The following is a 131,875-nucleotide window of genomic DNA, read 5'->3' on the forward strand; positions in this document are numbered from 1 at the left end:
TTTATCAAGCGCCCAGATCCTCGCCAGCGGTGCGGGTCTGCCCATGTGTGGCCCAACAGACGAGCAAAACGGGATGAGGGGGCTCATGCGAAGATGCCTGACGGATCTGCTCGTCTGTCGAACGTGTGGTCATCTTCTGCCTTCTGAGCCCAGCCACATCCAACTTGGTCGAACGTGTGGTCAAATCAAAGTGTGACTAGGGAATCGCTCCTTCAGACTTCAGAAGGAGTAGTACGAGGAGTAGAAGGAGCATGAGACTTTCTCAGCTGGCTAGGGGACCTGCAAGGTCTGGTTGCTCCTCCGGTCTGGTCCTCCGTCCGACTTCGAAGGGTGATGGGCGCCAACACGACGAAGGCCCCCGCAGGACCAGTGATGATCTCCAACGTCAAACCCGTTCAGCGGGGAGGAGACAGTATCCAGGTTCAACCTGCGCCATGGTAGCACTCGTCGTGGAGTACGCGGTCGATAGGGCGAGATGCGGACATCCTAGACTTCATCACCTCTTGATGGAGGGAGGTGCTCGCGGGGAGGGGGGTGGTCGTTATTTTCCTCGCTGAGAATCAAAACAAAACGGATGACGGTTACGGCTCTCCCTCCCAAGACGACCAACAACAAACCTCATTTACATTATCGCCAGGGATGTGCGCGTTCGTATTGGAAGGTAGCGAGAGTCCCAGTCCCCGGACGAATGTTTATGCTGTTAGTAGATGGACAGGGAAGCAAGCAGCAGCAGCAGCCGGCGCGAAGAGGGAGGAGAAGCCCGGGGCCCTGGGTACTGACGGTTGTTGCTGCCGCTCAGTTTGGGCGGAATTGGGTCCGGGAGATCGGGGGAGCATGCCGGTGACGAGTGGAATGGCTCGGAAGACGGTTTTGGGAAAGACGATGGAGAGAGATGGAGGGGGCAGTCCATGTCATGCCAGCCTTGGGAGCGGGCGGGCAAGACGGTGGCCATGTCCGGGCAGTTGGAACTTGGGCTCTCTCTCTCTCTCTCTCTCTCTCTCTCTCTGTCTCCTCCTCGCAAGGGAGTATCTACCGTAGCATTAGCATTCATAAGAGGAAAACCGTCGCAGCCAGCCCAGCCCAGCCCGGGTGCGTGTGGGATATGAGGAGCGACGAAGGAGAAATGAGAAAAACCCGAGAGTTCGGGAATACCTGCACCCACCTGCCTGCACCACAACTGAAATTTCTGCCTCATGCACGGCGACTGGATGGATTTGGATTCGGTTTGCATTGACAGTTACTCAGCGTTCATAACTGTAATGCAGTCGGACGAGGGACGACAACGTGGTAGAGGAGCGCGCAAACTCAAGCGCGCCATCACGCCAGACCAGACCCCTTTGCGCCAAATGCCATTCCAAAGCTGGGAATCAATGCATTTCCCGCTTCTTCCCCCGCTCCCAATAGACTTTGGTCTACGGTTCATTGACACCTCGTGCCCTGAGTTCTTCCCCTCTCGGTGAACAACAAACCCCGTGGATAAAAGTTGGCTTCTGCTTTCGTGATCCCCCACTCGAGGGCGGGAGGTGCCTGGCGGGAAGCATATCTCTCTTCCGCGAGCATCACATCGTGGACCAGGGGCCTGCTGGGCGGAGTCGTACGGGAGGTGGACTGGTCATCTCCTGCACCGAGCGCCGGGCCAGACTGATCTGTCCCGAACAGAGTTAAGCGAGAAGAGAGGGGGCGGCAAACAGCAGGAGAGAGTCCAGAGCTGCGAATAGCGCATCAAGCTTGCCCATTACCCAACGATTCTGCCACTCCGATGCTTGTTGATGTCTGTCATTGGGAAGATTGGGGAGGGAAAAGAGGGGAACAGCTTTGGGCATCCGGTTGCCTCGGTGCAAAAGTGCCATTGCCCTAGGACCTGGGACCTGCGTTGGCGTATCTCTTAGGTCATCACACGACGGAGGAGTAAGACGACGACAACGACGATGGGCGTGAGCAATCAATGAGACAGGGCCGCGGGAGACTGTTGATAGAAGCCGCCACGCAAGCGGAACCACGTCAGTGCTCTGTCTCTGTTTCCGTCTCTCGCTCTCTGCTTCGGTGTCGTGGTGAGAAATACGTACTCGCTCTCACTCCAAATACCTGCCGAACACACTGCTGGAACACACAACACACACAGACAGCAAGGTCCCGAGTCTGACATCCCCAATCGGGAGGCGGCCGGCGTCCGAACACGCTCATTGGGCGCCCCGAGCTCCCCCCAATCCCGAGGGGGAGCTCTCTTGCTCCTCCTCAGCGTCCTTGTCCATCCCTGAAGTCGCACCATGCCTAACCTGGAAATTGGGAACGCTGCCGCCCCCATCTGATAGGTTGCCGGGCCGGCGACTCAGGGAACAGCTCGTCGTCGAAGGCAGCTCTCCCGCCCGTTCTGCTGCGTGTTTGAACTGTGACTTGCGTGTGTGTGTGTGTGTGAGAGACAGAGACGGAGATAGGGAAGAGAGCTCCAGGTACAGCAACAGCAGCAGCGACAAGGCAGTGTGTCAAGTGTCATCGAGCTGCTACCGCCGCCCAGCCGGTCGGGACTTTTGACGCCCCCAAAATTCATGCAGCCCTATTGCCTCTCCATTGCGTAGCTCTGGTTGCTGTTTTGCAGCGGCGAACTGTCGTGTGTCGCCGCCTCTCACAGCTCACCCATTGCCTTCTTTGGAACATTCTCTTGGCCGCTCATTCGTAGGATTCCTTTCGCAAATCGATTTCGATAGCCGGGCCAGATTCCTTCTTCCCTCTCTTGCTTGGTTTTTGATGCATTTGATGACGACAGAGCACTTACGTCTGCCCCGTCTGCTGTCTTTTCCTACTTTGGAGCAAAGGTCCGCCCAGCAGGGCCCTGATAGCGACTCGCGAGCCCATCTCATAGTAAGACGGAGGAATATTACCTCCTCGTCCGCCCGTTTAACCTGCTCTTTTCGGGCAGGACACTGGACCTTTTGGGCCCCTTGCTGCATCGTGTCGTGTGCCTTTCTTATCGTGCCACGCAAAAGACCTGAGGAAAAGCTGCCACGACTGCGCAAGCCCAGGTACGCAACACACGGCTCCGCGGCAAACGCATACGGCTCGCGAGTCGCAGATACGTCGAGGTTGCAGCAGTAGCTCCGGCGGCAGAGCGAGAAGCACTTCGTTGCCGCAGGGAGTGCCTTATCTTCAGTTTCAGACCGCGTGTCTGAACGTCGGGGTCCCATCACGTCAGGAAAGGGATAAGATTGCACTCTGCGTCTTGTCACCACACCATCATCATTGCCTGCCCTGCCCCAGCGATGCCATCTCATTCATATTTCTTGAGCTGCCTTCCCTCCCCTTCGTTCCTTTTGAGAGTCCCCTTTGGATCAAGGGACTGACTCGCATCTGTTCTCTGTACTACATCCCATTCTTGAGAGAGCATCGGAGCGCCACAGCCAAGCCCACGGAACCGTTACACCGCAGCCAAGATGCATCGCCGCGCCGCGCAATCCGACGACTTCAATGGGGACCACGAACCCGCCGCGCCGTCTAGGTACTCCGTAGACGAGGAGCCCACCGAATCGACGCCCCTCATCGCCGCCGATGGCAGCCCACGCCGTCCCGGCGCCGGCCGTGGCCGCACCGACTCCCTCATCCGCGCCGCCAACACCATCCACGTTCCCAAGGTCCACAACCCGAACGTCATCGTCGGCATCTTCTGTGCCATCATCCTGCTCGGGTCTGCCGCCGGCGGGCTGTGGACTATCCCCACCACCCGCAAGGTCGAGGACATTGTCTGCCGCCATTACTATGACGTCCTGAGCAACGAGAACATCGACGAGAGCCTCTGCAAGGAGGACGCCATCCAGTCCAAGGTCGCATACATCTTTGCCGTGTACAGCGCCCTCCAGGCCTCCATCGGCGCCATCTGTGCGTTCCCCTGGGGTATCGTTGCTGATCGCCTCGGCCGCAAGATGGTCTTCTCCCTGACCATCTTCGGCATGGCACTGGACCAAGCTTGGTTTGCCACGGTCTGCGCGTTTCCCCGGGTGATTCCCCTGGAGGCCCTTTGGTTTGGCCCTTCGATGCTCATGATTGGCGGTGGCAATGCGGTTCTGAGCGCCATCGTGCTTTCAATGCTCGCCGACGTGACAACTTCCGAGAACAGGTTTGTCTTCGAGTCTTGCTCCGTCGACTGTTAAGAGATACTAACTTTTGTACCAGGGCAAAGAGCTTCATGCACGTTCACCTGGTGTCAATGATTGGCAACCTGTGCGCCCCCGCCATCGCCGGCTGGATGATGGAGAAGACCGGCCCTTGGCCCGTCATGGGGTTGGCGTTTGGCCTCTTTTCGACCTTGATATTCACCATCCACCTCATTCCCGAGACCAAGCCAGCTGCACAAGTATCAGATGACCCGATTGAAGACGAGCCCGAGGTCGAGTCTCCCGCGCTTGGGGCCATCCAGCACACGATTCTCCGCCTGAAAGAGTCCTTGGCCCTGTTCAAGTCGCCATCCCTCATCCTTCTGCTTGTAGCGATGCTCACCTCTTACCCCGTCATGTTGTCGACGCTGCAGTTCATGTCGATCTTCGCCTCGAAGCGATACCACGTTTCGCTGTCGCAGACAGGCTACCTATCGTCCTTGTATGGCACTGGCGTCTTGCTTTCGATCGTGCTCATCCTGCCGGCCTTCTCGAGGCTCCTCGCATCCTCCAAGATGCCCAAGTCGCTACGCCTGTCGGACGACCACCAACGCGACCTCTTCCTGGCTCGCTTGTCCTCCGTGGCGCTGTTGATCGGTTCCCTGAGCATGTCCGCATCGCCGACGGTTGGATCTTTCATCGGCGGCCTCGCCATCCTGTCGCTGGGTACCGGTTGGGGTAGCTACGTGAAGAGCGTCAGCAACGTCTACGTCGACGCGGCGCATCGCACCCGGCTGTTTTCCATCATCTCGCTGGTTGAGACTGCAGGACAGACGTACGCGCAGCCGCTGCTCGCAGGCCTATTCAGCCTGGGCATGAAGATGGGAGGGCTCTGGATCGGCTTGCCCTACTTGGGCGTCGCAGCCTTCTGCTTGATCGCGCTAACGTTGTTGCTCATTGTTAGACTGCCGCCGCCTGAGGGCAAGGTCCCGGAGGACGGTGGCGAGAGCAATGCGCCCGCCCAACACTAAACGTTCCATGATTTTCCTTTGTTGTTGTCCTTTGTTTGCAACAACACCTGAACGAGCGATTTCCTTGTTTGTTTCGATACCATCCACGCTTTTAGAGAGAGAGACTCTGTCGTCCTAGAAAGAAGATGAATAAAGTAGACCTTCGCAAGAGTAATCATGGCCCGAGAGATGCAGCTTACCATATGACGGCTACTCGTACCCATTTCCTTGGTAAAAGTACCATTTTGTACGTCACATTCAGTTCGAGCGCAAGGAAGCCATTGGATGCGTCTGGAGCAGATGGGACTCCAGCAAGGCTAAACCGATTTAGCTGTGGTGTCCGCTGTTACCCTTGCTCTAACCCTGTAAAACACCGAGTTAGCGACCCATTTCCAGCCATTTCAGGGGACGAAGTCCGGCATGATGCTCTCTTGTGCCTCCTGCGCCGCGGACCCGCTTCGCCCGGCGCCTTCGCTACTTAAGGGTTGGTGTGGTCCTCGTCGTCTTCGTCGAAAAGGCGAGCGCAGCGAGGTTGTTGTCGTCTGTAATCTTTCACACAATCGAAGAAGCCTCGACAGAGATGTGCTCGGGAGGATGGCGGACGCAGTCGACGTTAGCGGTACCGCGGGCCATCTGGAGGCTGCCGTCCAGCTCAGCGCTGCGGTGAGCCGGCAGATTGACGCCATCTCCGACGCGCCGCGAGTCCTCACGACCCTCTCGGCTGATCTGCAAGAAGTGCTGTCGATCCTCGAGACATTGCTTTACTACCTCAGCAACGACGACACGGCCAAAGGAGTCCTGCATCCGTCCACGGCTCGGGACCTGGATACGGTCCTCAAGAAATACGCCAACAGCCTGTGTCTGCTGGAAGAGAAGCTGGAAAAGGCCACCGAGGGCCGTTCCGGGGGCAAGCTGGGCTTGTGGAAGAGGACGATGCTGACGCTGCAAGCCAAGGAATTCACCGACGTGAGGGAACAGCTTGCGACGCAGAAGATCATGCTGAATATCAGTGTGGCGGTATCTAATTTGTAGGTGTTCCGAGGAAAAACGGAAGGAGTCGGATGCTTTCGCATGGACGTGCCTGCCTAACATTTTCTCTGCAGTATTAATACGACATACGAAGCAACACCTGAGAACCGGAAGGAGCTCGTCAAGATGAAGACGGATGTCGCCAAGGTGCTTCTGAAGCTGGACCACAGCCAGCGGCGGCAATCCCATCGGAGATGTCCATCACTGCGATCTCGTCACACAAACTGAGGCTTGTCTGTATGTCGCAAGTTGCCAAAAGTCAGGTGTTTGACGATTCAAGCACCATAGAACATGAGTTTGCCGCCCTCATCCTTCTTTTTCACTCTCCGCGACGGATGCTGACTTCCTTTAGGCGACAAACAGGACCGATGCAGGAGGGCACGGCACGCGAAATGTGACGCTCGACTCGTGGCTAGCGGAAGAAGAAACGACGAGGTTGATGACGATCTTCAGTGTCCGTGACACTCCATTCTCCCCGGATCGACGATACCCCGGCCGGCCTGCGATAGTGTCGTCGGACAATTTCAGGACGAACGGTATGCCTCTCTTCGTGTGGCTTCAATGTCTCGATTCCCTGCGAAGCCCTGATGCAGCGAGTTCGGTCGAATCAGCCGAAAAATAAAGATACTAATAACAAAAACACAAAAGACCCTTTTGATAGTGGAGGAAGGGTCCAGGCACCAGGCAAAGCGCCGGTGGTTCGCATTGTGGCCCAAGACAGGGGGCCCTTGAGGCAGCCGGGATGGATTCGGATGGTGAGATGGCGAGGCGGAGGATGCGAGGGGATCTGCGACCACCAAGACAAGGGAAGCGGGTGGCTTGAGTGGGGCACAGCCACCAGCGGCAACGCAAACACGGCCGCTGAGAGGGCGCTGGAGAGCACCCGCCAGCCAGTCGTCCAGTGGCTTCAGGGATCTTCCTCAGCGGGTGGCCATTTCAGACGAAAAGCTGCAGCGCTTACTGGTACGTCATACCCGCTGAACCTCGCCGCCGTGGGGTCCAGTCAGAAAAGGGGAGGCCCACCCTCACCATACACATTAATGCGCCGCGCCTCACGCACGAATGCTTTCCCTTCCATCATATTAGACACCACTTCGCTCCCTGGTGGCAGGCGAAACAGGGCCGTCAGTCTTTCATTGAATCAATCAATCAATCAAACCGAACCATCGATAATGGAGCCATGATTTTGAGAGAGTTGGAAACCAACACATCGTCTGCAATTGCGAGTCGTTAATCAGGGCGAACCGCACCTTGAACCCCGTCCATCTCCGAATTTCCCAACGCCGCTCGCCGAAAATCCCATCTCGAATTCGATACCCAACTTCATTTCTCTCTAGACGCGAGTCCTCCACTCGCACTTCGCCAAAATGTCCTTCTTCAGCCCCCCGAACTGTTCCGTCGACCCCGCCACCATCTCCGTCGCTGGCAATGCCGGTATCGCTGGAGTGGCCGTCTTGCTCTCCTTCACCATCGCCGCCACCATCGCCGCCACCATCGCCCTTCTCCTCAGCTGGTCCATCGTCTTGTTCGAGCGGAAGGAACGTCCCTCCAGCATCCGCCGCAAGCTTCTGAACGGTTACTCCGATACGCAAATCCTCCAGGGCATCGCCATCTCCATCCTCGGGCTCGCCACTACAAACCGCATCGTCCCCTACCACTTCTTCATAATCTGGTGTCTCTCCAACATGAGCATGGCCGTCCACAACGCTACACTCTTGATCTATGGCCAGCTCCTCCGCCAGGACTGGCTCCTCCGCACTCTCCGGCAGAGCCTCATGACCGTCAACCTCGCGCTCAACTGCACCTACGGCGGCGTCATCCTGCAGAGCCTGGGCAAGGGCATGAAGGACTCCAAGCTACCCGTCGGCTGTGTATGGTCCTCCTTCAACGGGACCACCGGCGGGGGCTCCTTCATCGACTACGCGGGCACGATCGCCGTCATCGTCGCGAACGTTCTCGTCTTCTTGGGCGCTAGCTGGTACATCCACTCGCGGGGGAAACGCTTCGCCAGGCCAATGATCATGGGCGGCCTGGCCCTCATGACGGCGTCCGCGATTGGTGCCGCGGTGCGATCCTTCATGGCCTCGTCCGTATTTGGATCCGGGCCCCAGGGCTACAAGCTCGCTGACAACAGCGAGGAGAGGTGGGAATTCGGGCAGTTCCTGTCTATCCTGGTATTGCTGTTCCCGATAGTCAACTTGCTGGAAATCTGGCGGGGCGAGATCATGGTGGCAGAGCCCGTCTGCGAAGATGCCGAGGACCAAGAGAAGATGCTTTAATTCAATTTTTTTTTCTTCTCTGTTCGCATGTAGATCTTTCGGAGGGTGACTGGGCTGGCTTCATCGTGACAACTGCCTCGAGAGACTGTACTAATCGAACGGGCAATTTCAGTCACCTTGATGCTTTCTGAAGAGCAAGTGGCCCGCGCCTTCTTCCCATTTTAAGCGACTCTTGAATGCTCATGTCCCCCTCTACCTGAGTCGCCTTATCTTGTCTAAGTCAGCCCAAATTGACTTCCTTATGATTAAGCAGACGGGATGTCGAGCAACCTCACATACGCAGGACCACGTTTACAGACTTTCAACGGTTATGCTTTGATCATATACGATATGAAAGTGCCGGCATCACTCGAGTACTTTTTGACTCGAAACGCCATTGCTTTGTACCTTTCGGCTCTTCGAGGGATCTTGCGACCAGAAGCCTGACCAGAAGCAATCAAGCCACCAATTGCTTGTGCCACTTTCGATCCCCCTGCGTTCCTTCTCTTAAGCCACAAGTACTTCAAGTTGTAGAAATTAAGGGCTGGGCGCATTCCTGATGACCAAATTGCCTCCAGAACGGCATCGAAGGCCATGAGTGACCCGGTTGGGGGCCAATACTGGGTGTTCATTCTGAGACTTGCCTCCTCTGGTTGGGAGGAGGGGCGCTCAGTCGCGAAGACGGCGTCGAATCCCAGAGTCTGACCGGTATGTTAAATCAATACTGAAGAGGATGTCTGGCATTTTCACGGGTTTTCCAGTTTGCCATCCTTCTTCTTTGGAGCCTACAGGGCCATGCAGGCGAAGCTCTGTTTCTTAAGCGAAAAGAACCAGGTGAAAACCAAAAATTCCTTTACCTCGGGACAACGCCAGAGGCCTGCATTCTTATGCCGCACACAGCAAAACTTACATCAAGGAATGAGACCTTTGTTTGCATGTTAGGGTACATGTAGTGCTTCCTGAGATTTGATGGGTTGCAAACACCTTCCTAAGCCAAGCTGCGGCGGGCCTAAGCACGTGGCGCTGCCGAAGTTTGGATGTTTGTCAGTTGGGTAAATCTCCAGCAGAAGCTTGTCTTATCGACAGGACGGCCAATTCGTCGTGGACAAACCTTTAGACCTGGCAGCTGCTGCTCCCAGGCGGCTTAACTCGCCCATCTGCTACCCGGGGGTGATGTGGAACCCAAACATCACGAAAATCCAAAGCTCTCTTCAGTTGTCCCGTTTCCATATCAAACCAATTGTTGCATGTGCCCTACAGATTCAGCGACCACCCATGGCGTTTGCGCCATAGGGGATTTGCCGTGATTGGCTTCCAGCTTGCTGTGCTCATCTCAGTTTGCTATGCTCAACTCCTTTCCGTCTCCCCATGGAAAGAGTGAAGCGGGCTTTGCCACATCCACCTGTGGGTTTGGCATCACCCCTTCCTTCCATACTGGCATAAACTCGTCTCTTTCCAATGCGTGCGCCATGCTTTCGCACTTCTCTACTGGAGTATCGTCATGCATACTCAACGGACAAGAGAGTTGAAGGACAAACACACTCCAACGCACATCAGCACGTAGGATCTACCACCACCCGACCAGAGCAGTGGTGGATCAACCTTTACAGGCAACAGCCACAATATCTACTTATCGATGAAGCTGCCAATAATTCGGCCTTGCAACGAGCGAGACACATCAGCGAGCTGGTTTTATAGCTCATAGCACAAACCCCGGTTCCTTCCTCCATTGCAAGGGTTTCAATTACAGCTGCTCATACTAAGGTAGGAACCAGGAAGTCGTGGGAAGCAGCAGCTTCCCGTGTTTTGTCCATCAGAACACACAACAACATCGCCAACCCACACAATAGACCCGATCAACCTCACCTCAATACCAAATAGACACAAAAGATTTACTGGTTGCCCTCATTTCTTGCATTAATCTTCAACGCAGCAGCACCTACTCGGGGATATCAGAAGTCGCGGCAAGTTCAACGGCACCTCTTGTCTTTACTTCCTTCTACACACACAAATGCCCCTTCATATCACGACACTCTCTTTCCCTCCGACTGAACAGACACCTCGCTAAATCTTCGTCAGCTCTTGAACCTCCTGCAGATACAATAAGACTTGTGCTTTCCTCCCGGCTTAACCTCGTGGCTTCAGCTTACCGTTGACAACCTGCTCCAGAGCAAGTTTTCTCACCAGTGCCAGATAGGACCGGCTTCATGACAACGACAGCAACAACAGCAATAACAAAACTCAAACCAATATCATTCAACAGAAGGCGCAATCCATAAATTTGGGTGACACTGATAAGCCTTGATAAGATTTCCTATCACTGCTTTGTCGACATCCGGTGGCAGGGACGACAGGGACGACATTTGAAACTCTTCAGCAACTAGTACACACTACCCAGAGTGCTACCTTCCCTAACTCAATGATTCGCTGAAATCAGCAAAGACGCATATTATTATCGCGCTTGCCAACGGCTAGGCGATCAATTTCAGACATATTTAATCCTTTTTTGACTTCGTCGAGCGATTGTTGCACTCATTTCGATATACTTCATCTACATTCTTTTGAATTCAGAAATCCCGTTCGCTCTCCCATAGATTTATACCCACAACAAAGCATTCCTACCTGTCAAGAAAGCACGATCTGATTCCCAGCCCGCGAAGATGCTGTGGCCGCTTGCAATGGGCGGGCCGCCGGCCCATGGCCTTCCCAGACCACATGATAGAGATGGCCGCACCAGAGAGAAGATCCAGTCCATGGAATTGGACGCGATCCTCCCTCTAGATTGCAACCCAGGGAGGGTCAATGAGCTTATGTTTCTTCAACTGCAGATCGAACTCAAGGTTAGTCACGCGCGCACACCCGTTCCCGCCCCTTAAGCTGACCACGACCACAGAACCTCAAAGAGGACTTCATGGTGTTCTCGGAGGCCGTGGGATCGAAACTCCAGCCATTGCATAGCAAGCATATGACCTGGAGGAAGATTCCCCTCGTCCGTAACATTGTGGTTGGAGGCGAACCCGACGACGAGGATAACAGCGACGACGACGACGACAACAACAACAACAACAACGACGACGAGGACGAGGACGAGGACGACGGAGATTACGAGTACTACGACATCCTCTCGCCCTTTGACACGGACGATGTCAGCGATACAGACGTGACTAGCGAGGAAGATGATGAGTCGGTGGAGCTGATAAGGTAAGTCGGATGGCTATGAAAAGAAGAATTGGTCTAACACCACCAGTACCGGATTCGGCAACGACATTGAGACCCTCAAGCCCGCCGGTCTTCCGCTCTTGAGGGCCACGAAGGGTGAAGACGGTCTTGGAGAAGAGAGGCCCGTCATCTTCCAGAACGAGTTCTTCGAGATCCGGCGCTCTCCTGTGGCCGGCTGGGGCGCGTTTGCCACAAGGAAGTTGGACAAGGGAGACCAAATCCTCGTTGAGAAGGCCCTTTATCATGCGACTTATGAGGATGTGGAATCGTCTGTCCTCGGCCTTCACGAGCACGAACAGAAGGTCGCCAATGACCTGCATGCCCATTTCGGCCGCGATGGAGAGACCAAGGCACAGGCTGTTTGGAACACCAATGCGTACGTCCCTTTTCCATTTTCTCCCAAAGCTCCTGCTAACCCATTTCTCAGGTTCGCATCCAAGCTCCCCAAGGACACCGTCTCGACCCGTAAGAAGGGTTCGCGGGCGTGTAGGGATGTTGCCGGCCTCTTCCCCATCGCTGCTCGCTTCAATCACTCCTGCAATCCCAAGGTGGGGTACAGATACGATGCTGAGGAGGAGGTACTGATATTCGAGGTCCGCGCTTGGGTCATCGAAGAGGGCGACGAGCTGACCATCAGCTACGGTAAAGATCCATCGGTGTTGTATTATAAATTCGGATTCAACTGCGGATGCGGCTGCTGCGGTGGTTTTGACGACAGCAGGTGGAACTTTTAGGTGTGTTCGGGCGTTTGTAAGATATTTGAGCGGGAGCAACTTGGACAGAGAGCATGCAGATAGACATGGCGGAGCGGCCTGCAGCGGGTTGCTTTTTGGCTTTGGCGCGGCTTGGATTCAACTTAGATAGACGAGAGAAAAATGCGATCGCTTTCTTGATGTTTCTTGCCTCCAATCGGGATGTCGCGAGCTGTTGCGCCGGCGAGAGTTACACAACCACGGCGAACGTTGCAACTTTGGCCGACAAACCCCATCTCGTTCCGAGAATGCATGCCCACCTGCGACCGGGGGTAAGTAAAATGAAAGGTGACAAAAAACCCTTGCCTCGTCTACATCTGTGCCACAATGATAGGATAGACGATAGACCGCATCAACAGCGAGTCACGCTGCGGAGATTGAGCCCGCGTTACAGGGGGATTACAAAACCCGTCTCTCCTGACCCATTCCCCACGACGCCAGATTCGTTCCTTTTTCACGGAGGCTCTGAGACAGAGAGCCCAGATACTCAGTCTTGAAGGATGGCCGATTCACCTGCGGAGGCGGCGCCGGCGAGTACACACCGGTCGCCCAAGTCGTCGCCGAAATCCCCACAGTCTCCGGCCGCCCAAGCGCCCGCAACCGGCGAGGCCCCGGTACCGGCACCGCAAGAGGTCATTGATGCCTCGGAGGTTTGTTATTGGAATAATGCTTTCATTCCGCCATGTTGAATCTGACATGATGCGCAGGATGATAATTCAGTTACGGATGATCAAATGTGAGCTCTGCCGTTGTTCTTCAATCAAACTCATCTGGGACGCTGTAGCTAAGCTAGATGGAAGCTCGTCTTACACGGCATCTCTCACCTCATCGGTTCTCAATTACCCGACTGAATACGGGCGGCGCTATCATGCATTCCGAGCGGGAGGTAGGTCCTTGATGAATATCGCTGGTGACCATGTTACTAAGATGAAATCAGCATATAACTTCCCGAACGACGAGGTACTTTTTGGAAGTGTCTGGTGACGGAGTTGAGTGTTTACTGTCTGACTTAGGACGAGATGGACCGCCTTGATTTGACGCACTGCATGGAAAGAAAGACAATTGGCGGTGAATTGTTTCTCGCTCCGATAAGTGACAATGTGCAGCGCATCATGGACGTCGGGACTGGAACTGGCATTTGTGAGTGCCTGACATCGCCCAGAAGGACGTAAGAAGGTGGTTACTAAGACATACCAGGGGCGATAGAGATGGCGGAAATGTTTCCTAGCGCTGAGGTACGCGTCACAATGGCGTTCTTCTTAGATCTTGGATGGTGTGATTCTCACCGAGAGACAGATCATCGGCAACGACCTGAGCGCCATTCAGCCAGAATGGTAACGGATCCCATCATGTCACCAAATATCTCACAGGGATGACGGCAAACTGACAAAAGACCAGGACACCGCCCAACATCAAGTTCGAGATCGACGACGTTGAGGATACATGGGTGGGCCACCAGCCGTACGACTTCATCTTCAGCCGATACATGGCGGCGTCTCTCGCAGACTGGCCAAAGTACGTGGGGAACATTTACGAGTAAGTCAAAGGCGATGCCTGTCGCCCACCGGTGCTGACCTTGGATTACTGCTTTTAAGCAACCTCAAGCCAGGCGGATGGGCCGAGTTCCAAGACTACAACCTCATGCTCGACTGCCAAGACGGCACGCTGGAGAACACGGCAGTATGCCGGTGGAACGCGCTGATGATGGAGGCCTGCGCCAGGCTAAAGCGCGAGGCGGCGCCCGGGCCGAAGCTGGAGGGCTGGGTCAGAGACGCGGGGTTCCAGAACGTCCGGCGCCGGGACTTGAAGATCCCCCTCGGCCCGTGGGCGAAGGACCCGGAGCTGCAGGATATTGGGATGTGTAACCTTGCGCAGACGCTGGATGGGCTGGAGGGGTTCACGATGAAGCTGTTTTGCGGGGTGCTTGGGTGGAATGAGGAGGCTGTGATTGTGTTCCTGGCCAAGGTTCGTCGGGAGCTGAAAAAGGGGGACATACATGGGTTCTTGAATTAGTATGTTGCCCCGGTGGTTGATGGAGGTGCATGCTAACATGGTACGCAGCTATGTGGTGTATGGGCAGAAACCATAGGGTTCATTACACGAGGGATAACGGCACCTTATGACATCCGAAAACAAGCGGCAGGGCCTCTGGAATAGTATTTAACACGCTTGCCATTACAAATGGATGTAGTAGAGCCGGTTTTCGGCGTAGATTTACAAAGCATAATCACCTGTGTTCCTACTCAGACTTCTTTGGCTGCCTGCTCGCAACGTTGGGATCGTTCTCGGAGTACGCGATGTATGTCCATCGCTCATCATACGGCTTCGTCTTGTCCACGAACCGCAGGTCCGTCGACACGCGAATGCGACCCTTTGGCGACTGATTCTTCGCCCCAGCATGGACGGCGTACGGAGTATGAAACACCACATCCCCAGCCTCGTATGCTCCCTATGAAACCCCATCGTCAGTAATCACAAGAAATCTGAAAGAAGGCGAGACTCACCACAAGCCAGCCGCGAGACCACTGCTCCCCAAACTTCTTCGCATTCCTATCCAGCCACCCGCCCTTCTCCATGTTCCTGTTAAACGCCGAGATCCTGTCCGCGTCGGGCAGCTCCGCATTCACCCTCGAAAACTCCTGCTCATACTTCTTCCCAATCTCAGCCGAGCGGTCCAGGTAAATCAGCCCGCCGCCCTCCAGCTCCACGTCCCCGATGGGCACCCACGCCGTCACGCTCGTCGGCGGCCCCGCGCGCAGGAAAATCTGGTCATAATGCACGGGCGTCGTCTCGCCCCCCGGCACGGCGCACCGCAGCAAAGACCGCGGGAGACACCAGGACTCCTCGAAGCCGGCGAGCTTGCCGACGAAGGGCTCGAGCTCGCGGCCGACTTTGTCCTTGAAGTCCTGATAGAAGGCGGCGCTGTGGCTTGCGATGGCGTTGTCGACAAAAGGGCCCTCGTCCTTGAGGCCGCAGGCGACGCGGACGGCGCCTGGCAGGAGGAACTCGCGCCAGTCGAGGCCGGAGAAGATGCCGTCTGCGGGGTCGGTGCCGGGCTTCAGCATGCCGGTGCCGTTGTCGACGAAGGTGAGGTAGTCTGAGCGCATTTTGTTGACCATGTCCGGGTTGAGGAGGCCCTTGATCTGTGGGAGTGTATTAGTGGGTGGGTGTGAGGGTCTGCGGGGGAAGGGGCGTACCCAGACGACACCGTCTTGCCAGTATCTCTTTTGGATCTCCTCGATGGGAGTGTCGGGGTAAACGGGTTGGAGTAGCCTGACATCGTCGAGGACACCGCCGTTGCCGTGTGGTGAGAGCTTCTCATCTTCCTGGACCACGGACTTTTCCTGTGAGAAGACAGGTTTTGAGTGGATGTCAGGGGCGCTGTAACCGAGGACTTCAGTCATGTTGGCGATGTTGACAACTCGTCTAATGTATTTGGACACAACTATCAATGGTAGCCGAGGAAGTTTCGCTTATGAAGGCAATGCCTTTGTGTCTGAGTTGACATGCATCCATTTTGGAGTCCTACGTGCATCTTCCGTCTTTATGTCCTCGAATCTTGTCGATTCGAATGGTCAGCTGGGGAGACGGTGCCACGAGTGATTGCCGGATACAGTAATGAGCAGTGTTCCCCGAATCATCGCCCGGAGGCGGGGGCGGGGTTGACGCCCGGGAAAGCTGTTGATTTCCTAATCCGGTAATTCTGGACCGTTCCCCGGAGAAGCCGTGGGAATCATGCAGATTCTTCGGGATGCCAAAGTTGGGGTCTCATGATGTCAATACGGGCTATTATGCTGGGGAAAAGCACTTCCAAGACTGCGTTTGTCTGTACTCCAGTTGGTACAACACTGATAGACGTTGGCGTTGTTTTCATGCACTCGACTACCTGGCTTCGACATCCACGTACTCAATAATAGCCGAAGTGTCAAAGAAGAGATTCGACCACGGCCCGCCAAAGTCCATCAAGGACGTCTCAAACGCTGGCATCTCATCAACAGTACATGCACTCGCTAACATATCCATCCCCGTCGACGTTGTCCTCGCCGTCACCTCTCGCAGCTCGTTCAGTATCTCAACATACCGCTGCCCCACCAAGTCGCCTTGCACACCGACCGGGAACTCGGCCATGGCCTCCTCTGCCGTTGCCCTGACGTGCGTCGCCTCGGGCCACAGGTGAGAGTACATGTACAGCGTGCCTAGCGCGGCGAATTGCATGTAATTGACCAGCCAGAACGCTCTCGAGAACAGGCCTCGCTGGCAGAGATAGCGGCACTCGTTGACGACCACCCTGGCCGCTTCGATGGACTTGTCGTGACACCTCTTGACCCACTGCTCGAGTCTCGATACGGCTCCGGTGGTAGGGTCCATCGAGTGGAGGATGAAAGGGCGGTAGAGCAGGAGACTAGCGTGCGCGAACATGAGTTTCAGCGTGCAAGTCTGGCGTTGGGTCATTGTAGATAGCGCTGATGGGGGCAGGGCGACGTAGTTGAGGTACGCGGGGAGGTTGTCCTGCCAGTCCAGCAGACTCTTCTCGAACTCGGCCGCGAATTGGTGTAGCTGGGTGATGCTGTTGTTCCGGGCCGCGGGACTGTAGAACTTTCTGAGGATCTTGCCTAATATCCTGGAGAGGCGAGCGTAGTGGATGAGTGCCGCGGCAGAGCAGAACTCTCCGTTGGGGGCTACTCGGCAGCCCGTTGCGGTGATGTCGTCGTCGTTGGCCAAGGCGCATTCGTCTTGGTCAATGTCATCGTCGTGTATGGCGCATGGACGGCCGAAAATGCTGCCGATGATTCGGTCGTTGACGTAGATGGCCCAGAACAGTCGTTTGCGATACTCGTGGGTGATGTGATTGCTCAACGGGCCGACGGAACGGCGGTGAAGGCCGAGGGCTTGGGCGTGGCGGACGACGATGCCGAAGGAGGACCAGGCTTCGTGCATACGCAAGTGGTTTAGCAGGTAGTGTGTCGCGAGAAGTCGTGCTTGGAGAGATGCAAACGTGATTTTACTGGATTCTCTCTGGAGCTGGCGGTCGGCCATGTGGTAAAATCGGACGCTTCATCGGTAAGGGTCAGTCTGAATCGCGAGGTATGGTGGGCCTTGACATAAGATACCTAGAAGAGTAACCGTAATACATGTTGTTGACTCTCGAGTAATGGGAACCAAGCGTCAGTACCATGTAAATCAGGGCCAGGGTGTCGTTGCTGAGACTGTCGTCCTGGCCGTCGCTGTAGAGCTTCTCAAACGACTCCATCAGAGTCGGCTCATGCACGAAGCGCGACGTGGTCAGGCCAAAGTCGAAGAAAGTCCGCACCAGTCTGTCGGCGACGGGCTTCGGAGGAAGAATCGGGGGCAAGTTGCTGGACTCGGCGAGTGGGTAGTCGGAGAAGTGAATTGACATTGACGGCAGACGGGCGAGTTTCTGCTTCGCCATGTGGAGGAAGGCAAAGTCGGAGGCGCCGCCATGGAAGTGGCCGTACTGGTCCTCCTGAAGCGGCCCGTCGGGAGTCTCGCTGGAGGTCCCATTCGCCGGTGGTGACGATTGAATTGGTGAGAAGTCACGAAGGCTATCTGGCTGGGCGCCGTGTGGGTGCTGCTGCTCGAAAGAGATTGTCGTCGCCGTTGCGATTGGCGATGGTGCCGAGGGTGTTGCTCGTGGGCGTCTCTCCGGCGGACAGGGCGATGCTGTCGTCGGCATGTACTGGCATGGCTGGTCGTGCTGCTGACAGCGGATACATGGTAGGTGGCCGGAACAACGAGTCTTCTTTCTTGAAAAGATATCAGTATTGGGATACGTTTTGTGAAATACAGCAACCCACTCTCTACAGGTCATGCAGGCATTCCTGATCTTCAAAGATGGCCCATTCTGGCCGTCAACATGAGTGCCTCTCCGTTTGCGTTTCTGGCCGGCTGTCTGTCCTGGTGTTTGATACGGAACAATTTTCAGTGGCGGTACTCGGGTAGAAGCAGCATGATCCATCTGTAGTCGACGGGCGCGAGTCGGCAATTACCAGGCACTTTACTCGCTTTTGAAAGAAGGCCGCCTCATATATGTAGCTGGCAAGCATCATTTAGATGCAAACGGGCAGCCGAGGTGAAGTCAAGGAGCAGGAACTGACAAAACCCCCTGTTTCTTACTGGCAGAGGGGCCGGAAAGGCGCTGCAGCCGGTGTGGAGAGGGGCACGTCAGGGCCCTAACCCACTGGGCTTCACTGGGATGGCATCAACTGGCTGTCTTTCTCCGTCTTCAACCGTGACGACCTCACCACTGCAATACTGTCGTGCAGTTGGTGTTTTGTCCTAGATTCAACGTGTAACTCATACAGCCCGTTCTTATATTGAGCTCACCTCCCACATCATCTACCAGTTACAACATGTACCTAAACCCACTTGCCCGCTGCGCCGCCGTCGGCCCGCTCACACCCAGCTCCCTCCCGTCGTCCATCTTCCGGTTCTCCCTCCGCAGATACATCCTCGTCACCGTCGCCGTCACAATCGCCGCCCCGGCCGCCACCAGATTCACCGTAAACGCGGCGAAATACCGCGGCGCCCCGTTATACAGGTACGGCGTCCACACGTTCGGCGTGTTGCACACCGACACGATCAGCGCAATCGCCGCCGCCCGCTTCGTCACCGGCTGGTTGATGGTCCCCGCGATCCACGACAGCAGCACCGTCGACCCCGCGTAGAAGGACGCCGGCATCAGCATCATGGCCGTGTACCGCGCCCCGACGTTGAGCGTCGACACGGCGATGACGTTGGCCGCGAGCGTCACCCCCAGCGGCGCCACGACGTGCCAGTACCGCTCGCCCGCGCGGTCCGAGTGGAACCCGTTGGCGAGCATCGTCGCGCAGCAGAGGATGAAGGGCGGCGCCGTCAGCGCGTAGGTCACGGTCCGCGAGTACCCCAGCGTCGCGACCACCGGCGGGAAGAAGTTGGTCACGCCGGCTGATGTGAAGATGCAGTACAGCGTCGCGAGCATGAGCCACGTCTTGGGGTCGCGGACGGCTAACATGAAGCCCTGCCGCGCCGAGACTTCGGAGCGGTCGTCGCTTTGGCCCTGGTCCTTTTCGTAGTTGAACTTGACCCATGCGCGTTCCGTCTCCGAGAGGGACTTGATGCCATCGGGCGAGTTGGGGAGGAGGAAGGCGAAGAGGAGGGCGAGGCCGACCGTGACGACGCCTTCTACGAGGAATAGCTGTTGACGTCAGTCGTGTATGATATAAGAGGAGTTAGTGTTGTGGTTGCTTACCCAGTGCCAACCTTCTAGCCCGTACTTGCCGTCCAGCTTCAGAATGGCGATTGCGAGCAAACCGCCAAACGCGTTGCCCAGCTGGGACCCCGAGTAGAACAGAGCTGCACGGAGAGCATACTGCCGCCGGTTGGAAAAAAAAGGGAGAGATAAAAGAGACCGCCCGAGAAGAAGACGGCCTTTTCAACGTCCATTATGAGGGGATAGGGGGAATGCGTATGGCCAGGCTCTCGAGTAAATATCAATGATAAAAGGTCTGCCGGACAGATATGACGGGGTCTAGTTAAGCACTCATTCTCGCGGTATATGTACTCATCATCGTTGGACTTCGCCAAAGCACGTTCATGTCACCTGGTCTGGACATCTTCTCGGCCTATTCCCCGCCCCTGACATCGCGGGGTTAGCTCCGGGGAAGGCCAGTCTGTGGTGGATGGGAAATCCGGGGTTGGAGAACCTCACTTTGCGGGGGACGGGTCTGCTTTCCCAGACTACACTATCAACACGGTTCCCCGGGCATTTCCGCCCTTCACGACGCAGATCTCGTATGTTTCCGTCTCGGGGCGAATTCGTGCATGAGATAAGGGAACTGATGTGCCGGATAAATCTCTCCTGAGGAACTGCCATTGGCCGTTGAATACCGGCCGCAAGACGTGCATATATTGGACCCTTTCTTTGGTTGGCCGCGCATCTTCACTCTCATGGCGACACTACTGCAAAGTCTGACGTATGCAATGGTCAAGTCATTATCATCATTCTAGTCATACCCTCTATAGACATCCCACATCACGCAGCACACTCAGCCAGGTCCCCCTCCCGCAGCGCCTCAAGCAGCACCCGCGCCGTATCCCGATCCGTCCTGTCATCCCCGCCGTGCGTGAGATCCCCCCACGCCGTCTCAATCCACCCGTTCGGCCCGTCGTGCCCGGGCATGCCGTCAAAGTACATGCCGTCAAAGTCGCCCTCCACGCTGACGGACTGGTCGTCCAGCGGGAACGCCGCCAGCACCTCCGCGGCCAGCCCGTCGATTCCTTCTGAGGGTGGCCGGTCTGCCATGCTCACGTCGCCCCCCGCGCCGTTCCCGCGCGGGGACGTCCCGTCCGTCGCGCTGTCTTGGCTCTGCGATGTGGGCGAGTTGCTGTCTTCGTCGGAGGGGATGACCGTCACCGTGCCCGGTTCCATGCGGAAGAGGCCCGGCCGCAGCGTGCCTGTTTCAAAGTCCATCATCGACGCTGTAGATCCAAGGCCGCCGAGAGCGCCGAGACCCGCCCTGCTCTCGTTCCGTTTCCTTTCGAGGAGTGCCTTGAGCGGGCTGAAACCGCCCGTGAACAGGCCGCGGAGGCTGACCGGAAAGTCGCCGTCCTCGGGGAGTCGTCCCTTGCTGAGTGAGAGGTCCATTGTCAAGGCGAGACGGAGGTATGAGCTGGGCTGCGAAGCTAGAATGTCCGTCCAGTCCGCGATCACGGCGCCGCCCTCATTCGCGCTCGCAGGAGCCTCCCCGGTTGCCGAATCTATCTGCGCCAGATTGACGATGTGCCGTATCGTCTCGCTGACCCAGTCGACGCCATCATATTGCGGCTGGTACGTCTTCATGGCCTCGATGAGGATGTTGAGGCGGTGCTGCTTCAGCGCGGACTGCGTGTTCGGATCGAATGAACGCGACGAGGCGGAGAGCTTCACGTCGAGGATGTGTAGGACTAAAGGTAGGGCGGTGCATGCGACGGCACTGATGGGTAGCCATCGGGCTAGCCTCAGATGGATGAGTTCTTTTAAGCATTCTGTGACGCCGGACGCTGCGTCTTGGAGCTCGTGTCGGTTCTCTCCGATGATGACGAGGTCTGATGTGGGTATGGCGCTGAATGAAGGGGCGGCGGCCGTGATTGCGAGGTGTAGGACTTCGTGATGGCTGAGAACCACGCGTGAAGAGCTGCTCATGTCAGCGACGATGCTTGAAAATGTGAGAAGGGCGGGCAACTTACTGATAGTACATGTACATCAGGTTGGTGTACAAGATCACCGAATCGTGCTGGAACTCATTCCCTGGCGACTTCATCCTCGCGACGGAGCCGCCCCCGAACATGGGGAATCTGAGCGTGGCGCCCTTGTACCACCTGCGCAGCGCCATCTTACACCCGCGCACCCGGTCCTGCTCCTCCGCGCGCATCTCCCGGCCCCAACCGGGACTGTCGTCCAGCGGGAACACCAAGATGAGGATATCCGTCAGCACGACGCACAGCTCGACGAGCTGCTCCAGGATCTCGGCGAGGCACCGCTTCGTGCCGGGGTTGTACACCCTGCTGCGCTCGATCTCGTCCGCAAAGTCCGAGTACCCCAGAATGCCGTTGGCGTCGAAGTCGAAGTGGCTGCGGGTGATCTGGACGCCGCGGCGCATGCCGAGGCCAACGATGCGGTCGCGGATGATGCAGCACCACCACAGCCTCTTGAGCAGGTTGCGCTTCTTAGGGGGTGCGGTGCGGGTTGCGTAGTGGTGCGCCTCGACGGTCTTCGCGTTCTGGATGGCGATGGTGAGCCAGGCGGTGTTTTGCTTCCGCAGGGCGGGCGATGATGGAGGGGACCAGAAGGAGAGCAGGAGGGCGGCTTGGGAGATGGCGAGGGGCGAGGACTCGGATTCGAGGTCGTAGAGGAGCTTTGCGCGTCTGTAGAACGCGGCGCGGGCGGCGCGTATTGTGGCGAAGCCCAGGGTCTTTATTGTTTGGCGGGAGACGAACTGAAATGAGGTCAGTGAGACGTTTTGAGAGGCGTCTGTCAGTGAAACTCACATTACATGAGGCGAAGAGCATTGCTTGGAAGAGAAGTAGTGACAATCGGTCGCTTGGCATACTGCTCGGGTTCATGCAATACACGTCCCAAAAGTCTCCCTCGTTGAGCATTGGGAGGAGGGGATGTACGTGGAGAAAGTACTGCTGGACAAACTCGTCGAGGATCGCGCGCGTCGGTATCCTTAGACAGCCCTGCAGCTCGAGGAAGTTGACATCTTGAGGAGGGATGTTGTGAAGGTTGCCCAGGGCCAGGAACGGGTAGAACGAGAAGGTGACGTCCAGGTTGAGGTGCCGTTGGTCGGCAGATAGCTGTCCTTCAGGGGCGCTATTCAGAGGTAATGAACCGGCCGGGAGAGACTCGAAGCTCGCTCCTGTTGCGGTCGAGGGCTTAACCGTGTGTCCATGGCCGCCGTGTTCATGCCTGCAAGTGTTCTTGTCCGCCGTCGGGCTCTTTTGTCGGTCATTGTCCGCAGCTAATGGCGATGAGTCGTCGCTGTGGGAGTGATCATGACCATGATGCTGGCCATTGGGCTCAGTCAATGGTATTGTCTTGCCGTCGCTGCCTGTTGCCGCAATGGGGTCGACATCGTGAGTATGCTCTCCAGATTCGGCGCCGTACGGCGGGTAGGACGCCTCTGCGTTGTCTGCATTCGCGGCGTCATCTCTCTGCTGAGCTCGCCGGCTGTAGACGGTCAGCAGTAGCACAAGAAATGAAAGCAGTTGCGATTCCACTTACAATCTTGAAGCTCTCCCTGTCACAACACATGTCTCGCTGTCGAGATAGCAGTTCATACACGGACGGCCACGCTGTGAGACATCACATCTCACTTTGCGAGCGCGACACGACAGACACGCCTTGGGAGCGCGCTTCCGGATCTTGCTCTGTGATTTGGGTTTGGAAGACTCCGCAGCTGCTGCTTCAGTTGCCATGATGTGGGTTCGACCGGGACACTGTATATGCTTGCGTGGTATCCGTGGAGAGAGCAGGACTGACCGAGGTGAAGCTCGTCTATCGGCAGTGACTACGGGTCGAGAAAACACACGAGGATGTCGGGAAAAGTTCAACTTCCCAGATCAGGATGGACCGAAGACGGAGGATGGGGACGGGACACGGAAAGCAGTTTGCGGGGTGTGGGGAAGAGGGGAGACTGCATGGAATTTCTGGAGACCAAGTCTGGGGGTCTGGAGCCGTCGACGATCCTTTGACGCTACACGTCTGGGGATATCAATAGCGGTGGACTACTCGTCCTGGACAGTGGACACGGAGCTTGGGGGCATGCAGCTCGCGGCCGGAAATTATGACCAGGGGAAGCTATTCCCCGTCCCCGTCCGTTGCGCCGGCGGCATGGTTTGTGAAATCGGATTGATCGGAACTGAACGGCTTTCATTTGCTGACTCGTATATCCATGTCCCTTGGCAAAACGCTATCCAGCATCACGAACTGGAGGCTCGATCTCGAAGAAGAAGGCCGAGGCTGGAAGTGGAGGGATGGGAATTGACAGAGCAAATGAGAGTCAGGAAATCGTTTGCCGATGACACCAGCCGAGTCTCGAAGGGAGACATCCCAGAACTTCTCCACACGAGCTCGGCGCCGAAAGCCAATCACCAGCGATGTAACTCTCTCCAACTGACCATGCAGGTCGAGTCATTAGTGCCTCTCCGAACCCCGAATCTCGGAACATTTCCGCACGCAACCCACCCCAGGGGACGAAGCACCACACCAGACGCGGAACTGACAGGTCCATTCCGTCATATTCAACTGCCTCACCTGCACTGCCGTTTTGTTTTAGGTTCGATCTGATGTATCAATGCACTCTGATGTCGATCCAATGCCAGGATCAGCATGAGATCCTTCCCTCAGAATCGGAATCCGACGATGATTCTTCGCTCTCAATCGGCTTGAACACCCAATCGCCATCTTCCTCTCTCAACAAGCACACCTTCTCGTTCCCGACGCGCTTGTCCAACCCGTTGGGCAGGTCCATGCCATCGCCGACTTTCAGGAGGATCGAGGGATCGATCCGGCAGAACAGCATTGGCAGCGAGTCGCTCTTCCACACAGATATGTCATCGCGGGCTCCCCGGATAATGGTGTGGAAGAGATAGCAGATGCTGATGACAATCAAAGCCGTCGGGAAAATGAGCCACCACCACGCGACGATAATCATCTGCCTCTCCATGAAAGCCGGACAGCCATACCGCTGCTGGTCTCTCTGCTCGTTCCGAATGTGCCCATGAAGTCTAACCTCATTCGTGAGACTGGTGCTGAACCGACCGATCCAGTCTTTGAGGTTTCCTTGAGCGTTGTAGAGACCCTCGACCCAATCTGAGGAGAAGTTGATGATGGTGTACTGTTTTTCGTACGTTCCCTCAAGCAGGGGGTCTGTGAACCTCTGTAGTGCCGCCAATGCCTCCTTGGTGACGCTGTATCGAGATGAATTCGTAACGTTCATTACATCAGGTATGTCAATGAAAACATACTCGCCGAAATGCGCGCTGTTGGCCTTCTTAAAGCGTGTTGTGTGCCATTTTTTGTTTTCGGGAACTGTCTGATTCAAACCACCGTCACCAGCCTTGATCGTGTAAGTCTTCATGCAGAACCACAGGGCGCATTCATGTGCATGTATCTTGGTCTTCCGCCTCGTTCTCGACACCCAAAGAAAATCAAATACGTTGATGTAGGTGCGTGAAGTTGAATTCATGTGATGGAAGATGCCGTCAGGCGAGTTCGTCACCTTGAACCTTTCCGTGTTCGGCGAATTGGCGACATCAAATGAAGTGCCAGATGGCGTCCTATACAGGCAAGTCTGTGACTTGTCGGTGCACGTGGTCTCGACGTTCAAGTTGTTGCATTCGCCGCAAACCGCAAGTGTGGGAACGGCTTCCCATGTACAGGTATGGTTCTCAGGTTTACAGTCGGCTCCGATATCCTTGACATCGAGCGAGAAAATACCGCTATAAATGGCGGCTTTCGTGGATCCGTTTAGGGCCGGCACTGCGTGTTGTCAGGAGAAGTGAAGCGACGAGAAGACATCTACTTACGAGGATCGAGTGCCCGCTTTATCGTGTAGTCCTACAAATCACTTCTCGGAGGAGGCTCGACTAGACCTGCTGTTTCGTTTTTCCATGGCCTGGGCTCGTATTGATACAGCTGTTGAGAAGATGCCTCAAGTCCATGGACCAAGATGACGATCAAGGCCCCGATGCATGCCAGGTGCCTGTTTTGCAAAGTTAATGGTGGGATTGATCAAGAATGTCGGGGGCTGCATCCATTACCTTGCCCTTAGACGCCAAATAAGGCAGATGCTCCCCCAGAGACCGCGCGAGGCCTCGTCGTATATCTTGAAGTCTTCAAGCCTTGCGCGCATGTCGTGTGTACGGCTTTGGCGCGCGTCAGAGACCCAAATCCAAGCGGCCTGGCTGATGCAAGATTCGACAATGCCACTCATTGCAACGCGGACACATGTGAACATGGCGACTATGATGACGTCGAAGTCGACGCCTAAGGGCAGCACTGGTACCAAATCCTTATCAAATCTTTTGAAAATGATTCCCAAGGCAATCGCCCCGATGATGCAGACCACGACGAGGAGGTATTCGTCGATCCACTATTTCGAGATGGATCTCCAGTTGCTCTTCGGAAGAGGCCTTGGAGGACCTTCGTTTGCATCGTCGTCGTCAACAGCGCCATCGTGGTCAATCTGGGTCAAGCGGATGTTTTCGGTTCGTATTCCGCCAAATCGGAGATTCATGGTGTGGCGGGTGAGGAGGAATAGAGTAGTTTCCTGATTATAAGATAGGAAGAGCCGAAAGAGGGGTGCTAAAGATGCAGTTTGTAGAGGATAATAGGTAGGTCAAGCGGTTGCTGCCATCATCTTAGGTGAGTGATGCGACGTTGATATTTTGGAGATGGCAGCGCAGAAGGATTGTTGTCTGAATGAAGTCGCGACGATACCCGAGGCATCGAGCAGTGGGCAGCCATCGTGCGCTCGACTTTTCGTGGAAGGAAACCTCGTCTATCTCTCATTCCCCGGCAACTGCCTGACGAAGGGTCGTCCTTTCCTTGATGCGAAGAGGTTGGTGCAGACCTATTGGATATGCACGACGATAAGGGACGAGGCAGGGAGGGCGGGATGAAGGAACCTCCTTAGGTAATGTTCGGCTCGCTGCGTCTCCCCGATAGGAGTGATTCGCCTGTACAGCGCTGGGCGGGCTACCAATGCCCATCCTGAGAGATTTTACACTTTTTTCTTTAGAAATCGGCGACTGAGGAAATTTGCATTGGTAGCCGTCCAGTCGTAGAGCTTGTTATCAACGATGCATGCCCTCTTCGTTGCTCTTTTGGGCCTTCAAGGCACAGTTGCGTGGCAGCTCCCCCACCGGGTCCTGGCCAATTCCCCTCACGGCCAGATGCCCTTGACCTTTCAAACCAATGACGACGACATCGACATCTCCGGTGCCGATACCATCGCTGGACTGAAGACCTTTGCCAATCTGCCGTTTGTGGATTGCTTCTCTGGCGGGGACGCCGAAGGTCAATTATATGACATTGCCATCTTCGGCGCCCCCCACGATACAGTCCGTCCACCCCGAATCCAACATTAATCAGCGTGTACATCTGACTTGATGCACGCAACAGACAACTACTGGCCGCCCGGGAGCTCGATTTGGCCCGCCGGCAATTCGCATGGGCAGCCAGAGAAAAGGGCCTGGGCAGTGGGACATTTTCACCGGTCGGCTTCCCCCCACCGGTCGCACAAGTCGGTCCTCTAGCTGACCGTCCTCATAGGTCGCGACCCCTTGCAGAGTTGGGCCAGAGTGGTCGACTGCGGTGATGCACGTCTTACATGGTTGGATAATACCGTTTCCCTGAAGCGACTTGACAAGGCACACAAGGTGACAGGTCTTTAGCTCCAAATCCAGGAACAAGATGCTAATGAAGACAAGGGCATCTCCGGACGACCAGCAGCAAACTCGGCCGTGTCTGTCACACCCAGGATTCTCGCCTTGGGCGGCGACCACACGACTACACTGTCAGCTCTTCGGTCGACGTATGAGAAATGGGGACCTGTCTCTGTCATTCACTTTGATAGTCATATTGGTACGTCTCAACGACCACTGACCACCGTGACACCAGTTGCTGACATTGGAGTTCAGATACGTGGGACCCTTCCGTTCTTGGTAAGTGCATCTCACTGAAATATGTGTCGATGCTTATGCTCAAGCCTTTCAGGTGGAGGCATATCAGATTATGCGTGTGTTGAAAAGTCACTCTTCATGTACTCGTCTTTGAGACTGACTTGCTGCTAGTGGCCTCAACCACGGTACCTTCCTACATATTGCCCATGAAGAAGTAACCAAATCTGGAGCAAAATTGCATTTGATCACAACTGACACCGCTAGCACCTCATCCTGAACACTTCCATCCATGCCGGAATTCGCGCCCCTCTTATCAGACGAAAGGGTGATCTGAGAAACGATGTTCGATGCGGCTTTGAGATAGTAACTGCGCGGGACCTCGACAAGCTCGGCGCGCAGGGCGTTATTTCCAAGATCAAGGAGCGTGTCGGTGACTCCAAGGTATACATCAGTGTTGACATAAATGTCCTTGATCCCGCTTTCGCTCCAGGTATTTTCGACTGGCCCGTTTAAGCTTCGCGAAATGCGTGCTAACACATATCAGCTACCGGGACGGCTGAACCAGGAGGCTGGTCAACCCGAGAGCTTCTCACAGTTCTCGAAGGTCTAGAAGGCCTTTCAGTTGTAGGCGCCGATGTGGTCGAGGTGGCACCTGTTTATGACAACGCAGGCGAAACGACAGTCCTGGCCGCGGCCGAGGTCGCCTATTCCCTCATCGACCTCATGGTCACAACTCCTGTCAAGTCAAAGGCTGACCTGGAAACCGGCCAATGAATCCTAGCCATATCCATGAAAGATCTCACAGAGAGATGTAAAGGAAAGATCAGTGCTCACCCAATGTGATAGACAATAAGGGACCTGCTTGTCGAGGCGACATGCACAGGCGCCTTTGTTCAAAGTCGTATAGGGCCTCGAGATTTTGTTTTCTGATTTGTGTACCAGAAACTTCAAAAACAATGAAACCGTATCTCTTACACCGCGACTGTTCAAGGATCAAAGCCGGCCACTTTGACCTTGCCCAACAGCATTCTTCATCTAGACAAAGGCAACTCGAGGTGTTCGTGCAGTTAGCGGGCAACTCTCCACTGACAAAGCCCATTGTGACTTACCAAGCATTGTTCTTTCACTTGGTTTGCAGGTTTCGACGACCATATATCACATGTTCCAGCCGGCTCAATAGTCGATCTCAACTCAACTCAGCTCACAACTCGCACTCACACAATACTCGCACTCACACAATAATCTTCGTCGAGTATCATTCATCACAGCATCAATTTCGAATCCATAATCAAATTGATCAACACCGAGGGCGTTTTCGAATTGTTTGGACATGGGATTGGGTTCCATCATCTCGAATGATTCCGACATGAACACCCCCGAAAGCCCCCAAGATGTCGCCATGTCCTTTGCCCTCGACTCCCATCTCAACGTCAACGCCCCCGTTCCTCAATACGTGCGAGACTCATCTTCGTCTACACCCACTCACTCGTACGACACTAGCAGCCTCCCAGACTACAAAGAGCCAGGCTACGACTATGTTGCGGGTTTCGGCTTCCGTCGGACCCCATCCCCAGGCTCCGGGTCCAACCATCTCGTCCCCTCGCCTACCCAGCGCCGCACGTGGGAAGTCAACACCGATGTGCGCATGAAAATCCTCTCTGACCGTCAGGATCGCATCGAAAGCCGCCAGTCCGGCTCTGAAGCCATGCAGGAATCGCTGGACGACCGCATGGACATGATCTCGGAGCGTCAGGACGTCGATTCCATGCGCATCAGCAGCATCCGCAAGGACCTCGAAGAGATTCAGGACGCGCTGCGCAACGGGTTTCGTGGGACTTGGACCAGCGATCATCCCGCATTCTCCAGACCGGAGCGTGGTGGTCGTCCCACGGGGCTGGCAAAGAAAGCCCGCGCTCATCCTTTGCGAGGCGCGAAGGGGAGCTCCGTCAAGCACAAGCATTCGCGGGATGACGAAAATGAAGATGAGGGTGACGCGGTTCCGTGTCCCAAGCGCCGCAAGCCGTCGCCCTCGGCTGGGACTAGACCTATCGTCCTTCCTCCCAGTGATCACTTTAGCGATAGCGACACGGAGATGATGGACAGCGAGGATATCAGAGTCATCGAGTGCGCAACGGTTTATGCCATGGCAAAGAACGCGAGGCCTACTACAAAGGGCGAAGCGAAGGGCAAAAAGGCGGCGTCCAAGGCTCCCGCCCCGGCCCCTGCTCCCGCCCCCGCTCAAAACAACCCACAAGCTCCCGCTCAACCTCCCCGGCATGCTCATCCTCGCTACGGACTGAGGAACCTCAACCAAATGCAGGAGGATAGGGAGAGGAGAGAGGCGGCGAAGCAGGCTGCCGACGCAGCGCGACGACAAGAGGCGCAAGATAAGAGATTAGCCGCGAAGAGGAAGAGAGAGGTGGCGGCGCAGCAGAGAGAGGGGCGCAATAAGACGGAGACTGCGAAGAGGGAGACAGATGCGGCGGCGAGGGCGAAGGGAGCGGCGAACAGGACTGCGAGGAGGGAGAAGAGTGGATCTCAGCCGGCTCCTCCTCCACAGCAGGATCAGCAGCAGAATGAGGGACAAGATCAAGAACAGCAAGACGACGGCCAACAGCAGGACGATGGCCAGCAACAGGACGATAGTCAACAAGATGCTGGTCAACAAAACGGCAGACAGCAGGACGACCAACATCAGGACGGCGAACAGCAAGATAACGGCCTGCAAAGCCAGCAGCAGCAAGAGCCGTGTCAAGAACATGAGGAGGATAATGAGCAACAGGATGAGCGACAGGATGAGCAGCAGGTCGAAAACGATCAGCAAGACAACCAGGTGCAGCAAGCTGGCGAGGTGCAGGAACAGAAAGATGAAGAACCATAACAAGGAGAGGGATCTAACATGAGCAACGATTCACGGGCCGGCGAGGAAGGGGGTGGGGGGGGGGGGGGCAGAACTGTCCACAGCAAGACAAGTCGAGGAAGAAAAGGATGAGGAGCCCCAGCGAGAAGAAGGTCAGAATACAAGCAACACAAATCATGATTCAGTCGATGAACAAGTAGAGGACGGGGCTGGAGGGGGGGCAATTAGCCTTCATCAAGACGCCAGGCAGGACGACGACGTGGAGGATGATGATGAGGGCCACCAAGCTGACATATAAGCAGAGCAGTGCCAGAGCAACGGAGGGAATAGAACGCTAAACAAACGTACAAGGTCAGTAGGAATCTGCCGGGATAGGCAATGAAGAATACGAAAGGGGTGGTGGAAAAGAGTTGAGTTGTATTTTCTCGTGCCTTGTACCCCTTAAAGTGATGGCAAGAATCTTTCTCAGTTCATCTAGACGCTCATAGTTAATTCTTCCCCTAGATGTTGGAGCATTAGTCTATGTCCCTCAAGTCAACAGCAAGACCCCTTTCAGTCCCCCATAACCAACCAACCAAACCATTCCATAAACCTTCCATCCACGTAAGCCCGGACCCATCTCCAGAAGGCTCACCTTTCGGAGCAGGCAGACAAAAGAGACCCCTCGCGTGCCCCGTCCCCCTCGCATACGCCATGCCAAACACAACCCTCGAATGGCCTTTCCCAGACACGAACGCCATCTCTAGCAACCTCGCCCTCTGCACCATCACAACATCATGAAGATACATCGGCGTCGACGGCTCAACCAGCGGCCGCGACCTCCACCGAAGCTCTCCCTTCTGCTCATCCCACTTCCTCCTCCTTCCGACCCCTTTCACCGGCGCCCGCTGCACCCTCTCATTCTGCCAAACCCTCTTCTGCGCCCTCCGCTCCGGCGTGCGTATCCTCTGCTCCTCCCACCGCGCCCCTTCGACATCCCAATAACTCCCGCCCCCGTCAATCTCCCTCTCATCCCACCCTTCAACCTCGCTCGTCTGCCACCCAGAAGACCGCCGCCTCTCACTCATCCGCGGCCGGCGGGGCTGCATCCTCCTCCTCTGATGCTGGCCCGCCACCTCCAGAAGCGGCGCCCGTTCGCGCTGCGACCGCTCATGCGCCGCGGTGTACATCGTGGCGCACGTGCTTGACGTGTAAGTCGACATCCAGGACGGCGAGGCAGTGTACATGGCCGCGTACACCGGGACCGCGGCGCCGTTTCTCGGCGTGGGAGCCTCGTCGTCCGGTGGCGGGAGGAGCACCTCGGGCACGGGGGCGGGAGCGTCGGAGCTGGTGGCGCGGGGAGGGAAGCAAGCATTCTCCAGCGACGACTTCCTCGCCCCAGCGCTCGAGATTTGTTGGCGCCGTTTGCATCGTTTGCAGAGATGCTTCCTGTCCCTGCACCGCGCACACGGGACCTCTAGAGAAGGCGCGCACTCGTTGTCCTCGTCGCTGCTGGATTCTGAGTCGTCCGCGGGAAAGACGTCCCAGTACATCGAGTCCATCTCGGAGCGCCAATGCTATCCGGAGTAATCTTAACAGCCTGGAAGACAGCGAGAGAGACAAGACTGTCAGAGGTTAAAGGAAACGACGGCCTTCCGTAATGACAGGTGTGAGAAGATCAGACGAACATGTGATTGAGACCGACTTCTTTCGTGAGTGAGTTGACGAGATGTATGATATGAAGGAATGGAAAAAAGGGTCGAGGCAGACTCAATGTGCGAGACAAAATGTGAGACATGCATTTGGGGTAGCTCAGCCAAGAACGGCCCGTCGATGACTGCACCACCTGATTTGCGGGAAGGAGGCGCCGGATTACGCCAGCCATCTGCGCCGGCGGGCTCCGTGTGCCTGAGGAAGTAGCCTGTATTGACTAATCTCGAGCTGTTCTATTTTTACAGCAGTCAAGTGGAAGCTAACTTGCTAGAATTTGACGTGGTTCTAGCTCTGAGGCGGCGTTTTGAGATTTAAAGCGGGAAGGAGTCGGCGGAGGTACGGACATCTTCAACCTCACCTTAGAACACCCTCAAGGAGAGAACGAATTTCTCACCACAAGCCTCACTAAAAAGAAATGGCAGCAACACCTCTTTTTAGAAGATGGACAGCTTCTACATCAAAAATTAATCAGATCAAAATGACAAAAGATAACGCGACGGTCATCCGTTAGGCCCTCCTCGCTTTTTTGTTTTTTTAACGAGATTCGAACTGAGCGCCCCTACCCTCAACAGAGTAACCAGAAACTCATCGGGTGGTATTGGTTTTAAATTGTTAGAGATGCTTTACCAACTAGACCATTCGGCCCATCTCTTAGTTGTAACTGGTTGAGAGTGCTTGCACCAAAGCCATACAAGTAGCATACTGCGCGCAACACACACGCGCAGGTCCAAATTTTTGCATTCCCTTCTTCTCCCAACGCCAAGCAATGCCTACCAAAAATACAAGAAAGCCCGCACGCTTCTCTGGATGTAGCCCCTGAGAGCCTCACCCCTCTTAGTCCCAGTACCGGATATCCCCCTCCGCGCCCGCCGAGACGAACTTGCTCGTCTCCTGAGGATGCCACGCGACGCACGTGACGGCCTGGTCGCCGGCCTTCAGCTTGTGGTACATCTTGCACGTCTTCCAGTCCCAGAAGCAGACGTAGCCCTGCGTGTCGCCGCTCGCCAGGAACTGCCCGTCGGGCGACACGTCGACGTCGATGGCCGTGCCGGCGTTGTTGTGCCCTCGGTACGACTTCTTGCGGTTCTGTCGGAACTTGTCGTTGGCCCCGTACACGACGATCTGGTTGTCCGACGACTGGAACGCGACGTACTTGCCGCTCGGGTGCGGCGCCGCCCGCGTCATCGGGTACATGTACGGCTCCGCGATGTACTTGATCGGCACGGGGATGTTGTAGTCCCACGCGCGCAGCGACTTGTCGTCTGAGGTCGTCATGAAGCGCCGGCCCTCGTCGACGAAGGTGATTGTGTTGATTGCGGCCAGATGGTGGTCTGCATACATGTTAGCATATACCGGGAGCGAGAGAAAACAACACAGAGAAACATACCGTATTCTTGCACAATCTCGTTGCCGGCGCGGGTATCCCACTGGATAATCTTCTTATCCGACATGCCGGCCACAAACTCATGCGCATGCTCCGCAGACGGGTTGAAGCGCACGACGTGCGGCGTCTTGCCCGTCGAGAACTTGCCCAGACAGCTGCCCGTCTCCGTGTCCCACAGCTTGATCTGCCGGTCGAAGCTCGCCGACAAGAACCGTGTGCCGTCGTTGTTGAACGTCGCGTCCGCCACCGCCTTCGAGTGGCCCGAGTACGTCCGCAGCAGCTCGCGCTCGTGGTAGACGTCCCAGATCTTGACCGTCGAGTCCGCCGAGGCCGAGAGCAGCAGGTGGCCCGAGCCCGGGAAGAAGCGCAGCGCCGTGACGGCCTTACTGTGGTCGCGCCACGTGTGAATCTGCTTCTTGGGGATGTAGTTCGTGATGCTGCCAATCTCCTTGCGCAGGTCGACGTCCAGGTCCTGCGGGACGTGCATGTACGTCCGGCCCTGGTAGTCCCGCTCCGCGGCGCCGTGGAACGTCGTCGTCTCCTCGCCCATCTCCTCGACCTCCTTCCGCCTAGTCAGGGCGGCCTCGGGCGCGCGCACGACGGTGCCGCTCTCCACCACATCGTCGTCGTCCGTGACTTCTTCGTATTCCTCGTCGCTCGCGAGCTCCTCCCCCTCGCGGACGACCTCGTACTCCTCGCGACGGTACCGCGCCCAGGGTCCGACGTATGCGCCGTCGCCCTCTGCAATCGACGCGTCGCCCTTCTTCTCGCGCCCGGAGCGTATCCTCGCCGCCTCCTCCTTGACCGCCTCGCCCGTCTGGGACTCGCGCTCCGGTCCCCCTTTCCGCTCGATCGCGCGGTGCTTGCTGCGGAAGGTATGTTCTGACAGGAAAGTCTCTTCCGCCGTTCCCGTGAGAACGTTTTTGCGCTTCAGGGTGGTGTTTGTCTCGTCTTTGAATGGGTTCGCAGGCCCCAGCTTCGGACGGGCGAGGTCTTCGCCGGTGTAGGGAACGACGGCGTGGTCGGGCTCTGCTTCCTGGCGCACAATCAGGGCGTCCTGAGGAGCCATGTTTGGCGTGTACTCTCCAAAGCCCGACATCTTGGATACTGTCGTCTAGTTGCGGGGATTTGGGGGTTGAAAGGCGGTTGCGTCGCGGTTGGAGGATTTGGTCGCGATTGTCAAGGTCCTGGTCGCATCTGCAAAAGTTGATGTCACGTGACTCTGATATCAGGCCTGAGCTTTCGCTGCGATGCAAGCTCCTGGGTGCAGAAAAGCTTAAACAGCTACAGCCTACGAGCACAGGACACTCACGAGTCGAACCCTGGAAAAGTTGCTGGCAAGCTTTGGTGTTTGATGATGATGGAAGCAGTGATAGAGGAACAAGAGGCACAATAAAACATCTGTCATTACTCAATTATCGCAACCCGCCGCTCCCAGGACCAGCCGGCCTGGCAGCAACATAAAGTAAACAGCTAGGTATTTGTCTTTCGCATCATAAACTTCCACAACCATTCCCTCCTCCCCTTCGTCACATTCCTTTCCCGTTCATCATCATCAGAATCCCAAACGGAGGCGATCATAAACCAAACCTCTGCCCGTGAACTCCGGGAGACCAAGGCGCGGGCACCCGCGCCGTATTCTCCGCCCCAGACCCCCACCACCGCATCCTGGTATCATGACCCCATGTCTAGCAGTTGCCTGCTTTATGCCTTCATAATGAGCCACCTCGTAGCGTCCGGCTGCGGGGAGGCGCAGCGTCTGCGTTTCGGTGTGCTCACTCTCGTCCACACGGCATGGTAATGTATGTACTGGAATCCGTCCCGTTGTCGTTCGCAGTATGCGATTCATCTCTAGTGAGCCTCGTCACGGATGAGGGCGACGATCATGCTGTAGAGGTAGAAGAAGAACATGACGAGGTGGAAGCCGAGCTTCACGAAGGACTCCTGCAACGGTGTTAGATCTGGGCATGCATCAACCTCTACTAGAGTAGTGCTTGCTTACCTTCTTGTGGACGTTCAGCTTGCGGAAGATCTCGGTAGCATCCAGCAAGTGGGTGTTGTCGACAATCCTAGGCCAAAGTCAGCTTTCATCCCTTCTCCACAGTGGTCTCAAGCATGTGACGTACTTCTTGATGTTGTAGGCAAGCAGCGGCAGGTTCAGGATCAGCGGCACCCAGTAGCCGTTAATCAGGAACAAGAACGTCAGGAATCCGTGGACAGCGGCTTCGGGGATGATGTAGGTGTTGAGGCGGTTGCAGAGGTCAATGGGGTTGATGTAGTCGCTGTAGGAGGTGAGGGTTAGCTGTCAATTGTCCCATCTTTGAAGTGATCGAGAGCACGAGCGCGCTCTTGCAGCCGTCTGCAGCAGCTGCAGCTTGTCTAAGCTCGCAGGGCAGCGGCCGGCGGCGATGCACGGTGGGCGCGCGTCGACTCGAGGGCAGGAGGAGAACAACGTACCATTCCAGATCGCTGTACATGATGGTGAAGAAGACTTGGAGGAACAGGTTGACGGCATTTATGAGGACGGCGAGGAGGTATAACCACGCTTCGCCAGACATGTTGACGGCTTTGGCAGCGAGCTGCGCTTGATCGAGATGGAGAAGATGAGGTGTTTAGTTGGCAGAGATACAGACAGCACTGATCGGGGGTGCTGTTGTTGGAGATAGGAGGGGAAGCTCTCGTCTCTTTTTTTCTGCGCTCAAAAGGGCTGGTTTGGAGCTGTGTGCGATGCGGGCGGGTGGAATGCTTCGACGTCACTGGGGTGATGTACGAGGGAAGCTCTGCGCCGAGGCAACCGTTGCAGTCAGGAATTGCAGTCCGGGGGATGCTGCGGAAGCTGCAGAAAAGTGCGAGAGAGATAGATAGACAGAGCCAGACGACACGTGTGGGTACCCAAGGGGTCGATGGCGAAGCCGAGTCGTGGTTGGATCTTGTTGGCTTTTTGGTGGGAGAAGGCAAGAAGCAGCAGACGGGGACGGAGACGGAGGAGACTCTGCTCTAGCAGGCGAGTTGAGGCAAGGCGAGGCGAGGCGAAGCCAGGCGAGGTAAGAGAGGCAAAGGCAAGGTTAGGTAGGAAGCGAGCCGAACAGGGTCGAGGACACCACACAAGCAAAGCTAGGTACTGAGGTGAGGTAGTGCGCCGTTGACTGAGGTTGGGCCGTGGAAAATCGGGAGGGTGTGGGTGTGGTGCGCGCGGGCAAAGGCTACGGGGCTAGGTTTTCCCTTCTGATGATGAAAGAGGTTCCAGTGTCGATGCCTTGCTCCAGCACACCACCACCACCACAACAACCATCAGGGCAGCGTGAGGTGCCCTCCATTCAACTGAACCTCCAAGCAGCGGGCAGGCCCAGATTGGGCTCCCTGCCTGGCCAGCAGCGGCCAACACCCGACCAACAGCCAGTCAGCGCCCTGGGATTGCGCCCCGCCAGCCTGCACCTCACAGGTGCACCATACTCACCAGATGCACCTAGCAATAACGCAGTACAGGGGATACGTACCGCTAGATAATCCTCCGGCAGCGTTGTTCTGATTTCTCACGCTCCGACCGGCGACCCCAGCGAATCCCATCGATGCGTGGCCGCGAATTCCAGACCCGCCAGTTGAGCCACACTGAGCAGTTGACGGCACAAGCGTGAGGGGAAACACAGGAAATCCCAGATAAATCCCCAGGGGTCCCCATCGCGGCGAACAGGACCCCTCCTTCGTCCCAGCTGCCAGGTGCTGCTCCCGCCCCTCATCCAGCTGTCGGCAGTCCATCAATGGCTGTGCCTGGTGGGGAGAGGGGCATTTCGCATCATCGTCAAACGTCCATTCTTTGCCCGCCGGGTGGCTGGGAGCGGAGGCTGGGGGCTCGACGGGCTGTCTGCCGGTCTTGGCCCGGACAGCCGCCTACAACGCGTGCTAATGTATTACGAGTCCGAGTCGCAGCCTGGACCGGAAGCTTGAACAGCAGAAGCACATGTCCATGTTCCTAACTTGGGATGTCCCTGGCTTAAATGCCCCTCGATTGACAGCTGTCTTTTCCGTCCACCACATGGGACAGGGGACCGCCCCAGACGTCACGCTTGGATCCGATCTCACGTGCCCGTGCTTTCAGTATGAATTCTTTCGCTTTTCAAGTCATGATTCTCCAAGGTATCATGCCCAACGCTAGCAACCTTGTCCGCTCTGCCGGCTCGACACCCTGCATGAGCTCGATGCCTAGGTGTTGCCAGTCGTCACCACGTAAACACTTCACCAAACCATGTATCTCCTTGTTTTCCCCCTCACCACAACGCCTCCTGCTGCTTGTTTATGCATATGTGTATGCTAATGCTTGTTTATGCGGTCGTTCCGTTGGCATCGCCGTTGGCGCCGGGCATCGGGATCTTTCCACCAGGGGAGTCGGCTTTCCTGGCAGTGAGGACCTCCACGCCATCCTCGGTGACAAGGAGCGTGTGCTCTATAACATCATTAGCAACCTATCCATGCCTCCCATTTTCACCCGATATCACTCACCGAACTGCGCAGTCCTCTTGCCGTCAATCGTTGTGCTGGTCCAGTTGTCGGGCCAAGTGATGTCCCGGTACTTACCAAGAGCAATCATGGGCTCAATGGTGAAAGTCATGCCGGGCTTGCACTCGCCAACCTGCTTGTTCTTGGCGTAGTGAGGAACGTTGGGAGGGCAGTGGAACAGCTTGTTGATGCCGTGGCCGCAGTACGTGCGGATGACACTGCAGTTCCTCTCCTTGGCGATCTTCTCGATGATGTTGCCAAAGTCGCGGATCAGGGTGCCGGGCTTGACCGCAGCGATGGCGGCGTCCAGACAGTCGCGAGCAGCCTCCACCACCCTGACGGAGTCGGGATCGGCCTTTGCCCGCTCGCCAACGTAGTACGTCTCATTGAGATCGCCGTGGTAGCCCTCGTGGTACAGCGTAACGTCAATGTTCAGGATATCGCCGTCGAGCAGAACGCGCTGGTCGGGAATGCCGTGGCAGATGACCTCGTTGAGAGAGGTGCATACCGACTTGGGGAAGTGGTTGTAGTTCAGGGGAGAGGGGTAGGACTGTTGGGCACCTAATCAGCTCTCATGCCCACGCGCGCTGGTTTCAGCGCATAGCACTCACGTTTCGCTCTATGCAAGCCTTGTGGACAATCTCATCAATGGCGTCCGTGGTGATGCCGGGCTTGATGGCAGCGGCAGCAATATCCAAAACCTCTCTTGCCAAGCGGCAGACCTTGCGCATGCCCTCAATTCCTTTCGCATCCAAGATATCAACCTTGTTCCTGTTCAGAATGGACCTGGGGTACTTGGGCTGGCCATCTTGCCACCAGTCGGGGTGGGGGATCGACTTGGGAACCTCGCGGCGGGCGGAAAGAGGGTAGACGGGTCGGAGGGGGCCGCTGAAGGGGTAAGTCGGGAAGGGGTTGAAGACACCTGTCTCTGGATCTGGTTTAGAGACGACCTTTGGCGGGAGGACGTGGTGGAGTATACTTGTCTCGGTCTTGTGCATGGCCTTGTGGTTGCCCTGCACGCAATTAGCAGCCGTCGCGGTTGTCGTCGCGGGCATGATTCTGCAGTGCTAACCCAGTTCTTCTTGAAGCAGTCCTGCGAGCAGAAGTAGCTGTCCTTGATTCCCAGCTTCAAGCATGTCGGGCACTGGAGGGAGCCAGCATCGTTGGGGCAGTCAACTCCCAGGCACTTCTTCTTCGCGGGGGGTTCCGTCATGGTGGGCGGTCGTTGGTCGTGTGTCGCAAGAGGAACGGCAGTGGTGTTCACGAGGTGACGATGGTGTTTGAAGACACTTGAAAACAGAGAATGGAAGTTTACGCAGAAAAGACCCTGGGAAACGACAGGGTTCGGATGGAGAATGCGGCGCGGCAGCTAACAGCACAGCATATAATACGGTACGACGGGACTGAAAAGTGACCTGACGAAGAATTATTTCCAGTGGAGGCCAAGAGTCCAAGGCTGTGATAGGTACGTTGCCGCAGCTCGGGCGCTTCCACACGTCCCAGGTCGGTTCCCCGCCACCAACAGCGACAATTTTTGGTGGGCTGGCGGGCGGGCGCTTGCTCCAACGGTCTGAGGTGTCTTATCGATTGGCTTCAATCTTATCCGATAAGGACTGTTATCGATAGGCGATACCTAGCACGTACCTCAGGTTATCAGCGTTTGCGGCTAAAGGCCGAAGCAACTGGCACCGCGGAGCTTCCCTTGTCGGGGCTTCCGGGAAATAGCCGACGTCTCCGAGACGGTAACGGGCACCACCTGGACCTGAACCTGGACTCTTGGTGAAAAAAAAGCTTTCAAATGCAGGTGAAAGAAAGGTGCGCTCTGCGGCGTTGCGGCAAGTCATTGACGCTCTCTCCCTCTGTCCCTCTGTCCCCGGCCGCCCACTTTGCTTCTCCCCCCGGCCGACTCGACCCGCCAATGTGCGAAATCATCATGCGACTCTCTTCACGCCACCGGCCGTAGACTGTTTTCCTTTTTCCAGCAATCCCTCCCGTTGGAATTGGAGAATCTCTTTGTTTCGGCGCCCAACCAGCAATGGCCGGCAAACAGAAAGTTGTAGTTGTGGGCGCTGGCCCAGTTGGTTCGCTGGCTGCGCTTTATGCCGCGCAACGCGGTCACGATGTCGAGATTTACGAGTTGCGTCCTGGTAAGTCTTTCTCTCTTGGTCTCTGTCGCGTGTTGCTATTCCCGTTCAGCCATCTTTCGGCTCGGCCGCCGTTGCAGAGTCGCGGGGGATCCTCCAAGCCCCACCACCGTCTGCGCCGAGGCGGTGATGTGGATGAGATTGATAAGATTGCTTGCTTTTGGCCTTTGCATATCTCTGAAATGGGGCCGCATCGACTTCATTCGCGATAAGCCTGGTCACTCATAAATTCAATTGAATGCCACTGACACTTGCAATGTAGACCTGCGAGATCCGACCACGGAGTTGTTGAACTTCACCCGCTCCATCAACTTGGCACTCTCGGAGCGCGGCATCAATGCCATGCGCAATGCTGGCCAGCCAAAGTTACTGGAACATGTCTTTGGCGCCACCATTCCCATGCGCGGTCGCATGATTCATGGCAGAACCCCGAAAGGTGAACTGTACGAGGCCTCTCAGGACTACGATGTTCACGGAAGGGTGAGCCAACCGGTTTCTAGGGGTCCTAACCCAGATGCTGACTGCTTAGGCAATCTACGCCGTGGATCGCGCTGGTCTGAACAAGCGCATGCTCGACATTCTCGAGGAGATGCCCAACGTCAGGTTCTTCTTCAGTCACAAGCTTACCGGCGCCGACTTCAAGAAGTGCAAGGCCTGGTTCGAGGTGATGACCTCAGAATCGGCCACTGGTCGCGCGCGGGAGATTGAGATTGACTTCGATTTCATGATTGGCGCCGACGGAGCCCACTCCGCCGTCAGGTACCATATGATGAAGTTTGCTCACATGGACTACAAGCAAGAGTACATCGACACCCTCTGGTGCGAGTTTCAGATCAAGCCGGCAGAGCCTTCGTCCAAGGACAGTGTCGGCCCTCACTTTAGGATCTCGCCCAACCATCTGCACATCTGGCCCGGAAAGGATTTTATGTTTATCGCCATTCCTAGCGATGTAAGTTGCTGAAGCTGGACAACTCGCCAACTCACACTGACTGACAATTATAGGATGGGTCCTTCACCTGCACGCTGTTCCTCCCCAATGAGCAGACCGCAGCTCTGGAAAGCAACCCCAACAGCCTGCCAGCCTTCTTCGACAAGCACTTCCCCGGCGTCACAAACCTGATTCCTGCTGACGACCTGATCGAGTCATTCAAGAGGAATCCCCATCTGCCTCTGATCAGCATCAAGTGCAGCCCCCACCACTTCCAATCATCGGCTGTCCTGGTTGGCGACGCCGCCCACGCTATGGTTCCCTTCTACGGCCAAGGCATGAACGCAGGCCTCGAAGACGTCCGCGTTCTCTTCTCGGTCCTCGACAAGCACAGGGTTCTGGATGAGAACAATAACCCGTCGGGAGAAGGAAGCGACGCTTCAACCGCAGCGTACCACAGAACAGTGGCTTTCGCTGAGTACACAACCAACCGAGTCCCGGACGTCCACTCCATCAACGATCTCGCGCTACAGAATTACGTGGAGATGCGGGCCTCAGTTCTGTCTCCTCGCTACCGCCTCCGCAAGTGGTTGGAAGAAACCATGTCTGTCTACCTGCCTGGCCTTGGATGGCAGACGAAATACTCCCGCGTCAGTTTCGGAAACGAACGCTATTCCGAGGTTGTGGCCAAGAGCGACCATCAGGGACACGTCCTGATGAAGTCCTTTGAAGCTCTTGTTTGTAGTCCCTTCGTTGTGGGAGCTGTGTACCTGTGGTGGAAGCGGCCACAGTGTGTCATGGGTGTTGTTCAAGGGGTGCTGAAGAGTTTGTTGCGGGCGACAGAAAAAGCATGATATCGACGACGATTTTGACATTAAAATACCATCTTCTGCACGTTAGACTCAAGAATTACACCACTCGGGCGCAGCCTCATCTCGTCTCATGTCTCAAGACCCATCCTATCATGACTTTCGCGTTATGTGGTACATTTCAATGCGAACTTTGAGAGACTACGTGAAAGAGGCAAACGTATACAGATGACCACCACTCGGGACGTTTGCTTGCTACATCATCACTACACGGAAGAAATGAAGCGGCAATACGATTAGTCGAACTGACTTCAACCCAGATCTATGCTCAACGGTTTCTCACACCCCGTCTAGTCCCTTGTACAACGGCCAGCGATACTCCTCAGACGGTACGTTAAACCTGGCCTTCAAGTCCATTGTGGCAATCTTATCCATGTCCTCGCCATCGAGCACAAAGTCCGACTTCAGGTTCTCCTTAATCTGCCACTCAATCACGCTCTTGGGAATGACGGACCTGCCGCTGTTGACGCCCCACGCGAGAGCCACCTGCACCGGCGTCTTGCCATGCTTCTTCGCCACCTCGGCGAGGACGGGATGCTCGATGAGGCGATGCATGTGCGATTCCTTCTGGCTCCACGACACCTCCCTGTAGAACGAGTTCTCGTTCCCCAGAGGGCTGAAGTGGATCATGTGGATGCCGTTCGCGCGCTGCCACTCTACGAACTCGCGTTGCTGGAGGTAGGGATGGAGTTCCATCTGATGAACCGCGGGCGCCTGTTTTGACGAAAAGCAGTGAATCAGCTTCAGCCTCCATCAAGTTCTCATCCGTCGCCCCTTGGACAACTTACCACAGACCCCTTGTCAAGCAGCGTCTGCACCTCGTCCTTGCTAAAGTTTGACACCCCGATCGCCCTGGTCTTGCCCGTCTTCAGCAGCGCCTCCATCGCTTTCCAGGTATCGAGAAACGTCGTCTTGCCCATTATCATCTTGCCTGACGCGTCTTTCGGGAAGCGGTCCACGCCGCGCGCAAAGGTACAAGGGTAGTGCATCAGGAACAGGTCCACGTACGGCGTATCGAGGTCCTTGAGGGAGGCGTCGAGCGCGGGCTCCACGTCGTCCGGGTGGTACGAGTTGCACCACAGCTTGGTCGTGAGGAAGACGTCTTTGCGGGGGACGCCGCTTGCTTTGATGCCCTTTCCTACCTGCACCTCCGTGTCGTACCTGGTTCATGTCAGTTTGGTGCGTCGACAGCAGGTAGGCCGGTTGATGCCGGGGGTTGGCTTACACTCTGGCGGTGTCGATGTGGCGATAGCCGCACTGCAACGCCGTCTTGACGGCACCCTCCTGGGCGTCTGCATCTTGGAAGGTCCCAAAGCCGATGGCGGGTATCTTTGCGCCGGTGTTGAGCGTGTGAGTGGTGAGACTTCTCAGTTGTTGCCTTGGTGCTAGGCTGCGCCGCCTCAGGACTTGAGCCGAACCGGATCTGAAGAAACTCATACTCATGGTGAGTTTTGAGGGGAATCGCGGGTGCTATATGGTCCAAGCCAGCACGTCTGGTACGAGAGAGGAACAATAAATTTATCGTATCAGATGGTGGCTTTATATCGCATTTCTCATTCACAAGAACGTGCTACATTGCATGAAGACAACAAGAGCCTTCCTCCCACCGGCTTCTGGTCCAGGAACCTCCGTCTGCTACCCCAACTCTCACCTACGCAGAACCTCAAGATGATCAGCAGGTCTCTCCGGATGAACAGACGCGGTGCGACATCCATGCTGCGCCAAACCTACAACGCGCCTCTCCAACTTCGCCAATGGTGTTTCAGCCGGATATCTCACGCTGCAGCCAAACACCACCAACTGTTACAACCCCATGCCCGCCGGACCGCATTGAGAGGCACTGCTGTCGTGTAGTTGTGTTGGTGGAGATCACCCCGCAGCGTCGTCTCGAGGGAATCCTTCATGCTGCCCGTTGTTAACCCCGCGTTCACCCCGCGATTGTGGAGCATGCGGCCCCCAGCGCTGAGTGGCCTGCGCCCAGCTCAGAGCTCTGCTCGTCTCGAGGGAATGTGCGATGATGCGTTTGAAGCTCGAGATGACCCGGTTTGTTACGAAGTTGTGGATCAAGGTTGCGCTTTAAGTTGGGGATTTGAAGACACTTATAACGTGACGATGCCATGGTTTTATAGCCTCTTTCCTCAAGTACCAGTCAAGTCCAATACCAACCGATTAAAGCCCCTTGAAGCTTACACAGAAACCTCCCTATTCCGAGGTATCTTAGATCACACACATCTCACATGTCTTCATCAACCGGAATGCCAGCGGCGACGACCGCCGTCGACGTCCAGCCAGTTCTCACACTAAAGGGAAAGGTCATCGCGGGTATGTCAGAACACACCATGGAGTGAGGTATGCACAGCCCCTCCGTTGACACTCACCACAGTCACCGGCGGTAACCGTGGCATCGGCCTCGGCGTCGCAGAGTGCTGTCTCCTCAACGGCGCCGACAAGGTGTACTCGATCGACCTCGCGGAGCCCGGCGAAGAGTTCGCGGCGGCCTCCAAGCAGTTCCCCGGCCGCCTGTTCAACGTGCAAGCAAACGTGACCGAGGAGGAGAGCATCACCGCCGCCATCGACAAGATTGTCGAGGAAGCCGGCGCCATCCACGGCGTCGTCGCCAACGCCGGCCGCACGAACCACAAGGCGGCGCTGGACTTTACCAAGGAGGAGATTGAGACGCTATTCGGTGTTAACGTGAGTTTTATGCAGCGTGGAAGTCAGAGGAGGGTTGCTAATCATGTGTAGCTGTTTGGAGCCTTTTACACAGCCAGAGCCGCCGCGAGGGCGTTTATCAAGCTCGGCATCAAGGGATCTGTGGTATTCACGGCGTCTATGGCATCTTACCGCCCCAACAAGGTTCGTCCTCTCAATTCCGAAAGAAATCGTCGCATGAAGCACGACTGACATTATTCCAGCGCGTGCCCTCGGCACCTTACGGCGCCTCCAAGGCCGGCATCCGCAACATGGCCCACACGCTGGCGATGGAATGGGCAAAGTACGGCATCCGCGTCAACAGTGTCTCTCCCGGTCTCGTCCGCACCGCGATGACCTACTGGGTCCCGCAACAGCCGGACTGGGAGCAGCAGCTGAAGTACTACGGAGGCATCCCGAGGCTGGCGGAGGTCCAGGAGCTGGGTGGCGCGTACGTCTACCTCCTGAGCGACGCCGCGAGCTACACCACGTCGATAGACATTCCCGTCAACGGCGTTATTGGAAGTAAGTTGATCTATTGTACGATGATGACTGAGTGTTGTCTAACGGGTTCTTTCTAGTCTGCTGAGCATGGTTGACGAGGAAAACACGACAAAAATTAAGCAAAGCGATGTCTTTTTAGCAAAAAATAGACTCAAGATGTGTCACATGGTTCACCAGTGGCGGAGCGCAAGTAGAAACCACCTGAATGGTGTCGATTTTTCAAGCGGTGTGGTGCTGCAAGTTGCGGTGGATATCAAATCAAAAGATTTTCGACGATCCTGCCTCTGTCTTGAATCATGGTGTTGTGTGCATTTGGTCGTTCAGCGTTGATTCGAGTCAGGGGCTGCGGGTTTTGGCTGTGCCTCCCCCTGGCTTGCAGGCGCTGCACCGGGCGCTGTGTTGTTGCGCCGAGCACCGAACCCACTACTTGTGAAAGTCACCCTGTTATCGGAGCCGAGCACAAGAGACGAAAAAGAAACAAGGATTTGAGCAGAAATAAGAATGACGGAGAGAGGGTGTCTGTGTGAGCGAGAGTGAGAGTCTTGCAGCAAAAGACGAGCAAAACCACCGGGGCCCGCGCCGACCGCGCAGCGTGAGAATTAACATCGTTCCTACTGCCCATGTCCAGTCTGTGCCTGAGAGCCGCAAAGTGATCAGAAACTGCAGCCGAGATGATGATTTCCAGACTTGTTTAAGGGCTGCCTTGTAGGGAGGGCCCGAAAAGCTGGCTGTGCGACCACGGACTTTGGCCATCGGAGCGTGGGGGTCTGTCTTAATCGAGGAGGTGCAACGCTCATATCGGCTAGCAACATCATTGGTGAATCTGGCTCCGTCGCATTGCGACTGTACCATTTAAATCGAGGGACATCAAGGGAGCCTCATCTTGATTACCAGCCTATGAGGAGTAGTTGATGGGGGCTGTTCAGCGTGTGATTCATGATGTTTTAAGCCGCGGCGGCCGCAGGAAAAGCATTATGGAAAAGATCAAATGGGACCAGTCAGTCATGTTGATTAGTAGATGTGTAGCATCACTCCCTGGATTCTTCACGGGAAGAAGGACTTGTTGAAAATCGCCGCTACCAGTCTGAATCTGCGTCAAAAGTCCTCCGTATTGCGTAACAATATCCCTTGAGAATTCCTGGCTATCTCTTGGCAGCTCCCGTTCTCGGAATTGTCGTCCGAACCAAGCCCCGCGGATAATGGCAATGCTGCTGTCAATTGCCCTCGCCAACCCGTGTGCGTGGGCCATTGATTCCAAAGAAAACAAAAAGTCTTTGCTAGGGAGGGTCAGTGATGTCGGTTAGGTTTTTCCCTTCTCAAGGACAACCGCGCGCGAAGACCCATCTCGGGCTATCGGAGAACCGGAGGAGTCCACAGGTCCCCGGGCAAGCTCCGTTAAAGAAAGCCTGGAGCCCCAACCGTGAGATGAGTTTAACTGCGAGCTCTCCGCAGAGTCCGCACACACGAGTGTGGGCGGACCCCATGGAGAGTTATAACTCAACCCGTTAAAGACAGACGGACCTTGCAACGGGTACCGTACGTACGGCTGGCTGAGGGTGAAGACATCCATCGACAGGGAAGCATTTTACATCCGCGCCAAGCTTTCTGTAGACAGCAGATCCATCTCTTTTATTCCTGTTGGCCACTCCACTCCCTCCTAGAAACGAGAACTTAATTTCATCTCGTCTCGCGGCTCTCGTTCGTCCAAAGTCATTCCCAACTCTCTCCACAAGCGGAGTTGATGTTGCATCTTGAATGATGGGAAAGCGCGCATAAACAGAGCCAGTGCCAAAGCAGCAACACTGCCGACAAGCGACATCCTGTTACCGCAGTCTTGGGCCGGAGCCAAGCCTCCTGCTTCAGGAAGTCAGGAATCCCAACCTGCTGTCTCTGGCAGGTCTGGGCATTTCCGCAATCTTGGTTATCATTGAGGAGTTCTCATTTCCATTCTGGTCAACACACTGGTAACGACCGTCCGAGTACGGAGAAGCAGCCGAGTCGTTACCAAGTCTTGGGCAGGATTTACCTCATTGTGGGTTTTCTTCTTTTTAATAAACTAGCCAATGCCTTGAAGATCCGACCACTGTGACAGGATACCCTTGCCTTAGCCACATGTGAAGTCCCAAAATTCTCCGGTTTAGGCAAGTCGATGCCTTCAAAAACAACTTCCAAAAGAAGCGAGTGGACTCTCTGCGCCATTACTAAGGATGACTGAACAGACACCCCCCACGGAGGCCTGACTGCTTCAGCCAAGGAATCCAGGCATTCGGGTATCTCGGATTGATTAGATTAGATCGTGACTGGCCAGTCGGCGGGTTCTCTTCACCTCCTTTCGACTCGCGCGGCAGGGGGCGTCCCAGCTCCCAACTTGGCAAGTGATTCGGCCAAGGCCTGATGTTTGCTCTTTGGGGAGGACTTGAGACGAACCAGTACCTGCTCGACGTGAAGAACATGCGGCCTAACCCTGAGGCCGCCGGGGGTAAAATGCACCGACATGGTAGTGGATGCTCTCGATGGAGATCATCGTGGGATGGAAGGGGTCTAGCTCGTTCGGAGAGGAGCATATAAGTCTGGCATGAGTCGCCGTAGCTACTTCTGAAGAAAGGCGTCACCAGCTGTGCTTGGCAAAGATCTACACTCAGTCTCACCCATTACACTCCTTTCAACGGTCTTTACAGCACAGTTCACGATGCGTTCCTTTCTCTTCGTTGCCGCGCAGTTCGTCGCTGCCGCTTTCGCGGCCGAGCCTTGGGAGAACGAGGTCGACACCGGTTTCCAGATCTACCTCGATAGCACCAACTACACCAAGGGCAGCCTGCCCCTTCTCAAGGACATCCGCGCCATCCCCGACTTCGACTGGGCCGCCCGCCAGAAGCTCGACAACCAGAAGTACTCCTTCTACCGCACCGGTACTGCTGGCGAGTTCAGCTACCGCCACAACCTCGACGTCTGGCAGAAGGTCCAGCTTCGCTCTAAGCACTTGAGCGATGTCACCAAGCTCAACGAGACCCTTCCGTATGTGACGACGACTACTACACAGGACAAGAATGCTTTTTGACTAACACGTTCCAACAGCGTCACTATCCTGGGCTACAACTTCAGTGCCCCCATCTTCATCGCGCCTGCTGCGCGCGCCGCCTACGGAGATGAGGCTGCCGAGCTGAACCTCGTCCGCGCTGCTGGCAACGAGAACATTCTCTATGTCGTAAGTCATAGCCCTGAAGGATAATTGGCAACATCACAAGCTAATGCGGCGATAGCCCTCCATGTATGCCTCCAAGTCCATCGAGGAGATCGCCACCGGCAAGAGCAACAACACCCTCAACGGCCCCCAGGTCATCTTCCAGCAGATCTACACCAACGGCAACCTGTCCGTCACCTGGGAGAACATCCGCCGTGCCGAGCGCACTGGCGCCAAGGCCATTGTCTGGACCATCGACGCCCCCGGCGACTCTGTCCGCCACCGCGCCGCCCGCTACGACACCACCAACGCCAACTCTGTCTCCTCCGCTCTCACCTGGGACATCTACGACCAGATGAAGAACCAGACCAGCCTGCCCATCATTCTTAAGGGTATCACCACCGCCGACGAGGCTCTGCTCGCCGTCGAGAAGGGTGCCAAGGCCATCTACATCTCTAACCACGGTGGCCGCCAGCTTGACCACACCCCTGGACCCCTCGAGATCGCTTACGAGATCTACCGCAACGCGCCCGAGGTCTTCCAGAAGGTTGATGTCATCGCTGACTCTGGTGTCCGCTACGGCAACGATGTCCTGAAGCTTCTTGCTCTCGGTGTCAAGGCTGTCGGCATGGGTCGTCCGTAAGTCAATCCCGTCTTATCTATATCCAGACCCTATCCGCTAACTGGGCGAAGTTTCATGTACGCCAACTGCTACGGCCTCGAGGGTGTCACCAAGGCCATCAACATCATGAAGACTGAGATCGTCCGTGACGGCGCTCAGATGGGTGCTACCAACCTCCACAACATCAGCATGAGCTTCGTAAGTCCTATGATTGTCCGTCATTGCCGAGTCATCGCTAACATGCTGCAGCTCAACACCCGCCAACTTGAGCAGAACGTGTACCTGTTCAACCAGCAGTAAACAGTGCCATGCACATGCAAAGCACCGCACTCATGACTTGTCAGATTACGTTTCATTGCATGCAGCCCTGCTGCGGTTAGAACGGCGTTCACATTGGGATTGGAGTTCGCACATGTCGGCTCAGCTATGAGAGCCATCTTCTTGTCCATACTTTTCCAGATATTTACATGCCACAAAAGTACTTACCCTTCTTCATAACCGCTGCGGGTCACATCGAGAAAGCCCGAGTACTTAAGGAGTCATGCTTGATACTTTTGGATTAAGGGGCTTAACTCTTAATGTCAAACGGCGGCGCCAGGAGACCGCATTGAGCCAAGATCCCGTGACGGCTCCACCTCCTCCGGCCCCCACGGGGGTGCGTCTCCGCCAGAGTCCGGAGAACCCGACGAAATGCCGGACACGATAGCTCTTCCCACATCAGTTGGCTATGTCGATGGACTGCTCCTTATTGTCTCAAGACGTCTAGAACGCTCCCTTCTCTGGTCCAAAATAGCCCCTTTCTGGGATTGGCAGAATCCCGACCTGACTGCCGTCTACTCCTGCACCACTCACCGTGTTCCCCCACCATTTCAGGGCTATAGGATTATAGCCGACGGCGAAGAACATGACGAGCGCCGAGACCGCCACGCCGGCAGTCAAAGCGGCTGACAGGACGTAGTTGTACTTTTCCCACCAAGCCAGCCTGTGCCGGGGTAGCCAGTACATGAAGATGAAACCCAGAATCATCCCGGGCGTCTTGTACGAAAGGTTGGACGGCGCCCAGTGCTGAATGCCTTGAATGACGAGAACGGGGTTGAGCCAGAGAAGTGAGGCGACGAAGGGGAACAGGGTCCGGTCGAGGAGGGCAAACGTCTTGGGGCTGAGCTTGACGCGCAGCTTCTCGCGGACGCCGGGCAGGTACTTGGGGCCGTATCCTTGGCCGACCAGGAAAACGATGGCGATGAGCGTGCCGATGAGGAAGCACCCTGCAAATTTGGTGTCAGCCAGGTCTCTGACGTTGGGTGTAGTGGGACTTACACTTGAGGATTGGGTAGAATGAGACGAACATGCGCTCTGAGCCCAAAAGACCCCACATCTAGTCGGTTGTCAGTATTCTTGTTCGTAGCGTAGGCATGTTTGTTGAACGAACCAGAGAGTTGGTGTAGAGCGGTGCACCGTCGTTTGCGCAGGTGAATCGGCTCGGCTGGTTGGGCGTGCAAAGCCCCTTGACATTCTCCAAAATGAAGTTTTGGGTCGCCACAGCGACAAAGCAGGTGATGATGATGGTCCCAATCTGACTTCTGAACACCGCGCGCGGTGCGATCTTCGTGTAGTGAGCCATCTTCTGGTCTTGCACGTAGTTATCACCATAACCCGCGAGCGCCCAAGAGCCCAAAGTCTGCGAGAAGAGGAAAGCGTTGGTGTTGCCGGGGAGCATGTAGCCGGTGATGACCTGGATCAACGCGCCGAGACCCAGGTTGGTTCCCGTCGTCGCCGAGAGGAACGAGAGAGGGACGGCGAAGACCAAGTTGATGGCGATCATGAGGAACGTGATCCAGATGGGTGTGTCGAGCGGGTAGATGCTGAGGAATATGCAGGAGACGACGATGGCGGCTACGAGAATCAGGAGGAACCACCAGTCGGGGACCTCCTTGTACTTGGCCATGAGTCTGCTGTGGACGTCCATCGCGCCATCGTAGTTGCCTTTCTTATAACGAAGACCCTTGTAGAAATCAACGTAGGCTGCAGAAATGGTCTTCCATTGGTTGCCTGCAACATATTAGCTCAGGTCCAGCGAGAATTGGCGCAGCTGATATAACCAACCCATGATGTAGAGGAAGTAAATCGGGTAGAAGCAGTAGTTGCCTCCAACTGTGATGAGATAGCCGGCTGAGTAAAACGGAGGGGAGTAGTCTTGGTAGAGAGTCTCATTCAGCTTGTTGTCGACGACCACGTTTTGGACCACATATGGGGTGCCGTCGTTGGCAAACGGCGAGGACGAGTTGATGGGAAGATATGCCGTGTTGTACATGTTGGTATAGTAAATTCCAAGAATGATGACTCCGCCGAGAATGGCGCCGCAGTATTCTAGTCTCAATGTCAGTCAATTACACCGTCTGGGGTGTTTTGAGGCAACATACGGGTGCAAGTCGCGAAGAATGGCATAGACAACGCTGCATACGAGGACGTGGCGATATTCCAATCGAACGTAGTGATGGGGTTAAACAGCCCCAATCCAAGGGAAGACCCAGTGATGATTGCGAGGGTAACATTCTGGGGCGAAATCCAGGTCATCCAGTTGAAGGTCGCCAAAGCGGTGAACAAGTACCCGGGAATCCAGTAGTAGAAGAACATGCAAATGGTACAGACGTAGAAGAACTTGTAACGAGAAATTGTCCATCCGTTGATGTTCTCCCTGGGCTCTGGCCGGGTAAGCGCCCGGTTCATAGCAATGGTCGGCAAAATGGTCGGCCACAGTGCCTTGACGGGATAGACGCTGAACCGGCGGAGGTATCCTGCGAAACCCATACCCATGAGCTGTACGAACAGCGTCAACATGATTTGGTAGCCGAAATTGACGAAATCAAGGCCGTAGTAGACTGGCGACTTTTGAACGAGGATCATTCCATAACTGTTGGTCGTGTAAATGGCGATGTTGTAAGTGATGGTCGCGAACATTTGCTCCTTGAAAGTCCACGGACCTGGGTTCAAGGAGTGGCGGACACCGAAAGCTGTGAAGCCCCAGTCAGGCAGGATGAACTCCAGAACTTTTGCGCATGGGAATAATAGAATCTGGATGACCTGTCCGCTCAAAGCTACACGTCCAAGAGATTAGCGAGAAGACAAAAAGGCAAAAGTAGCACTAGCATGACGCCTATAAATCCCAGGAGACTCACAAATGGCAGGGAACCTGGAGTTGAAAAATGTCGAGATGAAGGTGCCGATGACAGCCCATCCAATGCCCAGGAAATAGGCCCGGATGGTTTCGATCGGAACGTTTTGGTCGTCCAGAATCTCGGCAACGGCGCGGACGCCGGGGTAAGGAGACGAGTAGCGGATCATGACCGCGTCGATCCTTAGATCGCGGTCGTAAAACTCGCCATACGCTTTCGGTCCCTCGAGGAGTCTTTTCATCCGCTCTCGCATATCAGAGGGAAAGTTCCAGTCGTCCTTGAAGAACTCCACGCTCTCTTCGATGATCTCGATCGCCTCTTCCTCCGTCATGCCATTGATCTTTTCCAAGACGTACTCATGCTCGCCGTTTGGTGCCAATTCCTCCAGTTTCTCATGGGAGATCTGGTCCCCGATCCGCTCATTGCTCTCAACTTTGGCCGGGATCTTCTCGATATCGTCCGCGGCCGGGGACGGCTGGTCGGCGGTGATCTCCGCTTTTCCGGACATTTTGGCTTCAGAACTCCACGCGGTGGTGCCGTCCGTCCGGGCCCCGGTGAAAGTAATTGACGAGACAACTCAGAGAAAGAGATGAACACCGGACTGACAATTCTACATCGTTCGGAGCGCGGGGACAGCTCCGACAATATATGTCGGAAAACCCGTCTCCCGACTTAGAGTTGGTGGCGGATGCAGAGGCGGGGGAGTCGGGGTCTCGGCCCAGCTGTCGGGCGAGATAGGTCGTTCGACAAGGGGAAGCACCGCTATCTCCTCCATCTCCTCACCAAACCCCCAACAACGTTGCATTACTTCGGTTCAACGTTGCGCTATCAAGCTGTCGAACAGAAGTTCTGTGATCGTCCCATACACATATCCGTATCACCCCGCACGGCCAACAACACAACGGATGACCTGCCAGACCGGGCCTGCGGGGTGCATGGGGTTGAGAGGGATCCGCGCCCCTGTACGTGCGCTATCGAACGACGTCTAACCAACGGCAGTTGATCATTTGCCACGGCAAAAACAGTCCGACGAAACTGATTAAAGCGCCAACATGAAATAGAGGGGTCGGGAAGTGCACTGTCGGGTACTTGCGGAGAAAAAGTGAGTTCTGGGCATGCAGTCAAGCATTTGTGGGAGGCATTGCTTTTAGGCTGGCTAAAAGCGGTAGCGATACCACGGGCTTTTGTCCTGCCTGATTGCTTCCCACATGACGTGTTTATGAGCACCAATATTTCGTGTTGCAATGCAAGCTAGTCCGGTGAGTGGATGGAGAGTTCGATATCTGTTACGCGCTCTGCAACCAGCACAATATCGTGGCTCCGGATTTGATCGCACTGCAGGAAGACGGGGACGTTTTCGTTTCCTCTGGTCATTGGACAGCGAACATATGGCTTGAGTTTCATGGACCCATTGGCTAGTTGAGCGGGTAAGGCGCTTTCTGGCTTCAGGTGGAACTAGACCGAGCGTACTCCTGGTCCCGCTAGGTCAGCTGTGGCCGTCAGTAATTCCGACGTCTGGTCTGAACATGATTCGTGTGTGCTTTGATCCATCCGATCTATTATGGTCTGGATCGAATATGCATCAGTTGATTAGAGGGTTATCCTGCTGCATGTGCCCAAATCGCAGCATGCAATATCAGGGCTTCTATTGCGGAACTACACGCATCTACGGGAATGAACACGTGGTACAGCCGTTCCACTGGTATGGTATTGGATTGCATCTTCTTGCATGTCACCATCAAGATGGAATCTTGGGAGACTGACGAATTAGATCTGAGAAGTACAACTTTAGGCCGCAGATGGCTGCCTCCATGCACGTCCACATGTGGAGATGCGAGAAGAAACTCCAGCAAAACTTTGACGTAACCTTGAAGCCAGCACCTTGAGCATGTTAACCAGAATTACAACCTTCATTAGCATAAAGCACTGTGCTAGTCGTTCAACTAGGCCGTCCAATCTATGTCTCACCATTCGTGGCTGAGCTTGAGATTTGCAAACTTTCGGATGGAATTGGCACACGGGAAAACATGATTTTCAGCTTAGTAGTAATCGGTTTCCAAACTCCTCCTTGGACAGACTGGCGCAAAGTACCTGCGGCTAAAACCAAACGAAATCAATAGTGATCGAGGATGGCTGATAATTTCTGTGACTACCTAAGTGACTAGGTAAGTTGCCTCCCATCAAAGGCACTAGATGTACCCATTGCTGTGGCCTATAAATCCAGCGAGATAGAGGCTCCCGAAAAGCTGCTCATTCTAAGATTTACCGAGATTTACATCAAGATTCAACACTTGCCGAAAGGGCAAGACCGGTTGCCCGTCTTCCAGATAAACACTGATTCAAAAAGATTGGACCAAGAAACAACTACGATCTTGATACGTGATTCCTCTTATAGCCATTTTGAAAGAAAGTACCGGGATCTCTCGAGAGTCCTGTCGTCACGAGGTTCGCCTAATGGTTTAGTCTCAGAGGAGAACGTCTAACCGCCGCGATCTTGTAATCATGTTGTCATAGCAGGGAGTAATCATGAGAAGGTTCTCTAGTAGCCAAATTCTAACTTTGTGAACTAACACATCCATCAAAATGTCAATCTCGACTCCGTTTTCGAGCTTTTAATCTTCACAGATTCTTACTGCTGACGCTGCTGATTCCAAAGCAAATCGTTGTGGTCTAGTTCCGTTAGGCTGACTATATTTTCGTTTTCGAAACATTCTGCCATTTACGGAATTTGGGAAGCAGGATGGCTGAAATCCAGTCTTTGTCATTCCGATGCTAGCCATGTCCTATTCTTAGTTGGGATTGAGGCCACAACGACTTTTAGGCTCCCATCTTGTTGGAATTTCATTCTTGTATGTGGGTGGGTCGCCTACTACGCCCGTATCAAAATCTAGACTTTTGAGGTTCAAACGCCCCCAACCTTGAGTTGCAATTTTTCAGGTATGATTGGTTGTGGAAAAGTCCTCATTTTCGAGTTCGGGCGTAACAGCTTGGATTAAACTGGAGATTGCGCTTAATGAACCTCTTTTGGGCATCGATGCCGGGTGAAGAAAGGCGCGTGGATGGGGCACAGTCACTTGTGGGTTCTGGTGATAGGAGGCACAGCTAGGTAGTCACACATGTGCCCGCAGTTTCGGTGTCGCAAATGAGGTCAGGATGAGGCAACTGGATTTGATCGAGAGAGTGCTGGTGATCCGGAGCCGACTATTTATACTCCCGTCATTCCGTCTACATTTGGCGTGACACACTGCCTCTCTTCACTCATTTCTATCTCCTCAGCCTTCCCCAGGGTCAACTGCATCGTCCGTCAACATCGAATCTCCTTCAGTAAGAGCCTGATATAATGAGAGCGGAAATCTTCATCACATATTTCTGTTGCCTTGGGGCTGCTTGTCTGGCGTCCCGGGTATGGAAACTTTTCTGGTCGTACAAACGACCCAAGGTCTTGGATGAGAAACCAGTCTCCGAAGAGACCGACGAAGAATTGAGAGACAGAAACATCGAAAATATCAAAAGAATCGCTGGCCGTCACGAGATAGCCGCTGTGCTCTCCGATCTTGTCAAGAACGATGGAGCCGGGTCCTGGCCACCCCGAGCGAACCATGCTCTCGGAGCCTGGCCCGAAGCTCTGCGGCCGTACCGGAAGATTTACATGGACCTGGCTCCCCAAATCCCACAGGCCAACCCTTCTCTGGACGACAACGTCAATCTCGCCCGCATCGCCGAGTTTCGCTCCCGATTCCGAACACTCCTTCGGGAAGAAGTTGACCTGTCCCAAGTCGAAGGTCTTCTGAGCAGCACTGAGGCCGGCCAGTGGAACGCGATGCCTCAAGATGTATACAACGCCTTCTATTGCTGCATAGCTTCCTGCAGGCATGCGTATCGATGGGCTACTATTCCGGTTGTGAAAGTAGCTCAGATAGAGACGCAGGTCGACTTGCCTGAGGAGCTCGTGCTTCCGTGGAAGTACATGCAGCGACGTTTTGATTGCGCATCTGATGCTGGAAACAATACCAGTAATCTGATATTGAACTTCGACGTCGATGGCGAATACATGTTTCGAGCTAACACTGGTATGACGCCACACATCGTTGCGGCCGAAGAGGCGTTCGCACGTATTTTCCACGAAACCGAAGTCCGGGCCGTGTCCGTTTACTATGAGATGCTTGAAGCCACTGTCACTTGGACAAGAGGCGACATGGCAGAGTGTGCGCGTCATGTGGCGGCTGTTGGCACAAAGTTGAGGACAGTACTGAAAAGCTATTACGACCGTATGCATGAAACTCGCATCCCTCGGTCGGTGTGGCTTTCAAGAGTACAGAGCTTTTTTGCTTGGAGTGCCGGCAACAAAGAGCAGCCCGACGTTCGATTCAACGGCTTGAGCGGAAACCAAGTCTTGCTTTTCCAGGCGTTGGACGCCTTCCTTGGTCTCGAACCTTACCTATCAGAGGAAGACCTGGAGCGTAGTGTGCCTGTAAGGCAGCGCGCACTAGGCAAAGCCTTCCGGAAGCATTCTTTTAGAGACCAGCTTTCTCCCGAAAACAAGCTCCATGTGCGGATTGCGGAAGAGATGGAGGACGTTGTAAAGCGCCTTAGAGTAAGTTTGCCACCGAGTGTCTCATCGGAAAGACGATTGATATTGACATCAAATAGGTGTTTCGCGCCGCCCATAGGACTCGTTCCTTACCATACCTAGCATATCCCGCTCCCGAGAGACTACCCATGACGGCGGCAAAGTCTCTGCTCAAATCTGATTTGAAGTCAAGTTTGGAGTACCTCGATGCTTTCATGCTTGGCCGACTTAAGCAGACAGTATGAGGGGTTCTCTCAGGTATGCGACTGGAAATCTTGACCGAAATACCCTCGGGTACCACTACATATAGACTATTAGAAATAGTTGGCAACAATGTCCTCATTATTAAGATTATCCAAGTACGATATCAATACTTGAGACCTGGAGAGAATCCCACTTGTCTTTGTGCACCCGACCAAGGCCCTCTCGATAAGCAATCCCATTCCTCCAGCTGATCCACATGATATTGTAAAATTCATACTTCTCGCCAGCCTTTGGTCGTTCTTCCAAAACATACTCTGGAATTTCTCTTGCAACATAAGTCTCAAGGCCATTTGCGATGAAACCCCGAGATATAGCAATCAGCTGCAGCTCAACAGGACTTTTCGCCGGGTCCAAACCTTGTCTTTCGAAGTGATCCCGGCTGTGCAGTCGTATCACCCCGGCCCATTCGTTCTGAGAAGTGCGCATCGACACATGAGCAGTTGATGGATTAACTGGCCCCATGCTAGTTATCTCTTCATGCATCCATACTGCGCCTGAAGCTGAAAGATGTGCCGTTTGCACGGAGCCAGAGAGGTATGTCGCCTCAGAGAAGCTGGAAACCTTTTGCTGGTGCGGGTAGTCTGGATCCGAGAGAGGTATAGGGTACCAAAACCGTGCTGCGCAAGACTCGTGCTTGTACAAATACTCGCTGAAACCGTCGGGAAATTCCTCTATGGTCAAGCTCTCGCCTTTTTGCCGCCTTCTTCGTGTCCACCCTGAAGGGAGGGGACACTTTGGGTCTTTGTGGCGATCTCTCCATAGCGCCCACTCAACTTCCACCGGTCTCTTGCCAGTCCTGCCAGTGACATCAGAGCTGGTGAACCATTTGGTTATTGGGATAATTTGTTGCCGTGAAGAGGCGATCCAGCCGCTGCATGCGGCCACGAAGTCATTCCCTGTTGCCCAACCCGCAAAATCGAGACGGCCTTGCCATCCTACCCAGGACCAGGTAGGTAGGCTCCCGCTGTTGATGCCGCCACGTGTTGTGCCTGTGTCAACTGGTACGCGACGTACAAGATCATCTCCAGGCTGCCAAAGTAAAGTTGCATCGAAAAACATCTCTGGGAGCCCGCAAAGAAACCCTCCCTTGAATGCCCTTGAGTAACATGGAAGCATTCCCGCTATTGCAGCGAGACAGTCTTGCGGGTAGCTGAGTTGTCTTTGGTTGAAATCTTCCACTAGGCGTGAAAAGACGGTGAGCGATGGGTACCCAACATCCAACAAGAAGTCGCGATTGCGGTCGGGAAGGTCCGGATGGCTGTGGTCTTCGTACTGGGTAGATTGACAGCACTGAAACCATACGCTACTATTCTCGAAGCATATGCGTCTTCGTGCGAACAGATACTCTTGAAACGTCCATCCACGATCGAAGTAGTCAGCCTTTTTGGATGAAGATTCTCCCCTTCCACGCAGACCCATCTTGGTACGAATAAGAAGCGACCTCTCCCCAAATGGAATAGTCTCCTGCTCAAGGTGCCTGGGTTGCGCCGCAGGCGCCTCTTCCAACCCCGGAATCCCACTTTTGGCATTCTCTCCGTCAATTGGGACGATGACAGCTTGAGCATGGGCGAAGATGGATGCCATTCGGCCTAGATGACCGTTGAGGAATTCTTCATCGTCCTGCACAATGCAGAGGCTGTCCACCCAAAGATAACGCTCGCCAAGCAGTCTAGTCAGATACATAGCATGGCGGATTGTTTTTGGAAGAACAGTGTTGTTCAAGGCCCCTAGCTTTTGTAGTTGAGACAGGTTTGCTGTGACCGTTTTTGGCATATCAACTTTGCCCCAGACGTAACTGAGCGCCATGTAAGAAGCATTTTCAGGGGCTGGAGTCAAACAATTTTCCGTGACGTCGATCAGAATTCTCAGCTCAGGTTTGGGAAGGTACCCAAGATACTCGGGTTTACTGCACCTGTCTCCGTGGCCAGACGTGCATGTGTCGTACCACCGAATAAGAGTCTTGTGGTCGATCCAGGATGGATCAAGTTGGATCCCATATCCAACAAATTGCTTTCCGTCGGGGCTTTCCAATACATCTAACGAAGGCGATGATTGATCATAAATATCTTTCAGCGAAAAACTGACTGAATAATCGAAGTAGTTTCTGAAAAGGTGCAGTGGTTCTGTGACTCCCTCTTGCAAGTCTAACCAGCTCGTTATCTTCTCCAATAGTGGTCGATGGCGAGTGCATGTTGAAGACACAACTTGATTGAAAGGCTCGAGGTCAAGAGATACGTGGCCAGTTGGCTTTCTTTTCATCGTGGAAATGAATCTTTTGCAAAAGTCGCAATGTGTTGCTCCCTGCATTTCGGCACATCCTTCGCTTCTGGCTGCCAAATGTGATTGGAGAAAGGCTTTGATAGGCTGCAGGCACAAGGACATCGCGTTGGTGACAGCGCCCAATGGGAGGAATTAAAACCAGCAGGAATCTTGATCGATAGATGGTTGCCTTCGTGCAGGCAATCACTCATCATAGTGGTGTTGAACGAGTGGGGTCTATCCGTAGACAAAGGAGAAATCGACGACTTCTGAGGCAGCAGGTTTAGCGCCCAGCCAGGATGAGTCAGCGCTGGTAGACATGATATGTTGGGTCAGACGGCTTCTAAGCGAGGATTGACGTACATGGATCTTATCACTGAGTCTGGAGGCACGGGGTGTCAGTCCATTCACTGTCACCATGGCCCCCTTACGGAAAGCTGATACGTGCTTCTGGCTCGTATGAGTAACTAGTCAACTGGAAGGTGCATATAGGCGATCAAGGGTCCCGTCAATATTTTCAAACCACTTCGTGCTTATCGCCCACTACCTGCGTTAGCAACTGTGATGATGGTGTAAGACCTGGGCCTGGAGGTGTTTGAGCTGCCGCTTGTAGCCGGCTTACAAAAGGCCACGTACAATCAAGTTACTGGCAGGGGTCCGGCTGACGATGCGATAACACCACGCTCTCCCCTCTTGTTTCTCGGACTCATATGATCTGTGTTTACAAGACAACACGTATTTTTACTCATGACGAGATTATGTGCGAGTGTCCTTGGAAAAGAAAATAAGGCATCGTATAAAAAGACCAGATGGCCTATTTTGAAAAATTGACCATCCAACTCCAAGGTCTGTGCCAAACATCAGTGTCTTTGTTATTACTTCATTTTTGAGGGCCGGCTTTGTTGAGATATCCCTAGTCGATATCTCACCCACAAGAAGATGACTTTCACGATATCTGCCGTCGACTATGATGACGCTCAAGGGGTTTCCAAGAACAACATGACGGCATTTTACCATACCGACGCCCACTGGCGAGCTCTTTGGAAGTCGACCACACTAGAAGAAATCATTAGAGGTGCCGCTGCTCGAATGCCGCATGGTCTTGCATCAGGCCGCGAAGGAAAGCGTCATTTGAAAGCCACTGATGACGACACTGGTGAAATTATTGGGTATGCTCGGTGGATTCTGCCTGATGCCAGGAGCACATTGAAATGGCCAGAGGCACTTGTCCGAGAACCAACCGACGATGAATCAGAAAGTTTCAAGGCCAAGTTCCAAGCCAACACCGAGGAGGGTATGATTCCAGGGTTGGATCGGCGTCTGCAAGAGGCTCTTGGTCTCCCCCTCGAGAATGCAGAGATTGAACTCATGAAATCCCAAGAAGGACCATTTCTGGGTATGTTGGCCCCATTCGGTTCAGTTACCTCAATACTTGCACCATAGCACTCGGAAGTGAGTCAAGACTAACTTTGAAAGTCCTCGACTATCTGACAGTGCATCCGCAATACAGACGGAAAGGGATTGCGTCCGCCCTTGTCAAAAAGGGTCTAGAGCAAGCAGATGCTGTTGGAATGAAGGTTTGGGTTATGGCTACCATGGCCGCGCAGCCGATGTATCAGAAGTTAGGTTTCCAGCTTCTCAAAACGGTGGAAACGAATGTCACTGAGTTTGGGATCGAAGAACAGCATCGCAAGTCTTTCTTGATGAGACGGCAACAGCGAGCCGTGCGTTGAAGGGTTGCTATTTTATTTTCTCGGTAACGATTTGATGGTTATAAGGCACATGATGAGTAATGAGAGAGTGGTACAAGTATGTCTTGCGCAGTTGGGTTCCTCCAGTAATAGCAGTCGACCACCAGTCGGTGGTTTCAATCGTTTTGACCAAATAATACGAACCTCTGATCAGGTTCATGCTTTACTCTGGTGACCATAATGATTCTTCTTCGAAATAATTCAGTAAGTGTATCGGAAATCGGAGGCATCAGTTTCCTGGATGAAAATAGGAGCAAGTCAGAATCAAATTGCCTGTCAATATGAGGTGAATTTATGGTACTTGCCTCTGAGGCTTCAAGCTCAACCTCACCACGCTCAGCCCTAGCGTTCCAGTAGTAAAAGTAAGCGCTGAGGCCGAGAATAATGATGATATTCAAGACGGCACATCCCATGCAGGTGCTTAAGCCTGGGAGATACCTGGGCTTATCTTGACTCCTGTAATTTGATCAGAGTCTGTGGTTGCGTCGAGTTTGAAACGGGTGCTGAAATGACGGGCTTCTGAAATGAATACTCACCGGAAAATGAGAGAACCGGCAATGCCGCCAACACCACCGAACGCAACGACCAGGCCGCTAGAGAATGCCCGCTTCCATTGTCCTCGGATGTTATTTGCTTGATAGGCCATGACGACAGGAATAGAAGAAAAAGAGCCGGCAGTAAGAAAAAAGACACCGGTGTAGCGTACAGCCACGTCGTTATGGAATCCGACCAGAGCGGTTCCAACAATGGCGACAACCATGTCTCCTATGATAATGGGACCACGTACCATGAAGCGATCTCCTAGCCACCCGGAGATCCACATGAGAATCGCACCGAGAACGTACGGTGGGGCGATCATGATCTGGGCTTTGCCAGTGCTGAAGCCCATGTTCTCCTTCAAGATAATGGGGAGAAAGAATGACAAAGCTGAAGAAATGTGGTGTTAGTTCAAGCCATGGATACTCGAAAACTCAACAACGCACCAAAGTTGACAAGGGCCTGATTGAAGTAAATCAATGCAAATGCCCAGACCTTGACATCAGCCCCGCCTCGCAGAAATCCTTTCACACCAAGAGCGGGGAGCTTTGCATCCCCGCGATCTTCTTGAACACGAGACACAACCCATGCAATCTCTTGCTGAGACAGAAACCCCCAGGTTCGCTTTTTGGAGTCGGGGAAACCGACCAACACGAAATAGCAAAGGACTCCGAGACAACAGGTGATGATGCCTTCCATGAGGAAAATCCATGACCAACCCCTGAGTCCCGCCTGTCCTTCCAATTTGGTGAACTGTTCTACCCAGTTAGTTTTAGGCACCCACTTTGATATAGAATGAGAACACCATACCCCAAATGCCAGGATTCCAGAGAACGCTGTGGCGAGACACACCACAATGTAAAAGGCTGAGTAGCGCTTGCCGACCTCGTCTATGGCAGATCAATATCTCAAGCTATTTATGTTCAGGTAATGTAGACTCACAGCGAGTGTACCAGGTACTGAGAAGGTAAACACAAGTGGGGAAGAAACCGGAGTCAAGAGCCCCAAGAATGACTCTCAGAGCAACCATCTGGCCCCAATGTTTGAGGAAGGCCATGCCGATGACAACAAACCCGCAAATCATTGTGACGCCTATGAAATATGCTCTTGGGCCAATGATCCGAGCGAGTATGATTGAAATTGGCTGGAAGGTAGTATATGTCGTGAAGAAGACAAGACTAATAAACGACTTTATTGAAATTAACGTTAGAGTTGACATCCCCGATACTTTTGTTCAAGTCGGAAACGAATTCCAAGGAGTCCAAAACCTGCCCATTCAGGTGACTTACATAACGGTTCCCAATCAGGCCCAAATCTTCTGTCATGCCAGCAACGGCGGCGGAAGGTAGGTTCGATCGGTCAATGACAGAAAAGCAATACAAAAGCCCGACAGTGGCTACGACACGAATGTCAACCCGCCTCATGATTCTCTTCTGCTCTTCTGGTGTAAACTCCCCCGAGACTGAAGCTTCTGCTGCTTCGCCTCCCGAAGTCGAGGCTCTGCGGCTCTGAGTTCCGTTCTTACTGTTCAAGGTCGACATTGTCGTTAGATGATTTTGTTGCTTGGTAGTGGAAGATCGAAGAGTGGATAAAAGTCTATTGCCGAGGAAACATCCTTCAAAAAGGCATGCCAGTTTTTATATGTTCTCTGTTCGACGAGGCTAGGTTGAGAGTTTCCAGTGAATTGACTCGGTGGTTGCTTCTCATCGACCACGACTTCAGATGGCAGTGCTCTTCCACTGTTTACTAAGACACATTACAAAATATCTTTTGTCTTTGTGAGCACTGGATCATCATGGAAGCTGGATAAAGGATGGTCAATAATTAAGCACTTAATTTAGCTACTCAATGACTGACATCGTGGGCGGGGACTCGGGGCAAACATTTAGTCCAAGGATGTTCCTACTTGCGCCTCGCTGCTCGTGGCCCCCCCTGTCGTTGCCAACCTAACCTTCCCGCGCGTGAAAACGCCCACATACACCTAGCAAGAAATGCATTTGTCGCTGCCTCCGAGATATCAATTTGCTCCAACCGCTTCATAATCATTGCATTTCTTGACACCGGCTTCATAGTCTTACTCACGCTGTACTAATTAGCGCGCGGCCTGGGGTGCATTTTCCTTCTAGAACCAGCATGAAGAACTTGCTAAGCTTCCTGATCATCAACTATATTCACGATATACACAGCAATGGAATGGTGTTTCTGCTTTCATGAGCCATGACTAAGTCTTGAGGATGGGGTCGGTCAGACTGGCACTCTGGCGCGCCGGGTAGGTAAGCAACGGCTAAGTGGAGCACCACCGTGCGATGTCATCTGCAGGGCATCGCCGATGGGACTGAATCTCTTGGTTTTGACGTAGGATTGCGGGATTTAAGGTCTTGGCGAACTCGTTACCAGCTTCCGTAAGCTGATGACATAGGCGCCGCTGGCCTTGACAAAACACGACAAATCGAAATCAATCCCACGAAGATGAGCCCGCGCGCGAATGATGGCTGCATCGAGACATTTGCCGCACATGGTCTCATTTCCTTCAACGTTCCCTGGTAAGCATGTTCACCGCACCTTGCAGATGGATCCTGTGAGCCGGAAATCCACTAAGCTGGTCCGGCGATGACAGTCAACATGCATAACCATGGAACCAATACAAGGTATGCCGGCCCACAACAACGAGAAGAGATCTAGGAATGATTAGTAGGGCTGATACAGGTGCAGCACGTCTACCACGAATATTTGAAGCCCCCGACTCCATTTGCGGCTCTGTAGGATGCCGCAGGCAACCCGGGATATTTGTCCACGCCATTCCCCGAAGGGATAGCGGGCCGCTGGCAAGAGTAAGCCTTTGAATAATTCCAAAATTAGATCAGATGATGCCTTCACTTCATTGAACAAGTAGTCATGGTCATAATATCTCATTTACGGTATAAAACCTTCAGCTCAGTAGCAAGCAGATTCGATTACTGCAAATTTACAAACATTCCTCCGTCAACGAGCACCTGCGATCCCGTCATGAATCCGCTCAGCTCCGGACAGGCCAAGAAGACTGCTGGCCCGGCCAAATCTTGGGGCTTTCCAACACCCATGGGTATGCGCTGCTGGAGATATTTGCGCTTTTCCTCATTCTGCATATCAGGCTCCGCCAGTTGTGTATGAATCGTGCCTGGCAACAATGCATTACACCGAATCTTGTCTTTTGCCAACGCAATTGCCATTGACTGTATCATGGACAATACAGCGGCTTTTGTGGGTGTGTAGTGAGTTTGTAGGCCGCCACCGACGAGGGCAGATATTGATGATATTCCAATGATCGATCCGCCGCGTCCTTGCTTCACCATCTGGTTGGCCGCCGCCTGACAGGAGTAGAACGCCCCGTTGACGTTGACTTGCATGCTTTTGTCGAATACTTCTTTTTCAAGACTGAGTTCTCACAAAGTTAGTAACCTCGAGGCTGAGAATGATGCAAAGAAGGGCCCACGTACGTGAGAAACTCCGCAGCCTTGAAAATTCCTGCATTGGCAACAAAAACGTCAAGTCCACCCCATTTCTTGACTGCTGCACTGACAAGAGTTTTGCCAGTCTCGGGGTTCGTGACGTCTCCGGCAAGTTCTATCAGCTGGCCAGTCGGTTGATCTTTGGTGCCAGCTTTTGCGAGACTTTCCGCCTCCTCCAATAGACTGTGTCGATGCTTCTCGTCTTGGGGCAGGCCCAAATGATTTACAGCGACATTGGCTCCCTGTCTCAGATATTCCAAAGTAATCGCACGGCCGATACCAGTTGTGCCTCCTGTGATGGCAGCGATTTTGCCTCTCAACAGACGGCAACTAGACAGAGCCATTGTGAGAACGATGGATGCTAAAGAATTGAGTAGCCCCTCTTGTCATCAACGGTACTGAGACTCAAGGACGGCGGAAGAGCAGACTACTTGAATCGAACCTGCGGGGTGAGTTACCCTGGGAAAAACGATGTGGTCTACCCCGCATGACCAACGTACCAGTGAAGGTCCCACTCCCTCGTCTCGAGGGAAACCCGATGTATGCGAGCCAATTTGTCGGTGTTACAGGTCGACAAGAAGATAGACTTCGTCTCGTCTCGACCACGCCGCCAGAGGCCTTCGAATTTCGTCTCTCGACCAACAGATAATAGCCTCTGAGGGCTATATTGCATTCACACACCAGACAACATCGGCGCCAGCGCCGGCCGCCCACCGGGCCGTTGCGGAACATCCGGAACCCAAGCTCGGGTCTCCAAATTGTGGACCGTTGCCCCAGATTACCCCGCACCGGCTGCAAGATCTCCATGCGCTGCGGCTTCCTTCACGCTGCTCGGATTCTCCCAAAGTTGCTTTCAATGACCCCACGAATGATGCCACCAGGTATCACCGCAGTCTTGGTCTCTGCCATCCGTGACTTCGAGTACAGTTATCGTTCCAATATCTGTCAGGGCGCAAAGTATCCACTGAATTCCACAACATGGTGATCGAGGAGGAGGGAACTAAACGATACTTCACAAGAGGTCGACTGACCAGAGGCCGCGGCTTGAGAAACACAACTGGATGGTAATACACCTATTTATCCTCTAATCCATCGGACGTATGGTTTCATATTTCGTTGGCTAAACACATACCGCACAGCGCAACCTGCCGTCGCCGCCACGTCAAGTGCGATGAGAAAAAGCCTACTTGCGGAGGTTGTGAAAGGACCAAACACATCTGTATCTATGCGCCACGGCGACCACCAAACAGAAAACGCACAAGCAGTCCCGGAGATGTGGCTCACACTCAACATGAGAGCGATGCAGCACAACAAGAGTCTTCTTTGCCTCCGCGATCAGTCAGCCCCGAGCAGCAATCCCCAGAGCCCCAAGAAACACCTCCAGCAGTCAACGATGAGGAGACTATTTCCGCACCTGTAGTATCATGGGATGAACAGCCGCAACTGAACATACCTAATACGACGCCGGACGCCGGTCTTAGTGTTGGAGCCCAAGATGAGACATCGCCAGCTTTTCACATCAATGAAACACCCAGTGTTCAGGCTGGAGGTCCGGAGCATCTTCCAGAGACAAGATGCACGGGTATTACGCCTCACAACTCAGCTACAACAAACAGCTCTTATGGGGCGAATTTGGAAAACGCAACGGCAGTATGGGTTGACCTACTTCTCCAAGATGCTGCCATGCAAGAGTTCGACTTTACAAGCTTCAACGTGGATCAAGAAAGTGTCGATATTTTTGGAAGTTCCGTTGTGCAGTCACCAGCAGTAAGAAAAGCTCAACCGAGGGTTTCCTCGGATGGGCTATCTCCGACTCCATGCACTTCCAACTCTTATTTGACGGAGAGGACACCAAGGTTAAGCGACTACCAACAGTTTGAGAAGCAGAACTGGTACTCGACAAGCCCAATACACATCTCTTCTCATGAGCATGTGATTTTCCAAAACTTTGTGAGGCATATCAGCTTGTGGGTGCGTAGACATATTTCCCCGGCGTTTGGCCGTTCTAAATCTTTAGTAGATGGACTTCTTCGACCCTAGAAGACCTTTTGGAACACAAGTTCCCCAACTAGCGGTATGTCTCTCATGGAAGCCTTCTCTGCAGAGCCTGTCACTTAGTAGTAATACCTTTACTTAGATGCATAATGTAGGGCTCATGAACGCCGTCTTGGCGCTTTCGGCTCGTCATCTTTCTTTGAGCTCAAAAGTTGGAGAGAAAGACCATCAAGATCTGAACGAGGCCTTAAAATATTACTACAAGACTCTGCACTACATCCAAGAGGCAATGCAGTACGATACATACAAGACAAGCCTTGAACTGCTCGCTACTTCATCCATCATATCTGCATATGAGATGTTGGACGGATCACGTCAAGACTGGGAAAGACATCTCAAAGGAGTTCACTGGATACAGCGCTCTCAAACCATACATGGTGATTCTGGGGGTTTGAAGCAAGCAGTATGGTGGACGTGGCTTTGCCAAGATGTTTGGGCTGCATTCCGTGAGAAGCGTCGCCCCTTCACATTCTGGAGGCCGGTCAAGACATTGGATGAGCTGGATCCTTATCAACTTGCGGCTCGTTCCGTGTACTTCTTTGCCCAAGTCGTAGCATTCTGCTCCAAAGAAGACACAGAAGCAGCAAAGAATGACCCGATTGCTAGAGTTGCCGCGGCTGATGCACTCAAAGATCAATTGGAAAATTGGAGGAGGCATTTGACGGCAGAATTCCAACCACTGCCCTACTCCGGTTCCGTGGACGATGTATTTGAGCCAATTTGGATTTACCCCCCAGCATGCGGTAAGCTGTGACATTTTGAGCACCGCCCCCAGCGACGAAGATATTTACTGACGCCCTGTGAAGCAATTGCATTCCAAGTCTACTACTGCGCTCACATCCTTTTGCTTTTGAATGTGCCAGTACTAGGAGGTCTAGAGCAGTACACACAGCAACGGAAGCGTCTCATGGAATGCGTGAAGAAGGTGTGTGGGATTGCCTTGACACTCTCTGACTACCCATCAAGTGTCATGTGTTCTCAGTGTCTTTACATAGGTATGTCATCATCACCGCCGGCCCAGGAACTAGACCGCGTGCTCATGGCCGTAGCTGGAATTCCTCTCGAAAGCAGGAGAGAACGGAATTGTGTTCTAGGGCTATTGGAGGCCTGTCGCGAGAGATCCGGCTGGCCAGTCAAGCCGCTAGGAGAGGAACTCTCAGCAAGATGGGAAATCTCAGAGGGTAATTGAGGAATGACCCCAGAAAAATAAAATTGAACACAGATTCAAGTCACTTGATAGACAAGGAAACAGAAACTTCACTACCAGTGAACCCAACATGAAAGCTCCCTGACTTCGCATTAGTGCTCAAGCTCGAGCCGCATCATACAAAACCTCTGTGAAGCATTTTGAGCCCAGGCTTCTTTAATTCATCTCGCAGTTTTAATGCATGTCAGAGAAGCGGGGATGAGACACGACAAAGGTCAACATGGAACAATGGTTCGTGTTGGTTGGTGATCGTGACGTCCCTCGTGACGACCCAGACCCACTGCCATTCGATTTCCTCGACACGGAAGCCAACACATCATCCCAGACCCATCCATCATGTGGTTGACGTAAATTCGCCACTATCGATATCGGATCATGCACAGAAATAAGTCAAATATCTACTACTCGGGGTTTCCAACGCGCGCCACTTGACGGACACATCAATATCAGCATTATCCCAGCTCGAACGTTTAAACACACATCATGGCCGTGCCGACCAATTGGAAAGACAACAATCGACATCTCCAGATCTTACGGAATGCTGAAAAGGGGCGGTATGGCGTGATCGCAGCCATTGCGTACAACCTCGAGCAGATCTACGGACTTGTTGCCGCTGCTGAGCAAGCTCAGTCACCCCTCATCCTCCAGTTCTTTCCCTGGGCAGTGACCTACGCCGACGGTCTGCTCGTCAGGACTGCGAAGGAATCCATCAGCCGAGCAAGTGTGCCGATATCGATACATTTGGACCACGCGCAAGATGAAAAAATCATCAAGCATGCGGCCGACAACCTCCCCTTCGACAGCATCATGGTCGATATGTCGCACTATGAGAAGAATGAGAATTTAGAGAAGACCGCAACTTGGGTCAAGTACTGCCACGAGCGCGGTATTGCCACGGAAGCAGAACCTGGGAGGATCGAGGGCGCTGAAGATGGGGTGATGGACACGGCCGGGCTGGAAGCGAGCAAAACGACGCCTGAAGAAGTTGACCAGTTCATCGCTACAGGCGTTGATGCTCTGGCTCCGGCTTTCGGTAACGTCCACGGCGAATACGGAAAGCAAGGTCCGCAATTGGACTTCGAAAGGTATGCCGCTGCGCTGTTTATTCTTTGTACGCCTCTAATCGAGAATCAGGTTCGACGACATACAAAAACAGATTGGCGGGAGAGTACGGGTTGCTCTTCACGGCACAAATGGATTCCCGTCGGATCTTATGCGGCAATGCATCGCTGCAGGGGCGACCAAAATCAACGTGAACAAGTTGGTTCTAGATGAGTATTACATGCATCTTAGACATCAAGTTGCACGGGTACCGCACACCACCTTAATCGAGGAGGGGACGTATCATGTGAAGCGACAAACGATGGAGTGGATGGAGATATGCGGATCAGCCGGAAAGGCATGAGTGATGTTGGTGGGTGGCTAAATGAAGAAGGGCAAAGGGGTAATTAGCAATGGATCGATGCATATCCTCATCTTCTTTACCAGATCAAAAAAAACATCGTTCTCGTTTGGCTGGAGGCGCGTGCATTAATCCTGCTACAAATCCGACTGAACTTGGCTGGTCAAATCTCATGTAGCCATGGGAAGACGTCGCCTCCGTCATAGTTGAGGTCAAAGTTGCCGATTTCATCACCCTTCATCGTTGCAGGAATTGTGGAAAATGCGCTATAAATGTCGGGTGTCCAAACTGCACTGAGTCACAGGGACTCGTCTACAAAAAACATCAATTCAGGAGGCCCACACGGCAACGCCAGAGAACCGCGGTCGCACTATTTTACTCTCCTGGCAAAGCCCGATTTCATGCTGGGAAAAGAGGACATTGCCAAAATAAGAATTCCAAGCTGGAATTTCTATGTTGAGATTGGCTTATTGATATTGTTTTGAATAGACGAGCCTCCGGCACGAAAGCTATGGTCTGTCGGCATTTACTCTTTTTGGCAATTGCCGTTTGGCCGTATCAGATGCTCTCCTTTGGGAGAATGCTGGCTTGTCGTACACCGGTTCGTGCTTCCAGATGCTTTCCCACCCCGCTGATTTTCTTCAGATAAGCTGCCATTCAGCACTTTACCCCCTGCTATCACACGATTACATCTTGCGTAAGGCAAACGACGATGCGGCGTCATACTTAAGAGTCAGAGGGAAACCTCTACGCCTAACCCATATGAAACGGGTGATCGATGGTCGATAGTATCTGGTAGTTTCGCTCACTCCAAAGATCCAAGTCTCGTCGAGAATCATACGTCTATCACCAGAAGTGAGAACCTCCGAAATGGCAACGCTCTTATGCCAGTCGCAGGACGTCGAGATGCATCCAGCCTGTGACGATGCCAGTAGCAACAGCTCAGACTCTGGCTACGAAACCATCAGTATGACGTCCCCGATGCAATCAAAACCAGACAGACAGCAGATTGCCAAACTGCCACCTTTCGTTCGCATCCCAGAGCTATTCGGTTCCATCATGTCCACAAAGCTTGTTGTCAATCCCAACTACTTTGAGGTAAAAGCTGTCAGAGACGAATGGATTGCGACGTAGCATACGCTTTTAATTCCAATTTTGGAATCGTTTTCAGTCCGAAACTAACGCACCAAGCTTCGCCCGGCAGTGTCATGAAGTACAACGAGGTGGAAGCAGCAAAGAACTCCAAAGTTGATCTGTGTTTCCTTGCATCAATTTGGTCACCAATCGCCTCAGAAGACCGCCTAAAGATCATGTTGGATTGGCATCACTGGGTTCGTTCTTCCACTAAGCCAACTCATATGCTTCCAAATACTGACCAATGCAGGTGTTTCTTTTCGACGATCGTGGGTGGCTCTCCAATTTCGAACTTGTTCCAACAAGTTACTGATAATGCGTTATTATACCAGAGTTTGATGAAGGACACCTCAAGGAGGATCCGACCGCTGCTGCGGAGGAGATCAGTCAAAACATAGCCATCATGGGCGGCGATGCGCCTCGCTATACTGCCGATTCCAATCCCATTAGATATGTGTTTCAGAGATGCTGGGATACCATCAGCGAAGTATCCAGTCCAGGTTCGTTCTGCATTGCCCTTGAATCCGACCATAACTCCTTCTCATTGTCCATCCGCTCCTCGTAGCAGATGACTAGGCTTCGCGTGTAATTGGAATGACAAGTTTGTAAAGTGCTGACTTTTAAATCTAGAGATGCAAAATCGATGGATTGATCAACACAAGCGTTACTTTGCACAACTGCTCGTGCAGGTCGATCAGCAATCCAGCGGCCAAAACTTCACACGCGACGTAGATGAGTACATGAACATGCGTAGAGGCACAATTGGCGTGTACCCAGCCATCAACCTGACCGAGTACGGCTCAAACATCAACCTGCCACAGCACGTGTACGAGCATCCAAGCCTGCAGGAATGCATGACTGTCTCGGCAGACCTAGTGATATTGTAAGAATGAAGAGTGCACAGCATTTTTAATTCAAGCCTTTCAAGCTAACACTTTGCGTTCTGCTAGGAATCACTGATTGCTGCACATAAGATAATCTGTCGATGTATTGCCGTATGGAGCTACAATTTATGGTTTCATCCCCTGGCGAAGTTTCCAGGACCAACTTTGGGCCGGTGTTCTGGTAGGCAGAGATACAAAATGACAGCACCAAACTAAAGTATTAACGCGACATTCGAAAACTAAGTTATATCGTTTCTTTCACAGCTTTCGGGGCGAAATCCATATTGCAGTTGAGCGAGCCCATGACAAATATGGTGTGTTTCGAACCATCGTTGCTTCGATTGCACGCGACATTGTTGTTGACAAATTTTGCCAGGCAATATAGTCCGGATCTCGCCTAACGAGCTCTCGTTTGCCAGTGCGGAAAGCTGGAAAGCCATCTACGGTCACCCCGGAAGCGGCAGGCAGATTGCGCGAAAAGGACCCTTCTATGACGTCCTGGCTGCCGGCTTCAGCAGCAGATGCATCGGAAGCGAGCGTGATCCCCAGAAACACTCCGGCATGCGGAAGATTCTGAGCCCATCTTTTTCGCAACGTGTTTTGGTCGAACAAGAGAATATTATCTTGGAAATCGTTGATAGGTTTGTCACGAAAATGGGAGAAAAAGGAGGATCTGGAACAAAAGGTTTGAACATGACCAAATGTTACAACATGAATTCATTTGAGATTCTTGGCGAGATGGCTTTCGGAGAGAGCTTCCGCAATCTTGACATTGGTGAGCAGACTCATCTCTGGCTTCGGTTAGGTTCAATGCTTTGGCAGATGGCACCTCCGCTGATTCCAAGACCAGATATCCTGAATTCCTGGGCGGATACTGCCCTTGAGCATCTCTACATCGTCACTCTTATTGACAATTTGCGGCGCATTGGGTGGATGTCCAAACTTGCAAGACTACTCATCCCCACATGGATCGTCACCAACAATCAACATTCGAACTATAGTCGCCAACAGGTCGAGAAGTAAGTTGAAAGTTGTCCAATGGTTCTCAGTCAACTCATGAACTAACGAAACCTCTCGTTAGCCGTCTTCAAGTCAAAGCGGCTCGCAGCGACTTCGTCAGTCCGCTCGTCGACAAGGTTCGCGCAGGAGAAGTCTCTAAGGAGGAAATGACAGCTCACGTTTCAACAATCGCGTACGTTCAATCAAGATTCCGTCAAGTTTGCTTCCATGAAATTTTAAAGGATACATTACCTAACGTGATCCCGCAGAATTGCTGGTGGAGAGACCGTGGCAACTACTCTATCAGCCTTGACATGTTTTCTCGGTCAAAATCCAGAGAAGCTGGAACTTCTCGGCCAGGAGATTCGTGTCGCTTTCAAAACCTACGACGAAATAACCGGATCGAAGGCCCAGCAGCTACCATACCTGCAAGCTGTTATCAATGAAGGTCTTAGACTGTTTCCTCCCGCTTCTGGGGGCGCGACTAGGCTCTCTCCTGGCTTTGAGTTGCACGGCCAATATACACCTGAAGGCGTGGGTTTGAACAAACCAGGGAGACCAGTTTATTCATTACTGATTAAAACAACTATTGATGGATGTACAGACCGACATCAGCGTCAGTCCCTGGTCCACCGTTCACAATCCAGAGTATTTCTCCGACCCCTGGCATTTCAAACCAGAGCGATGGCTGGACCCTCATTGCAAAGATAATAAGGATGCCAGTCGTCCGTTTCTGCTTGGTCCTCGGGACTGCTTAGGAAGAAAGTAAGTCACAAGTCACTCTCATCGCTCTGAAATTTGACGGTTCTGACGAATTTGCTACATTCAGCTTTGCATGGATGGAGTTGAACCTTATGTTGGCGAAGCTTCTGTGGTCGTATGACATGGAGCTCGTAGATAAAGATATTAAATTCATAGAACAGAGCAGAGTGCATGTATTGTGGTGGAAACCGGAATTGTTTGTTAGATGGCATAGGCGTCCTACGTAAACAGCTATGTTCTTCCCTCAGACGTCTTTCATGCCTTCTTCTATCTTCCGCTCCATCATGCCCCATTGACCCTGCGCTCTCTGTCCTCCAAACCAGTAGTTGCCTGAAGAGTCCTTGCCAAAAAGAATGAGACCATCATTAAACTCATAAGGGCCTGGGACTGCCTGGATATACGAAGGAAACAGGGGGCCATCAAGTTTGTTGACAGATGCCGCTGAGAAATCGGTCTCGTAGAGTCTAGCCCTTTGCCAGTTCGTGAACATCAACAACTTCATGGAGGTGTCGCCAAATAGAGGAGGGGCCTTGTTGATAGGGTCTTGCCGGATTAGTGATGTATAGGCTTCAATCTGCTCTCGTGAGCCTTGCTCAATGAGCGTACGACGGATCTGGGAGGCCACATAGCTCAGCGGCTTTTGGAGAAGATCTTTCGCGGGTATCAGAGTCACAACAAAGCCGACGCAATTGCTTAGTATCGGCCTGTCGTGGGGTATGAGGTCTTTCAAAGCCCGTCGCCACTCATAAACCTGCTGTAGCGCCATCTAGAAGTGTCATTATGTTAGTATGCTGCACCAGCTTTTGATTGTTTTGCAAGATTACTTACCGTACATTCAGAACTTTCAGAGAGACTTGAAAATGAGAGGCGTGCAACCCATGCTAGGATCACATCTCCTTCACTCACAAACTTTGGCTTTTCCTTGCGGTCGATGCTCGGCTGCGCCTCAAGCTCAGCCATGGCCTTTTCCTTAAGCCCCCGGAGGTACTCAGCAGGAATGCAGACAATGCGATTCTCCTTCGGCCTGATGACCAAATTGTAGAAGTTCCAGAAGAGCCACTTGCCTAGACTGACCGTGGACATGTGCTGATGAGAAAGGACGTGTGGCCTGGTCGGATTCTTGCCCAAATCTTCCAGAGCATAGGCACCTGTCAGTGGCTTTAGTAGGTCATCTTCCCGCCCTTGAAGTTTCAGCGACCAAGCGTTGAGAAGAGACCCGATAGATACGGCATCAGCTGACAAATGCAGCCAATGAAGGACTATGACTGTCGAGTTCTTGAAGGAGACGATGCGTAGTCCAAGCTGTGGCCTATCCGTGAAGAGGTAGTCATTCAATCCTCTGGGAATATCAGGGCCGAGGTATAGGTCCGATAGATGGCTGGGGTCACCGACAATAGAGGGCTGACCGCTGCTCGGTGGGCGGGGTATTTTGGATGCAGTGGGATGATCCTCGGCAGCCAAATGACTTAGGTCAACACGTTCAAATCCGACGGCTGGGCGGTCTGCGGAAAACTCTTTCGGGATGTGGTGTTCAAGCTCTCCACGGTCCTATACGGCCATTCCAAGTCAGATCTTCATCAATTGTTTAAGAAGACGTGCTTTTTCGGACGATTCGAGCACCATGCCTTACATTTCTTCTCAATCTGGCTCCCAACTTACTCCAACCCGGCTGATTTATCAGACCTCCTAGAGAGTCATGTAGCAATCCAGGCGCAAGGACGCTGTCGAAGTTGAAGAGGGCGTAGAAGACAAAGTTTCTGAAAATGATGGTATCATCAAAAAATCCCACGGGAATAACTTCATCAGTTGACACACGCTGAGGTTGCGGTGATCTCCAATAATTGGCAAAAAGGTTGAACATTGTGTCGAATCATTTGCGGATTCTCCAAAATTTCAACCTAAGGGCAGGAGGGTCGTCTCAAGAATCCGAGCCATTTTATGTAGTAAGATGGGCAGCGTTACCCTTTTCTCATAGATAAGGAATGTGATTTACGAACCTGGACCTTGAGCAGGCTGAAGCTAGAATGCGGATAAATCACCCAGTTGCAGGAAAAAAAGTAAAAGGCCGGGCGAAAGTCGATGCCGGGGTAGGATGTGCCAATTTCGAGCAATAACCCTTTGCGGAATATGTAAGACGGAAGATGAGTCTCACCTTGGACACCTCCTCCAATCATACTCGACGGCGCCAACATGGTCCCACTGAAGCATGCAATTTACAGCAATGTATGCTCACTCGAACGTGTGGCTCGAGCAGGCTGTGCGGAATGTTATCTGTCTTTGGATGTTTGCGACTGTTTGCCTGAGTGCTCCTCATCCACTCGCGTAACACAAGTCCCATAATTTCACAGGGAGACATCCACGGAAACGCTTTGCTTTGCTTGGCACCGCATTGCTTTGGGCCCAATCGCAAGCCGTGCTGTCTTGTCAACATCACTGTGAACCTTTCAAACTTGAATTGTGTAATTCTTTTCCTTTTAAGATGATGAATTTTTGTTAACAGATGTCAGAGGCAATTTCACGTATAATCAATAGAGATCGGCACTGGGCTCACCACAATCAACCAACTGAGGCTCGTGTTCCCCCATACAGTGACAAGGGTGCGAAGTTTTGACATTTAAAACAAATAATCGGCCTTTTGCGCATCCCACGCCGTGCGAAATCACCATTGCCGATGTTTTCTGCTCAAAAACATTGGCAGTCTCATGTTTTTGAAGGGTTCAATTGCAGCTCTTCCAGATGTTTTCTAACTTATAAGTAAACGCTTGCCTAAGCCTTTCCATCTGCCGCTGGTACTCTTCATTTACAGTGTCTAGGCCAGATGCATTCGCTTTGAGACTCGTGTTTGAAATGAAAGAGAACAATTCCTTCATTCTCGAAGCTATAAGGTGTTCGGCAATAAATCGCCGATCAGCCCTATCCTCCACGACGAATGATCCCATGTTGATGTTCAGAGCAGAACCTGACAGTTCCGGGTCGTTGGCAATGTCTCCAGATCTTGCTGAAGATGAAGCTCTCAATAGCAACGAGACCAATTGTTGCAAATTCATCAACATGAGAAGCGCGAGGATCGGGGTAGTAGAACACGCCGAAGCGCACGTGTCGACACCCTTCCATCTGTACATGCAACGCTTGAAGAGAAGCAGTAGACGGTCCACTCGAACATTCTCGCCAGATGTCTGGAAACCAAATAAACCTGCAGTCAGGTCTTGGAGGCATGTGCATACGCTCGAGAACGAGGCTGCCGCGTCGGATAGGGAAGGGCTTTTAGGAAATCGTACGACGTCTATGACATCGTGAAACCCAGTCAGAGGTGATAGACGGGCAGGCAGCTTATCTTGGGTGGATTCCGAATGCCTTGAAGTCCACGAGTGACCAAGAGATGTCTCCAGAGGGGTTTCCAACGTTTTGGCCCGTCCATCTTGCCCATGTGGTGAACTCCTGCTTATATTGAGTGCCGATGAGAGGGTTGCTGTTGATAAAGCCCGATCCGAAGGATTATGGTTGCCAATGGACCTTTCGTCAATATACTCTGATGTTGAAATCATGTCTGGAACATGTGACATGACACAAGTGTCGTTTATGAAACCAAACAGACTGCCCATGTCGTCAATTTCATCTTCAGCTTGTCGATTTGCTATGTCTCGAGATGTAGATGCCGCACTTGAACTTCCACTTAGGTCGCCAATTATATCGATGTTGTCCAATTGGAAATCAAAGATGTTGTCTCTCCCAACAAAGTCGTTCTGTCCGCCTGGTGTTGGGCTGAGCGCTCTTGGCGGTGTTGGACTTATGGCTGGGTGGCTGTCTCCATCCTGAACCGGCTTCTCCCCGATGACTTTGGCTGGTCTAGTTGACCTAGGTGGTCCATCCTTGCCACTCTGATTTGATTGTCGAGGTGCGTGTTGATTTGAGCTGTACGTGCATGTTCTTCTCGTGCTGTGACACGGGCACATTTGTCTTTGCTGAACTTCTCTCGACACTTGACGCGTGCTCTTCGACATTCGTTGCACGCTGGCTGCCTCTACCGCCTGCCGCGAATCGACAAAAATGCGTAGAACTCTGTTGGAGAATTGTCTTCGTTCTTGTCAAAAGAGAGCGTTCCATACATCTTGTCGATCTAGACTGTGTGATGATTTGGGCACCTTTCGTAGAGAATGGTACCAACCTTGGAAGTCCCTCATCAGTCGAAGCCCACAGCCCTCGGAGCAGTCTCCGAGTTATGAATGAGGTGGTTCCCATGACACGTCATCGGGATGTTCTCGCCCCCGCTGCAGATTTCTGCGACTGGGAGGGGCTAGAAACATTCCAGTGCAGTGTGTTGCTGGTTGTTGGTTCCGACACTGGGGGTGGCAGGAGACCCTGGTCCCTTGCAGATAAAGATCTGTTGGTAGTATCCGCCGGCGAATTTTTGAACATGTTTGGGACTTTCGGGCTCATCATGCAATTGGATATGTGTGTACAGTCTGGCTTCAGTATCAACATTCAAGCCCATTCAAAACTTTAAGTAGATAGCAGATTTGACTTTTGTTAATGCTAATAATGTTCAATTATCGCAGGCACGTCGGCGTAGCTGGAGGATGACCCCCAAGTGAATTTCGTCTGTACAACCCCTGGTAAAATGTGGCAACCAACGCCCGGCCACAAAAGACACCCTTACCGATAGACTTGGATAGAATGCATACCGACGTATCATTCGTAATTCAACCCCGCACCTCCTGGCTTGCATGCAAGTTGGGAAGCAGTACCACGCCTCCAGACCGCAGAAATCAGACGATAGAGTGGGTGGGTTCCTCGAAGACCCTGTCAGGCGGAGGGTATGATGGGGCATTTAGGGCAGGTTCACCAATCAAGAATATTTGTATACCCCTGCACATTTATGTTTACTCTTGCACCGAGTCCAAGATACTCGTGGTAGATGAAACGATTGCTTGGTGAATAGGATATTGGACTTTGACGCTTCCTAGGTGCATGTTATTCAACCAACGATGTGGTATGGGGATATGGGGATCGAGGATGGTGAGCTGGCAAATACCTTGCCCGATACCCTTGCAGAGCTAAAAGTCTCCATCGATCCCAACATCGGCTGTGTCGGCTACATCTGGGAATCTTGTCTTGTTGGTGCAGTTTGTGTTGGCATGCACTCGCGAATCCCATCTGGCGAACATGGGCATCATTGGGAGGGTCATAGGCTGCTGACTCGCGAGGTGCATGGATAGGGAAGTTGCACGTCGCTTCTGCGTGTTGCTGCTGCTCTGTGTTGCTGATAACAGGATTTCCTTCGCCCCCATATGCATGGCAATGACTGCTTCGCTAGCTCTAGTGGAGTACCAGAATACCCCAGACCTTTGGTATAATGTTGTGAGTTGCCCAATAATAGGTATGGCCCCTGAATCAACGGCCATTCCATTGACCCTTTTCTGAATGTCAATGGGTACATTGGCGTTGACAGCCCTTGATTCGTGCATGTCGAGCGTCGTCACGTCAGCCCATCGCTTCTTTTCTTCGGACAACAGATCAGCCTCCGCTGGCTATGGCTATTGTTGACAGCTAGTGCAGCCTAGCTATCTTGCAAAAATAGATGGGCTAGCCGTTATTCTGTGCGGCTAATAGTCCCGTACTCAATTGTACAACAGAAAATGTCGTATTGAACAAATACACATCGTCAGGAACTATAGCACTGTCATTGTGACAAAGTAAAACCAATATATTATGTATTACTTAGGCAAATGCCAACATGCCATTGAGGACGGTGACACAGCATCCCTCAGACTTTGATCACCACCTTTCCCACGTGCTTTCCGGAGTACAGGTAGTCACAAGCCTCCCGAGACTCGGAGAAAGGGAAAACGCGGTCAATTAGAGGAGTGAGCGCAATCTTGTGCTTCTCGAGGAAGTCGAAGAGCTGGATGTAGTCTTTTTTGGACCCAACCTTAATTCCCCTGAAATTTCGAAGAGTGATTAGCACAGCTTGTAGTCTTTTGTCTTTCCTGAACTCACCTCAGACTAGCTCTCTTGCTCATGAAGCCCAGAATCGCGATCTGGTCCCACTCTGCCTTGAATCCGTCCAAGAATCCAACCAGAGAAACATGGCCGTTCTTCTGGCGCAGAGCATCCAGGTCTTGTATGATGGATGCTGGACCAGTGTTGTTGACCACGACGTCGACACCTCTGCTGTTGGTAATGCGCCGGACCTCAGCTGCGACATCGGGTGTTGTCTTGTAGTTTATTCCTTGGACCGAAGGATGAAGTTTCTTGATGGCAACGATCTTCTGGTCGGAAGACGATGTAATGATTGGCTGGACTCCGGCAGCAATGCACAAGAGGAGGGAGAACATGCTCACACCACCGGTCCCTTGTTCATAAGAAGGTTAGTTTTACTTTAGGTCGACAGAGGCGTGATTCAGGATCACGTACCTTGCAACAGAACGCTCATATTCTTTCCGGATGCGTCGCTGGGAAGATCTAACACGTTCCAGGCAGTAACTCCGGCGCAAGCGAGAGTGGATGCCTGAAGAAACAGCTTTCATCAGCAACTACTCACACTGAGGGTAGACATTTACAGGGACATACCTCCTCCCAGGATAAATACTCGGGCAGGTGGACGAGCTGTTTCGCCTCAAAGACTGCATACTCTCGAAGAACACCTTGAGCATCTCCTCCAAGTGCTGCAACATCATCGTCAATGTAATCATCGATGTCGTTGATGTCAAAGATAGGCACAACGTGGTCCCCCAGATTGAAGTCTTCAACAGCGTCTCCAACCGCCACGACCTCGGCTGCACAGTCAGATGCGATGATACCTCCGTCTATGGACTTGGCGGGATAGCGTCCATAGAGTATGCCGACATCTCGGAAGTTCAAAGAAACCGCGTGGATCTTGATGACGACGTCGTTGGAACTTAGGTTCTTGGGCAGTGTCTCGGTAGCGGCTTCAACACTCAGGGGTAAGCTGCCAAGAGTTCGCCTGATGGACTGATAGGTCTCTGGGTAAGCCATGTTGAGACGAGGAAGACAGTGATGACTTGTGTTCTTATGAGAGCAGATACTGTTATAACGTAATGAATGCAAAATCTCATTTCACGAGAAACGAGAATGCGGGAGTCTTATATGATCTTGTCGGATTGCGGGTACCGTACCATCATGCAAGAGGTGACCAATCTCCGCCGCATGATATATCAGATAGTCTTTGTGGTGAACGTTTGACGAAGCCGGGAATAACATGGGGTAAGGGTTGTTGACTGCTGTCAGCAATGATCGAATTCATGATAGGATGAGATCGAGCACACGAAGTCGGAGTGACGGCACGTAGAAATAAGCTACGATCTGCCTTCCTGATTTGTAAGACGATGAGACTCACGTTTGGTGAAACTCCGCTAACCAAAAAGTCCGCTGTCCCCATTTGTAATCGAGCACTTCAAGCAACTAATGGCTCCAAGAAAAAAAAAATGAAATACAGCGCTATCCCCACGAAAATCGCAATTTTTGCCAGGAGCTTAGATGTCAGATAATAAGCTTGGGCACGTCGCTGGAACAGACCTTCGTGTATTACTTCGTGCTATCTTTCTACACTGCCACAAGCTTTCCTTTGTTGAACGACACGCAAAGTTTAGGAGTAAAAAAATCATTTCCTCGACTCATGTTCGTCGATGAGCTTTAAAAGATCGGGGCATATGTCGATGTCCAGTAGCAACTATGTAGGATGGGACTGGATCTATGAACATGTGATCGGTCGCAAGCATGTGATTGGTCAGGGGTTCCCTGACCAATTGTGCGAGACCTTTTTGTCACTCTTCACCACGCCCTGGAGTCGAGTCTCTCTTTCTTTCAAATTGACCAATCAAAGATCTCCCGTCTCATTTAACCAGAATTTTTCTGTGTTAGTCGTTGTCCAGCAGCGTCTTTCACCTTGACGGGTTGAGGCTCAAACCTTGATTCAAACCATAGTTCATCCGAAGCTTAAACGTTTCAACCTGCATGTCTCTGCTGTTCTCGGATTCGTTGCCACTAGCCCAAGTCAAGAACTCGACATTCAATGTCGTGTTCGACTTTTTACAGCACCATGCGTGGGCGGCTATCTGTGTCCTTCACCGCTTTTTAAGACCTTGCCCCCGAAGAGTCTGGACCGTTGAACAAGTCGTTAACCCCGAAACACGACAAATTTTTTCCAATCCGCAAGCAGCACCCAGCTCGCTTATCGGAATTGCTTCACGCTAGTCCAGAGTCAGCTTTTCCAATCTCAGGGTCCGGGTCCACCCACGAGATTTAAAATCCCACCGCCACCTACTTCATCGCTTTCTCCGTTCCTTTTACCCCTCCAAGACAAATTGCCCATACCTCAACTCACCTCTTCTGCAGCATGGCATTCTTTGAATTACTTATTTCCAGCAGCAGTATACGTGCCTCTAGGAGTTGAACACACTTCACTCCCTTTGCATTGCTATCTTGCATCATCAGTGCTACCAAGATTGACCACAGAGACTCAATTGCCCCGGTTGCAGACGCCTATTGACTCCGCGTGTCACCACATTGCTCAGATCGTGTGCATTGATATCACCACATTCACCCGCCACTAACGTGCATTCATTCACTGTGGACATCACCAAATTCAACATGGCTGCTTCACTCAAGGCTAACCTACAATCGCTCACTATGACCGCTATCGACAGCGACAACATGTCTCAATCGACAACTAACCCCATCATCGACCTCCTCGAAAGCGATACCGCCGCCTCACTGACGAGCTATCCAGCATCGAGCGCCTCGAGACCCTCCTCCGCCTCTTCAGCTCCCACCGACGATCTCTCGAAAACACAACTCCCGGGAGCACCCAACTCGCCCCTTTTCGAAGTACGCGACACACCCACAGCCGGTCGTGCCGTATTCGCCACCCAGGATATCGGAGCCAACACCCTCCTCTGGCGTGCAGAGGACCTCACAGTCTTCGCCCTCCTCCGCGAGTACAAGCGCGAGGTCTGTGGACAGTGCTTCGCGTACGACTACGGCCGAGACCTGCGCATTCGGGATCAGTTCGTGGGCTTCGCCTTCTGCTCGGAGGAATGCCAGAAGAAGTGGCACCAGGAAACTGGTGAGCTTGGCGTCCAGGCATGGACTGAAGTCGAGAAGCTGGTCAAGAAGAGGAGTAAAGAGGATAATGAACTGGTTGACATTGGTTTACCCCGGCCGCAAGCAAATGAAATTGCAGAGGCCTGGGGGGAGACCAAGGCACAGGCAGAACTTGTCCGGGCGTCAAGAATCGCGGAGTTGGGTGGCGAGGGCGTGAAGATCACAAAGCAACACCGCAAAGCTGTTCAAAAGGCGCTCCAGCAACCAATCCAGCCAGACGTCATGAGCTTTTGCGTCAGCGGTCTCGTCGCCCGGTACAACCACCCCGACAAGTGGGCGCATGTGCTGTCGCTCGCTGTGGATTCAACGCCGTACAGCAATGCAGACAACTTGAAGGCGTTCACCCGCACTTATCTGCATCTGCTCGCCATTCTCCCTCTCCGACTTCTTTCCATCGCCACCCCGGAGACTTTCCACCAACTCATTTCGCACGACAGCCACAACTCGTTCGGTATCCGCTCGTTGGAAGACGAGGGGTCTGAGTTCTTTGGTTATGGTTGCTGGCCATCGGCTAGTTACTTCAATCACTCCTGCGGCCCGAACATTGTGAAGAGGAGGGAAGACAGGGTATGGGAGTTCAGGGCTTCAAAGAACATTGCGAGTGGAGAGGAGATGAATATCACCTATTTGGGCGGCGAAGAGAAGGATATGCCAAGGGATGCCAGGATGGCGATCCTGAGGAAGAATTGGGGTTTCGATTGTGGATGTAAGAGGTGTCAGGGGGCATGATAACATACATTAAACCTCACCAGTAATACACGTCTCCTTCATACAATGAAATCGTCGCCTCCGTTTCGAAGACCTTGTGATCTAATGCGTTCCACATCACACATCAACCGCGATGACCCCCTCTCCACTGGACGCAGGATGACTCCCAATGCGGACAAGAGGCACATCTATCCAACGCTGCTGCAGTCCTTTCCCTGTCAGACCCCGTCCGCCATTCGCCTTTGTAGAAATTGCAAAAATCGACTCGACCAGAACGAACTCAGATCCAGCCTCGATACCTTCAACAACGCTGTGGGATGTGACTGGAATCATTGTTCGCTGGAATGCCAAGTTTGTGTTTGAATCTGGCTTGAGGGAGAAACAGTCTGAAGTTCTTCCACTGCCAACGAGACCTTTCGTGACCACCCCACTCGCACCAGCAGAGGATAGTATCAGCACTGAACCCTTCTTTTGAATGATTGCCTCAGTAACGCCCAGTGTAGCGTTATCTGAGATGGTATCAGTGACAGGAAGTGGGATGCCGTCGGCCGATTTGCGACTGAAAATAGCGAACCCGCCCTCGACCGTATGCAATGTCTTCAATCTCTCACACGCTTTGATCCGGTGGATTCGCACATGCCAATCTGGCCAACGGTTCGTCGGCGGAATCAGTGTCGTGTCGACGGTGACCGCACGATCGCCCCAGGGATACCAGACAGCGCTCGCCACTTGCACCTTTTCTGAACCTAAGGAACTTTTGAGATGAGCTGTTGAAAATCTCACTTCATCGGACTTCCACTTGACTGCCCAGGTCTCGCCCCCATCCTTGCTGAGAGCCAGGGCATTGTCGGGCGCAATTTGTTGGATGAGGGGGCCTGTCGGCACAGAGAAGGCGAAAGCCGAGGAGTAAGCAAACTTGCAATACTTTGCCTGGTTTGCTTTCATTGGCCATGCGACAAATTGACCCGGCGAGAGGAGGAAGTGGTGGTTGCTGCTGCGATGGTTGCAGAGAATCTGTTCTGGAGCTCGAACGACAGTCACTGAGTCCGAAGCCGCCGATTCAGGGTGGGATGACTCGTCTTCAGTCCAGAATGAGTCGTTATCGCTGAGTCCAACGGCTACGAGAGTCTTCAGGCACCAGTAGGGGGACTGCGGTGAGTTGTAATCCTCACACATGAACATGTTCCTGACTCTGATGTCAGTACCTGCTACGGACACATTCAATCTATACACAACTGAAGGGGATTTGATGCCAAGGCTAGGCCTCATCATCATGAAGTCGCCAATGACTGGGACAGCCTTAAACTAGAAGAAAACGGGTAAAAGCTTACGGGTACAGCCATCCAATATTCAGAGTTCCATCTGGGTAGAAGATGTCTTCGGAGTTCTCGGCCCACCATCGAAGATGTCTCATCAAGAACCCCTTTACGGCACCTGGTGTGTTCAGAGGTGCTGGCAAGTCCTCTACTTGGGCCAGAGCCACGGCTGCGAAGTAGCCACCGCAGGCAAATCTGTAAGTCAGGGATCGACCGAAGGGGATAGCGGCACCTTCGAAATGTTAGACGCAACCTGTCTTTCTTCTGGACATGAAAATCGCAATACTTACCATCAGCGTCGAAATATCTCCAAAAAGTAGCCCCAAAGTCTCTGGCGCGCTGGCGATAGACCGCACTTCGCTTAGGGTCGAATTCTGCAGCAAAACGTGCATAAAGTAGTTGGCTGAACTGGATGGCAAAGCTTCCAGAGTAGTAGTCCGCTTGGCGCCCAATTCCAATGGCGTCACGTCTCCCGGTCTTTACGAACTGCTCGAACTCATCGTGACCCTGTTCGGCAGTCTGCCAAGGTCCATCGGCTGACCATCCATCCATGCGATAGAAGGTATCCAAAAGCTCCAGGTCCGAGTTCAACTCGTCTCGAACATCCTCGAATGGGACACCACAGACTTTGCTAAGCGCTAGGTTACCAAAGACTCGGAACCAGCGCCAGTTATTCTTAGGCATCTCCATCCCATTGAGGGTACTAAGCCAGTTCGTGACATTCTGTTTGGCTTGGTCGCTTAGTGGAGCGAAGATTTTCTCAGGGGCGGAGAGCAAGGCAAATGAGATAATCTCGGCCTCAACCATGCGTTGGTCCATATCGTTGATATTTCCCCAGTACTCTGGATGTTCTGGATCAGTCCCGGCAACGAAGCCGTCGATCCACGGCTGGACCACTTCATTGATCGAGTTTGCCAATTTTGGATCGGATGTTGCTTCAACCCCAAGAAGAAGAGCCCCAACCGCCCACAGTGGTCTTGCAAACCCTTCAAGCTGGGCTGCTGTCTCGTCAAAGTGCGTCGCTGTTGAGACTGGGACCCGGATTCGGGCTTTGGACGGAGAGAAGTGGGGTTGAAGCGGCCGGAGGAGAGCAAGCGTGGCACGGATTAGGTCCGATCGGGTCCGGAGAGGGTTGTCTGAGAAGCCTGGCAGGGGTGGCATTTTGGATGAGTTTGGAATAGCATGAATTATTCGGGATGGCGAAAAGAGCCGCAACTGGTTATTGCAACCTTGCTAGGTCTTATTTTGTCCTGACGGAGGGGACGGATAATAAGTTCCACAAATCAAATCGGGCGTCGGGCGAATGACCGGGTGATTCTCCGGCGTTTTAATGATCTGCCGGGTGCCTATTTCTTATGTTGGTTGCTGGCATACGGTACAATGGCAGCCTTACGATCTGTGGGTCGCCAACTGAACGGAGCAACAAGTTATACCAATCATTTGTTCATCGTTCATTCATATGAACAGTTGCCTGGGGTAGCTAATCCACGTGCTTGACATCAACACCTTTGAGGTTCTCCTCGTCAAGATCCAGCTGTCTCTGCCTCTTCTCTTGCTTGCGATATAGGAAGAAACCAGTCGTGAGAGAAGCCCAGCATCCTAGAATGAAGAAGAAGTTGACGATGTAGCCCTTTTTCCACCGAGGAGCCTCTACCACTGGAAAGACGACAAGGGGGTAAAAGCTCGAGATCGCGAAACCGAGCGTCTGATATTTCTTATTAGCTTTTGCGAATCTCTGAAAGTACAACCTACTTACCAGCATGCTTCCTGTGCAGAATGCGCGTGCCTCAGCCGAATCCTTGAGCCAGTAGTTCACGGTTGGTACCAATATGGGCGTGACGGCTGCACTGACGCCGAAGAGATAGTAAGACACAAAGTGCAGACCATGCGGCACGAACCAAACCATTTGCACAATGTTCGCAAACATGAAGATGGCCATGACGATCTGGAAGATGACCCACGTGGGATACACCATGCACAGAGATGTGGCCAACACTGCCGCCACGACTGAAACCCCCTGAGCTCCTGTGGGGATGGTGTTGATCTGTGGCACCGTATAAATGCCCCATTTGTCTGCTTGATCTTTGAGCCATAGAGCCATCTGGCCTGTATGAGGAGTGCGTCAGCTTATGCCTGGCGAGACACATCATGCGATGAGGTGTTGAATGGAATTACGAACCGTGAGGGTACGCTCCTGACAGAAACAACACATAGGCGAGAACGCCAATGTACCAGTGCCAGTGACCAAAGACGCGCTTGAACATCTGCATGCTGATCTTCTTGGGCTCTTCGATGCCTTCCTCTCGCATTCTTCGTTGGCCGATTTCATGTTCTTTCTGAGTAAGCCACCATGGCTTGCCGCTGGTAGGCATGCCGGGGAAAATGAAGTAGCCAGCGATTCCGATGGGAAGACTGATACAGCCGTCGATGATGAATAGCCAGCGCCATCCTGCCATACCATGAACCCCGTTTAGGTTCTTGTAAGCTGCCGCTTGAAGATATCCGCCGAACATCACACCAATGTTATTTGATCTGACGAGCGTCAGTACGAAGTCAAGGATTGGGGGGTGGGGGGGGGGGGGGTTCTATTCGTGTTCACTTACACATACCACAAGCCCGCGCGCTTGAAGAGTTCCTCGGGCCTATACCATGAGGATAATATGAACAGAGAACCTGATGCGACTGGGGTCTCGAGTACGCCGAGTAGGAACCTGGTGCCGTAGATCTGAGGAGCGGTTTGAAGCTTGCATTGAGCAAATGTCAATACGCTCCACAGTACCTCCATAGTTGGCAGAAAGTATCGGGAATATTTGGGTCGGGAAAGTAGTAGCATTGCTGGGACTTGGCAGATGATGTAGCCGATGTTGTAGAATGTTTGGAACATGGAGTATCTGCACTCATTTTGTTAGTTGCCGTCACTCTACTAGTTGCGGTTTGTCTCAGTATCTCACTCATTTCCAAAAAGCTTCAATTCTTCTTTCATGCCAGAGACGTAGGCGGAGTTGATGTTGGAAGAATCCAGCCACTTCAAGAAGAAGGCTAGTGATGTGAACGTGAGCAGAAAAGCATCAAGTTTTCGCAGAAACTTCTTCTCCTGTTTCGAAAGATGTGAAGGATACCAGTCGAACATGTAAAGCCATGCGATCCAGAGGGAACGCTTCGGTGCTTGATTTTCAGTCTCGCCGGCCTCCTCCATCACCGTTGACGCAGCAACAGCTGGGACCGCTGCGTCCTTAGCCACATGATGTTCCGTCGTCGCATGTTGATGTTGAGAAGTCTCCCCTGAGACTGTGGTCGATGCCGTTGTGACCATGGCTTCTTTCACCTGAGGTATCTGTAAACAAGGAGAATTCTCCACGCAGGACTCAGGAGATCCGAGGCCGTGGTTCTGGAACCGACGCCAAAAAACTGGAGATGCAACTCCACGCCGTCCTCGTATCTTTTTATGTGAACAAGCCGTCGATACGACGTTCATCTGATCTACGCTACCCCAGCCAAAGCTACAATTCTCCTGCCACACGGACTCCAGTCGGGCGGCAGTGAGCGGTTCGCGTGGCGCCGGGCATCGGGCAAAAGCTCACCGGGGTGCTCATTCGACATGACCCCTGTCGTCTCTCCAGTTTCTCCGCACCAACCTCGTTCCACGAAACTGCCCACTGTTTGCTATCACCCCGGTCCCACGAAGCCGAGAATGCGGGGAAAGCTCCGTTCTGGTCCCGCTCTCCGTCTGAGGGGGAGAAGAGCGAAGAAACCAAGAGGCGAGATCACCTCGAGTAGCTAGCCCCCTCGGCGTTCGAAGTCCCTCGGCGATTTGCAACCGAACGATGAAGGGCCCCCGGTTCCCCCACAAGCGCCCCCAAATTCCCACCTCATAAACGCGGAAAACCCTCTTTGCCCACATCCTGCATTGTCGCGTCGCACGATTCCCTGGCCGACGATTCTCACGCAAAACCGACGGGAAGACACAGACGCGCTGCACTTGCGCCCGGTGTGCGCCCGTCCTCGCTTGTGCTCCTTGTTACGGCCGATCATCGCTCGCGACCCCTCAGCCCGGCCACTGCCGTCTGCCAACCCGCTGCCCGGCGATCCTCTTCGAGGCCATGGAGCTGGCCACGTCGGCATCCGCAACGCAGCAGCCCAACGATGGGTCCTCCGAGAACGACATCCCATCGTGCCAGGGTTGTCGGCGCCGGAAGCTCCGTTGCTCGCGCGACCAGCCGACATGTTCGCACTGCAAGCGATTGGGTACGTCGGACTCATGCAGCCGGCGGGCTCCGCCGATGTCTCACCTGCGAACTTGAGATGCTGATTGGCTAGATTCACCTTGTGTTTATGACCTGAAGAAGAATAAGCCTGGAATTAAGCCTGGGGCGGTGGAGAGTTTGAACCGAAGAGTAGGTGCGTAGTTAAACTGTCATCCGATTTTGTCACGTACCAAACACGCGGATGAACTAATGATTGCTCAGAGGTATTGGAGAATGCTCTGTTGAACAAATCAGAGCAAGGTCTGCAATTTCCGACCTCGAGCGGAAGTGGAGAGTCGAGCAGCGGGCCTACGGAGTCTCAGAATGTTGTCGGCATTTTGTCTTTGCTGGCTCGTGAGTTGCACAAGCTCAATTCTAAGACCAAAGTAGGCTCTCAAGCAGGCAGTCCCGATGGCATTGGCGACCATGCGGTGCTGTCCCCCACAACCTCCAGTTCGTCCCGAAGGTACACGGTTGATGGGCTGGAGATAGTGTCTCACCCTCATAACCAACCTCGTAAAAGAAGACGCGTTGACAGCTGCGGCAATCCCAACATCGATCTCGCGTTTCCCCTCGAAGACCTCGAGAACATTACCACAAGTTTGCCATCGCCAGAGCTCCTGGAAGATATCATCAACATTCACTTCAACATCATTCAGCCATGGATTCCAATACTGCATGAAACCCAATTTCGACGACGAGTTCACGATCCAGAACAACTTCCACGATTGGTCGTGGTCCTGCACGCGATGGTGGTTGGTGCTCTTCGGTTCGTTGACAACCCCGAGACCCGCCTCTCGGCCCAAGAAGTTGAGCGCCGCACTTCAAGGTCCAGGAGCATCGTTGTTCTCAATGCAATGGACCATCTGTCTGTGGAGAATCTTCAGGCACTTATCATAATTGCTTTCTGTGATGTGAGTCTTCTTACAAGGAACAAGCGGACTTCTGTTAACGTTCAGGTTCAGATCGGGAACGGCGATGCATCCAAGGCATGGTCAATCGTCGGGTCCTTGACAAGAACAGTCGAGTACCTCCAGTTGAGCATTGAGTCGGACCATCGCGAAAAAGAGCCTCTGCTGAAGCCGTTACCTTCGATAGACCCGCCACAAAACTGGACCGAAGAGGAAGAAAGACGCAGAGTCTTTTGGAACATCTTCAACTTGGACAGGTAAATATTCTGCATTCATGAGTTGTCGACATTGTAAGCTAAGTAGCCTAGGTTTTGTTCAGTCACCACAGGGTAAGCACCCCAATTTAAAATATTCAATACTGGCAGCAATCGTGGGTGTCTAACGTCCTTGCAGGTGGAACACGAGCTTGACCTCCGACGATGTCCACCGCAGACTGCCCGCAGACGGAGGCCTTTGGCATAAGGAAGAGTCGGTGATTACCCCATATTTTGGCATTTGGGATCGGTCGGCTGCAAAGATCGGCAATTCCATCGCTTTCTTGCCAGCACACTATCCAAGCCCGGAGCAGACAGCCGATGCGCCGCCGCAAACGCCAGTGTCTGCAAACCCAAACAAAGGACCCAACACTGTCGATATGACTACTGTTGGCGCTTTTGCTTACTGTATCGAGGCAACCGAGTCGTTGAGTCGAGTGACGACCTACTTCCTCCAGCAGAAGATCAACTTTCAGGACCGTCAAGAAGTTAGCAGCTGGCTCACACGGTTCAAGGAGTTGGACCTTCGTCTTGTTCAGTAAGTTTCACCACTAGTAACGCGCAGATGACCATACTGACATTCAACAGTTGGAAGATGTTTCTGCCTCAGAAATGGAAGGACTCCAATATCTCTAGACAACCAGCCCTTATCAACATGGATCCCAACTTGACCTTGGCGCACGTCACCCACAACACATCAATGATCCTACTTCACCAGCGCATAGCGTATCCAGAGGCTCGGTGGTCGAATATTGTGAAGCTCCCTAGCTTTTGCAGTGCGGAAACTTGCCAGATTGCAGCAGTTGAGACTGCAACTATCACCCAGAAGTACCTCAAATACACACCCGAGAACAGCCCGGCAACCAGCCAATTCGCGTTTTGCGTTTTCATCAGCGCAAGGGTCCTGCTGGGTAAGTTCACAACCGGGGAGAGAGCATTCATGATTCACTGTCTAACAAGATGTAGTGCATTGGCGTTATTATGATGCGGACCTCGTCCCGGAATTCTGGCTGCTCGTTGAAGGACTGGAGGAAATGGCCAAGCGTTGGGTCGGCCCAATTCTTCGAGAGAAGCATGGGTTGTGTCTTGCCGGCAAGTATGCTGCTCAACTACGGGAGCTTCATCACAAGTGTGAGACGGACTCCCAGTTCACAGTCGATGTTCTGGGTTACTCCAGCGGTATCAGCGGCCAAGGTTGCAGTCCATCTGCCCAGACGCCAGGATTCAGCCACCATCAGGGAAACGCGCTCTTCTCACAACCAACTAAGGCGACTCAGCCCCCTTCATCGAGCCCCTTGGCACCTCACCAGACGTCCGCCGCATCGCAACCGAGACCGCCCTCAATCTTTCCCACTCAGCAGTCACCAAACCAGCTTCGCCAAGGGTCCATGATTGGGTCAATGGGTTCTCCGCTTAACATCACCGGATTTACTCCTCGTGAATCGGATGCGCCCGATGAGCTTTCCGCCATCTCGCATATGCTGATGGATCAGAGATTCATGGAGATGGATAGAATCATCAGTTTCGAAGACATGATGTTTACAGCGCAAACTGCAAACCCAGGACAGGCCGGTATGTCAGTGAGTGGGTGGAATCAAGTAGATAACTCGCGATTGGAGTGATTTGTTCTAAGGTATGGTAGAAAGTAATGACGGTGGTAGGAAGTCTATTTGAGATACCCGAGTTTGCCCTGTCTATAAATGCATATTCAGGCCAGTCCCATCTTCAGCAATCTGTTACCGAATTCAATAAGATAGTAGTCGCCATATACCAACCCATGGTCCCAGTATCTCTTGTGGTCCCGTGCATTGTGGTTCGCCGTCGCATTCTTCAGAATGGCCTCAAAGGTCTTGCCCTCTTCCGTGTCAATGGTCGTGATCTTGCCATTTTCGAAAACAAACTTCGCCTTCTCAGCGGCCAGCGAGAAGTCTAGGGTATCCTTAACAATGAGAGTAGCCATGTCTCGCCATTTTACACTCTCTTCGTTGAGGCCCTGGCCTGCCAGAGCTTGAGAGAGAACGAGCATGCCGTTGGCAGCAATAACACCAGCCGAAGAGTCTCTCAAGGGATTGGCCTCATCCTCAATGGGTGCATCAAAATCCCAGAGGGGGACGTAGCGGCCCTTTGTGCGGTTTTCTTCCTCAACGGGAAACTCGACCGACTTTGGTGAGGTCTCAAGACGGAAGATGAAGTACTCGGCCAATCCAAGAGCAACGTCCAGGAATTCCTTACCACTAGTCCACAAGAAAGTCTGGGCGTAGCCGAGGATGGCCCATGCCTGCCCTCTCGCCCAAGTGGATTCGGCTTTGTATCCTTGCCCGGTGCGTCTCTCCTTGATCTCGCCGTTCTTGGGATCGAAGTTGATGACATGAATGGTGCTGTAGAATGGGCCAGTAACAAGGCCTCTGGGGTCCTTTTCCGTTCGCAGGTTCGACTTGATTAGCGTCTTCGCGTGCTTGGTCGCCGCATCCCACAGATAAGTTTCACCTGTGTGAGATGCTGCGTAGTACAACAGGTCGAGGTTACACATTGAGTCGATAATAACCAGAAAGTCATCGGTCAAACTTGTGATGGTGACACCATGTTGAGTCAGAGCGTCCCACGACCGCATCGCACCAACGGTGTCGTTGTACCGGGTGTAAAGGGCTTTCGCTGCAGTGATGATGGAGTTCAGAGCTTGCTTGTCTTGTGCAACCTCCCATCTGACTCTCATCGATGGCTGAATCATGAAAGACATGTCGTGAGTGTCTGTTCGCTTTGCCGTCTCGTGAAGCGGTTCTGACCATGCCGCGCCAAGTGACCGAAGTTCTGAGAGCAGCGCGGCCTTCTCAGTATCACCTGGCATCGTTTGAGGGAACTTGACTAGTCTCTCGATGAGGGAGTAGATGCTCCCAGGGAAGAAACCGCATGTCCAGAAGGACGCCTCTCGTAGGTGGTATTTCCCCGCTTCGGGGCCAGTCTGGAGCACATACTCGGGGTATGCTGTTGGGGGATTCTAGATACCATGAGCAACTTGTCATTATCCCTTGACTTCGTGATGCTCACATTGTTGACCAGAGAATCCGTTGCCGTTTTGAAGATCTTGGCCGTAATATTTTCTTCGAACAGGCCATTCAGCTGGTCTTTGGTAGACTTGGAGCGAGACATCTCGATTCTAGAAGCAGTCCGGCCTCCGGTCTCAGAAAAGCTAGTGTCGCTATCAGCATTCAGTTCCGTGGTACTGTCGGACTCGGCGTAAGCAGCGCCCTTGTTCAAAGACAAGCGGTCTGCAGGGGTCTGGTCGATGATTGTACCAGGGGCCATGTTGATGATGTGGGTTTGGTGGGAAACAAAACTCCTCTTTCTAAATGAATTACTCACTTACGACAAACGTCTTGATGCGAGATCGTGAGATCCCGGGCTAGCCTTTTAAGTCGAATGTGTCGTGGAGCGGGCCAAGGCTTAGCGTAATGTTCTTGCGGGAAGAGTTGGCAATGGACAGATTCCCCGGCCTGTCATTCGGGACAAGATGTCGTACGAAACCTTCTTTCTTCTGGAACGGCGCAGTCTGCCTGATTTCTCGGTGGAAACATCGGGCAGAACATCTTACTGGAGCGGGAATCGGGTGGTGTTGTGTCGGCCCTGCGGGGTTGATCGCCCGGGCGATCCCCCGATGCCCGATGTCGACATCTGGAAGAGCGCTGCTCAATTCTTCTCTCACTCGCTTGAAGTGATTGAATTCATGACTGGACGGAGATTATTGGATGAGAGCGACCTCTATATAACCTTGAATCAACTTCTTCTCTGTTTAGATGAACATCAAGTGTCCCGAGCGTCAAGCGACATGGATCCTGACGATGCTTAGCCATCGACATGCGCAGTTCTTGAACATGCAATTGTACGCATATCCACGATCAGGGCATCTCATGAGAGTTCTGAATGGTCAGAAAACTCATGTATCATAGGCCTGTTGTTGTTGTTGCTGTTGTTTTCTCAGGTCCTGTATCGAGTGGGGTTATCGATGCCTCCCGTGATAGCTCAACCTGGCGCGCTCAATGGCTTAATCCGCGGCTGGTTTTCCCAACATCGAGACTCTCTCCAATATCGGCGTTCCACAAATGTGCCACCAACAACAATTGTTTTCTAGAAGATGCTTCGAGTCAGCCACGACTTAAATTGCATGCAGCCAAGCCGAATATCCGGAAACATGTACGCATACGGATCTTGGCTTCCGTTGGCTGACGCCGCATTGCTATGATTGCTACCAAGGTACCGAGTGTTTCCCGGGCACGCGAGCAGTTTCCCGATCCAACCACAAGCTCCTCGGGTCTTATCTTTTGAATCACCTGATCGGACTCAGACGTGAAGCCGTCCGAGTGATAACGATGCTACCAGGGCCCTGGTTGAACCCTTCTGCTTCGGGTTGGCGAGTCCGGTTCCCCTGATGCACATATCTGGCCTTGGCAACTCGTGCATCATCCCCACGCTGCGGCATAGGGCTGAAGAACGGTTCATCCGATGCAACACAGCTGAAGACTTCGAAGAACTCGAGCCGCGATGAGGCTTGACTCGCGCTCTTTTCTTATCGGGTTGGCTATGAGCACTCCACTGGATTACGAAAAGCTTATCAGCTTCTCATTTCAATAATCCCGCTCGACGTCACAAATGTGACCAAGACAAGCCGGGGAAATTGGGAACCCCACAAAGTGGATGTTACGCGACGTCGCGACACCATCGCCAACGAACGCCAACACTCGCATTCGAGTCCGGTACCTTGGCGACCCCAGTATCTACTAGACTCAGCGCGGTAAGCGAACAGGAGGGACCACGATTCCCTGAATTGAGTGAAGCCGAAATTCGGGGTCGCCTTCGTCCAATCGACGCCTGCATTTTGCTAACGTGACAACGGCCCGGCCGCCGTTGAAAATGGGGGTATCTCCCGCTCCCTCCCGTCCCCTTCCGTTCCGTTCTTTACCTCTGCCGGCATCGTTCTCTCAGATTGGTCTCGAAGTTTTGGCAAGGCGCAGCTACCCTCAAGAACACTAGCTCGACAACGCCATAACCGCAAGCAAAGATGAAGACCTCCGTCAACCCCATCGTTGCCTCCCTCGGGCTGGCCCTCGCCCGTGGCGTCGCGGCCGTTCCTTCGGTCTATGCCAGCAACCACACCGTTGGCCCTGAGCTGAAGACCTGGCCTGCCGAGGCGGCGAAGTCCCTCAACGCGATGATTGCTGCCAACGCCAACCAGAGCAACTATGCCGTGTTCGACATGGACAACACCAGCTACCGCTTCGATCTTGAGGAGTCGCTGCTGCCGTTCCTCGAGAGCAAAGGTGTCATCACTCGCGAGGCCATGGATCCCTCGCTGAAGCTGATCCCCTTCAAGGACACGGCCAACTACACGGAGACGATCTACAGCTACTACCTCCGCTTGTGCGACGTTGACGACATGTTGTGCTACCCCTTTGCGGCCCAGATCTTCAGCGGCATTCCTCTCAGCGAGCTCAAGGGCTACGTGGACGAGCTCATGGCGCTCAACACCACCATTTCAACCACCTACTACGAGGGCGATGTCATTACCCCCACCGAGGTGTCTCCTCCCAAGATCTTCACCGGCCAGGTCGAGCTCTACAACAAGCTGATGAACAACGGCATTGACGTCTACGTCATCACCGCCGCCGCCGAGGAGCTCGTCCGCATGGTTGCCTCCGACCCCAAGTACGGCTACAACGTCAAGCCCGAAAACGTTATCGGTGTCACTCTCGTCATGAAGAACCTGACCTCTGGCGAGCTCACGACTTCCCGCAAGCAGATCACTGAGGGCACCTACGATCAGGAGGCAAACCTTGGTCTCGTCATGACTCCCTACCTGTGGACTCCTGCGACATGGATGACGGGCAAGTGGGCCGCCATTCTCACTTACATTGACGAGTGGAAGAAGCCTATTCTCGCCGGCGGTGACACCCCTGATAGCGATGGCCCCATGATCTTCCATGGCGTTGATGTCTCCAAGGGCGGCATCCACCTGTGGATCAACCGCAAGGACAGTGCGATGGAGGAAATGAACGGCATGATCGAGGAGTACACGGCCGAGCAGACGAAGCTGGGCCTCCCCGTTACTGCCGATAAGAACTGGGTTATTGTCAAGCCGGATGACATTCTGTAAATCAAAGTTTCTGTTTGGAGTACACCCAAGTATACAGCACCCTGGGCACAAACACTATAGGGAAGCAAAATAGAACTAAGAGTAATGTCTATGATATACATTTGATCTCTGTGCACAGTCTTGCTAGTGTTAAACTCAGACTTCCAGGCGGTGCGTGGATACATACGTCCACAACGTCCGTATTCAGCACTTCACGCACATCTACACATCCACTCACATTCCCAATTGATACAAAAAGCAACTCGCAACGCGACAAGGCAAAAGACTGGACGAACAGGGAATCGAACCCTGGACCACTCACATGCTAAGCGAGTATTATACCACTAAACCATTCGCCCGAGATGATTTCGCCCGGACTTGAACCGGAGACCTTCAGTGTGTTAGACTGACGTGATAACCAACTACACCACGAAACCATTTGGGTTGTTGAAGACATTAAGGGAAAGAGACGCTAAGATTTGACGGCGGGTCGACGGGGTTGTGGGAATGGCTAAACCCTGGTGGGGGTTGAGTCTTGACTGGTCTTGACGGGCCCGCATCAAGAATTGAACTGCAGATGGGTGAGTGAGACTCCACTATCTCACGAGAGCATTGCTAGAAAGAAACAATTATGCCGAGAGTCAGTGATAGAAGGTACCTATTGTAAGAAAGTTTGTAGTGAGCGGGAGAATTTAAAGCTCCACATGTAAGGCCATGAAGTTGGATCACAAGTATTGTATAACGTGCTGGCATTGTCAAGAAGTTTTCTTGCATTAGGTGTATCACGCTGACCAGGAAATAATGAGTTTGTGGCTGTCAGCATGTGAAACTCCGCCTCATCAGAACTAGACTCATTTGCGACAAGCAGTAGCTGCCATGCCTCAACTTGAAAGTAGCCATTCATAGAAGCGATTGTATATAAGAGCTTCGCGGAGATAGTGCGGACTGGACTTTGATTTTGAGATGTCATTTTACAGTTTGCAGAAGCCGTTTCGAGGGCAGCCCGAGTTCACCAAAGCAGGGAAGCCTTGGTCATTACTTAAAACGGACGACACAACGCACCGGATCATCTCAAGCAACTGGAGGAATATCAGTATAAGAATACTGAATGGAGTAGCCTGTGCTTGAAATATTATTTGAGCATACAACATCACCACAAATGCACAGCGTGACTTTAGTAATTCCCGCCAAACCAAGCGGTCGCTCAGTTGTAGACCGTCAACAGATTTTAACTAACCATGTAACATCATCCTATTGCTCCATTTTTAGGTGTTCACTCGGTTGTTTGGTCCCACTTACAAAGTTTAGATTCCTTCAATGGAGCCTCAAAGGAGTTAGCCTGCATACCACATAGCCGACATCAAGCTGAGGTCCGTTCTGGTAGGCAGTTTGCTATGTCCAGGGCCATTCTCCATTCTATCTTTAGGCTGTCAGAAACTATGTGGCTAGCATTCTTTGAGTGATCTTTTAAATCCCATGGCAATGAATTACTAATTCTGAGCCGACATAGGCGCTTTGTTCAAGTATTTGCAAAACTGCAGTGCCCACCTTGTGCTTAGCGCGATGAATGACGTCGCCTACAGAAGCCTTGGCGTCACCATCCGACATGTGGAATTAAAAAGGTGACGAAATTCGGCCTCACCACCCGAGGAAGAATGAAGTGACCAATTCCTCACTCTAAGCGAACCCCCATCACAGGCAAAGACTGCTTCAACCGTATTATATCCCAGCAACCACGCAGGATCGTTTCTTTCATCTCTATACTGCAAACCATCTCTAGTGCAAACCACTTTCTGCAACAAATATGGCACCAACGAAAGATAATCTCGGTTTCCAGTGCGCCGTCATTACCGGTGGCGCTGGTGGCATCGGAAAGGTCATGGCCCAACACTTCATCTCAAAGGGCAAGAAGATTCTCCTCGCTGGCCGTACCGAGTCAAAACTTCAGGAAACGACGAAGGAAATTGGGGCTGCAGGCTACTATGTTCTTGACACGGGCGATGTCGAATCCATTCCGAGCTTTGTCAAGAAAATCACTACCGATCATCCGGAATTGGACTGCCTAGTCAACAACGCAGGGGTCCAGCGGCCCCTTGAGGTGCTCAAGGACGATGACTTCCTCTCAAAAGCCGATCAAGAAATCAACATCAACATCCGCGGTCCAATGCACCTGGCTTTGGGCCTACTGCCACACTTGCAGAAGAAGGAATCGGCTCTGATCATCAATGTGTCGAGTGTCCTGGGCTTCATTCCATTCTCAATCATCAATCCGGTCTACAATGGCACGAAAGCTTGGCTGCACTTCTGGAGCATGAACCTCCGCACTCAGCTGAAAAATGGTGGTTCCAGGGTCAGAGTGGTGGAAATCGCACCGCCGACGGTAGCTACTGATCTTCATCGGGAACGATCGGATCCAAATGACAACAAGAAAGAGAACAACCCTAATGCTTTGAGTGTGGATGAGTTCATGGAGGAGGTTGCGAAGAAGTTGGAAAACGGCGACGAGACCATCGGCCCTGGCATGGCTGGTGAAGTAATTGACCGCTGGTACGGTGCATTTGGCGATCAGTATGATAATGCTGCGGCGGGCAAGTAATAAAACCAGCGCCAGGTTCTCTTTCATAAATATCTAAGAGCGAAATATTTTGTTCGAATTCGAAGAATCCTCAGGGTCAACCTCTATGCCGCCCAACCCCTCGTGCAGTGTCTTGCGTGAGAAGCCCAGGGTCTGAAATTTTCAGACTTTCCCCAACGTTTTCAAACTATCAGTCTTCGATCCGTAGTGATCGTAACAGCCAATGACTCCATTTCTAACCCAGATGCCGTAGGCTAGATAGTCGCCTCTGGTTAGCCAACTGAGCATGCATGCTACTTTTGGAAATACTCACAAATATCTACCCATGACCAATTATTGCCTCTCCAGAACCATTTTTTTCGCGGGCAATTCGAGCAGTACAAGTACAAAGTGCTGCCTTTTTCTTTTGGGTCTTGCTGCAATCTGCACCCCTTGCATTTGTGGCCTCCGCTAAGAAAGAGGGGTGTTAGCTGCGTTTAAAGCCGACAAACTCGTGTAAGATTCAAGGAGAACGTAGCGCGGCCTCATATAGTCTCCGGGAGAAAGGCCGAAAAGTCATGCCTGGGTCAAGAAAAGGGGGACTCAACGCATCGGCCCATTTGAGGAACCCATCAAAGTTACCGATACACCATCGAAGATCAATCCACGTGAGTACTTCGTTACCAGCGTCATTCTTGCAGCGGGCATTCAAGACGATTGGCGTCTCATAGTCCGGTCCACCAATATCGTATGTGATGTCCTTGCACAGATTCTGGATACAGTCAGACTCGAGCGGGCAAGTCCTGGCTATGGTCGAAGACGCAAAGATCGATAGAATGACGAAAATAGCGAGGTTTGTGAGACTCATGGTTGCGACGGGGACAAGTGGTATGTAATTGTCAAGGCGAGGGCCTGATCTTCGAATGCATGGAAAGTTCCTGTAGAGGCACAGATCGGTCGAGCGACTATTGGAAGCGGCGCGATGTATTTAATGAAATAGGCTCTTTTGATGTCTCGCCGGCTCATTTTTGAACATTAGACGGATTCAGATTCAAACTCGAGTGCCATAGCACCGTGTTTGAGGCATTCCAGACCGTTCATCTTTACATTAGAGAAAGAGACCCAAGATGTCTGAGGTACTTTTTCCGGATGTTGACATCAAGCTCTGACAGATGGACACAGGGGGAAAACTAGAATGGCGTTCTTTGGCGAGGTGCTCGACCCTGATGCCGCTTTACGCCCCCTTTGTGAAGTTCCAAGCCATCGTCGTAGCTGAGTTCAATGGTCTTCTCAGCTTGGATCTTTGAAGATGATGAGGGCTTCGGGCAAGTCAAGTGGAAATGTGTTTTGCAGTACAATGCAACTGCTTCCAGGAAGTGAAACAAAATACTGAATGTCAGTTTGAGCTGTCATATATTGCCTCAGCTTCCACCACGTGGCACAGATCCAAATTGTGCAACATCCACCACGTGAGACAATCTTTCACTGCCCGCAAACCTTTGGCGATTTGCAACTCACTGCTCAACAAAGCAATCTTGTATCACCATCTTTGATCACTGGCAACCTATGCAGCCGGTTTCATTTGGGTCGGTTCTCAAATGATTCAGCGGGCCTATTGTGGGTCTGTGGAACCACTGGTCGGATTTGAGTTGACACAAATTTTCATTCCATCAGACCCATAGCCGTGACTCATTTCCAGGGCTTCTTGAAAGAATAATGCTCGAGTATCGCTCACCTAATACGTCCCACAAGCACGGTAGCTCAGGGGTAGAGCGCTGGGCTCATAACCCAGAGGTCCCTGGATCGAAACCAGGTCGTGCTAGTTTTCCTTTTTGCACTTTTTCTTTTGCTCAGGCTACGCTTAGGAAGCTGGTGATGTGTTTCTTCGTATTCTACTCATTGATTCTGGCGCATTATGTCTACTTAAGTGCCTATATCTTCCTTGAAATCTACGAGCCTTAGTAATTTTGCTCCTCAACAGTTGCAGACAGGGTGAATCAAGTTGGCATCAGAGCTTCCCCTCAGCGCGTCTTTGGTCCCCTAGTCTTTATCAAAGAGTCGCCATCTACTCTCGTTCTTGACTCAAGGGGGGACGATTGTTGACGGGATTGGCCAACTACCCATGCAAGAAAATGACCCCACTGAATCCTTCCAATAGTCTTGACGTCTCATCCATCAACGCGCTTCCCTCAAACCCCGCTCGTTGCATGCTCGTTCAATAGTCCTCCTCTCGTGCTCTCTTTGCCGCACACCCAACAGACGGTAACTCACAACCGAAAATGAACAAGCAATGCATCTACTGCGCGAAGCTATCAATCGAAGCACTGGTCGAGCTCGCCAAGATCAGCTTTGAAGCACAGAGATTTCCACAAGATGCCTATTACCAGCACCACGACTCGTTCAGCGCTCTTGAGCAGTCAGCTCACGATGGCTGTGATCTATGTCAAGTCATACTCCAATGCTTCCAGCAGACACCTGCGACGTAGAACAACCTCTGGAGTGGCCACAAGAATGGAATGAGACAAGCAAGGCGTCCTCGGACGGATATCCCCAAACAATGTACTCTGTTGCGAAGGGACTCGACGTCTCAGACGTTAAACTTTGCATCAACACATCGCATCTGTACGATTCACAAAGGCTGCGGGATGTACAGGTCTTTGATGAAATCATTGTCCAAGTTGGAACTTTGCACATTGAGACGGATGAGAACTATGGCATATGGTCATTTCCCCAGCTTGTATTGAGACTGAGTACTCCTAAAGGTTGGTTGGAAGCAATTAGATCCATCAGAAGGTCATGATCCTGAACTCACATCTCTATTCCAGACCAGGCGGTCTATGTGGAAACATTCCGTATTGGGAGGTTTGAAGTTGACCCAGATCTCGGGTCCTTGACAAATCACCAACTAGCCAAGGAATGGCTTACAGAGTGCTGCCACGATCATGAATCATGTCTCTCGCATCAGATACACGAACTTCCGAGCAGAGTCATCGATGTCGGTAGCTCCTCGAAAGAAGGCTCGGTTCGTCTGCTTCTCTCCCATGGCTTGAAAGCAGACTACGTTGCCCTGAGCCACTGCTGGGGTGGGGCAATATCGCCTCTTTTGACGACCGAATCAACTGCCATCTTCCAACAGAACATCGACATTGAAGTATTACCGGCTAACTTTCGTGACGCTATCACAATAACACGTCATCTTGGTATTCGCTATCTGTGGATAGACTCTCTGTGCATACAGCAAGACTCGAAGTCGGATTGGGAGGTCGAGTCCAAGAAAATGGGACTGGTATATCGAAACTCAACAGTGACGATCTCAGCGATGATTTCCGGGCATAGCAAGTCAGGGATCCTGAAAACCAGCCAGTCAGCACATAGTCTCGGTGCTTCCACCACTTTGGACGTCTTTGGAGGCGATGATGACACATCTAAGGTCACTGTGAGACGGAAGAATCTACAGGAAGAGAACCTCATATCTTTGGATAGGCGCAGTGCGCTGGCAGAGCGTGGTTGGACCCTTCAGGAGTACATTCTGTCTCCAAGGCACCTTTTATACGGGCAAGAGATGATTTACTGGAGATGTCCTCGAGGGTTCAAATCTTCAGACGGCTTGCCGCCAGGCAATAACTCACCGCACACGATTTACAAGGATGCTGCACAAGTCATTTGCTCCGATATTCTACGGCATCCTGATGAGGTACCCCCTGATATCGATGCCATCTTCAGAGACTATTCCGAGCTTGTCAACGCGTATTCGCAACGAAAACTGACCTACGGCTCGGACAAGCTGCCCGCGTTTTCCGGTCTAGCCCAGCGACTCCATCCAGCCATAGGAGGTGAATACTTGGCTGGGATCTGGACAGCCAATTTCAGACAAGGCCTGCTCTGGACAGCAGAGATGAAATTTTGTCAGCATGTCAACGAGCCTTATCGAGCACCATCATGGTCATGGGCTGTGACTGATGACCTAGTGCTCTTTGAGGGTCCACAAGCGGTTGAGGAACAGGTGGTGCTAAAATCGACGCCATCAAGCGCCAAACTTCTGGAATACAGCATCAACCCTAGGGTCCCTGACAACCCATACGGCGAGATCCTCTCAGCAAAGCTGGTGGTGGAAGCCTTGACGAAACCGTTCGTGCGTAGCCGTCAAGTGGTCGAGACCATTCTAGACCCGAACTCGATTGGAACTGCCAACTTTGATGAGCCGGCTGGCCCCGAAGACTCGGTTCCAATGGGCTGGGCGAGCCTTTTCCGCATGAAAACAGAAGGTGGAGACTACATAGTCAGCATCATCACTCGTCCAGGTGACGATGCTGATTGGGAAGTCGACTTTCATTACTTTCGGGAGCAAGACTATCTTTTGATGCTCGTTTACACCGACGACGATGGCGCAGAGGACGATGAGACTGAGTGGTCGCAATCGCCTGCGTTTTGCCTGATACTTCGACAAACGAGCGATGAATCTCAGGAAACATACGAGAGAGTCGGATTCGCAAAGTTGCAAGAGCCTAGGCTGAGATGGCTCAAGACTTGGGAACGATGCGTTCTGACACTTGTGTAGATAGGAACATAATCAACAGCGAGATATTTGTGTCTGTTTCAATGCGACTTTGAAATCGCAACCCGCGGACATGTGAAGATAAAGTCGGCCCACCCCCGGAATCTGCGCATGAGTCGTAACCGCACGAAAACGTCGGTGTCATCCGTGACCCTGGTCATCGCAGGCCTGTCGAATTCCGCCTGTGTTTCCTATTTCTCTCATTCTCCTCATGGCAACCCCAACAATATTGCGACTCCGATGCGGGGAAATCGTTTGCCAAGTTCAAAATCCGACGTGGTTTCTGCTCCGGTTCGTGTGGAGAAAAACATGGCCAGATCGCGGGGTCGCATCACACATTTTATAAGCGCCCGACTCGGAATCGCGCGCTCTTCTTAAATGCAACCTTCCCCCGGTGTGCGCATTCGGCTGATTCCCCCGCGTTGTTTACCCAGGCGCATCCGCCCGTTCGTTTTGTGACGCGCATCCTCGGCGCGGAGCTCGGTGGATAGCCTACATCGGAACGATATTTCAATGGTGCGCGTAACAGTTGCGATGACCTCACTAATGCTCGACTCAAGCTATCCATGCCGGGGAACACGGGGCCGTGCGGGGAGGATGGTAGCATTTCGCTCTTGGCATCAAGCTATAAGATGAACACGAGTCGTTCGACGAATTATGCTTAAATACTGGTTCACAAGATGCGATGATTGAGACTCTCTAATCGTCCCGGCTCGACCACGTCCATTCATTGCAGCTCCAGTGCAGCCATGGCCTCTGTCGCGTTCACTCTTCTAACGGCGCTTGCCAGTCGGGCTTCGGCCAAGACCGTCAAGACGCCGACGCCTCAGATGGGTTGGAACAGTTACAACTACTACAACTGCTACCCGAACGAGACGATCATCAAGGAGAACGCTCACGCCGTCGTGGACACCGGTCTCGCGGAGGCCGGGTACTCTACCGTCACGACGGATTGCGGTTGGCCGGCCAAGGACCGTGATGCCAATGGAGAGCTTGTGTGGAACCCGGCCCTCTTCCCGTCCGGAGGCGCTAAGGAACTCGGCGACTACCTCCACAACCTCGGCCTCAAGTTCGGCGTCTACTCCGGCGGAGGATACTTCCAATGCGGATCCACTGATCAGCCTGCCTCGCTGGGTATGCAAATCATCGTAGCTGCGATTGACTGACTGGAGTTGACCATGTTTTTAGACCATGAATTCACCGATGCGAAGTCATTTGCTGCTTGGGGCGCAGATATCCTCAAGTAAGTTCAAGTGATCGGGCTAAATGACGATTCTGACAAGATCAAAGATATGACAACTGCTATCCCATTGACCCCACGGTGATGGTCGACTACGTCTCTGAGGAGGCCATCTCCCCGGACCGCTTCGTGACGATGGCTGAGGCGATGAACACCACCGACCGAGACATGGTCTACCAGGTTTGCCAATGGGGCACAGGAACCGACCTGGGTGTTTGGTAAGTCGTCACTTACCCGCATTTGTCTGCTGACATTAACGGAAGCTAATCTCGCATGCAGGGTTCCCAAGATTGGAAACAGCTGGAGAATCAGCAACGACATCTACAACAGCTGGCGCAGCATCTGGCGCATCACGAACCAAGTCGTCCCCTTCTACAAGTACACCGGCCCTGGTGCCTTCCCCGACATGGACATGTTGATGTGAGTGGTCTGATGATAGTCTGCCTGACATCACCGCGGAAACTAACTGTAGCACTGCAGCGTCGGGCTCAACGCCTTGTCTATTGAAGAGGAAAGGTTTCACATGGGCATGTGGAGTATTAACAAGTCGCCCCTCACCCTGGGCGCCCCGGCCATCCCCGCCCTCGTGCCGGAGCACACCTTGTCCATCGTCGCCAACAAGGAAGTAATTGCAATCAACCAGGATCCGCTCGCCAAGCAGGCCCAGCTCGTCCGCCGCTTCACCGAGGAGGAGTGGGACGTCTGGGCCGGCGAGCTCTCTGGCGACCGCCTCGTCGTCGGCATCGCGAACTGGAAGAACGACTCCCAGGCCGTCAGCTTTGACGTCGCCGACGTGCTGGGCGTGGCCTCGGCCAACGCCCGCGACGTCTGGGCTGCGAGTGACGTCGGCTCCATCTCGGGGACTTACGAGACGACCCTCGTGGGCCACGAGCTCAGGCTGCTGGTGCTCTCAGACCTCTCCAGGGCGGAGCCGGTCCACAGCTCCACCGGGTATTACACGGCCACAACGAACGGTACGCTGTCCGGATCAGCGGCCGCGGTGGCTTGCGGCAGTGGTGGATGTCTGCCCAGCGGGTCGAAGGTGGGCAACATCGGGTCAGGGGCTGCGGTCAAGTTCGAAGGCGTCGAGGCCAAGAGCGAAGGCAAGAAGTTGCTTGGCGTTGACTTCATCAACTACGATGTCGCCCTCGACACTGCCTGGGGATTTGGTGCCAACGTTCGCAACATGACTGTCTCTGTGAACGGCGGTACTGCTAAGCGGTGGGCATTCCCCATCTCTGGAGGCAACTGGTTCGACACAGGCCGCTTGCTGGTCGAGGTTGATGGTTTCAAGGGTGACAGCTCCAATACCGTGGAGTTCAAGAACGTCGGCAGCGAATGGGCTCCCGACTTGGTCGGTTTCGAAGTCTTCGAGTCCGCCTAAGCTTTCGAGCAGCGTCTTTTCTTCTTTGCACATTATTATTCAAGGCCACTCAAGACAATGGTCGTCAACGTTAAGTTAGTTTCTAATCATATTGATCTGCCCACCGAGAGTCCTGTCTTTACCACACGGTGACATTGTACAAAGGAAAACATTGGTGCATTTGAAAGTACACTAATGGGGTATACGTGTAAAACAGCATTTTAACCAGTGCATGCCACCCAGTCCTCCAGTCGTGTTCGATAATACTACAAGGTTAGTGCGTTGAAAACGTCGGTAGTGGTCAATTACTCTTCTCAAGCGAGCGAGAGCGAGGGTGGCCGGGGTTGCCCGTGAGCGAGTCTTCGTCGTCGATCTTGTAAAAAGTGCTACCGCTGCCAGTGTCGTCGTGTCCCGACCTTCCACCAAATGAAGGAGTATTGGAGTGCTCGGGCGTCTGGTCGACTCTGATTTCAACGTCGACTCTTCGGTGGATTCCGTTCGCGCTCTTGGGGATGTTGTCCAACTGTAGTTCGGCGGGAACGGCTCCGACGCTGGCTCGGTGGTAGCTCTTGAGTCCTGCGTCGTGCTCGCCGCGGTTGGCATCGTGCTGTGTCGTGCGGTGGCCGCGAGAGTGGCCTTGGGAGTAGGAAAGCGAGTTGAATCTGAAGCCGCTGTCTTGACCCTTGGCGAGCCGGGTGATGAGAGACGCCATGGACATCTCAATGTTAAGCTTGACCATGTAGGCGACGGGGTGGAACTGGATGAAGACGACTTGGTTGGGTAGCGACATAAGTCCGATGAGCATGCCGTCCATGGCAATAGAAAGAATCATGAGCTTGGCGTTGAAGCCCACAAGGGGCTTGTATTTGACCAGACCATGCTGGCTTAGGAGTCTTGTCTTGACGATGCGCAAGAAATACCAGTTGAGACCGGCATCGACAATCAGGATGAGGACCTTGGAGGTGCGGTCCCAGTAGTGGTTGATAAGGGCGAAACTGCGGGCATGAGGTCAATGTCGTTGAAGGGTTCGTCTTATAGTTGGGTCAACTTACGTGTCATTGACAGGAGGGGAAAGATGGGATGGAATCCAGATAATGAAGACGGCGATGTTGATCACAGTGATGAGCACTGCGGTTCCCCATTTCAACCTCATGATTGTCTTCTGGCTTTCCGCAATGACTGCGATTCGGTTGATGATGATTTGCATCAATAGTTGGACCTCAAAAACCCAACAAAAGAGAATGAAGAACAACACCGGCACCCTAGCCAACCAGAGTTAGTATTAAATTTCTCAACAGATATCGTCTCGAATAGACGTACGTTGGTCCTAAAATCCCATCCAAGAACAACCAGCCGATGACTGTGATGACGAGGTTTGCCAGAATCTCACCCCACATCATGTAGATGTATGAACTTCGAAGCGGGTTCCGGTTCCTCCTCGTCTGTTTCATGGCCTCCCATACTGTCAAGAATCCGAAGCCGATGGTGAAGCCGGCCGCCAACGAGGCGATCTGGTAATCGACCTTGGACGCCATCGTGAACCGCCGTGAGCCGGAGTCGTCGTCGTTGTCTAAGCCGAGTATGTGTACGGTCGATGTTTCGAGCTCGCCAAAGTCCTGCCCGGTCGTCTCGAAGCTTCGTGGATACGCCCGGTATGCGAGAAGGGTAGGTCCGCAAGGCGAGACCGGTGGGATGTCGTCAAGACTTTAAACTCTAAAAGAAGGGGACCCAGAGTCCATGTCGAGTGGGAGAGGCCACTCTTAAGGCTTCATGCTTCTCCAGACAGCAGTGGGCTGCGGATCGTCCTCGCCCAGTTTCCATGTCCCACTCTTTCCCGGAGTATTTACTGCATGAGTCTTTCTGACTACACCTCAGTGTGAGCCTGTGGCAACAGCATGGAAAGCTTTTGGTTTGGGTACGCTGGAGAAGCAGTCCAAACGGCCCCGGGCAGCCTGGGCCGCGGGAAGCAAAACCCTTAGCCGACGCTGGAGTGCCTCGGTGGACTAGCTAGACCCAGATGGAACCCACATGGTAACAATTGGTAGTGTCATCCTTAGCCCGACGCCACAGCGCCGTAACGTCGGAGGAGCCCTTCACTACGACGCCGTAGTGGCAGGGAGGAAAGGCTTGCGTACTATTATGGACAGGGTGGTGGAGGGATATGAGACGACAGGACCTGCAATCGACACGCCCTTCCTTGAAATCTCGCCCTTCCTGCGTGCATGGCACGTATTCTGGCGGGCAGAAAACCCAATTAAGGTAGAGGCCGATGGAAGTCCTCGGCCGCCAAGGGTTAGCCTGAGGACGGTAGCAATACAGCTTCAGAAACCTGCAGGTGTCACAGTCCATTGGCCCGAAGACAAAGGATCAACAGGCACAGCAGCCGTGTCTTGTCTTTCGATGTGCCGTCATCCCTATCGTTCAACTGCCGGAGGAAGGTTTGCTGAAGAAACCCAGACGCAGATCTTGGAAAAGATCAAGTCACGCAACAGACGGACGGGGGCCCTTTCCAGAGGCCCTCCTGGAATGCAACTTGGGGTCCCGAAATACAGGCATCCCCTTTCCGGGGGCTCAGTCTTGTCATACGCGCAGCGTGGCGGGCATGGGTCTTTCTGGGTCCCGCTAACAAGAATCTCGCGAAAAAGGCGGGGAATATTAAGAGGAGACGATGGGTCACCAGTGTCGATAACTCCTTCACAGTAAACGAGCCAGCGAGTCACAGCACGAGATTCCGGTGTCTTGCTGGAGACGGGTGCGAAAAATGTGTTCTGGATCAGCAGAGATCGGCACGGGTCCCATGTCTTGATGGATGCAGCTGAAGGCCGTGCGCTGCTCTGTTCTTCACGCCAACGAGTTGACAAGTGATCAAGGTCGCATCATGCCATCTGCCACATCTGCTTTTTAGAGTGGGCGAGCAGAGGCTCAACTGCTGACGTACAGTAGATTGCGAAGGGAAACTCAGACTGCGATGAAGAAGACAGCATCTCCCGGCGAGAAGGTCTCCAGCATCTCCAGATGCAATGTTTCTTCATCAACCCACAGTAGCACTAGAATGAAGCGGGAGAAAAGACTCCAAAACACCCGGCTCTCCTGGCGAAGACACCGGCCAAACACACCAACGAACCACTTCCTACAAGAAACCCCGAACAGCCGTTCATGCGCATGGGACGTCTTCACCCTCGTGCGTTCTGAAACGTGATATCTCCTGCGTCCCAGTCGTTCTGCTGGGCCACAGGGCCGCATTGTTCCCTCCCGGAGATATTTTCCACGTGGGTGAAAGCTTCGACCTAGAATCAATCAGGACACGAGAGCCGAGATAACCGTCAATCAGAGTGCGAGGACGACCGTTCTCCATCCGAGGAAGTAGCAAGGTAGCAATGGCCATTCGCCTTTAACCATCGCCATTGGGGCCCGTTCTCTGTGCGGCCCCCAATGGAAATTTGAACCCGCCAAGATTAAGATGCCAGGGGCCGAGAAGCGAGCGAGAAGAAGGCTGCCACAGATCTCCTTTTCCTCATCAGTTTCTTCTGCACCGTTTCCACTTTCTTCAGCGCAGCATGCCAGTGGACCGACCGTAGACGACGCGCATCATGAAATGCGGGGATGTCGCGCGCTAATGACATGGAACTTCGACGCTTCATCTCTTTTCTCGCCTTTCCTCGTCCATTCATCTGTCAACTAAGCAACATCGTCCCGAAGAAAGGATAGAGCGGCTCGTACCCGAGGTCTAGCGACATAAGGTGGCGGTAGAAAGAGGGGCGTCGAAGAGAGCTGTCCCTCTTCCGACACTGGCACCGGGCGTGGCGTCAGTCGCTTGAGCATCCGGCACTATTCCCACTTCGTCCCCGTCGTCCGTGGCTTGTCTCGATCTGCACTGCAGTGACGGTGATTCGGTGAAGAAACCCCTCCAGAACCACGGTTCCAAACGCAAAGATCCGCGTTCTGCAGCAACTCGAGTTCCGCGTTCGGAAAGTCAATCGGCATATAAGCAAAAGGTTGCAGCTTGTCACAAACCGACCAAAGCACACTGGACGAACTATTGCGAGTCTCGTGACCGTATCCGTATGCCCCTGCGACTGCGTCTAGTGCGTGTGTGGGGAGAGTCTGGAACTCCCGAGCTATGAGCAGACATCTGGTACTATGGACAGTCATCATCTTGCTCTCGTCTGTGTTGTGTAAGCGAGCTGAGAACCGGCGCACTCTCTCCGGCAGGGGATCCTAGGGCGCGGACGTCGATAGCTTCACAGCTATGCTTCATCTCCGGGCTGACAGCTTTCTAGCGCGGTCGCGAGGAATCACAGACGCGAGAGGGACTCAAGACGGTGATGGTATGATGGTATTTTCTTTTCGCAATTCCGCAGTTCGCCAATTCGCCCGACTAGAAGCTGAAGAGAATGTTCGACCCAGAAAAAGCACACGTTCGACCCCGCCGAGAAACGAAACTAGCATCAAAACTACTGACATGAAAGATGCGGGATGCTAACGGAAAACGGGCAACAGAATCAAACCAAGCCCAGCCCTCTCAACACATGAACGCCCTGCTCATCAAAATATCCCCTTCTAAAACCCGCTGAACCACATCATGCACCCGGGACATGCGCACAAGTCTCTATAATCCTCCAAATCCTTTGACGGGAAATGCAAAGTTGACGTGGTGACTCTCGGTTTTCATACCGCCCGTGTATGCCGCCTTGTTTGCCCTCCGGCTTGCCTCGACCCCCGTCCACCCGATGACCGCGACGAAGGTCCTGCCGCCGTTGCCGCCACCGATGCTCGCACTCCCGCTCGCCATGCCGCTGCCGCTGCTACTGCTTGGGCCTCCTCCGGAGCTGTTCCTACACAGCGAGAACCCGCTCGCTACGCCGTTGCACCCGGGCATCGCCTTCGCCCTCTCGACGATCTCGCGCATCCTCTCTTCCGGCTCTCGGCAGCCCTCGAAGCTCAGCGTCTCGACGATGGGCGAGTTGATGACGGCCTGCGGCGCGAAGGGCTTGAACTGCAGGAGGTGGCTCGTGGGTTGTCCGCTCAGCACGGGTGCCAGCTTGGCCATGGCATCGGCATAGTCTCTCGTCCTCTTCCAGGCCTCGCTTGCCTCAGCGTTGATCCAACCTACTCGCGGAAGCACAGTCACATTAGCTCGGCGTCTTTCCGGTCTCTCTCTTGCCTACTGCGGCAACTTTCCCCGGTCGTTGATCGGCAGGGCTGGCGCGCAACGGTTTTTGTATCCCTCCCCGCCGCGTTCTCCTCCCCGGGCATAAGGAGGTTATTCACGTACCAGCGAGGAGCTCCAGCTTCTGCGGATCTTCGCTCCATGGGCCCCATCGAGTGCGGAGATATCCGGGCTGGTTCTGGAGGACTTGAAGCATGGACTTCAGCTGCTCTTTCCAGTCATCAATGCCACCCTTGACGGGAATGATTACACGCTCGGTGACGGCGTTGGCAAGCTGGGCGGCGGCAGGATCCATCACTACAAAGCTGCGTCGCGCGTGTGTATGTGCTTGACTTTGCTTTTCGACGGCAGGACCTTTTTCGTCACGGCTCTTCTTCTTTGTCAACGAGGCTAAATGAGGTAATGGGCAGATGACTTGAAGTTGATTTATAGTTGCTGCTAAGCTCAGACAGAGACAGCTAGCTGGAGACGTCCGGATCCTTTTCTGAAGTAGTGTATGTGGTAATCACGCGTCCCCCTCTAGAGCTGATGTGGACACAACCCTAATCTTAAATACCTACAGCTCAACGAGAGCGAACAAGAAGCGACTGGATCAAGGGATTGGTTCCAACGCAGAAGTTTAGTCTCAGTCCATGTTGTGTGTGTGTGTGTGATATGGGTGTGGTGGGTGTATGGTGTGTGGCTGTCTGAAGTGAAGGGGATCTTGGCTGATGACGTTCTCCCGCTCAGCAGAAACGGTGTTCAGGTTCGCCCGACAATCTGGCACCGCACTTCGGAATGTGGCTCACGAGCGCAAGGCCGTCGGCGTGTCATATCCCGCCCTCCCTTTTTGCCCAACGCAGTTCGCAATCGTGGGAACCCCCGATCAAAGCTTCATGGGGGGTTCGCCAATGTCCGGCTCTGCCTGCTGCCAACGGGGGGGAAATAGGCTCAACGCTCACACTTCGCAACATTTCGCAATCGCAACGATACCCGGTGACCGAGGGTCGTGTGTGGTCTTGGTATTGGTATTGGGCTTGGGCTCCCATGGCGTCCCAAGCTCCCCGTCGTCTTGCTGGGCCGAACAGCCGACGAACCCCAAAGCAGGAAACGTTCTAGAAACACCGCGCAGTCCGCTCCGCGCCGACAGAGGATGGCCGATGCGAGGATTCTCCAACCGCTCCTCCGGAACTGGCCGCACCCCGGTTCAGTCCGCCCGCCCGCCTGTCTTAGGGCTGCGGCTTTACAACGTCAAGCACGCCATTGGGTGTGTGTGGCAGGTTTGAAAGAGAACGAAAGCAACCCAAAATCGTGATGGGACGAGTGCAAGAGAAAACGAGAAAAATAAGCGTAATATGTCGGTGTCGCTGTCGGTGTGAGAGAGGAGAGGCGGAAGAGGGTGTGCAACCGTAATGATCTGCCGCCCGCCAATCTCGGACAACGCCGGCCGAACGAGCCGACGGGCTGGTTTACCCCACGGACATGGTGGACGGGACCAACTCAACTTGTTTCGTTTCATTAGCGTCTCTCGCTGCGACGGTAAGACGCTGTCTGTCAAGACTGCATCTTGCAGCATGCAGCATCTCACAGCGGGAACGGCTGTCTGTGTGTTCAAGGTTCCCGTCAAATAACGTTTCATGTCAAGTTTCTGTCCCGTCGACTCAAGGTCCGCAGCTTCCGCCACTCGTTTCTCCTGCAAGGCCGGCCATTGTCAGGAGGCCCAGTGGACAACAGACTACTTTTTTGTTATTGCTCTCACTCGCATACTATGCCTCTTCAGTCTGCAACCCAAAACTGCTCCACGACACCCGTCACGTCAGGTGGAACAGAGTTTCCTGACATGCGGGTGTCTTCGTACCTTATCGAACTCAGCCCAGCTGCGACAGGAAACCATATCCATGGGCAGCTGTCGACGTCGAACAGGTGGTCGGTCCATTGACCTAAAGCGACCTCTGCAAGCCACCCCTTAATAAGTAGAAAGAGCCGCGTATCTCATTATCGACTTCGGACGGGCCCGACTCTGTCGGCACAGAGCCTCGGTCTCTCGTAGTTCCCCGGGTAGCATGGCTTAGTTGACTCTTGCCGACTGTCCCCGTATCTGTATACGCTCTGCCCAAAGGTGATCTTTGCGGATCTAAAACGGGCAAGGGAAACTGCCCCACGACGTCGCCTCCGTACGATGAATTGCTTGATCGTGGTCCGGTCCGCGAGGTTGACTTGTCTCGAGGATCCACTGTCATGCTGAAGTTGCATAGTGATTGATGCGAGACCGACGGTCGAGATTAGTATTAAAAAGAATCAATATCCCAATTGACAATAGAATATGAAAGAGCATCAGAACCATCTGCATCTTGATATTCTGCTGGACATACTACATCCAGAGAACCCCTTTTCCACGCAGCCAACCATCCGATCATCCACAATGGCACCAATCCCAGAACCTATAACTCTCCCTCCAAACTTCACACCCGAAAAGTTCCAAGAGTTTATTGTTCGCGCCCAAGAGATCTGCGGCACCGAAAATGTCCGCGTGATCCCTAAAGACAAGCCCCTCGAGGGCGACTCGTACCTGAACCAGCCCAAGTCACACGATCACTTCCCCCTCTACGAAAAGACAAAATTCGTCGCCTCGGCCGTCGTCACCCCGCGCCATGTACCGGACGTCCAGGCCCTCGTCGGCCTGTGCAACGACCTCGTCATGCCCGTCTGGCCCATCTCCCTCGGGCGCAACTTCGGCTACGGCGGCGCCTCCCCCCGCGTCCCGGGCTCCGTGGTCATGGATCTGGGCCACCACATGAACCGTATCCTCGAGGTCAACGTGGAGGGCGCCTATGTTCTGCTGGAGCCTGGTGTTAGCTTCCGGGATCTGCACGAGTACCTGGAGAAGCACAATCTGCGAGAGCACCTGTGGCTCTCTGTGCCTGTCGGCCAGGGCTCCGTGCTCGGCAATGCTGTCGAGAGAGGCGTCGGCGCAACGCCATACGGCGATCATTGGGGTATGCACTGCGGCATGGAGGTCGTGCTGCCGAATGGGAAGCTGGTGCGCACGGGGATGGGCGGCGTGCCGAACCCCAATGCCGACAAGAATCTCCGCCCCGACGAGCAGCCTGGCTGCGAGACGTGGCAGCTCTTCAACACCGGCTACGGCCCGTACAATGACGGGCTCTTCTCCCAGAGCAACCTCGGTATCGTGACCAAGATCGGGATGTGGCTGATGCCCAACCCCGGCGGCTACCAGCCCTACGAGATCACCTTTGAGAACGACTCGGACTTGCCCAAGGTGGTCGACATAATCCGGCCGCTCCGTCTTCAGATGGTTCTCCAGAATGTCCCGTTTCTCCGGCACACTCTGTTGAATGCCGCGCACTGCGGGCCCAAGACGAAATACACTGACAAGGAGGGCCCACTGTCCGAAGACGAAGTCAACGCCATTGCGAAGAAGCTCGACTTCGGACGGTGGCAGCTGATTGGTGCTGTCTACGGGCCCAAGCCCGTCCGCGATGTCCTGCTGGGCGTCATCAAGCACGAGTTCCTCGCAATACCGGGGTCGCGGTTCTTCCTTCCTGAGGACCGCGCCCGGGAGAGCCCGCTGCGTGCCCGTGAGTTGTTGATGCAGGGTATTCCGACCGTGGAGGAGTTGAGATGTCTGAAGTAAGTGGATATAATATCGCATCGCCAGAGACATGAGCTAACATGAGCTATAGCTGGCTTCCCAACGGCGGCCAGCTCCTGTGGGCCCCCATCTCCAAGGTCTCGGGCGAAGACGCCAAGAAGCAGCACGATGTAGCCAAGAATCTCATCACAAAGTATGGGTTCGACTACCTCGGTGCATTCGCAGTCGGCATGCGAGAACTTCGTAAGTCACCAATCTTGGGTGTGGATCTCGACCGGTGCTAATGGTTACCAAGACCACGTTATCGGCATCCCGTACCGTCTCGACGTCCCAGACGACGTGACGCGCATCCGCAAGCTGGCCCACGAGCTGATCAAGGAGACCACGGCACACGGCTGGGGCCAGTTCCGGGCGCACACGGCCCTCATGGATCCCGTCGCTGACGCCTTCAACTGGAACGACAACGCGCAGATGCAGCTCAACGAGGCGATCAAGAACGCTCTCGACCCGAACGGCATCATCGCGCCAGGCAAGAACGGAGTGTGGCCCGCGAGCTACGACAAGAAGAAGTGGGTGCTGGACGGTAACTAACCGTCGGCCCGGTGGAGGAACGATTTGGTACTGGGGTGCGGCGGCGACTCGTGCCGAGATGACGTGGACTTGATGCTCCAGATAAAATGCAGAAGCAGAACTAGAAGGGTGTAGAGGGCGTGGCCGAATCTTGGAACGGCGCCGGAGATAGGGGTGGTAGTTGAGAGGTTTGAGTAATAGACTCCGCGCGGCTAGATCTTGCATCCAAGGCTAGAGTCTTGGACCGTCGCCGGAGTTGGTTAGATGAGATTGATTCAAATTGAGATACGTGCTAATGCATCTCGATCATGTTGTGTACCCCATGTTTTCTGCGTGATGAGGTCTTTGATCGGGATTTACTGTGCCTGTCCAAAGAAGTCGCTTAGGTTGGCACAAAGAATGGAAGATGCGACAATCCGACCTTCCTCCGGACCTAAACATCCGGAGACCGATGAAGGACGACACGCAGAATAATGTCGTTTCTCACGTTCAACATCATCGCGCAGTCGTTGTTCCATAAGTTCATCTAAATGAACGTCCTTCCCGACGCCCTTCCACATTCCGAAGCAAGGGGTAATTCCATCTGGGCTTCGAAAAAGAGCCTCATCCGTCCGATGTAAGCGTCATCAACACCGGGGCTGACCAGTCATGGTCCGGCGGAGCAGATCCACCGGCGCCCCCCTGGACCGGTAAGCCCCACACCGGACCTGACTCCGTGAGGTACTACTGACGTCTTTCCGTTGGTAAGGCTGTGGGAATAATTGCGGTTCTACCGTAGAACATCGGAAATTCGATGGTTTCTTATTTCCCCTTCGTATGCCGAGGAAACAAAGGCCTGAGCTTGTTTGTAAGCTGGTCCGTCAGGCTCAATCTGGCGGATGACGGCACAATTACACCCAAAGACTCTGTAGCGCCTGAGTAAGACGTTGCAACTCTCCCCGTAATTTCTTCCTTTTGAGATGAGAAATTCTCCGATGAGCCGTTCATCCCGAGTCTATGAACTCATCCCCAGCGGCTAATGCCCAGGTCGCTGGGGAAATGGCGAGCCGACATCGGGAGGTGATTCTGTGATGTTGTAATGGAGTCGTAGTCCCGACGCTTTGCGTAGCTGTGCAACCCAGATTTGTCTTCTATAAGAAGCAAGACCTGTTCATCTGTTCACAGAAAGCCGAGTTCTTCAGCACATCTTCAACACAAAACAAGATGACTAGGATAATGGCGCCCCGAGGCATCCTCCAACATGCTGGGCTTCTCGCCTTAGCGACGACAATCCGAGCGGTCCCGTTCGTCTCTGAACCTCAGACCACAGTCACCTCCGAGCCAACAATCACCGCCTCCCAAGTTCCCGTCCAGAATGTGACTTCTCATGGCCCTTACACAGGACCATCGCCAACCACGACGGGCGCCATCTCAACCAGCATTCTCGCCTCAGAGGTGCCGCAACTTCCTCCCCCAGACGATGCGTACGACTACCCGGCAGACGGCGCTCTCCACGGCGACCAGCCCGCGCCGTACACTCCTGCCGGCGGTCTCGGCACCAACGGCTCCGCGCCAGTATATCGCGTCCAAAGCGACTTCGACTACCAATCTCTCGCTTTGGCTCTGTACCAGGAGTACATCGAGCTCGACCTCTTCCACTGGGGCTTGGCCACGTATCCCGTCGAAGACTTTGAGGAGCTCGGCCTGAACGCCGAAGACCGGTACCTGCTGCAGTTCATGGCGGAGCAAGAGATCGGCCATGCGACCGTCATCACGAACATGCTCGGCGCCGAAGCCCCGCAGCAGTGCACGTATAACTACCCCGTCTCGAACCTCCGCGAGTACATCGACTTTAACCAGAAGCTCACGCGCTGGGGCGAGGCCGGCGTCTACGGATTCCTGCCGCACCTGAACTCGGGCCCCGCCGCGCAGCTGCTCCTTCAGAGCATCACCACCGAGGCGCGCCAACAGATGATCTTCCGGCAGTTCGAGGGCCTGTTCCCGATGCCCGAGTGGCACACCGTCGGCATCCCGCAGAGCTGGGCGTGGACGCTACTGGCGCCGTACATCTCCAGTTGCCCGTGGAACCAGACGCGGCTGATCTGGCAGAACTTTCCCGCGCTGCACGTCCTCAACCAGCCGAACCCGTACCGTATCAACGGGTCCAGTGCCTGGAACGAGACGACTGGCGGGTGGGCTAACACGGCGGCGACGGGGAACATCACCGACGCTGAGTCTTGTGTGAACGCTACGGATTCCGGCGAGGACTGCAATCCGGCCATCTCGCAGAACCGGACGATGCCTCTGTCGTATGCCGGTCGCCAGGTGTTTTTGCAGTGGGATGCCCCGGGTCAGCCGGTCGGCCCGAACAACAGCTACATCACCTCGACGAACGTGAAGGAACCCAAGTTCGCTGCGTGGGTTTCCCAGCTGAACGTTACGTACTCTGCCTTGCAGAATGTTAGCTTGGAGGAAGGAACTGCGTACACCATCCAGCCGAACGTGTCGACGTGGGAGTTTGACCCGGCGATCAACTCGACCATGTTCCTGGCGCTGACTGACACTGACTTGCATGTTACGCCTTACAATCTGACTATGATCAACCCGCATGTTGCCGCCCTGGCCGTGTACCAGGCTGGTTAAGGATTCACGAACGAGGCAATGTGGGAGCCAAGCCGCCGGATCAGGCTCAGAGTCAAAAACCTGGGCAGATTCGTCGCAGAGAGCGAGGTTTCATTTTGTTCTGTACAAAGATCGTTAGCAATCAATCTTAATAACATCACGTTGTAATTACAAACAACCACAAAGCGAGTGTAAAATAGTTGGATGTGCCGGATATAGTCAGGCGAACCTTCGCGTAAATTGATTGGCATTATTGCTCGCCTAGAATCATAACAACTTCGATGCACGTCAAATATTTCTCATGTCCACCCGTATTCGCCGGTCCATGCTATGATGCAGACCCGTGTTTCTTTTGGGAAAGGCAGTAAGCCTAAGGCGGACCTTTCCTTTTTTTTCTAGCCAACGCATGTCTAACGCCCTGTATTGATGCGCCCGTTTAGAGCTCGTTGTGCTCCTGGCCGTCAGCGTCGGAGTCAGCGACAATAGTCTTGACAACATCGGCAGCCTCAGCAACCTTGCTGGCGACCTTTTGAGCAACGCCCTCCTCAGCTGCCTCAGCGGCCTCGCTGGCCTTCTCGGTGGCCTTGATGATGATCTTCTCAGGCTTGGGGACACCGTCGATGCCAATGAGCTCGGTCTCGAAGACTGTGGAAGATAACGATTAGCTAGGACCGTTCAATGATTTGATATTCGGTTGTACAAACCCAGGGTTGAGCCGGCGGGGATAGGGCCCATGCCGCGGTTGCCATAGCCCAGCTCAGGAGGGATGGTCAAGGTTCTGTAAGGCGTCAGGATCGGTTGGTCTCGAACGTTTGGTTGTCGCCCATCTTACCTCTTCTCGCCAATGCACATGTCAAGAAGACCCTGGTCCCAGCTGCGACGTTGTCAGTCATGTTTCTTCGGTCTTTGCTTGTCGGCCGAGTGATTGAACTGACCCCTTAATGACCTGGCCGCTACCAAGCTTGAAGCTGAAAGGGGTTCCGCGGTCGTAGCCTTGAGAAACGAGACGTCAGTATCATTCATGCAACTGGCAATCGGCGCAGCATCTTACTGGCATCAAACTTCTGTCCGTTGGACTGGAGAGTGCCGCGGTAGTGCATGTTGACCTTGTCGCCATTCTTGGTCTTGCGCTCGCACTCGACGGCCTGGGTAACGTCGATCTGGAGCTCGGCGGCGGCGACGCTGACGGCGCTGGAGGCCAGGAGGCCGAGAGAGAGGAGGAGACCCTGCATTATGGTTGAATTGGGACGGTGAGGCGGTAGACTGTGCTGAAGAAGGTCGAGATGTTGTGATTGAGCGGTCAATTGGTCGAATTAGAGACGAACAGCTGGCGAGCAACAAGGAAGACAGCTGCAACGAGGGGCCACCGCCGCAGCTGTGGTGGGTTGAAGCCACGCCGCCTCTCCCTCATTGCTATTTTCCGATTGGCTCATTCACAGGGATAATCCGGAGATACGGACCCGTTTTTGTTATCGATAAAGGGCACCCGCATGTGACGAGGGTAGCTTATCGCCAGGGACCTGCCCCAGCTGAGCTCCAGCTGACAGCTCTGGACTCTGTGTGACGTCAAGCACCAGCAACAACCCCAAGCAACTCTCCCATCCACCATTCCTTCTCACGAGGATTATTGGTGATAGTTGTGGGGGTCTGTCAACCGCACATGAGGCTGTCGACCGCCTTGGACTCGCGATCGGCTTTTTTTCCGAGTCATTTGACTCAACCCCAGTTCGCCCAGGAATCCATGAGCCGCAGCATGTCTTGCCTCGTGTGTCTGGACCGGTCGTCGATTTGGTTCCCGGTTTCTACCCTTTGGTGATTTCTTTTTCCAAGCCACAGCTTGTGATCTCGACGTGGCTGCGACGGAGTCATCGGTGTCTGGGCTGTGCAGCGTGCCCAAATGTCATTTCGGCCGAGGCGGAACAACACGAGCTGTTGAGGCAGACAGGGACCACGCAGTCGCGTCTCATTAGCCCGACGTCAACGCCAATCATAACCCAAAGGATAGTCATCGCGACCATCACGGCCTGCGGTTGAGGTGCTGTTGAGGTGCTACCCACCTCCGGCGAGTCGGCGCTGTCGCGTGCCTGTCAGACATGTCCGAGCACCAGTCGATTGCCAGCTTCACGGAGACTACTGCAGCAAGAGAAACCTATCAGGCGACCGGCTTGTCGTCGTAGAGGGTCGGCGCAAAAGGGTTCCTTGCCTATCCGTCCGGCATGTCGATATGATAGTGACAAACGATAGAACGGCCATTTAGAGAAGGTTTACAGACATGCGCACTATGGCACACCTGTGGTATACGCTTTTGAGGGTTTGCCGTTTCGAGTGTCTTCGGCATTAGCTCAGTCGTCTCCTCTGCCAGAGCCCGTTTGGCCGTCTGTCGTCGACCTCCAGTCGCAGATCAAACCATGCAGCCCGCCCTACTTGCCCGTCTCCGTCTGCACGCCAGAGGCATGAACCACTCCACACGGCGAAAAGAGCACTCGCAGCAGACTGCTATCCGCGATCCCTTGCCCATTTCGTGCATTCACTGCATTACATGCTGCAGACAACCTGCGCTACTGGAGCGATCGCTGCCACATGCATACTCACCCGCTGGAGACCCGATCGAAAGGGCTGGATGGCGGCCAGTTGGGTCGCTGTCGCAGCCCGCATGACAGGGTTTCCCCCAGCAATCTTCAAAACATCAGGCACGATCCGAACTCTCTGACCCGTTAGAGAGCCCGACTAGGCCGCTTCGAGAAAAAAACACAGTGCTGAGAGCCAGCAGTTAGAGGAGACCGAAGAGTTTATGAAAAGGCGTGTATTGCTCAGGAGGAAGTTGCCCTCCTGAGCGTCCTTAAATTATAAACTCGCGAGGCCCGTACTAATTATATAACCCGCTCCCTTAGTAAGATTTACTAAGGGGGTTATATAAAGTAAAAGACGTATTATAAAATAAAATATTATATACCCCCTTAGCTATAAGAATAATTAAAAATGCTTTATGTATAAATAAAAACACTTATAAACTAAAAATATTATATAAAAGCTTATTACATATATAAAACTAAAAATACTTTCTTAAAAAAAATAGTTTAAAAGCTTACTCTTTATAGTATAATTAAAAAGTTTTCAATAAACTTTTTTAATTTATAATATATTTAGTTAGCTTCATAAATATATAAATCGCACTAATTTATATATTTATATTTATAAATAAATATAGCTAACTAATTAAAAAAATAAGTAAAATAAAAGATGTTTTTTTTAAAATATGTATAAAATATTCTTTTCATTAACTTTATAACTTTTTATATTTTTATAAAATTTTACTTTTTTATTTATAATATTATAATAACTTTTATAATTCTATATATTATGTTAAATAATATTTTATAAATTATTATTTATAATAATTTGTCTCTCTATTTATAAATATTATTTCTAATTATAAATAGAGTAAAATACTTTTTTAAATAATTAAGCTATTTATATAGTTAGTAATACTTCAAAATCTCTTAGTAAGCCTAATAAATATTTTTTTTTAATATTTTTACTAACTAGTCTTGTTATAGTTTTTAATTTTATTAAAGAGGTTTATAAGAATTATCTTATATCTATCTATTTATTTCAATATTTTTACTAATATACTTTTAATACTATTTCTAATAAACTTATTAAGATTTTTATTTCTACTTTTAAGGATATTATTGTTATAAAGCTCATTTCTAGATTGAAAAAAATATAAAAATCTTTTTTAAGTAATTTATTTTTATTCTTAAGAAATACTAAAAGAAAAGAAATATATTTCTCAAAAGTATTAACTTCTTTATAACTAAGGATTTAAGATATCTTTATAATTCTTAAGGTTTATAAATAATACAAAATTAATATTTTATTTTCTACTAAATAAAAATATAAACTAAAAGTTTTATTTATAAGCTAAAATAAATTAGTTAAAGTTTAAGAAGATAATAATCTTTTTAAAATTAATAATAATAATAAGCTTTTTCTAAATATTAGAAATATGTTTTCTCTATTTCTATTAAGATATTTAATTAATACTATTTTAAAGTATATCTTTTTATATTTTTACTAAAATTAAATCTTATCAAGATAAAAGTAATAATATTCATTCTGTTAACATATAACATTTTTTATAATAATAATAATAGTATAAGAATGATAATAACGCTAAACTTACTTTAATATTCTATATAAAATAAACTAATAAAGTTTAAGGTATAAAACCTTATATAAAAATACTTGATTTATTATAACTTATGATTATAATATTGATTATGTAATACGTATAGTTACGTAAGCACCTTATGTAATTAGCAGTTTAGCAGGTTACGTTTCAGGTTATCTTTCCCCTCACTTTTCCCTACTAGAGGATGCAACCTGCGAACAACGACAACCAGACTCATCACAATACATCTGTTCCCTTATTCTTATCTATACAATTAAATGCTCATAAATGCTCAGAATTATTACCTTTTATCATAACATTACCACATCTATAACCTTATACTATATAGGCGCATATACTACGCCCCTGTATACGCTTATACCTGTGCTAACAAATTCTATTTAGTATAATTAAAAAAGAATACATCTCTTTATTTTTTTTATTTTTTTAAGCTAATATTTCTTAGAAGTTTATATTATTTTTCTTAGTAATAATAAATATAATAATAAAATAAATAAAATAAATAAAGATAATACAATAAAATACTTTAAATATACTACTAATAACTTTCATAATAATAATTTTTAGTTCTATAAATATTTTTCTAACTTAAGATATTATAATTAATACTTCTTTTTTACTTATAATAAATATAGAATTATTTTATTTAAGATATCTTAAGAGGAAAATAATTTAAATATTGTTATTATAAAATATAATATTATTTATATTAATACTAAAGTTAAAGCTATAGAAGCTATATATTTATACTTATTTATAAAAGTATTTTCTAGTTAATAAATAATAACACCTCTTAAGTATTTATACTATCTAATAAAATACTTAATAGAAATATAAATTTTATCTATTTATTTCTAAATGTTATAAAACCATAATGGTTTGAAACTATTTTATTATTTATAAATATTTGATTATATAATATTATACTATAAATAATTTAGTTAAAAAGAGATTATTTTATAAAAAGAAAATAAAAGTTTCTAAAACTATTACTCTTTATAAACTTCTTAAGTTTATAAAGCTTTATAGTTTATTTTTTATAAAATTTAAAACAAAGCTTTTAAGCTAAATATTTATAAAGCTCTCTTTTTTATTAATATTTTATTAAATTATTCTCTTTTATAAGCTTTTTTAATATTAAGTTATCTTATAAATATTATATTCTTTAGCTTTCTTAAGAGATTCTTTTCTTTTAATAACTTATTTAATAATAGAATATACTCTCTTTTTATAGGCCGCTAGCCTTATATTGTGAAATTTGACTGGTATCAACTGCGAAAGCTAGACTGGTCCCCTCACCCTCTGCTAACGACCTTGGGGTCACGTGACTACTTAGACATCATGAATTCGAACATCACAACGAGCCCCACCTCCATCTCCACTCCTCCGAGCCGCACCCGCCCTTCACGCCATATTCGATGCACGCCCGTCTTCCATCAAAGTCTCCTCCGCCGTTCGGACGTCTGCGCTGTGAGCTCCACCAGGCGTAAGGGCCCTAAGGCCTCTATGCTATCGCGCTGTTTAGATAACGTCTTCCGCCCTACTACGTAGTCTTAATAGCTCTACTGCTATTAGCTATACCTTTGCTATATTCACCCTTTCTAACTTACTAACCGCTTAAGCTATTTAAGCTATCTTAAGGAAACCTATAAAGTAATTATAGGTATTAAGATTATTATTAATAGCTTTAACTATCTCTCTAATAATCTTAAAGCTATATAATTCTATTATATTATTTTTATTAGCCATTTTAAGTGGGTAATTTTAAGTGAATTTAGAGAGAGTTTTCTTTTTAGTAAAGAGAAAGTTACTATATTTAGAGTTTTTAGTTTTATTCACATTAGTTTTATAAACTAAGTTATTTAGTATAGTTTTATTTAGCTTATATGTAGTTATAATAAGAAAGAAAGATATTATAGTTATTATATATATAGGAAGATATAAAGAATAAGTTTAAAGCTTTATTTAAAGTAGTAGTTAAGTTTTTATATTATAGCTACAAGAACCTTTTTAGCTATATAAAGAGTTATATTCTTAAGTTTATACTTTTAAATATAAGTTTAAGCTATTACTAAGCTTTAGCTATTATAAACATAGTTAGCATTCTATATTATAGATAACGCCTTTATAATATTATAAACGATATGCTTACGAATAATAGTATTATAAGTAACGCTTTTGCTAATATGTTTTGCTGCTCTACTACCTATTTGCTTACTTTTTTCTGATAAGGATAAGTTAAGCTAAGCATTAATAACTAGTTATATTAGGATTTATTTATTTGCTTTATTAAGATTAAGTATAAATTAAAATGCTGCTATTAAGTTTTAATACTATAGGAAAAAAGTATAAAGCAAACTATAATACTTATTTATATAGGTTCATTAAACTGCTAATACATTCTTTTTTTATTATATATTATATAGCTTTCTTTAATAAATATACTAATTACTTTTCTAAAGTTACTTCTCTTTTTATAAATATTTTTATTATCATTACTTCTAGCTAATAAAAAAGTTCTAAAAGTTTTTAAAAATAAGCTTTATTTCTTATAATATCTGTTAAAAAAGCCTATATAAGTTCTTTTTAAGAGTATTAAACCTTTTATAAATCTATTTATATATTTTTAGTTTTTTTTATTAAAGTAGTCCCTCTATTTCTTAATTATTTATTTTAATTACTTTTTAAACTAATACCCTTCTTCTAACTTTTTAATATAATATTTCTATTACCCTCAGCTTGATAAGCTTTTATTTTAGCTTTAAAGTTATTACTTTCTAGAGATCTATTTATATATTACGCTAGATGTTTAAATATTATACCTTCTCTAAATAGAATACATTAAATATTTATAAGTAGTTAGAAAACCTCTTAAGAAGTTATATCTTAACTTCTAATGAATACGATATAATTATTAGAAATATTAAAAGATTTATAAATATTATTATGTTATCTAAAGAAGATTTTATAAAAACTATTTATATTTTTAATATTTTACATCAACAAATATAGAATTCTTATAGAAACAATAGTTCTAATAATTAACTTATTTTAGTTTAAAACCCATACAATTTTAGTTTTATAGAAAATACTCTAAATTTATAAATGGTTGTTTTTTAGGTTTTATATATAATAATATAAACTTTTTTCTATTTTATAATTTTTATACATATATTATAATTATATATATTATATCTATAATATTTAAGAGGGAAACAAATATTTAAATTTTAGTTATAAAAGACTTTTTATAAATCTATTTATAAATATCTTATTTATAAATATATACATTACTTAAAAACTATTTCTTTAATATTTCTATTTCAATTATATATTATAGATATTAATATATCTTAAATAAATGCTTATTATTTTTCTTTTACTCATGATAAATCTCATTATTTACTAATTATCATAATAAATATTCTATATTTTATAAAATTTGAGTTCAATATTTTTAAATAGCCTCTACAAAACTATTATCTTTTTTATTATTTCTACTAGATTGAAAAGTTCTATTTTAGTAATTAATATTATAATTATTATTTATTAAGCTATTTTTTATTAGATTAATCCTCTAAAAAGTATTGTAAAATATCTTTATAAAGATCATTTTATAATAATATTATTTATAAATAAAGTGTTTATAGCTATAAATGAAATCTAAATATTTATAAATTTACTCTTTAAAATACTAAATATATTATAAAATATTAAGTTTTATATAGATATTATATAATCTATTTTATAATAGCTAAATATTTTTAAAATAGATTTATAATAGATTTAAATTAAAATAGCATTATAAATATAATATCTAGTTTTATAAATATTACTATAGAAAATATTAATTTAACTATCTCTTAAAATTCTTTCACGTTTTATAATATAACTTATTTTTTATTTCTTTTATTTTTATCTAAAAAAAGCATTAATAGATATTAAATATCTTTTAAGTCAAACTTCTAAATAATTTTTTAATACATAAACTATAAATAAAAAAGATTTTTTCAACTTTTTAGTTTTTTAGAGTTTTTATTTTTAAATACTACTTAATATCTCTCTATTTCTTAATTTTATATTCCTCTTTAATGTTATTAATAACTTTTTAAACTTTATTTTTATTATCTTTATAAAATAAAATAAAAAGTTATTAATATAAAAAATAATAATAATACTTTAGTTAACATCTTGAAAGAAAATAGGGATCCTTTTTTGAGTTTTATTAACTAAATATCTTGAAAATAAAACTAAACTCTTTATATTATAAGAGAGGTATATTTTAAAACTTATATAAAGCTTTATTTAGTTTAATAATATATTTAGTAAAAGAATCTGGACTTTGCATGAAGTTTATAATATTTTATAACATTTTATAAATAATTAAATTTCTTCTTTTTAAGATCTTTATACTTAAAAATATATTAGTAATATTATATTAATATAGTTTATATTTCAATTATATAGTAATTACTATTATAACTTAAAATATTAATGAAATAAAAGTTACAATATAAATATTTTCACAATCTTTTAATTAAAAGTCTCTTTTTATGATAATCTAAGTTTTTATATCTATAAAATATCTATCTATATTAGATTTATAATAAAGATGTATTTTAAAAAGAGAGGTTTTAAATATATTTTTAAATAGTTTAAAACCCTCTACATCTTAAAATTAATAATTCGTTTAAGCTTTTTATAATAAATAGTAATAAATAACGTTTAGAACTATTTAAATAGCTTTTTAATTTCTTTTTAAATCTTTAAAAATAGTAATAATTACGTATAATATATTTTATTAAATTATACAAAAACATTAAGAGGAGGTTTTCAAACTATTCTTTTATAAATATTATTTCTTAAAAGTTTGTTAAATCTAACTTTTAATATTTTATAATATATATAGTAAAATCCTTTAATTTCTTTTGTAGCTTTTTATTTCTCTAGTATAAAAATTATGAAGAAGTTATTTTATTTCTATTTATTAAATGTTAAGCTTTTTTTTCTATATTAAGAGTATTATGAATATAAATAATAAAAGTACTTTTTAGTTTATTTTAAAAACTACTTATTTTAGAAAAGTAAATTTCAATATAAGTTTTTTTATATATAAATATTGTTTTTTAATTTAAAGCTTTTTATATCCTTTAACAAGGATTTTATTTTATTAATAGATTTTAGCTTTTCTTCAGATTCTAAAATAGTAATAATAATATTATTTTTAAAACCTCTATTACTTAAAAGTTTTGAAATTTATTTAAAAGAAATGTTTCTAAATATTTAATTATTAAGTTTGAAAAATTATTTAAAAATAGTAAAATTATACTAAATATTTTTAGGTGTAATGTTTTTATTTTCTATATTGTATAATAACTATTATACTATAATTATTTTATTAATGATAGAATTATTTTTATTTAAGATATTAAAGCTTATAAATATATTAGAAATTAAAAATATTTCCTCTATTTTTTTAATTATAGCTTTTATAACTATAAGTTCTATATTTTCTTTAATATATTTCTCTAAGACAACCTTACTCTTATTAAATATAATATTCTATAAAATAATTACTCTTTTAAATATTAAAATCTAAATTTTATAGAGATTATATATATTTAGTATATACATTATAAAATATCTAATGTAGTTATATAAAACTATTTTGAATTTTCTTCTATCTATTTGTCTTTGTGTTTCTTTTTTAAAAATATATACTTTATAACTATAAATATATATCTCTCTTTAATCAAATTAAAATTTGAAGTTCTATAATATACTATAAACTAATATTTATGTATTAAGATATCTTTTAAATTCTTTCTTTTTAACTTTATGAAAAGGCTTTTAGTTAACTAACATATAAAGATTTATACTATATAGAAAATTACTTATAAGTATTAATTTATTTTATAGTTTAAATAGAAGTTCTATTAAATTTAATATCTATATATTTTATAAAATTACTTTCTTTTCTATTTTCTCTCTTTTATTAATTAGCCTTTTTATATGAAAGGAGAGAAATTTAATATTAATATTATTCTCTTAAAACTATTACTAATATTTAGTTATGTTTTAGATTGTAATAGTAAATCTATTAACATTTTGATTTATTTTATATTTAAACAGTTCTTTTTCATTTAAAAACTTAGTTTTTAAAAGTTTATAATATATAAAAGATTTTATAATAAGTTTTATTTTTAAAATAAAACCTAAAAGTCTTTCTTATATTTTTATTTTTGATTATAAAAAGCTATAAAGTTTCTAAATAAACTTCTAAATAGTTAAATAGATTTTAAAAAATATATCAATATAAATATCTACTCTTAGATTTAAATAGGTTTTATAAAATAACTTATTATATATAAATAATAAAATAACCTTTACATTCTAAATTAATTAGTTTTTTTAATTTTTACTCTTTAAGCGTTTTAAACTAAATATTTAAAAGCTTTTTAGCTAAAGTATTCAGTTTGTAAATACTAAAAATAAATATCATTTTTATATATAAGTTTAAAATTATAAAACAGTTACTCTTCAGAGGTTATTATAACTGATTAAGTAGTGTTTATAACTCTTAAATAGCTTATATTAAGTTAGGTTTATAATAAAAATAAAACAGAATAAATAAAAATAAACTTATATTTAAAAATTAAAATATTCTTAACATATATAAATATCTAAAATAGAGTTCTAACCTCTTTATAGTAGATCTTATTAATATACTTATTTAACCAAACATTTATATTTTTAAAAAATAATTTTAAAACAATATTAATTCTATATCCTTTAATATAAAACACATTTCTAAAAATAAGATCTTCTATTTATTTTCTCATAAGTTTATAAAAAAAGCTTTATAAAAAACCTTCATATTTACTCTATAAACTATAAAAACTTAATTTTCTATAATAACTTTTTTAAGCTTTTTAAATAATTTATAATTTTATAAATAGCCTAAATTATTAATAATATAGTTTAAAGTTATAATATTATAAACTATAGAAAATTATAAAAAACTATTATTATTTTTATTTATATTAAAAATCAATTTAAATCTTTCTCTAAACTTCTTAAAAGTAATTAAATCTATATATAGTAAAATAACTATAATAGTAACTATATTAATATAATATAACATATTTTTAATAATATATTCTTTTATTTTCATAATATTTTCTAATTTAAACTATGTTTTATATATAAAATCTTAATCAATTAATTTCTATTTCTTTAAGAATATGTTAATTTTAACATTATTTTCAATTTTAATAATAACGTTTAAAACTAACCAGTAAAATATCTTACTAGTTAATATAAATTTAATTTTTCTATAATCTTTAAGAAACTAAATATATTATAAAGATTAGTTTCTGCTAACAAATTTCTAATATAAATATTTTTTAATATTTCTAAAGGATATTTCTAAAAATATTTCTAAACTTTTAAAACTTTTTATTTTTAAGCTTTAGCTTTTTAGATGTAAATCTTTTTAAGGTTAAGTTTAAAGCTTATAAATTATGAAATTTACTACTAATTATTATTAATACTCTATTAATCTTAAGCTTTTTCTGTTAAGAGTTTAAATAGAAAATCTTGATAAAAATCTGTTTATAATATTAAAGTTTAAAAAATAGTTAAAAACACTTTTTATAAATAATAAGATTTTAAATTATAAATTATATCTAATTAGAAGTAATTTAAACCTTAATAACTTAAAAATATACTTAACTATAAATGCGCTTTAAATATTAAGAATTCTATAAATTAATATTCAATAATAATAATTAAACTATTAATTATAGAAATCTATTAAGCTAATATTTAAATAAATAGCTTTATAAAAATACTAAAATAGTTTTTCTTTATAATAGCTTATGTAGCTAAATTACGTTTTATAAGTTTATTTTTAAATAATCTAACTATTATTTAAAAAGAAAATAATCTACTATTTTTAATATCTAAAATAGTCTAGCTCATAAGTTTTTATAAATACACAAATACTAAAATAGAATTTATATTATCGTTTAATTTAGAAATATCTAAAATATATAATTAAAAAAAATAAAGCTTTAAGTTTTAAAATAAGCTTAAATGAAATATAGTTTTTATTAAGTTTATTTAAAATCTAAAACTTAACTATATTTATAAACTTCTTATTAATATTTATAAAAAGTTAGTTTGAAATATATTTTAAAAGCTAGTTTTTAGTTTTCTAATTATCTTAAGTTTTCATTATTAAAATTGAAAAGTATTTAATAAATATTCTATATTTAATTTAAAAAAAAGAGCATTTTTAAGTATAATAAATATTAATTTAGTTAGTTTAAAAAGAAATTAAATATACATAAATATAGAAATATATATAAATATAGGAGAATTCATAAATATAAAAGCTTGTATAAATATAAAAATAATAAAAACTTATAAAACTTTATTTTTATTAGTTTCTTATTGTTATTAAAAATTAGCTATTTTTACTTATTTTTCTTTTTAAACCTTATTTCCTTTTTATTTCTTAAGATCTGTATTATAAATATCCTATTTCGTTTTATTAAATATATTAGTATAATCCTTAAAAAATATTACTCTATTTATATTTCTAAAAATAAATCTATTAAGCTTATTAAAATTAACTAAATTTTAAATATTATATATAATATATATAACTTCAAAATAATTAAATCAAACTAATTAGGTTTTATAAATTTTTAGTTTAATTTATGTATTTTTAAAATAAAAATCTATTTTAAAAGTTTAAAAAACAAGATATTTTATAAAATATGAAGAATAATTATACATAAATAGAAGTATAAAAAGAGAAAAAAAAGACCTACTTATTCTATAAAATATTCTAATAATAATAAGAAACTAAAAATAAAATTCTAATAAATTAAATTTATAATTATTAAAAACTAATAGTTAGAGGAAACTAAAAAGTTTATAAAAATATATATATTATTTAAGAGGAAGTTACTCTCTTAAGTATCCTTAAATTATAAACTTGTAAAGCTTATACTAGTTATATAGCTTACTCCCTTAGTAAGGCTCACTAAGGGGGCTATATGAGGCAGAAGATGTATCGCGAGATAAACCGTCACACACAGACATTTTTGCTTATCTCCAGCGGGCGGTCTAATTTGAGTGGAAACTCTGAGATGAGAGGGCAGAAAAGCAAGATTGCACCGACGACCGAGGAAAATCGACCATCAGGCCATGGGTTAGGAGGTTGGGCAGCGATGGTGTCGCTTCGCCGGGGTCTAAGCCAGCCTACGTACATCGACAGCAGAAGAAGAAAAATTTTCAACTTTGTGGAATGCCAGATTTGGCCTTTCTCACTCTAGAGAAGACGTTCTTCGGATTTCGAAGACACCGGACACAAACAACCCACGTCGGACCATTCGGGGCCTTTCCTCAAAGCTTTTGCTGCACGGCGCTTGGAGCAGCCAACCATGCCCATGCTCCCTCCAGCCCAGGCTATCTAATTATGCCGCAGCCTGATCTAGTCCAGACAGTGACAGACTTCAGACAGAAGAGGAGGGCCTCCTGGACTGTCAGCTTTTTCCATTTTTCACTGCAAAAACAGCCCCCAAAGCTGAAGAAGACTGGGCGCCGAGCAGCCACAGGCTCAAGGCTGCATAAACGCGCGTTGCTGCTTCGTAATGAAAGCAGGCTGGCACGCACTCCGGGTTTCTGGTACGATTTGCACTTGCTTCCCGTTGCGCGCATGACGAAGCAAGATGACACTATCAACGGCGCTTAATTTGGGAGGCGTAAAATGCCACTGTCATGAAGCAAAGGGTTCACCACGGACACAACCAAGTACACACACCTGGAGGCCGCAGTAATAGGCCGAAACAGAGCGGCAGTCCGTCAATCATCGCCCTGGCGAATGCGCCCTGCAGTTGTCGTCAGGCCCAATCATTCCGTGTTGTTCGCCACCGGGGCACTGCTCTCGCGCAGCAGAAGCTCTGTCATTC

At 50.5% G+C, this 131,875-nt stretch overlaps 42 protein-coding genes across 42 annotated transcripts; 23 read left to right on the forward strand and 19 right to left on the reverse strand.

Moving 5' to 3' along the window:
• Positions 1–3,428: 3,428 nt before the first annotated feature.
• Positions 3,429–5,116, forward strand: ustT-0 (Efflux pump ustT; the record flags this gene model as incomplete). Its single annotated transcript, XM_037324477.1, has 2 exons — positions 3,429–4,108; positions 4,165–5,116. The coding sequence occupies 2 exons, from the start codon at positions 3,429–3,431 to the stop codon at positions 5,114–5,116; spliced, it is 1,632 nt and encodes a 543-aa protein (XP_037177169.1).
• Positions 5,117–5,689: 573 nt separating this feature from the next.
• CGCA056_v009231 (uncharacterized protein) lies at positions 5,690–6,352 on the forward strand (the record flags this gene model as incomplete). Its single annotated transcript, XM_037324478.1, has 2 exons — positions 5,690–6,123; positions 6,199–6,352. The coding sequence occupies 2 exons, from the start codon at positions 5,690–5,692 to the stop codon at positions 6,350–6,352; spliced, it is 588 nt and encodes a 195-aa protein (XP_037177168.1).
• A 1,139-nt stretch (positions 6,353–7,491) lies between these two features.
• Positions 7,492–8,403, forward strand: CGCA056_v009232 (uncharacterized protein; the record flags this gene model as incomplete). Its single annotated transcript, XM_037324479.1, has 1 exon — positions 7,492–8,403. The coding sequence occupies one exon, from the start codon at positions 7,492–7,494 to the stop codon at positions 8,401–8,403; it is 912 nt and encodes a 303-aa protein (XP_037176417.1).
• A 2,639-nt stretch (positions 8,404–11,042) lies between these two features.
• Positions 11,043–12,335, forward strand: CGCA056_v009233 (uncharacterized protein; the record flags this gene model as incomplete). The annotated part of the gene is made up of 4 exons (XM_037324480.1): positions 11,043–11,222; positions 11,276–11,583; positions 11,630–11,977; positions 12,029–12,335. 4 exons carry the CDS (start codon positions 11,043–11,045, stop codon positions 12,333–12,335), a joined length of 1,143 nt encoding a protein of 380 aa, XP_037177167.1.
• A 518-nt stretch (positions 12,336–12,853) lies between these two features.
• Positions 12,854–14,442, forward strand: CGCA056_v009234 (Secondary metabolism regulator LAE1; the record flags this gene model as incomplete). The annotated part of the gene is made up of 10 exons (XM_037324481.1): positions 12,854–13,003; positions 13,061–13,089; positions 13,154–13,239; positions 13,291–13,313; positions 13,367–13,493; positions 13,551–13,588; positions 13,650–13,687; positions 13,752–13,889; positions 13,949–14,365; positions 14,415–14,442. The coding sequence occupies 10 exons, from the start codon at positions 12,854–12,856 to the stop codon at positions 14,440–14,442; spliced, it is 1,074 nt and encodes a 357-aa protein (XP_037176423.1).
• A 150-nt stretch (positions 14,443–14,592) lies between these two features.
• CGCA056_v009235 (uncharacterized protein) lies at positions 14,593–15,757 on the reverse strand (the record flags this gene model as incomplete). The annotated part of the gene is made up of 3 exons (XM_037324482.1): positions 14,593–14,802; positions 14,858–15,496; positions 15,551–15,757. The coding sequence occupies 3 exons, from the start codon at positions 15,755–15,757 to the stop codon at positions 14,593–14,595; spliced, it is 1,056 nt and encodes a 351-aa protein (XP_037177172.1).
• A 2,960-nt stretch (positions 15,758–18,717) lies between these two features.
• On the reverse strand, positions 18,718–19,796 carry CGCA056_v009236 (putative transporter; the record flags this gene model as incomplete). The annotated part of the gene is made up of 3 exons (XM_037324483.1): positions 18,718–19,548; positions 19,603–19,706; positions 19,763–19,796. 3 exons carry the CDS (start codon positions 19,794–19,796, stop codon positions 18,718–18,720), a joined length of 969 nt encoding a protein of 322 aa, XP_037177171.1.
• A 589-nt stretch (positions 19,797–20,385) lies between these two features.
• CGCA056_v009237 (Cutinase transcription factor 1 beta) lies at positions 20,386–23,309 on the reverse strand (the record flags this gene model as incomplete). The annotated part of the gene is made up of 4 exons (XM_037324484.1): positions 20,386–21,526; positions 21,579–22,327; positions 22,380–23,061; positions 23,116–23,309. The coding sequence occupies 4 exons, from the start codon at positions 23,307–23,309 to the stop codon at positions 20,386–20,388; spliced, it is 2,766 nt and encodes a 921-aa protein (XP_037177170.1).
• Positions 23,310–26,696: 3,387 nt separating this feature from the next.
• CGCA056_v009238 (putative agmatinase 1) lies at positions 26,697–28,292 on the forward strand (the record flags this gene model as incomplete). The annotated part of the gene is made up of 9 exons (XM_037324485.1): positions 26,697–26,957; positions 27,019–27,112; positions 27,169–27,275; positions 27,327–27,480; positions 27,537–27,560; positions 27,613–27,634; positions 27,690–27,732; positions 27,783–28,008; positions 28,063–28,292. The coding sequence occupies 9 exons, from the start codon at positions 26,697–26,699 to the stop codon at positions 28,290–28,292; spliced, it is 1,161 nt and encodes a 386-aa protein (XP_037176416.1).
• Positions 28,293–28,884: 592 nt separating this feature from the next.
• CGCA056_v009239 (uncharacterized protein) lies at positions 28,885–30,399 on the forward strand (the record flags this gene model as incomplete). Its single annotated transcript, XM_037324486.1, has 1 exon — positions 28,885–30,399. The coding sequence occupies one exon, from the start codon at positions 28,885–28,887 to the stop codon at positions 30,397–30,399; it is 1,515 nt and encodes a 504-aa protein (XP_037177166.1).
• Positions 30,400–30,893: 494 nt separating this feature from the next.
• Positions 30,894–31,919, reverse strand: CGCA056_v009240 (uncharacterized protein; the record flags this gene model as incomplete). The annotated part of the gene is made up of 1 exon (XM_037324487.1): positions 30,894–31,919. One exon carries the CDS (start codon positions 31,917–31,919, stop codon positions 30,894–30,896), a length of 1,026 nt encoding a protein of 341 aa, XP_037176594.1.
• A 985-nt stretch (positions 31,920–32,904) lies between these two features.
• On the reverse strand, positions 32,905–34,553 carry prp17 (Pre-mRNA-processing factor 17; the record flags this gene model as incomplete). Its single annotated transcript, XM_037324488.1, has 2 exons — positions 32,905–33,401; positions 33,458–34,553. The coding sequence occupies 2 exons, from the start codon at positions 34,551–34,553 to the stop codon at positions 32,905–32,907; spliced, it is 1,593 nt and encodes a 530-aa protein (XP_037176236.1).
• A 752-nt stretch (positions 34,554–35,305) lies between these two features.
• ERV14 (ER-derived vesicles protein ERV14) lies at positions 35,306–36,012 on the reverse strand (the record flags this gene model as incomplete). Its single annotated transcript, XM_037324489.1, has 4 exons — positions 35,306–35,398; positions 35,457–35,523; positions 35,581–35,736; positions 35,912–36,012. The coding sequence occupies 4 exons, from the start codon at positions 36,010–36,012 to the stop codon at positions 35,306–35,308; spliced, it is 417 nt and encodes a 138-aa protein (XP_037176592.1).
• Positions 36,013–37,773: 1,761 nt separating this feature from the next.
• On the reverse strand, positions 37,774–39,161 carry fma1 (Methionine aminopeptidase 1; the record flags this gene model as incomplete). Its single annotated transcript, XM_037324490.1, has 4 exons — positions 37,774–37,895; positions 37,952–38,498; positions 38,560–38,961; positions 39,021–39,161. 4 exons carry the CDS (start codon positions 39,159–39,161, stop codon positions 37,774–37,776), a joined length of 1,212 nt encoding a protein of 403 aa, XP_037176593.1.
• Positions 39,162–39,983: 822 nt separating this feature from the next.
• nic-3 (Kynurenine 3-monooxygenase) lies at positions 39,984–41,874 on the forward strand (the record flags this gene model as incomplete). Its single annotated transcript, XM_037324491.1, has 4 exons — positions 39,984–40,095; positions 40,355–40,572; positions 40,622–41,041; positions 41,095–41,874. 4 exons carry the CDS (start codon positions 39,984–39,986, stop codon positions 41,872–41,874), a joined length of 1,530 nt encoding a protein of 509 aa, XP_037176590.1.
• Positions 41,875–42,168: 294 nt separating this feature from the next.
• Positions 42,169–43,332, reverse strand: CGCA056_v009245 (putative oxidoreductase; the record flags this gene model as incomplete). The annotated part of the gene is made up of 3 exons (XM_037324492.1): positions 42,169–42,603; positions 42,678–43,050; positions 43,115–43,332. 3 exons carry the CDS (start codon positions 43,330–43,332, stop codon positions 42,169–42,171), a joined length of 1,026 nt encoding a protein of 341 aa, XP_037176591.1.
• A 794-nt stretch (positions 43,333–44,126) lies between these two features.
• Positions 44,127–45,169, forward strand: PIG8 (putative NADP-dependent mannitol dehydrogenase; the record flags this gene model as incomplete). Its single annotated transcript, XM_037324493.1, has 5 exons — positions 44,127–44,211; positions 44,273–44,583; positions 44,635–44,745; positions 44,805–45,105; positions 45,162–45,169. The coding sequence occupies 5 exons, from the start codon at positions 44,127–44,129 to the stop codon at positions 45,167–45,169; spliced, it is 816 nt and encodes a 271-aa protein (XP_037176589.1).
• Positions 45,170–47,773: 2,604 nt separating this feature from the next.
• CGCA056_v009247 (Cytochrome b2) lies at positions 47,774–49,187 on the forward strand (the record flags this gene model as incomplete). The annotated part of the gene is made up of 5 exons (XM_037324494.1): positions 47,774–48,099; positions 48,160–48,289; positions 48,345–48,904; positions 48,959–49,085; positions 49,137–49,187. 5 exons carry the CDS (start codon positions 47,774–47,776, stop codon positions 49,185–49,187), a joined length of 1,194 nt encoding a protein of 397 aa, XP_037176231.1.
• A 268-nt stretch (positions 49,188–49,455) lies between these two features.
• On the reverse strand, positions 49,456–52,568 carry OPT2-2 (Oligopeptide transporter 2; the record flags this gene model as incomplete). Its single annotated transcript, XM_037324495.1, has 7 exons — positions 49,456–49,461; positions 49,740–50,152; positions 50,205–50,262; positions 50,317–50,936; positions 50,991–51,254; positions 51,308–51,982; positions 52,064–52,568. 7 exons carry the CDS (start codon positions 52,566–52,568, stop codon positions 49,456–49,458), a joined length of 2,541 nt encoding a protein of 846 aa, XP_037176587.1.
• Positions 52,569–55,400: 2,832 nt separating this feature from the next.
• CGCA056_v009249 (uncharacterized protein) lies at positions 55,401–56,875 on the forward strand (the record flags this gene model as incomplete). Its single annotated transcript, XM_037324496.1, has 2 exons — positions 55,401–56,654; positions 56,711–56,875. 2 exons carry the CDS (start codon positions 55,401–55,403, stop codon positions 56,873–56,875), a joined length of 1,419 nt encoding a protein of 472 aa, XP_037176588.1.
• Positions 56,876–60,092: 3,217 nt separating this feature from the next.
• Positions 60,093–60,886, forward strand: CGCA056_v009250 (uncharacterized protein; the record flags this gene model as incomplete). Its single annotated transcript, XM_037324497.1, has 2 exons — positions 60,093–60,549; positions 60,630–60,886. 2 exons carry the CDS (start codon positions 60,093–60,095, stop codon positions 60,884–60,886), a joined length of 714 nt encoding a protein of 237 aa, XP_037177125.1.
• A 247-nt stretch (positions 60,887–61,133) lies between these two features.
• TNA1-0 (High-affinity nicotinic acid transporter) lies at positions 61,134–62,525 on the reverse strand (the record flags this gene model as incomplete). Its single annotated transcript, XM_037324498.1, has 6 exons — positions 61,134–61,141; positions 61,206–61,360; positions 61,441–61,831; positions 61,888–62,194; positions 62,252–62,331; positions 62,384–62,525. The coding sequence occupies 6 exons, from the start codon at positions 62,523–62,525 to the stop codon at positions 61,134–61,136; spliced, it is 1,083 nt and encodes a 360-aa protein (XP_037177124.1).
• Positions 62,526–64,395: 1,870 nt separating this feature from the next.
• DHG2-0 (L-rhamnose-1-dehydrogenase) lies at positions 64,396–65,273 on the reverse strand (the record flags this gene model as incomplete). The annotated part of the gene is made up of 2 exons (XM_037324499.1): positions 64,396–64,855; positions 64,918–65,273. 2 exons carry the CDS (start codon positions 65,271–65,273, stop codon positions 64,396–64,398), a joined length of 816 nt encoding a protein of 271 aa, XP_037177127.1.
• A 634-nt stretch (positions 65,274–65,907) lies between these two features.
• AMTR1-0 (Transcription activator AMTR1) lies at positions 65,908–68,173 on the forward strand (the record flags this gene model as incomplete). The annotated part of the gene is made up of 6 exons (XM_037324500.1): positions 65,908–65,993; positions 66,069–66,900; positions 66,950–67,003; positions 67,067–67,727; positions 67,791–67,979; positions 68,034–68,173. The coding sequence occupies 6 exons, from the start codon at positions 65,908–65,910 to the stop codon at positions 68,171–68,173; spliced, it is 1,962 nt and encodes a 653-aa protein (XP_037177126.1).
• Positions 68,174–68,674: 501 nt separating this feature from the next.
• On the forward strand, positions 68,675–69,596 carry CGCA056_v009254 (putative fructose-bisphosphate aldolase; the record flags this gene model as incomplete). Its single annotated transcript, XM_037324501.1, has 2 exons — positions 68,675–69,276; positions 69,326–69,596. 2 exons carry the CDS (start codon positions 68,675–68,677, stop codon positions 69,594–69,596), a joined length of 873 nt encoding a protein of 290 aa, XP_037177129.1.
• A 2,326-nt stretch (positions 69,597–71,922) lies between these two features.
• BOT4-0 (Cytochrome P450 monooxygenase BOT4) lies at positions 71,923–73,379 on the forward strand (the record flags this gene model as incomplete). Its single annotated transcript, XM_037324502.1, has 6 exons — positions 71,923–71,929; positions 71,988–72,386; positions 72,462–72,630; positions 72,693–72,803; positions 72,880–73,144; positions 73,215–73,379. The coding sequence occupies 6 exons, from the start codon at positions 71,923–71,925 to the stop codon at positions 73,377–73,379; spliced, it is 1,116 nt and encodes a 371-aa protein (XP_037177128.1).
• A 237-nt stretch (positions 73,380–73,616) lies between these two features.
• On the reverse strand, positions 73,617–75,233 carry BOT5-0 (Acetyltransferase BOT5; the record flags this gene model as incomplete). Its single annotated transcript, XM_037324503.1, has 3 exons — positions 73,617–74,138; positions 74,201–74,920; positions 75,003–75,233. The coding sequence occupies 3 exons, from the start codon at positions 75,231–75,233 to the stop codon at positions 73,617–73,619; spliced, it is 1,473 nt and encodes a 490-aa protein (XP_037177131.1).
• A 3,903-nt stretch (positions 75,234–79,136) lies between these two features.
• On the reverse strand, positions 79,137–80,368 carry CGCA056_v009257 (Zinc-type alcohol dehydrogenase-like protein; the record flags this gene model as incomplete). The annotated part of the gene is made up of 4 exons (XM_037324504.1): positions 79,137–79,311; positions 79,370–79,724; positions 79,787–79,880; positions 79,943–80,368. The coding sequence occupies 4 exons, from the start codon at positions 80,366–80,368 to the stop codon at positions 79,137–79,139; spliced, it is 1,050 nt and encodes a 349-aa protein (XP_037177130.1).
• A 1,653-nt stretch (positions 80,369–82,021) lies between these two features.
• Positions 82,022–83,224, forward strand: SET6 (putative protein lysine methyltransferase SET6; the record flags this gene model as incomplete). The annotated part of the gene is made up of 1 exon (XM_037324505.1): positions 82,022–83,224. One exon carries the CDS (start codon positions 82,022–82,024, stop codon positions 83,222–83,224), a length of 1,203 nt encoding a protein of 400 aa, XP_037177133.1.
• Positions 83,225–83,320: 96 nt separating this feature from the next.
• CGCA056_v009259 (uncharacterized protein) lies at positions 83,321–85,680 on the reverse strand (the record flags this gene model as incomplete). The annotated part of the gene is made up of 3 exons (XM_037324506.1): positions 83,321–84,389; positions 84,535–84,751; positions 84,810–85,680. The coding sequence occupies 3 exons, from the start codon at positions 85,678–85,680 to the stop codon at positions 83,321–83,323; spliced, it is 2,157 nt and encodes a 718-aa protein (XP_037177132.1).
• A 319-nt stretch (positions 85,681–85,999) lies between these two features.
• On the reverse strand, positions 86,000–87,832 carry SEO1-8 (putative transporter SEO1; the record flags this gene model as incomplete). Its single annotated transcript, XM_037324507.1, has 5 exons — positions 86,000–86,224; positions 86,276–86,625; positions 86,699–87,051; positions 87,123–87,410; positions 87,471–87,832. The coding sequence occupies 5 exons, from the start codon at positions 87,830–87,832 to the stop codon at positions 86,000–86,002; spliced, it is 1,578 nt and encodes a 525-aa protein (XP_037176516.1).
• An 830-nt stretch (positions 87,833–88,662) lies between these two features.
• On the forward strand, positions 88,663–91,550 carry tropK (Tropolone cluster transcription factor tropK; the record flags this gene model as incomplete). The annotated part of the gene is made up of 8 exons (XM_037324508.1): positions 88,663–88,764; positions 88,863–88,917; positions 88,986–89,677; positions 89,729–89,931; positions 89,983–90,003; positions 90,068–90,466; positions 90,517–90,839; positions 90,895–91,550. The coding sequence occupies 8 exons, from the start codon at positions 88,663–88,665 to the stop codon at positions 91,548–91,550; spliced, it is 2,451 nt and encodes an 816-aa protein (XP_037177265.1).
• An 86-nt stretch (positions 91,551–91,636) lies between these two features.
• On the reverse strand, positions 91,637–93,231 carry ugl-2 (Unsaturated chondroitin disaccharide hydrolase; the record flags this gene model as incomplete). Its single annotated transcript, XM_037324509.1, has 2 exons — positions 91,637–92,923; positions 92,974–93,231. The coding sequence occupies 2 exons, from the start codon at positions 93,229–93,231 to the stop codon at positions 91,637–91,639; spliced, it is 1,545 nt and encodes a 514-aa protein (XP_037176517.1).
• Positions 93,232–94,981: 1,750 nt separating this feature from the next.
• CGCA056_v009263 (uncharacterized protein) lies at positions 94,982–96,073 on the forward strand (the record flags this gene model as incomplete). The annotated part of the gene is made up of 1 exon (XM_037324510.1): positions 94,982–96,073. The coding sequence occupies one exon, from the start codon at positions 94,982–94,984 to the stop codon at positions 96,071–96,073; it is 1,092 nt and encodes a 363-aa protein (XP_037176518.1).
• Positions 96,074–97,856: 1,783 nt separating this feature from the next.
• Positions 97,857–98,648, forward strand: dltE-2 (putative oxidoreductase DltE; the record flags this gene model as incomplete). Its single annotated transcript, XM_037324511.1, has 1 exon — positions 97,857–98,648. One exon carries the CDS (start codon positions 97,857–97,859, stop codon positions 98,646–98,648), a length of 792 nt encoding a protein of 263 aa, XP_037176512.1.
• A 2,515-nt stretch (positions 98,649–101,163) lies between these two features.
• CGCA056_v009265 (uncharacterized protein) lies at positions 101,164–103,164 on the forward strand (the record flags this gene model as incomplete). Its single annotated transcript, XM_037324512.1, has 2 exons — positions 101,164–101,368; positions 101,432–103,164. The coding sequence occupies 2 exons, from the start codon at positions 101,164–101,166 to the stop codon at positions 103,162–103,164; spliced, it is 1,938 nt and encodes a 645-aa protein (XP_037176513.1).
• Positions 103,165–103,910: 746 nt separating this feature from the next.
• On the forward strand, positions 103,911–105,785 carry aglD-1 (Alpha-galactosidase D; the record flags this gene model as incomplete). Its single annotated transcript, XM_037324513.1, has 5 exons — positions 103,911–104,295; positions 104,350–104,404; positions 104,452–104,619; positions 104,681–104,821; positions 104,882–105,785. The coding sequence occupies 5 exons, from the start codon at positions 103,911–103,913 to the stop codon at positions 105,783–105,785; spliced, it is 1,653 nt and encodes a 550-aa protein (XP_037176514.1).
• Positions 105,786–106,065: 280 nt separating this feature from the next.
• Positions 106,066–107,299, reverse strand: CGCA056_v009267 (uncharacterized protein; the record flags this gene model as incomplete). The annotated part of the gene is made up of 3 exons (XM_037324514.1): positions 106,066–106,759; positions 106,817–107,026; positions 107,085–107,299. The coding sequence occupies 3 exons, from the start codon at positions 107,297–107,299 to the stop codon at positions 106,066–106,068; spliced, it is 1,119 nt and encodes a 372-aa protein (XP_037176515.1).
• A 3,074-nt stretch (positions 107,300–110,373) lies between these two features.
• On the reverse strand, positions 110,374–111,229 carry CGCA056_v009268 (uncharacterized protein; the record flags this gene model as incomplete). Its single annotated transcript, XM_037324515.1, has 2 exons — positions 110,374–110,873; positions 111,040–111,229. 2 exons carry the CDS (start codon positions 111,227–111,229, stop codon positions 110,374–110,376), a joined length of 690 nt encoding a protein of 229 aa, XP_037176519.1.
• Positions 111,230–113,335: 2,106 nt separating this feature from the next.
• On the forward strand, positions 113,336–115,117 carry VAOA-3 (Vanillyl-alcohol oxidase; the record flags this gene model as incomplete). Its single annotated transcript, XM_037324516.1, has 3 exons — positions 113,336–114,564; positions 114,618–114,769; positions 114,822–115,117. The coding sequence occupies 3 exons, from the start codon at positions 113,336–113,338 to the stop codon at positions 115,115–115,117; spliced, it is 1,677 nt and encodes a 558-aa protein (XP_037176520.1).
• Positions 115,118–116,299: 1,182 nt separating this feature from the next.
• On the forward strand, positions 116,300–117,718 carry rds1-0 (Protein rds1; the record flags this gene model as incomplete). The annotated part of the gene is made up of 1 exon (XM_037324517.1): positions 116,300–117,718. One exon carries the CDS (start codon positions 116,300–116,302, stop codon positions 117,716–117,718), a length of 1,419 nt encoding a protein of 472 aa, XP_037177008.1.
• A 415-nt stretch (positions 117,719–118,133) lies between these two features.
• On the reverse strand, positions 118,134–118,929 carry fkr-5 (FK506-binding protein 2; the record flags this gene model as incomplete). Its single annotated transcript, XM_037324518.1, has 5 exons — positions 118,134–118,342; positions 118,402–118,475; positions 118,530–118,571; positions 118,633–118,690; positions 118,749–118,929. The coding sequence occupies 5 exons, from the start codon at positions 118,927–118,929 to the stop codon at positions 118,134–118,136; spliced, it is 564 nt and encodes a 187-aa protein (XP_037177084.1).
• Between the last annotated feature and the right edge of the window lie 12,946 nt (positions 118,930–131,875).

This window comes from Colletotrichum aenigma (genome assembly GCF_013390185.1).
Source record: "Colletotrichum aenigma strain Cg56 chromosome Unknown KSG_Cg56_contig06, whole genome shotgun sequence".
NCBI lineage: Eukaryota > Fungi > Ascomycota > Sordariomycetes > Glomerellales > Glomerellaceae > Colletotrichum > Colletotrichum aenigma.